Below are 110,265 nucleotides of genomic sequence, written 5' to 3'. Positions count from 1 at the left end.
GTAGGATTTAGTGTCATCTAGTGGTGAGGTTACAAACTGCTAATATGTCACCTCACCTTCCCCTTCCAAGTGGTCACGAAACTCACAAAAAATAATTAAGGTTCTTTGTAGAGCCAGTGATTGGTTTGTCTCCTCTGGTTTGCTGTAGAAACAGGGAGGGGCAACAGTTACAGCTGAAGATACAACAGGAAAGTGGGTAGAGAGAGTAGATGACATGCAGCAAATGGACCACAGGTGAGAGTCGAACCAGCGGCTGCTGCAGAGGACCAACAGCCTCAGTATTTGGGGTGTGCACTCTACCAACTGAGCTATAGGGGCGTCCCTAAAGGGCTCATTCTAAGGTAACAAAAACACAACAACTCTTATTTTCAGGCGATTATATATACATATGAATATTCCATTTCTGCCATGTTCTGCCAATTAATCCCTGTAAATCTTACGCACCGGCTCTTTAAATGTTTCAGAACAGGTTGCCAAAAGAGCTTGGTAGGTGATGATCATTTTTCGCTGTTCTTTAGTTGTTGTAACACCAGAAGAGGCTGAAGTGCACCACCACTCGGGTGGTGTGTAGACGTGGTCCACAGGTTGGCGACTTCCATTTTGAAGCCTTCTGTTTGGCGTTACGGTGGTTGCTATCTGCTAGAACTCGCTCAGTCCTGACAAGACTGGTGGGTGACGTACTGAGATTTAGGCAGTGCTTGGTTTTCACTCAACCGTTCAGCAGGAAGAAATGGTGGCCTGCCTGGCCACAAAGTTTCTTGTATTACAGCTAAGTGTATGGTGAAATTAGACTGGGAACCAGAGAAATCTACAAAGCTCATCCGTGTCATTTGCACTGGCAGATAATTCACATTTGCAAATTAGTCTGGCGATGCCAGGCACTAAAATTTGCTTCTGAAAAATTCACATTTAATCAGCCCTGCACAGTCTGAATATTTGATCTTAGCTTTGTGAGTCTGGCAGGGGTAATTTTGTTGAATAATAATTTTTGTCATCGTTTTTGTTGATGACATTTTTTTCACTTATGAAAATGAGATGATGACTACATAAAAAGTAGTTTATGATGACAGAACCTATGACAAAATCTAATGACACTTTTCATCAGTGAATTAAAACTAGATGAAAATGTTAGAGAGGGACGAGCAGAGTCCAATACCCATCTTTAAAAAAAACCTACTGATGATACTGCAGCAAATGTTAAAAAAGAAAAACCCTCTGAATATATTTAGCTGATTTTATTAATGTAATAAGAGTTACATAGTAAAAAAATATATACAATCTACATTATATTTCATAATAATACACCTAATAATAATAAACATTTTAGCGCCTTTGGACCATAATCTACTAAATGAACATCCTGTTGTATTGAGGAAGGCTTCAAACTAGTGATTGAGACCATAAACTCAGTATGAAACTGTTTACTGAGCTCATAAATCCAGTGAGAAATGAGCTCATTTTCTCATTAGGGTACAACTGGGCTGTTTAAAACCAGTGGCGTCGCCTCCTGCTGGTCGTCAGACAGAATGCAGGTTTCAGGCACTTCAGCTTTGAGTTCACTTTTCAGGCCTGGAAGCTCCGTCCACTGTTTAATATACAGTCTGTGAACGTACCACATCCTCAAGACAAGACTAAAAGCATTCATGTTTTCTTCCAGGTGAGTTTTTCTCCATACACTTCAAATATAAGGTACATATACTGTGTGTGAGCAAGTTATCTAACATCACCCTTATGTCTTTATTTCTTTTGGCTGCTGATTTTTGTTGCTGATTATAATATATTTCTCACTTGCCTCTCAGGATTTCTGTATAGATTTAATTTTAAGCCAAAATCAGATACTCAAATCTGGTTATTTTATTTAGAAACACTTTCTTAATTTATTTGCAGAAAATGTATTATGTCACAGTATACTGTATATCATTAATATGTTGCTTCACATTCACTGAGAGAGGATTTTATCCACATCGCTCAGTCCTTAGAGTCAACAAACATGTTCCAGTGATGAATATTGAGGATATCAGTCTTACTGCTGGTGATAATGCAACAGTTTTAAGGTTTCCTGGTCAGAAAACAGACCCAGAAATATCTTAGATGTTATTTACATTTTACACAAAACTGGAGAAAGTAGCAGAGCCTCAGTGTTGAGGAGTATAATCATAGCATGAACGTTACTACACAACACATCAGTAAATACACTTTGCCTTTGCCTTTGGTTTAGACACAGCCAAGCTAGCTCTTCCCCCTGTTTTCAGTCTTTATGCTAAGCTAAGCTAACTGTTTACTGGCTGTAGCCTTGGAGTTAACAGACGAATGCTAGATTAGATTGAACTTTATTGTCATTGTGCAGAATACAGGTACAATGGCAATAAAGTGCAGTCAGCATCGAACCACAAATTTGTCAGTCAGGATTGTATTTACAAATGGTTGCAGATGTAAGTCAGTTCAGAATAAATAATGCTATTATTTTACAGTATGTACAGTGTTTTGACAGTAAATATAGAGCTTGTGTGTGTGTCTATGTACAATATAAATAAGTGGAAGAATGAGCAGTTCAGTATCAACAGTAGTGAGACAGTAACGAGTGTGATGTGGAGTTCAGCGGGGTCAGAAGCTCTTCCTGAGCCTGATGGTGCAGGACATGAGTCTCCTGTAACACCTGCCAGACAGGAGGACAGTAAGAAGTCCATCAGGTCAGGCTGTGATGCATCCTTGATGCTTTTTGCTCTGCCCCGACAGCGCTTACGGTAAATGTCCTCACTGGTGGGCAGTTGGGTGCTGGTGATCCATTGGGCAGTTTTCACCACCTGCAGGCCTGGAGTGCTTTATGGTCTGATGCAGTGTAAGTGTCAGACCACACTGAGATGCAGTTGGTTGGTTGATAGACCGGTTAAAGTCCTGGAACACAGATGAGCTTTCTTAAGACTCTGCAGGAAGTAAAGCTGCTGCATCTTTTTGATCAGGATGGAATTGTTCAGGAACAAGGTGAGATCATCAGACGTGTGGACGCCAAGGTATGTGAAGCTTGATGCACTTAAAGGCAAAATTTGGCACTTTTCATGTGGATGTCCAGTCAGTGGCTACCTTTACATGCACATAATACACACACACATATTCTGAAAAAGACAATATTCCTACTACGCTGTTTACAAGCCTAATGAGAATTAATATTCCTTCAATATTCCCATTTACATGCAGCTGTGCATGGATGGTTTTTTTCTGTCAAAACTGTATTTTTTTCAAGGTGGGTGTGTTTCTCCCTCCAGCTATAAATTAGAGATTTCCTTTTGTGCACTCATCTCTGCCCGAGTCCTGCAAACTGTTGGCTATTTGGTTTGTTTACAGCACAGAGCAGAGGAGGTTGTGTGTCACAAACTGCTATAAAAACCCCAACTAAGATGCATATTCTGAATTTGCTGTTTGCAAAACTGGTGAAGTTTTCCTGCTCACAGAGTCGTGCAGCGGTTACCATCTTCGTCTGTAGCTTTTACTTTGTTGGCCAGAACGTAGCATTAGGTGACAAAAATACTCATCTAGCACGCCCCATGGCTCCCCAGAGACGGAGACTGTAAATCCAAGATGAAAACTGTCTAGGATGAGCAACAGATTTTGCAGCAGAGGGACTCGCTTTCACTTTCACTATCCATACTGCAGCACTGAGGGATGTATTGTTATGAACAGTGACTGGACATTCACATGAAAAGTGCTGAATTTTCTTTTTAAGTATTACTAGCATCAAAATACTCTTGAAATGTCAACAGTAAACTTTAGTCATTGTGCAGAACAACCCATTTCAGGCTCTGTGTACACCTGGTGCTGACATACGTCACATCACAGGTGGACAGTTCTGAGTACAGATTTGAACGCAGCCAACATACATTAAGGACATCCCCAGACTCCCTTAAAAAATGTGTGCAATTTTGAGAGTTATTGATTGAGGAGAAAGTTCAAACATTTGTGAAACAGCTGCAGCAAATTCTTAACCATTTGTGCCTTCTTGTAAAGTCACTGTCCACACACTTTTGTCCATATGGTATGATTGCATTGCAAGGAGAGAGTAAATACTTTCTTCCTGTGTGTTTATGCAACAGTATAATGTCTGCTTGTTGTTTGAAATGGCCTGTTTTACATTTTATACTTTGGCTAGCAGAGAGATGACGCTCAGTTTTCGAATTTTATGTGAAAGTAAAGTTTACAGCCAGTTTAAGCGTCTTTTTAAGGGGATTTTATGTGTGTTTAAATATTTTACATTACTTTTTAATACATCACTTTCATAGTAGAAAAATATTAAAAAACCTTTACTCAAATAAAAGCTCTCATATAAGTAAAATATTTCTGTAAGTGTTTGTCTTCATCATGGGACATTCTTACTGCATGTTCACCTAAAAGAAATAAAATAAGATTAGATAAACCTTTTTAATCCCACTCACAAAAAAATCAGTGACAAATATCAAATGAAAAACTTTGAAAACTAACTTTTATTTAACTCAACAGAAAGATGATGCTTATAGGAGATTTGCCAAACAAACACAATCATCGCTTCACCTTCAGGCTAAATACCAGTTTACATCAAAGAGCAATGAAACTGCCCTCTTTTGTTTTCCAATTAGGTTGAAACCTCAGAGGTCGTTCTGCTCTTTATCATCATAATGAAGAGTTCAGCCTTCAGGGCTGATGGTGTGACGACTTCCAGAGCAAAAACAAATGGATGAGAGCCGCTGTCACAACAGAAATATGAGGTTTGTCAGAATGTTTGTGCACTGAAATGATCTATTCAAAATATTAATATATTTATAAGGCCATTGAATTTCAGTTACCTTTCAGATCAATATTTTACATCAAAAATATGATCACTTATAAGTGATCATATATGCAACATTAAAACCACCTTCATAATATAACAATGTAGTGCCCCCCTTGTTTCGCCACAACAGCTCTGACCGGTGGGCCCTGAACTACACACACCTCTAAATGTGTCCTGTGGTATCTGGCACTGACATGCTAACAGCAGAATCCTTTAAACCCTGTAAAGCAGCTCTCAGGTTTTGTTGCTCATCTGTGACTCAGCATAAGTCACATGGAATTTGATTTTTTCAGTTCTGATTTGGACCACTTTCATATTTGGTCTCAAATCAGATACAGGGTCTGATTTTTTACAGTGTGATATCAGTGTGAACAGTTACATCGGAATAAAAAACTGTAAAAGTTCTTTCTGCAAGACTGTTGTGCAGAGTCACTGACAGATCAAGTTAAAAGTAGCCCCTGGACTTCCTGATACTTTGGATGAAATCTGCTTCTATGAGGCCTTTCACATCATAATCCACCACTCCTGGTTCTGACTCTGAGTCCACACACACACACACCTCTGTACAGAGGTAGCAGCCATCGCTCCACAAAAAGCATTAATTCTAGATTTGGCTCTTTTTCTCCTCATCCTCGTGATCATCTGCCCATGAATTTCGTGGCATATGCAATGATAAGATAAGGTGTGCATTTGTTTTTTTAAACAAAATATACAATACTAGAAAAAGAATATTGACATATATATACACACACTAATATATAGCACATAAATATATATACAAAGCAGTGCAGTAGTTTGTAAGAACCCGTTGTTTTGGAGATGCTCTGGCCCAGTCGTTTCCACCACATCAAATTCAAGACTTTTGTGGCTCATCGGTGTATAATAGATGCAACAACCCAACAGCATATACAGTTGTTAATATTAGCTTTAACCTGACAACATTTAGATGCTGTATAGATGATAATGAATTTGGAAAAAAAATCCAGTAATTAACATATTTTTTACTTAAACTGAGTCATTTTGCATAATAACTTCTTGTGTTTTTGATATTTTAATTACAGTGTAGTTGTAACTGTGTTGTATTTTATTTAAGTAAAATATCTGAGTACTTCTTCCTCCACTGTCACATTAATAATTATCAATGTATATATTAATTATTATAATTAGTAATTTACCAACACATCTTTCCTTTTTTATTATTACTATTTATCTTTATTGTTGGAGTTTATTATTCCATTTTTTTTTTTTTTTTTTTTTATTGTCTGATTTTAGTTGAAATGTTTTAATCCTGGTTCAGCCATATAAAAAACTTGGGAAATTTGTTTAAAAAAGTGTTGCATGAATTTAAGTGTATTATAATTATTATATTTATTTGTATCATTGTTATTTTCGGTTTTATATTGGTGCTTTTTGACCTGTAAATGGGTGAAAATAACGGTAGTAGGTGAGACTTTTCCGTGTTTACATAGTGTGAAGGAGTGAAACACCGCCCCCTGCAGTCATATCGTAGAAATACATTTGCTCATATGTTACAAGCTCTCGTTGGCCTTTGTGTTTGTTTGTTTGAAAGCTGTTAAAACAAACTCAGAGAGAATTTTATCTCCTCCTCGGGTGGTTCAGGTCTCCTGGTTGGACCTCCAGCATGGAGCGGCTGTAGCAGCATCAGCTCCCCGGCCACCGCTCACTGCGCGGCGGTTTCCGGTGTCCATCCGTCTGCAGGAGGATGGCGTCCGGCTTCACCCGCATCCTCTCTACCGCCGGTCCTCCGAGTCCCAAATACACCGAAGACTGTTCACCTCAGACTGAAGACGGCAGTGAGAACCATCGATAAGCCGCTCGAGTAAGATGTCGTGCTTTTATTTTTTATAAATAGTGGGTTTTGCAGATGCTCGGCTCTGGGAGGTGGATTTTCCCCTGCAGCTCCGGGGAGGCCTAGTTTGATTTGGGGTCCGTTTGCAGTGAAGGCTCGTATCAAACCAGTAGACGTTATTGTGGCCTTTCATAAAGCGGCATCTCCAGCGATGCGACGGTAGCTCACAGGCTGCACTGCTTCAGTCGCTTTTACCATGTTGTACTTAAGTTAATATAGTCATGTTATAGCGTAAAAGTATAGAAAAATGAGTTTTCTAATGGGAGATATCTGCTGTTAATCTCAAAGGAAGTCCAGTTGTTTAGTAACGTTAGCTGTAGCTAACGGTTAGCCGTTAGCTGCTAGCTACGCTGCGTTTGTGTATAAATGGGAACCCCAGAACCGTGAAAGGTCTCGCGAGAGTGCCAATTTTAACTCAAACTATAATCTAGCCTCAAGCCTAAAATGAGTGTTCCCTGTCCCCCAGACCTTCGCATATTTGAACTGCAGGGTGATCACATTTAAAGACAATAATAATAAAAAAATTGAACAAACTGTACAGTGAACTAGAGCAAGTCACACAAATCTCGCAAGATTTTGGCAAATCAAGGGTTCCTTTCTATACCATAGACGTATATTAGCCGCAGTTGACAAGCTAATGCTTGATAGCTACATCCTGGAAGAGAAACAATTTCAGTAAATACTTCGTAGAAAATAACAGTTTCATCAAGTAAAACGAGCTGGAGGTGCCAGACTTGATATTATAAAACCATTCACATGACGTTATGTTTGAAATTTACATTTAACCAAGATATGGAACCGTTACGGTCCCAATTTGCGTTTCAGGAAATAGACCGAGCCCATTTTTGGTTTTGATGAAGCTCTCTCTGAAACGTTATAACATAGCGGTTAGCGGTTATTCTTGCCTGTTTGCTTTCAGGAAATTATTTCTGGTCTATATATCATAGCACCATAATATCTACATAACAGATAGAAATATTTGCAAAGTAGTCTTTAAATTTGTTTCCTGAATAATCGATGAACAAATGTAGGCCTAAACTACAGTAGAAACATGGTTTGTTTCAGTTCCACAAACAAGACTTGACAGTTAACAGTCAGACATTATTCTGACACTGAATGCAGCACCACTCCTCGCTGAAATGTAAACATAAGTCTTGTAAGTTTGTGTTGCTGTTTCTTTCAATGCTATTGGCAATGGATAGGGATGTAATGATACCAAAAACTCACAAGGTGTGATAATGCTAGGGTTGTAATTAATGATTAGATTACCGTCATTATCAGTTAATCTGTTAGTCTGTAAAATGTCAAAAATTCTCATCACAATTTCCCAAAGCCCAAAGTAATGTCTTCAAATGATTTATTTTGTCCAACCAACTGTCCAAAATCCAAATGGCCAAGAAAAGCAGCAAATCCTCACACTTAAGAAGCTGGAACCTGTAAATATTTAAAATTATTACACGTAATTTTCTGTCATTGCAGCTCTAGATAATACCACTACAAAAAGTCCACAGTACAATATTTATTGCAATGTTAAAAAACAAAACAAAACCAAAAAAAGAAAAATAATGACTTTGATTAATGATAATTCCCTTTGTTAAATAACTGGGGTGTAAGATAACACTGATCCTTTTAAGTATCACAATGTTATGTTTAGTGATACTGCATCACTCCTCAAAAACACTGTATCATGACATTGAGATAAATGTAAAGATGGCAGTGGTACATTTTGTCTTGTGTTTAAACATCTGACTGCTAGATAGCAGTGTTGTTATCTATCTTCACTGTTATATTTTCATAAAAAAAAGTAAACTTTTAACTAAAATTAAATTTTAAAAAATTGTTATCTCTCATCCTGCTTACATCATTGCCTTCTACTGAATCATATCCCCTGTATTGTGAGACGTATTGTTTCACCAGGCTCTTGCCAATACACAGCTCTATTAAATGGTAAATCTGATGTGTACAGGATTTTTTTTTCTATATAAAATCAATTTTTCCTTTTCACTTGAAATGCTTCTGTGTTCCTTCATTAATAAAATAAAAGTAGCTAGCCATGATCTAAGCATGTGAAAAAAATTGGCATTAACTGTCTTTGGCAATGAATGTTTAAATTATTTATATACATTTGCACAGTGCAGCAGTCAGTAGCAGTCCTTTTATGAAATAAAAAAAAATATTTTGTAATGTTGCTGTGGATACTGTCATTATCTGGTACAATATTTTGAATTTTATTTAGCACAATATTTGTTATATCCTTGATAATAGGTCATGCTGGAAACTATTGCAGCGCATCAGCCCTGCACTTTTATATTAACAACCTGCATTGTATTTACTCATTGCAAGGATATTTTATGTATTTGACATTTATGTAGTAGTGTGTTGTTTAGGGCTGCACAGTATGGTTAAAAAATGCAGTTATTGTGATAGATATTGCAATGTGATTCACAGTTTGTGGGAATGACAATGCATGCATTGTATTTCATATGCAATTTTAATTTTTACTGGGAAAAAATCCTGCTGACGTTTTTTGGGCATGTACCAGACAAGCATGTTTTTTAGGCTACAGTTGGAGAATAAGATTAGGCCAGGGCATCTGTGCAGCACTACAGCACTATGTTATGATGCTGTTTTGTGACATTTTTTTTCCACTATTCAAAAACTGCAGCTTCTGCCATTTGGATATTGCACCTGGCTGTATTGTGACCTTGATAATATTTTGACTGGGCAGCCCTATAAACTAGTGTTGCCTCTTTCAGCGCTATTTAGAATTGATTGTGTTTTAGCAGTTCATAAGCCCTGCATTTTTATAATGACACCTTACATTGAATTTGCATTTGAATAATATTTTATGTATTTGAAGTTTATGTTGTTTGTGTTTTTCCCTTTAGGTTTCCTCACCTATCTCAAAGGACGTGTGTAAACACAGATACAGCACTCAGTGAGTCTCAGGGTATTTGTTGCCATTTCTTAAACTACACCACCCTCTCAGTTTGGCACTGAAAACACCTCATCACCTGAGTGCTGAGTTCCTGCACGCCAAGTGGAAGGATGACGGAGGCGTGGCAGCAGCAGCAGCAACACGCAGTGGCTCCACCCTCTGTTGTGCACACGCTGCCCCAGGGAACTGACAACACTCTGGGCTGCGCGGTGTACGGAGTCGTCTTGCAGCCGGACACCTCCCTGCAGCAGCCCCAGCATGGCCAGCAGCTCACAGTTCAGGCCCAGCAGTCCTCGCTACAGGTCGGGGGCGAGAGGGGGCACAAGTGTGGCGCCTGTGGCCATGACATCTCTCACCTGGCCAACCCTCATGAACATCAGTGCATGGTGAACCAGGACCGCTCCTTCCAGTGTACGCAGTGTATGAAGATCTTCAGCCAGGCGACGGACCTGCTGGAGCATCAGTGTGTGCAGGTGGAGCAGAAACCGTTTGTGTGTGGCGTGTGCAAGATGGGCTTCTCTCTGCTCACCTCCTTGGCTCAGCATCACAACTCGCACGGCAACGGAAACAATCCGATGAAGTGCTCCATCTGTGAGAAAACGTACCGGCCAGGTTCCGGAAACGTCACCCCAACCTCGTCAGCTGCCAACCCCCAGCAGCCCGCTACTGGTGAGACTTCCAGCGGCGGTGCAGCAATCAGTGCCTCTTCTCCTCCTGCATTTGAGGCCTCTGCACCAGACAGGCCATATAAGTGCTCAGTGTGCCATAAGTCCTTCCGGCATTTGTCCGAGCTGACCCGCCACGAGAGAGTACACACTGGTGAAAAGCCATACAAATGTGACACGTGCGATAAAAGCTTCAGCCAGTCTTCACATCTGGCACACCACCAGCGCACGCACAGCTCTGAGCGGCCATACAAATGTGCTGTGTGCGAGAAGAGCTTTAAGCACCGCTCTCACCTTGTGCGGCACATGTACGCTCATTCAGGCGAGCACCTGTTCAAGTGCAATTTGTGTGAGATGCACTTTAAGGAGTCGTCGGAGCTCCTGCACCATCAGTGCCAGCCAGAAGGAGAGAGGCCGTTCCGCTGCGGTTCTTGTGGAAAGAGCTTCAAGCGCCCATCCGACCTGCGGCAGCATGAACGCACACACTCGGAAGAGCGACCTTTCCAGTGTGAGGAGTGCCAGATGAGCTTCAAACAGCAGTATGCGCTTGTACGCCACCGTCGCACTCACAAAAACCCAGCTGATCGCCCTTTCAAGTGTAACCTCTGTGATAAGGGCTTCCTTCAGCCGTCCCACCTGCTCTACCACCAGCAGGTTCACGGGATGGAGAGTCTGTTTAAGTGTGCATCTTGCCAGAAGTCTTTCAGCCAGTCAGGAGAACTGCTGAGGCACAAATGTGGCGGTGAGGTGGAGAAGCCCTACAAGTGCGATGTGTGCGGCAAAGGTTACAAAAAGAATTCAACGCTGCAACGCCACCAAAACTCTCACTGCACAGAGAAGCCGCTGAAGTGCTCCCTGTGCGACAAGCGGTTCGTGTCATCCTCCGAGTTTGTTCAGCACCGCTGTGACCCGACCCGCGAGAAGCCGCTCAAATGTCCCGACTGTGAAAAGCGCTTCAGGTACTCATCGGAGCTGCAGCGCCATCGGCGAGTCCACACCGGGGAGAAGCCTTTCAAGTGTGCCAGCTGCGACAAGAGCTTCAAGCAACGTGAGCACCTGGCCAAGCACCAGAGTGTGCATTCACGCGAGACACAGTTTAAGTGCGTGTGGTGCGGCGAGCGCTTTGTGGACCTCACGGCGCTGCAGGAGCACACGGTCCAGCACACTGCGGAGGGTGAGAGCTTCCCTGAAGCTCCCTGCATCCCATGAACTGAACTGCTTGTCAGTCCTGGGCAGCAAACTTGACTTTCACCCACAAAGCGACGTGTGCCAGCCTCCGCTCTCCCATTTGTAGTTTATAACATGCACCTGTTAATTAAGTTTATGAATTTTTAGTATCAGTAACGTTAAGACTCAATTCATCCCCATCCTTTGTTGAGTAAAAGGCAAAACACCCTAAATCGACAGGCGATTAGGATCCCTCGACTTATTTTGGAACACATGGAAAAAAACTTGAACCGAATGAAAAAGGTTTGTGATGTAAAATGTGGGAAGATCTTGGTTTTGTTTGTAGAGTGTGGGACCTTATTTTGTGGTTGCATGTGATTGTCTGTTTTGTAACTGTTGATTCTGTTGTTGAGAAAGATGACAAGAACTTCCAGACAGTTGTCAGATGTGTGTGCTCATGTGTAAGCTCCTCTGAAATCCATGTGCCTTTTTTACCGACCGATCACTCATTTTGTGTTTTTGTTAATTTTCATGTCCAGTATAGGCGAGAACCTCCCATCCGTATACAGCGGCTGGCCTGTGCAGCAGTATCTTTTCATATACTAGATCTTAGGTAGTATCATCTGTTTGTGCATGAATATTTATCACACTTTAATATCACTGTTGTATTATAGGTTTGGTTTATTTAGGAAAACATCCTAACGGCTTTATTCCACCGGGCACGGCTGTGTCGCGTTATGACTGCGACGTGACCACTGGAGCTGATCGCAGCCTTTCAAGACGTTGTGTTTCCACCTGAAAAGTTACAGTGTGTTTCAGAAATGGCTCTCTGCTCTGCTTTGCATTCAAATTAACACTGAATCTACATTAGACGTCAAGTTGCACAGAGCAGGTCGCGCCGGTCAAGAAGTGAAGCACAGGAACAGTACTCCAGTAAATTTTCAAAATAAAGCACCTTGTGCAGACTGCAAAAATAGACCAAAAAAAGAAAACATTTAGCTATGTAGCACAAAATATGAGGAAGAATTACCAAATCAACCAAGCCTGAGCACGTCAACAAAAATTCGGATAGGCAAAACCACATCTGGGTATCAATACTCGATAACTTTTAAGTTATCAACTAAGATTTAAAACTTAGCACATTTTCTCTAGATAGTTGAACACATTAGAAATGAATTAATCATTAATAATCACCTTGTCTTTAGACTCTAACCCCTACACAACCCTTCAAGGATACTTGGTTACAGATAATGAATGACTGAATAAATAAAATGGAAAACATGTTTTCTTCTAAATTTAAGTTCTATTAATCAATTCTAACAGCACATTAGTTATGTGAAACATTAATTCATGAGGCAGAACAATTTAAACAGAATAATAAAACTATGAGGCTCTTACCTAAAACAGCTGTGTTTGTCTACCTGTCCTCGCATGTTCTCGCCAAATAAAACAAGGTCAAATGGGACTCAGTTACTGTCATTTCTACACTAACAAGGCAAACCAAACCAAATCACGAGAAAACCTGTGATCTCTGGAGAAATAGTACATTGTCAGTTAAATTCTCAATGGCAATAATCGATTGTTTAACATCCCCACTGAAGTAACTCAGTACCAAGGAATATTGTAACTTCACCTGCATTTGATCATGTTTGTACGTTTTCAGTAAAATAAATGCATAAAATGTAGTAAGATTATGTGAATGGAAAGAAGCAACCAGAATATCATTTGGCGTCCTCGTCTTTAATTTTGCAAACAAATCCCGCCATGAAGTAAAGTTATGTCCATGGTTGCAACTAACAATTAATTTCATTATAGTTTAATATATAAATTATTTTCTGTCATTAAGGACTAAAGAAGCTAGAACATACTCATACTCAAAACCTACAAGTGATCCACAGAATAGTTGACAATTAATTTAATAGTCAATTAATAATCAGTTAATCTTTGCAGCACTTGTTACGACCAAGCATTGGGCTTTTCTACGTCTTCAGGTTGTGTGTATTTCTCCGGCACTGATATCAGGTACATGTAAATGTCAGGAAACCTGATTCCTCACTGCATGTCACTATGCATGGACTCCTGTGTCTTTGGTAAGTTGTAAGGATCACTGTGGAGTCTAACTGCCTTAAATTTGAATAGATAATTGTTTGTTTTATTCCTAGTTCCCTGACTTAAGGCAGCAGCCATATTGCAAGATCTTTTGCCACTCAGGCCAACTGAGGGGGCGTGTTCTGGTGGGAAAATGATGTCAGTGGCCTCTGTCATAGCCGTGCCAGGACTCCCTAAATCCACAATTTCATCTGACTTGATTTTAAGATCATGTTTCAATTAAAGTTTTCAATTTACATTTCTTTTCTGATAGTTCTGCCATTGATAGACTATCTAGTCTTGATTTGTAAACATCAACAGATCATTGGTTTCATTCCCTGACTGTCATTTTCATTTTTGATTTCTTCTTTAAAAAGATCTATACAGTATCAAGTGTGATATAATCGCCACATTCTCAGGACACCTGTAGGACGCCGCAAGTAGACGAGGGTGAAAGGACAAAAAATACTCGGAGAATCCTGATTCTACCTTTGATTTTGATCACTGAAATTGAAAGCTCATTTCAGTTGATTTTTTAACTTAATATTGAAGTTGTTACACCCCACCTATCAGTACTGATATTCTAACTAATTCAATACCCAGCCCTTAACAAAACGCTCCAGGTGGCGCTCCTGAAGCCATGTGGAGAACCAATCAAAACCACATCACAGACGTGACGTTATAGAGCCGTGCTCAGTGGAATCAGGGCGTTAGAAGAACAAGAAGAAGAAAAAAGTGGATTTGTGAAAATGTATAGCCTGTGTCCTATGAAATCTGTGTTGTTGCATCTTTGTATTAAAACAAATGACATCTAGGTAACTAACCAATACCTACCATGTCATATGAACACTTGACATGTGCAATAGAACATGCACAATGTAATATTTATGACTACTGATTCATGGCATAGTCTACTCTGTTATATTATAGATTGTGTGTATACGCTTATGTAAACATTGAAAACTGTATAGTGCTTATGTTACCTGCTTTTGTATTCACCATGAATGAGCTTGCAGTATTTTGGCAAGCACTTTAGTTTCAGTTCCAGATGAATTATCACAAGGTTTAACCCGACAAGAACTTCAAAACATCGTATTTCTCACTTGCCACAAACTAGCAGCATTAGTTACTGTGCGATAGATCTAACAAAAGTAATCTTATTTTTTATTTTATTTTGATGAATTGGCCTTGTAACATCCTCACAGGATTCTAGCCTCGTCCTGGTCCACACCAGACGCTCGGCAGATTAATCCGAGTAGCCTCAAACATTAAGATTTATGTGCTGGTTTAGGCCGGGCATAAAGTTAAAATATTTGTGTACTTTAGTTTACTTGTGTGGGTTTCTATATTCTGTACAATCTTTGCAGTATATTTAAAAGAAGGTTTTTGGAGTTTAAAGATCACGGGGCAAAGGGAACTTCAGCGGTGGGTGGGGGGGATGGGACGGGGACTGTGTGGTTGTGCCATGGTTTAAGTCCTGGTGAGTCTGCTTCAGAGCCTCCTGTTGGAGGTGAACGAGTGTCCTGAAGCGTTGGATTTACACATATGGATATCAATATAGACTCCTGTTCATACTGTATACAGACAATTAAAATAAACAAACCACCCTTATGAAATTAAAAGTGTACATTGTTTTTTATCTCAGCTAATTCTACTGCATGGATTTTGTACTGTAAAATTTGGGCTGCAGCTCAGGATTATTTTCATTATTAACTATTAATTATTTTCATAACATGCAGATAATTTATTCCATTAAGTTTTGACACAAGTACTCAAAGTGGTCGAGGTCTGGGCCCTTAAGTTTTTGGCATTTTATGGTATTTACAATGAATTTACTAATGTGTTTCTTTATTAACTGATTAGCTGATTAATCAATCGGTTGTCAGACAAGTTATCATATATGCACCTATTTTAGTCATAATTTTTGTCTTTTAAAAGCAAAATATAGATGCAAATATTGAACACATTAATGCATCAATGAATAAACTTTAATACTGTAATATAATTTATATTCTGAAATGGGCCATTCTGTGTGTTGAATGCTTTTACTTTAGAATATTTAGCCTAAGAATATTTTGATACTAATGCTTCTTGTACTTTTACAATGCAGGACTTTTACTTGTAACATGGTATTTCCACATTGTGGTCATACTACTTTTAATGAAGTGAATTAAGAGTACTTCTACCTGATAAAGACAGAATACAACTAAGTCAAAACAAGGTGGAAGTTAAAGTTAAAACATGTTTATCACACATTTTTAATACAGTACCTTAATGTTTTACACCAAACTTTTAGCCATATTTTAAAATATTATTGATGACAACAGTAACATATAGAACAGGAACCAAACAAGCAGACAGAGTGCCTGGGAATTCAGTAATGACATAAAAACAAAAAAAAGTTGAAAAATCTGTAAAGGGATTGTGCAGAAAAGTTTGAAAAAATGAAAAACAACATAAATAAAAAGAGAAATAAATCAGACATAAAGGTTAATATGAGGTTTTTTGGGGGGGTTTTTAGATTAATTTGAATCTTTGAGTTTTAGAAACCCCCCAAAATTGTATTTCAGAAATCATTGAGATAACCTGTTGAAGTTAAAGTGAATAATGGTTCATATTTTAATACATTTTCAAGCACTCAAATAATGACAAATCAGGTTTACAGCTCAGTTAACCTGATTTAGTTTATTCCCAAAGTTAAGAGCTTCAGTTTGATTCAACACTCAAAAATCCATTACAGTAAATTGTCTTAAAAATTTTGAGTTGGCTCAACTTTTTTTAGGTTTATTTTCTTGATGAGAGGAAATAACAATGAGATAACGTGTTAACCTAAATGCATTTATTTCTCATGTGTTAAGTGTTTAACGTGTATATGCACATGTCAGGATAATATAAGACGCAGAGATGACAGTAAAAGTGGTCAGTAATGTTCATTTATGCACAAATTAACTCTAATAATATTTATTGATAAGGCCTGTTGTGAAGTGGATTGCAGTGGTTTGTCATTTTTTTTAAACACCTTCTGTAAGGCACATTTTGGAACAGCATCAACAAATATTAGTTAACTACATATTCCTTAACCATAAGACCATGATAACACATCTCTATTCAAAAGCTGAACTTGAATGTTATAGTTGTCAAACAAATATAATTTCAAGGTTTTATCCAGTTTATATTTTGTCTCCTACAGTTATTTTCAGGTCACTGCTGGAGTTGATTTCCTTCCGGGTGATGTTGTTTACCGCAGGATGAAGACCATCCTGCTCCTGCTAACGAACCGCTGCTAGATGAACCTCCTCCTCCTCCTCCTCCACCACCACCACCACCCATCTGAAAACATTATTAACTCACTGATACTGCTGATATTACCCTCATCATTAATAACTTTAAACCTGGCGGTGTTGCATCGTCCTACGGAGAACAGCGTTTAGCCAACAAGCTAACGATGCTAACAGCTAACTAACGTTCATGTCGGGCGGACTTCCTCTGAGCTGCGAGATCTCAACGACGAGGTTAGCCGGCGGCTAACTTTAGCCCCGTTATTACATTCACATTTCTCTAATGTCCACACTCATATATAGTCTGCAGTGTATAGATGTTTTTTGTATAAAAATACACCAGTTTACCATCTACATAAATCTGTATTGTTTCACTCAAGTTTCAAATTTTCTGTTTTGATGTTTTGCTAAGTGAGGTAACTGTTAGCTAGGTCACCGTAACGAGCTAGTTAGCCTTGATGAAATGATGGTAAATGATGCTAACAGTTAGCCCTCACAGATGTGTTTTAACTGATGATATAACTGTGTAATCACATCATAATTAATTGTTCCTCGTTTCTCATTTTGACGTAAATAACAGATATTAGTCGGTGTAAAAGGCCCCGGAGAATCCGTGTCGTGACGGCTTCACACAGTTTTAGGTTTAATGTAATGATAATCAGTATTAGGATGGGTTTTTATTGCCGATTTATCGTCTGGGTAATTGTTTTATTGCTTGTTTATTGCGTAGGTTTTCAGATGCAGGGGATTTGCCTTGGTGTGTTGGTGCCTAACAACAAACGTAGCTCGAAAAATATAAAGATGGAGGCAAATACTGCAAGTCAAAACAGAAACAGAGAATGGAAAACTGAAAATATGTGAAAACCCAAAATGTGTTATTAAAACATCACAAAACGACATGCCTGTTTTATGTTTTTGCAGGGGTGTGCAAAATATTAGAAAAAGGGATGTGCAAGTTCACATTAATATCTTTCACTATGCAAGATAAAGTCAGGTCATAAAATGGCTTGTGGGCTTTGAGGAAACTAATGTTAAAGGGATAGTTCACCCCAAAATGAAAAATCAGTGTGTGTCTACTCAGTCTCGTGCAGATTAGGTTTAGTTTTTTTAGTCCACAACACACTGCTGGAGTTTCACAGGAAAACAGTGTTGCAGAATGTCCCAAACAATTTAAGTGAATGGTGACCAGTTTTCAAAAATATTTGTTTGATTTTTTTTTCTGTTTGAAAACCGGTCACCATTCACTTAATTTGTTTAGGAGTGTGCACTTGTTTTGCGGACTAAAAAACTAAACCTGACCTTCAGTCTGCATGATGGTGAGTAGTTATTTGAATTTCTGAATTTTCATATTTGGGAGAACTATCCCTTTAACTGAGACTGGGATACACCAGTGTCCTTTATGTTAATCTAGTCCAGGTTTGACAAGTCCATGTACTGTGGATTTTGAGCTAGGCCTGGTCTAATGTGGTCTGAGTAGAGAAAATGCAGTGGTTTTCAAACTGTGGTCTGGGAACTGACAGGGGCCCTTGAGTGGATGTTGTAGGGGTTCCCTAGCAAAAGGAGAATAGTATATTTTAGTATTCATCACATTTTTTGGAACGTGGAACAAAAAGGGAAGAAATAGTATTGGCAGTTTTGATTTATTGTAATTTATAATGATCCTACTTTGAGTGACTATGAAGACTTTTTATCTTTAAGTCTAAAAATAAAAAACGATACTTAGAGACGTTCCTTACGTTAAAATCCTCTCAGACTGTAGGTCTGTGGTCCTTGACATGAAAAAGTTTGCTTTAGACTATCCATGTTAATCTGGTCCAGGTACAGTGGTGTTTGGTCTGCACCTAATCTCTTGTGGTCTGGATGGAAGAAATACTGTGAAATAGCTATTAAATAAACATTTCACAAATCTGAAAACAGTCCAAACAGTCTGTAGACTATAATTGTTAACCTTTGTCCTGGTTTGACAAGTCTGAATACAGTGGTATTTGATCTAGTAAAATGTTGTCTGGATGGAGAAGAACTGTGAAACTGCCCTTTTGTCTCCTGTATTAGAAATCTGAAACTGGGTTTGAGGCTTTTTTTATGAGGTTATGGTTGCATAATGCCCCTTTTCCTGTTTTCTCAAATAGAAAATGGAATCGAGTGAGTGTCCATCTTTATCAAGTTAAGGTTTGAAAAGTGGTTTTCAGATCAGATGAAGTCCAGTCTGTTGTGGATGGTGAAAAAGCTGTGATATTGCAGTTTATTCGTTTTTTACAAACTGGTTTCTAAAATCTGATAAAGGGATTTTGATAAAATAACCTGTGGGCTGAGGGAAGCTGGCACATCTCAAACTGACTGACTGTTCTGTGTGACAAGCAGTTTTTGTCTCCATGTTTATCTAGTTTAGGTTTGGCAAGTTTAAGTGCAGTGGTTTTTCAGGTTGACCTGGTTTAGTGTGGACTTAATGGAGAAAAGGCAGCGTAGCCTCCCTTTTATCTGTTTTCACACAAGAAAAAATAGCCTTTTAAAGCAGAATTAAGACTTAATACTCTCGTGTATGTCTTTATAATTTAAAATAGTGTGACAACAGAGAATCATACAAGCAGAACTAAAATGTCCAAGTTTTTCTTCTTCCAGCTTCACAGATGGGAGGATTATCTTTGTTATATATGAAAATAAACTAAATGCCTTTGGTTTTAGACCATTTGTCAGATTGATTATGTCACCATGGGCTGAGGGAAAATATATCTTTATAATTTTTATTTAGAGCTGTAATAATTAGTCCATGAATTGATTATAGTTGTCAACTATTAAAGTAATCTGCAAATATTATGATTTTTTTTTTTTTTTTTTTTTTTTGTTAAGGGAAAAAAAAAAAACATTCACTAATTTAAACCTTTAATTGAGAATATTTTCTGGGTTCATTGGTCTTCTATGACACTAAACTGAATATGTTTGCATCTTTTGCACACTGCACATTTAAGTAGATCTGCAACTATGAAACAATTGTTAAATTAATAGCCAAATATTGTAATGATTGATTTCTTTTTCTTTTTTTTAAAGAAAGAATTCCAGCTTCTTACATGTGAATATTTTCTGGGTTCTTTACTCTTTTACAACAGTAAACTGAGTATCTTTGAGTTGTGGACAAAACAAAACATTTGAGGACATCATCTTGGGCTTTCAGAGACACTGATCAACATTTTTCATCATTTTCTGACATTTTTAAAGGCCAAACAACTAATTGATTAATTGAGAAAATGATTGATAGATTAATCAACAATGAAAATAATTGTTAATTGTGGCCCTACATTTGATGATGAGACCTTCAGCTTTGGGACAAAGTGATGAACATCTTATCGAGCAAACAGCTAATCAATTTCTGGAGAAAATGGTCAGTTGATAATTGATTTTAAAATAATAATTAGTTGCAGCCCTGTTGCTATTGTTTTATAGACCAAACTTCAGACTATCAGTAATGAAATACATTTTTCGTGCAGCCCTGTGTCAGAAGTCAACCTTGGTCTGATTGTTATTGCATCCTTTTATCTGCAGTTCTGTCCTCAGCTTCAGTCTCTCCTCTCTCCTCTCCCCTGTCGTCCTGCAGCTGGCGGCTCTTCACCCCATCCTGCCCATCAACATCCTGCTCAGGGGCTTCACACACTCAATCATTGTAGCTCTGTCAGTCTGCACAGCAGCTGCGTCAGACCGGCCTGACGCCTTTCATCAGGGGGCGCAAGCAGCCAAAGCCCATGGTAAGCACAGCCCAGGGATCCTAGAGCCACGTATTCTGCAGAGTCGCTGCGCTGCCTTCCAGTATCGAGCCAAGAAGTATTCAGAGGGAGGTGAAGGTCCTCGACACGGAGCCTCAAAGCTAGCGATGCCCGGATCCACGCCGGCCAGCAGCAAGGCTCGGGTGTACACCGATGTCAACACACAGAAGAACAGAGAGTACTGGGACTATGATGCACATGTGCCAAACTGGAGGTACAGTTGGCTTTTACAGTCCAGTGGTTCTTTTGTCTCTACAGTTTGTAGTTACAGTTAAAGGGACAGTTCAAAAATATCTGTAATACTAGTTATCCATTTAGACAGTTTTGGTGTGAGTTGTAGAGTTTTGAAGATATCGACTGTAGAGATGTCTGTCCTCTCTCCGATGTAGATAGATGTCACTCTGTTTGTGGTGCAGTAAAATGTGCGTTTGACAAATTTAGCAGCAGAAATCATGACCCAGTTACTCAAGATAATCCACACACCTTGATTTGAGCAGTTTCATGTAGGAACTACTTTCTTTCTATCAAACCAAACCTGCCAACAGTATCACCGCGCAGGTGTGAACATTAATGCTGTTCTTCTTTGGTGAACTCTAACTTTAGAACCACTGAGCTAGCTAGTGCAGTGACACGATTGGCGGGTGTAGTTGCATAAACTGCTCTACAGGCAAGACAAACAAATATATTTTTAACTTAGGGGTAGAAGATATTTGTCAAAACAAACAACAGATCATCAGTTTGCAGCTTTATTATGTGTAATGCATGAAATTCTCAAACACTATCTTTAGGCCTGCAACCTTTGATTATTTTCATTATGAATTCATCTTTATTATTATTTCTTTATTATTAAATGTCCAAATGAGAATAATAAGAACAGTTATTTAAAAAAAAAAAAAAAAAGAAAAGATATTGAATAAGAGAAGTTGTTGTTTTATAATGTTTGAGGAAGTGACTGACATTTTAAGCAAAAGTCTTATTGATGATCTGACCAGTTGTTTCAGAAAAAGGAAATGGTTGTTTGTGGTCATGATCAGTGAGTCTGAAGCTGATTTCCTTTGTTTCTGCTCTTCCTCAGCAATCAAGACAACTATCAGCTGGTGCGTAAATTGGGCCGAGGGAAGTACAGTGAAGTATTTGAGGCCATAAATGTGACCAACAACGAGAAAGTGGTGGTGAAAATCCTCAAGGTGAGCTCCTGGCTTGTGTTGTTTCTTTATTTTTGGGAGCTTTTGTTGCCTTTTTTTTTCCATCAGTGCAGAGCTTCCCCCAGCCTTTCTGTGTCTTGTTATCAGTGACCATCTCTACTCTGACTCATGGAGATGTTCTGTAATATCAGTGGTGACTGTGTTCTCTGTTTACTTCCTCTCAAAGTTGTTTTATCTTGAACTCTCTTGTTTAAAGTGTACTTATTATTAGGTTTTGCACTAAGATTATCCCAGCGGGCAGGCAGGCGGTACGCCCACTCTCAGCAGATGACTCTGCAGGATGAATCCCTCAGAGTTTTAGAAAAGTTACAGTTTGATGCAGGCTTGAAATCTGGTCAAATTTGTGTTGATTCACCAGTAGGAGCTCAGAGGATTTTTCCAGTATAAATGCCCTTGTTTCCAGCACAGCATTTTTCGTCTATTTTTTAAAGTCATACTCTGATAATGCTGCATTTCATAGATTCTGATAACCACAGATGAGTAGTGCTGTCCAATACAAACTGTTAGCAGCAGTTAGCAGTTACTTTAGCGACATGTAAAGCTGTCTGTCCATCAGGAAACTGTAAATCACAGACAGCTGAGGCAGAGCTGGATGCCAGAGGTGCCAGGAGCCAAACCCAGACAGATGTGTTTGGGCTTGCTGCTTGTATGTTTTTTGGGGGTTTTATGCCCTTATTTGATGGGACAGCTGAAGGGGGAGAGAGTGGGGGTGACACAGGTGGGGGTCGAACCCACGGCCGCTGCACAGGACTCCTGGCCTCGGTACACAGGGCCAGTGCTCTGCCAACTGAGCTACTAGGCCACCGTATTAATTTAATATTGACTGAAATAGTATTCCATAATCAGTGGCATTTAAAATGAGTAGTGACATCTGCTGGTCAAATGCAAACACACACTTCATTTTCTCAAATCAGCAGAATCCTTATTGCAGAAAATATCTTCTCTGTTTTTACAAGGATTGATAACAGTTAATCGATAATTGGTTAATCAGTTGTTAAGAATTTGATTGATCAGGTGAAATCTGTGAAATAAAGATATGAAATATAACAGTTATTCAAGCATATTTTTTTTAATATGTTGGCCGTTATATCTTTATGTTGTCAGAGAATATGCAGTAAGTTGCCATGGAAATAAAGCTTTGGAAGTGGTAAAATATTGAATTAGTTATTACATTAGTCTTAGTCTCATTAGCCTAAATATGTGTTTAAAAGATAGTCCAGAGATACAGTTTGGTTGATTTTTACAATTTTTGTAACTTTTTATGTATTTAGCGTAGTAAAAAAAGCAATATTAGGTTCAATTCTTTTCTTGTGAGCATCTAAAGGATCAAATACCACAATGATCCCATAGATGTCCAGGAATAAAGTCACTATTTTGAAACAGATTGTCATTGTATCAAAGTTGGAGGAGCCATTGCTTCACATAACATAAACTGAGTCGCCAGTTTAAATTAATGTAGTTTATTGAAACAGTCCTGCAGCAACCCTTTCATTCATGATGCTTATAATGTCAGTTTGTGTTGAAACTCTTCTGGAGACGTTCTGGTTCAACTTTGTGGTCCTTTATGAGGATGTAGTTTGTGTATTTTGTTACACCGAGAGGTGTTTGTAATACTACACTTTTTATATGTTTCGGGTATATATTATACTTAATGTTTGTTTTTATTTCACACCGCAGCCTGTCAAGAAGAAGAAGATCAAACGAGAAATCAAAATTCTTGAAAACTTGCGCGGAGGAACCAACATCATCCGCCTGGTTGACACAGTCAAAGACCCGGTGGTGAGTTTAGATTCCTGCCGTCACTCTGCTGCATGCCGGCATGCCAGCTGTGGTAATCCAGTCGTTTGTGTGCGTGTGTGTGTGTCCATGCAGTGATAATGATCGCCACCTACCTGCTGTTCTCCTCAGTTAAGCCTTGTGTTGTCCTCTCTTTGCAGTCCAGAACACCAGCGCTTGTCTTTGAGTGCATCAATAACACAGATTTTAAGGTACTTAAGTTTGGCCGACATCATACATGCTGAACTAGCAGCAGAGTTACCATTCATGCAAAGGCATTGATATCCATTATTAATAACACGCATAACCCTCCAGTTAATGTTGTACATGTATAGAACTGCTGACAAAATGTAACTAATGATTTTTCTGAACATTTTATACACGGACGTCTTCATGTGGTTCCACAGGAGCTTTACCAGAAGCTGACAGACTATGATATCCGTTACTACATGTATGAGCTGCTCAAGGTAAAAACATCTTGTTTACATCATTCATTCAAGTTTTTATTTGTTTATTTATTTAAAAATACCACTTTTACAATAAAATGGTGCCACACCTACTGTGAACGTGTCAATTAAATTTGTAGAGTGGTATTGTTCTGAGCACATATTTTCTGTGATTTACAGTGAGCAGAATTTAATTTAATGCAAAAATAAACAGGATATGGAAGATTATTTCAAACCAACCTCAACTCATTTACTTATCATGTAGCACAGATTGGAAGCTGTATGAAACGTAAATAAAAACAGATGACAGTCATTTGCAAATTCTTTTTGACCTAGAAAAAAGTGAAAACGGTACAAAGGCAAGATATTTAATGTTTGAAATGATCAGCTTTTTTGTAAATATACACTCATTCTGAACTTGATGCCTGCATCACTTTCCAAGAAAGATGAGGGAGCAGCCTGTTTACCTCTGTGATACATCAGCTTTTCTTTTAACAACACTCTGTCAGTGTTTGTGAACTGAGGACACTAATTGTTGAAGTTTTAAAGTGAAATTATTTCTCATTCTTTCTTGATATACAACTTCAGCTGCTCAACAGTCTGGGGTCTCTGTTGTCTGTCGTATTTTGTGCTCCACACATTTTCAATGGGAGACAGGTCTGGACTGCAGGCAGGTCAGTCTAGTACCTGGACTCTTTTTTACTATGAAGACACGCTGTTGGAACACGTCCACAATGTGTCTTGGCATCGTCTCGCTGAAATAAGCAGGGACGTCTCTGGGTGGCTCCAAAACCTGTATGTACCTTTTAGAATGAATGAGCCCTTTATAGATGTTATAGTTACCCAGGTACTCGCTGTTAAAAAGCTGGATGTTCTTTTTCCTCTTCAGCCCGGAGAACACGACGTCCATGATTTCTAAAAACAATTTGACTTGACTTTTTTGGAATGAGGACTGTAAATTATTTATGAAGAAAATGATTTCCTTGATAAATTAGTTTCCAGTTCATGGATGATGATGGTGAGGGGGGAAAAGGTCATTTGAAGATGTGACTGTTGACTTGTGGGAAAAAAATGTTGGATATATTATAAAATACACAATTCATCAAATCAAAAAAAAAATCGAGGCATTAATCCATAATGAAAATAATCTGTGGGGGTTGTTTCCTTGTTGTCCTCATGAGTCCTGATGTCAGCTCAGGAAACTGGAGCAGTGATACAGAGCAGATGAGGATTATCGACCGGCTGCACTGCTGAATATGTCTCTGTCTGTTCTATCAGGCTCTGGACTACTGTCACAGTATGGGGATCATGCACCGGGACGTGAAGCCCCACAACGTGATGATCGACCACCAGCTGAGAAAGGTATGTGTAGTAAAGTCATCAACAATCATACAGCACATGAAACAGGAATTACACCCTATAATAAAGATTTCTTTTGTTTCTACTTATTTTTTTGTTGTTAGTTCAGTTGATATTTCATTTTATTTAAGGGCATGATATGTAACATTTTCCTGAAAAATAATGTATGGGCTCATATCAGCATAATTAATTTCAATCATCACTTCTGTATCTGCTATTTACTTATTTTCTCATTATTTTGCCACGCTTAGGACACTTTCTTTAGCATTTTTGAACTGCTGGGGCAAATCCGACTGACTCTACCTCTGAAGCTGCACTGTTTATTATTTTTATATGAATAATGGATCAAATTTCTGTAACTCAAGTGATAAACTCAGAGTGAAATCTCACCTGGAGGAGACCAAACACAGAGCTAAGAGAGAGTAAATATTGAACTTGTCAACTGGACAAAATATTTACGTTATTATCTTTAATCAATGTACAGGAATGCCTTATATATTTATATTTTTAAAGCAGAAAAGAATAAAGAAAATTGATCAATTTGTACTATCAAGTGTATATTATTCCAGGCAGAAATGGTTTACTCTGTAATGTAAAGCAAATGAATGAGTTTTTCTTCTCTCTGTGTCACAGCTGCGTCTTATAGATTGGGGTTTGGCAGAATTTTACCATCCCGCTCAGGAATACAACGTCAGGGTGGCCTCTCGCTATTTCAAAGGCCCTGAGCTGCTAGTGGACTATCAGGTACCTGCTGTTACACAAAGTGAATCTGCTCTGAAGTCGTTTTGAAGGAGGGGACACGCCTCCATACAGTTTTTTTTCTTATTGTACAGTCTTCTGTTTGTGTGTGATTTGCTCTTTTTCTTCCCAGATGTATGACTATAGTTTGGACATGTGGAGTCTAGGCTGCATGTTGGCCAGCATGATCTTTCTGAAGGAGCCGTTTTTTCATGGCCAGGACAACTACGATCAGGTGACGTGCCAGAAAAAGATTCATATTCACAAATTGTCATTCTACTGAGATCATGAATAGCAAAATCATTTGTAATGATCCAATTATATTTTCCTTTGCATCTACATTAAACTAAGATATTCCAACCCATTTTTCATGTTCTTGCATTATTATTATTTGCCAATATATGATCTTCTTTCCATAGATGTCATATATAAACCTAGATAGGACAGTGCTGCTCAGCTGCTCATTGTGGTTATGAAGCCTCATCGTTTTCTGACCTTCTCCCAATTGCTGTTAAATATTTGTTACTTCATTATGCTTTTAATACAAACTCAACACTTCTGTATCCTTTTGAAAATAAAATGCCCTCTAGTATTTCAGCAGACAGAATCCCTCCATATCTTAAGAAGGCTTTTATTATGAAACATTTGCAGGAATATTTCTAGTCAGTGTTACGATTACTTTGTGTCGACTACAGGCGTTATTTGAGACCCAGCTTTTATTTAAGTACTTTGTTTTATTTGTGATAACATGGTAATTGTAATAAAATGTATATGCAGTATGTAACCAGTGTATTTAAAGTGCATGTGTGTTTTTTTCCAGCTGGTTCGCATTGCTAAGGTTCTCGGCACTGATGAGCTCTTTGGTTACCTGCACAAATATCACATAGAACTGGACACTCGCTTCAAAGACCTGCTGGGACAGTGAGTATGACAGGAGGAAGTGATAGTGATATCATTCATCTAGTGTCGCTAACTGTTACTCTTTCAGATGTATTCAAAACACAGAGCATCATTCAAATGTATTCAAATCACTAGAAACTGTCTGTCATTAAAGTGTCTGACTGAAGAAATGTTCGTGATTCAGACCGAATAGTTAATGTGATGTTTTTAACATCCAGGTAAAAGAGTTGGTTGTTGAACAGCTCAGATGCAGCAGTGTGTTTCAAACTGCTTCAGGTTTATTTTTTTTCCTGACTGACTTCAACAAGCTGCTTTTCAGAAAACTGAAGATTTGAAAGTGAAAGACAGTTGAGAATGAAAAAAGAAAACATGACTGTACTTCATGAATCAGTGGAAGTGGACATTTTCTCACTGAGATTTGACATTTTAAGTAGAGTAGTGAAAAATGTCTGCCGACTCTGAACGCCTGCTCAAATTCTACACTTGGTTATTTATTCTCTGATCAGCTGTTTCCCAATTTAAAGCTGTATTGGCCAGTTGGGGGCAGTGGAAACAAGCTGCAAACACAACACTGACATGTTGTCGCCATTTATAGTTGCTGTGGTGAACAGACGCCTGTTAATACGTCCAACAGACACACAGCAACAGTAGTTTTCATTTGTGGCTAATATTCGCTCTCCTTTTAGTTGTTTTGATCTTCATTAACTCCTGAGGGAAGAGTTTGTCTCTTTGGTTGTTAAATGCTCCACTGTGTTCACCAGCTGGTCTCTGACCGGGTCTGTCTGCTGGTAGCTGCAGGACAGGCACAGCACAGTGGCCTCTAGAACTGGTCTACTCAAAATAGCTGCTGCTGCTAGAAAGAAGTTTGATAAGAGAGAACCAAAACAGTGAAGTTGTTGGAGTCTGTTGATGATTCTGTCTGGGTTTGTCGCCATGAGTCACTTGATCCACTGTAAATATAAAAGTTATAAACAGAGCAGCTTTCTATCAGTTTGTTATTTGCTGTATGTGTTGTATTTATTTTTTAATCTGTTTGTTTGTTGGTGCTTTGTGTTAAAGGGGCACCCATACAATTTTTTCCTTTTAACATTTATCCAACTAGATAGTTTTGGTTTGAGTTGTTGAGTTTTGGAGATATTGGCAGTATACTGGGACTCGATGACAAGAAGCTTGTGCTCATGACAGGAAGTAAACATTAACTGCATCCTTCTCAGCTGAGCTCGAACATCTTGTCCGTTACTGGATACCTGCTTCTTTCTGCACAGTGAGTCTACTGGAAGATGTAGTTGAGTAGAAAGAAAGTAGTTCCTCCTAGGGGGCGTCACAATTCTCTAAATCCATGATTTAATACGATTGTTGATTTTAAGGTCACAATTAGTTTCAATTTTTCGATTTAAATGTTTTTCCACTGACAGCTACACCTTTGTCAGACTATCAAGTCTTGGATTGTAAAAATCAACAGATGATTGGATTTACGCCCTGACAAATGTCATTTATGTTTGCAAATTCTTCTCTAAAAGATGTTATATCAGATATCAAGTATCAATGCTGTGCCATCTTTTAAGTGTTGCTTTTTTTCTATGACTTTGAACCAGATGCCACAAGTAGGTAGAGGTGGAGAGAAAAAAAATCACCAATTCTGCCTTCTTCTTCCATGAAACTGCTCATAGTAAAGACTTGTTTATCTCGAGTAACCAGGTCATGATTCCTGGAAAGAGACAATGGTGTTGAGTTTTTCTGAATGTATATTTTTGGTGCTTTGAGCTCCGTGAGCCGAGTTCTTTTAAGACAAACTTAGACAAATTTTAGAGCCATGTTCCATAGAAAAATATTTTATACTGGGAAAGGTTTGGTGTTGAAGGAAGTATTGTTTTGCAGTTGCTAACAAAAATCTGATGTTGTGTAATTGTGTGGAAAAATACTCCATAACAGTATTCAGCTCCAGACTAAGAGGTTTAACTGAGGGAAGATGTTATTTTTTGACAAAGAATTCTGACTTAATAGGTCTTTTTTTACAGGAGACATTTTGACATGTTGCTGTATGAAATTCACTGTTGTAAATAATAAAATTAATGAGGGCTTAATTCCATTTAGCTGCTTCAGTTTCAGGGTTTTGGTGTTGTTCATACTGGCTCACTGTCATCACTTTACTGGGACAGTTGAATAGAACAGAGCCATCATTCATGTTCTCAGTAACACTTGTACTTTTGCTTATTGCTTTGGTAAATGATTGTTGTTGCAGGAATGTTCTCCTCACGTCCAGCCAGCTTTGACTTTCAGATTGTCACCATATTTGTATAATTCAAATGAAGTAAATAAGCGCCGAGTTATTCAGATGAAATGTCGTCTGTTGTTTGTGTTCAGGCAAACACGGAAACGCTGGGAGCAGTTCATCCAGTCAGAGAACCAGCACCTGGTGAGTCCCGAGGCTCTGGACCTGCTGGACAAGCTGCTGCGCTACGACCACCAGCAGAGGCTGACAGCAGCTGAGGCCATGCAGCACCCGTACTTCTGTTAGTACCACCTACTGCACACACTGTCTGCATATCAAAACCACTGGGAACTTATTAAATAGTTTGAAAAATGGACTGTAGGTATTCACTTCTAAAGAAGGTACCCTGAACGCCACATGAATACTGAAAAGTACGACACAAATCAGTGGGATGTTTTCCTTTATTACAGATTATTGTTACACGTTTTGGTTGCCAAGACGATTAGTTTTTTAAGAATTTAATTGTATGAAAAGGATGGGGAATCGTCTTTCAGTATCAACACATTTGCATTTAAATGCGATATGATGAATACTGTGATGCCCCCACAAGTTAGATTATTATAACAAATTTTATTTTTATTCAATTTTTTTCCATGTTTTTTCCTGCTGCATAAATATAAAACAGTATCAACAACTTAGTCATAACAAGTTGTTTCTTCACCACTTAACCCGACCTCACATACCTGCTTTTGCTTCATTTACCTGAGACTTGGCCTCCTGGTGGAGTTTGTCAGTTAAACGTTTTCGTCTTCGTCCCTCAGATCCTGTGGTGAAGGAACACGCAAACGCCAACACAGACGGCACAAAGGCCCTAAGCAGCTCCAATGCAACATGATAACCAGAGAGCAGGTAATGCACACAGCACACACCTTTATTATGAAATTATATATATATATACTTCAGACTGTGATCAGTCGCACGTTCTTCACAGACTGGCTGCATCGAACACGTAACTGATGGAACTGTTTGTGGATCTGCTGCTGCAACAGAACAGTAACATTATAATCAATTAAAGTGGCTACACCAGGTGTGAGTGCAGCTTGTAAATGGTGTGCACACACACACACACACACACACACACACATTCACTCTAAAAACAGTCTTCTAGTTATATTTTTTATACTGTCTATTTACACACAAATTGGTCATAAAGTGTGATTTTTAATGAAACTACTGGTATGCAGGAAATGACTAGCTTATTGGCAGTTTGGTTTTCAGTTTCTATTGTTATTTATTGTTTTCTGCATCCTTTGACAGCAGCTGACAAGAGAGATTGAAATAGAAAACTGAATGACAGACAAACGACACTAGCAAAAATAAATGCCAGCAGGTATCTGATGGCTCATCTTCTCTTTGTCGTATCATTTCCCCGTCACCTGCGTCCTGCGATAACAGCCCTCGAGGTTGAATTAGCAAACTGAATGACGGGGAAATGATCAGAGTAAATAAAAAGAGGAAGAGATGAGTCATCAGATACCAGCTGGCAGCTGCTGAGTAACTTTATCCCCACTGTTGTCTGTAGGTGTTAACTTACCCATATCATACCAACACTGTGAAAAAGCTGAAGTTTCACAACACGTTCAGTGTTTGTTTGCTTTAAAACAAAAATCAAGCATGTTTGTATGGAGGTCATGTACAACACCAGCTCCAAAAAAGTTGGGATGTTGTTTAAAACGTGAATAAATACAGAATGCAGTTATGTGCTGTGTATTCAGTTTAATACAGTACAAAGGCAAGATGTTTAATGTTCAAACTCAAACTTTATTGATTTTATGTAAATATACACTCATTCTGAATTTGATGCCTGCAAGCAAAAATTAAAGTTAATCAGTTTGAACATTAAATATCTTCTTTTTGTACTGTATTCAGTTGAATATAGGTCACAAAGGTTTTGCAAACCATTGCCTTCTGTTTGTATTTATGTTTTACATCTCAACTTCTTTGGAATTGAAGCTGCATGATGATACATTTTTTCACAGTAAAAAATAAGTTTCACAGCGCTGTGCCAGGCCCAAAAACTGAAGACAAAATCAGACACGATCCCAAACCGAAAGCTCACTGTCTTGTTTAGCCTGTGACTCACACAGACCTACACTGCAGGTGTAGCCAGTAAAAAGATCCATTTCAGTTTTGTACTTCATTCACAAACAGTCCATGTGTTCACTGTAGCCAGAGCGAAAGGTAATATTTTGCACTTTCCTCTTTGTTTTCAACAGCTCTTTTTATTTTTAAGATGTTTGTTTATATTTATATTTATGTATTTTTTATTGTAAATTTCTGTTTAATATTTAAGATTCTTGACTTTTACTGTACTTATCTCCCCTTTCTCTTACTTTGTTTACCTTGATTGTTATGGATCAAAACACCAAGGCAAATTCCTCACGTGAAAATCTACTTTGCAATAAGAAGATTTCTGATAACATTTATAATGTTGGGCTGCAACTAACAATTATTTTCATTGTTGATTGATCTGTCAATTATTGTTTCTATTAATCGATCAGGTCTTAAATGCCAGAAAATGGTGAAAAATTTTGTTCGGTGTTTCTTTAAGTCCAAGATACCCTGAAGATAACCCAAAGATATTCAGTTTACTGTCAGAGAGGAGTAAAGAAACATGAAAATATTCACATTTAAAGAAGCTGAAATCAGAGACTATTGCCTTTTTGCTTAAATTCTTCAGATTATCAGAATAGTCGCAGTTATTAAATTAATCAAGTAATCATTGCCACTCTATTATAATCTTCAACTTGAAAGTTTGATGATTGATTAATCATTTTTGTCATTTTTCATGCAAAAATTTGCTTGAAAATTTTGAAGATGTGACAGTTCCAGCTGTGAAGATTTGCTTCATTTTGTCATTTCTGACAGTAAATGAAGAGCCTTTGCGTTTTTGACTGTTAGTTGGACAAAAGAAGCAATTTAAAGACGTCACTTTAAGCTCTGGGAAAATTGTGATGAGCATTTGTCAGTTTTTTTTTTTTTCTTCATATTTTCGTAGACTATATGATTGATGGAGTAACTGTGGAGAGAAGCAGCAGATTAATCAATAATAAAAATAATTGTTATTTGCAGCCCAGGTTGAAACCATGTTGATTCACCTCTGCTCGTTTTGGAAGATGTAGTTTGCTGAAATATTGTACAGAGGTGTTTCTGTTGTTCACTTCATGTGTATCAATAACAAAAACTTCTCTGTGTAACTCAGTGCTCTCATCAACATCGTAAAATCTGTCATCTGATTGTTTTATTTCAGGAAGAATCTTTGTTACCTCAACTTGTGACCTTTTCGTGGCAGAAACTTCTGCCTCCACACCAACAGCCATACTGGAGCAAGATGTCAATTTTGCAGCATACACAAAACACGCACGGATTAAACTTCCCCCAACAAACCCGGGGAAACTGCGCTGCTTGGTCCGTGTCACAGATAAATCAGATCTGAAATCAGACCTGACCCTCCTCCTCCTCCCTCTCCTCCTCTTCCTCCTCCTCCTCCCGCCTCCCAACACTCCCCTCAACCTGTTTTTAAAATGAGCAAAATGACTGTTGTTGGATCAGTATCAAGCCGGTGTTGTGCTGTAAAGACGTTTGTCCGTCATTACGATGCTGTCGTGACCTGAGATCCAGTTCCAGGTTTTAGCACTGAGTGGCATGGAGGCTCTTTTCTGCTATGGATAGAACAAAAGCTATATTGAAAGAGAATAAACCATTTTTATTTAAAGGCTCGTGTGTTTGATGTTTGTTTTATTGTGAAACTACCTCTTCTGTTATCAAATGATCGTCCCTACAGTCCAGATTCACTCAGAATAAAAAAAAAAAAACACATGGGATACACTGAGGCTATGTGTAAAAGTGAGATTATTGTCACAGCCGATTTAATAAATAAAGGTTTTTAGTGAGGTTTTATCTATTATATTCTTGCACATCCATCAGGAAACACTTTGATCCAGGATTAATAAATTAATCCTCAAAATGCTTCCAAAGAACCAAATTAGCTGGATTGGAGTAAACAGGATCATTTTAGCCTGAAATCAGCACGTCAGCCTGAATTAGTTGAACCACATTTTAAGAACAGGACCTTGGTGCTTCATGAAACAGACCAGAGAGCTCATCGGTAAGTGTGTGTACTTTTTAATAAATAAACTGGAAAGTCAAGGTGTTTTCCAGAACATAAAACACTTGTGCAACATTCGTGCATTACAAATAGGTGCATTCGTTTAGGCGAGTCCAGGCCGAGGTTGGTGAGGTCAGCAGACGACAACCTGCTCAAATTTAAAACTTTATCTGCTTAACAGATGGCTGAACTTGTAAACACAGCAGAGTAAATTTCAATTACATCTTCAACTTCAAATCCAAGTATTTAAAATGCATCACAGAAGTAGAATTCACATTTTGGTCAAGTGGTTTATTTAAGTTAAAAACTGGGACTGCGGATGCCGTTTCGCCCACATCCTGTTTGTTGTGACCTGGTTTTAGTTCTGCTCACAGACGGCTTGGCCTGAATGAATGCCCTGACTGACATCTGAAGTTTTAAGTGTCAAACAGTAAAAAGCAGCCTACAAACACATGGCTAGCTACAGCAGATGAGCTCTACACCCATCGAAGGCACGCCCACAACACCTCTGCTTCCTCCTAAGCCAGCGACTCGAGTCTGGATGAGGAACGACGACCGGCTGCTTCTCAAACAACCCGACAGTGTTTTAAAAATGCCACTTTTGGCACTTCGTCTACATGTTAAAGGAATAGTTCGACACTTTGGGAAATTTGCTTCCTTGCAGAGAGTCGGATGAGAAGATCAGCACCACTGTCATGTCTGTCTGTTCACATGAAGCTGCAGCTAGTTAGCTTAGCTTAGCATAGAGACTAGAAAAAGCTTATCCTGGTGGGTCCAGAATGTAAATAGGGCAGTTCTCCAATTCATGGGGGGTTATGTTGCAGATTATTTCTTGGCTGGGAAACAGTCCTGCCCCCCCTTAGTTACTGTTGCTATGCATGTCAAGCTTTACATTCCTGCACAGCACATATGCAGTTATGGTGGCAGGTTACCATTGCAATTCTTGGTCTGATTTCAGACAGAGGTAGACAAAAGTAGGGATATGCGCCATCAGTCGTCTAGTTGGTTTAATGTTCCAACCCTCACTAATATTTTAATAACGTGTAACACTGAGTAATTGTTGTGTCTAACATGTTACACAGTCAGACATTAGCTGGGCTGCAGCCCCCTCTCCACGCAATACATCCCGGGTGCAAAGTGAGATAGATGATATCTCGTAAAACCAGCGCAGTTTGGCAGTATTTTGATCTATAACACTAAAATAAAGTTGTATGTCAGCTGTGTCACATAAACTGACGTAAAACTACTTGACTCGAGTGATGTGTGATCACATTTAGTGCAGACGTGGCACAAAGAGCAACACATTTCAGTGGTATTTAAAATACTATTGAAGTTATTGGTTATTGAAGAATATGATAAATGGTTTCAGATGGCTCTAAATACATGCAATATTTTTGCAGACATTAACCTAATCTGTTAAGTTGTGCTCAATTCTGTTTTCTGAGTGTTTTCTAGACTAGCAGATTAATTTTCCATTTAATCAACAGGTTAATTAGTCGTTAGAAACATACTTAGATAAAGGCAACTTCTCATTTCTAATCAGCCACCTTTGATTGTGACGGCTGGAAAGACAACTGTCGTTTGCAGATATGTATGAGCTGTAACGAGCTAATCAAGCTAATATTAGTGCTATAAATAAGTTAAAAGCGCCGTCTAAAGCTGACTTTTTCATGACTCTTTTTAAGATGAAATAGAAGAAAGGGTTAATGCACTTGATGGCTACATACAGAACATCAGGGCTGCACCATACGGTAAAAAAAATCATACTGTGATTATTTTGACAGATATTACAAATCTGATATGATTCACAAATACTGGGGATTTCTCTTTTTTCACCAGTAAAAAACTTCTAAAATGATGATGATGATGGGACGTTTGTTGGGGTCTGTACCAAACAAACATGTTTTCTTACATCTGTAGGTCAGAACGTCCTTGCAGCACTACAGTACTTGATATTAATGCTGTTTTGTCACACATTTTACCTTAAAGTCTGCAGTTTCTGTAATTTGCCATATTATGATTTTGCTAATATTCTGATTAACTTTGCAGCCCTACATGATGTGCTAAAAAAAACTAATGCTAAACCTACATCCTACATGTTCCAGTTCAAAAGTCAGCTACTTCAGCTGTTGATGATCCATGTAAGAGACATGGAAATAAAAAAAACATCAGTGTTCTTGTACTGCAAAGGAGAGTTAACCAGTCTGAGTGTTATCAGCAGGGAAAAATGTAAAATCATACTTATTTGATTCTAACATAACTCTGGTTGGTTATCTTACATGCTTCATATTTTGTTCAGTCCATGTTCACTTTGAAGATGACAAGTAAGAGGAGTTTTTAGGGATCGATGTGTTTGGCAAACATAACACTAACTTGGCCTCGGGTGACCACCAGTTTGGCATTTTTCAAATCCAGTAAAGCACAGGAAAATGTTAGCTGCTAACATTAGCATATACTCTGATAGCAGCTAGCAGGACTAACTTTCTTACACAACACAGCCTGTAGCCCCTCAAACTAACAAAATTAGTTAACAATGTCTTCATTAGAATTTGGAAGTAATGTTCAGTTACTGCTATAAACATGTTGACACGCTGATGTTCGGACACGAGTTTAATCTATTCCTCAAACTTTGTTCTTGTGGTTTTGGTTACAGAAACTCCCTCAAAACATCTTATTAGAGCTTCCCGCTGAATATGTAGACTCTCCAGCCTCACTCTGCTCAGCTGGTTTTTTGCTCGACACAAAATCACTGTGATTGGCTGCTCCATCAGAACGCACATATTAGTGATTTATTGTTAAATTTGCACTGTTTTGCTACAGTTTCTGGTTGAACAACGTTTCCTAAAAAGCCAGTTTAGTGCAGTGCACAGGCTCTTCAACGCACCACCACCTGAATTTAAATAAACTGTTTGTTATGTTTCATCAGGACAGAAAGTGTCCCAGATGTTCACAGACAATCTGTGAAAAGTGCTTCCTTAACCGTGTTACGCTCTGCGCCTCAGCCCATCCGAACAAAAAAAAAAAAAACTACATCAGAGGAACCTAAGACCAAACATTAGCGTGAGAAAAGGCATGTGTGACGTGAGAGCATCATGCTAAATGCTTGAGAGTTGGCAGCTCTGTAGAGCCCCTTGCATATCGCTTCAACATGTGGAAAGTGACAGAGCTGCAGTCTCTAAGCTCTGATTGGACAATCGCTGCTTGGGAGAGGGGGTTAACGAACTGTCAGTTGTGGTTTTTTTACATTCTGGACAGTCAGTGAAGATGCTTCCTTTACTAGCCTCTCTGCTGGATTTAGACACAAATTAAACAGACAGACATGAGAGTGACATCAGTCTTCTCATCTAAATTTGCCACCAGAAAGCTAATTATCTTGTAACTACTCCTTTAACGTTGCAAAATAAAGTTTGGTTGCTGCAGAGGGGGGAGCTCGGGGACGGGTCACATCACAGTAGCATGTTGATATCAAAAGACCACCAAGGACACTATTAAGACAGAAACAACACAGCTGATTATCTCATTAATAACACTGATAGTTCAAAAAAAACACCCTGGGGAATTTTTTGTAATACTTGACTGAGTCCACTGGCACTTGATATCTGAAAGATTCATGGTCTCAGGTACGTCTTCCTCAGGGCTTTGAGATGACGTGTCCTTGGTGCCCTTTTTGAAATGCAAACAATCTAAGGCATAAAAACAATGTCGTCTAAAAAAAGGTATAAAGCTAAAACCAGAGACATTCAGTCTGTTCTCTCAAAGTAAAAAAACTTAAATAATTGCATAAATAAAGCGTGTGATTATGAATGTTTCCGTCTGTATGCGACATGTTAGCGGTGTCCTGTACAGGCGCTGGATGCAGTGATTATGTATGAGTCTACATATATAATGTTGGTTACATCATAGAGTTGCAGTATTGAGGTAACTTCATAGTAGGAGTAAAGGCGAGGGGGGGGGGGGGCGGGGGGGCACTTGAACTGTACTCGGCTCTGTGAAGAAGCCACACAAACATGCATCGGACAGAAGTGAAGATGTAGATAAGAGGTGTTAGTGTGTTCGTCCCTTTTGTTCGCCTCATTCAAGTTTTAAAAATCGCCCAAATAAAGCATCATAATACTGATTTTTTTTTTTTTTTGTGACATTTAACGCACCGCATGATGAAACAGTCTGTGTGTACCAGCAGCCTCCTCTTCTTCTTCTTCATGGGTTCAGGTGGTGCAGGGGCAGGTAGGGAGTGGGGCAGGACGGTCAGGGTAGCAGATCTTGCAGCGCTGAGTCGTCCAGTTCGTTGACGGCGACGATGTGATCCAGATGTTGCAGGTACCGCTCCTGGTCTCGCATGAAGTGTGGGATTCTGGTCCGCGGGAACACGGCCAGATGTCGCAGCCGCTCCACGTCCTCATAAGACACCTGCAGAGAAGAAGAAGAAGAAAGTTCAACACACAACTGAAAACTTAAACCGGGCCACACTGAAAGTCTAACTTAATATAATACACATGTATCTGTGTGCACACTGAATGATTTAGGGCTGAACGATTTGGAAAAAATATCTAACTGCAGTCATTTTGACTGATCATGTTTACATCATCATTTTTATTTTGATTGAAAAACATGTTAAAATGACTATGGAGTGATTTCTTTTGCAGGAATCTGCACCAAATGAAGATTTTTTTCAGTCTGCAGAGTCATTTTGCTTTTAACAAATGCTGAACCTTTTGATGAGATTTTGATTAATTGTGCAGCCCTGCTGTCAGTGGTGGAAGAAGTACTCATCTTGTACTTAAATCTACTACAAGGAGTTTTTAACTGGTTATGAAAGGGTCTCATTATAATACTGATGTTTCTATATGACCTATATAAGATCATCTATTTCTATTTAGTTATTCTTTATGTCTGTCTTGAGACCAGATGAAATGATTTTGCACGCAGACTCAAAGAGCCTGTTTACTTTTTCCCAGGCAAAGTTACAGTGAGTAGTAAATCATCAAGTTAAAAAGAAGCATGAGGAGATTTTTCTTTAAATAATTTTATTTTTGACAGTTGCAGTGGAGGAAACACTATCACTTTTATCCACAGGGAGCTCCAAAATCAACAAAATATTTAAGTTTCTTGTAGCGATTTTAAGTAAAAGAAGCATCCCCAAATATCTGCATCAAAATATACCGAAAGTACAAAAAGAAAAACACTCATTGTGTAGTTTGGATTTCTAGTCTCCATGTCTGGGTAGCTGCAGGGCATATTAAATGAGGATTTTTGTAAAGCTCCCTTCTGGCGAAGAAAGTAATAGCTGCAGGCTAGGGTGTTGATACACAGCAACATGGGCGTAGGTGTCAGAAGCTCACACACAATGCATCCTGGTACATGCAGGCAGTGCAAACACGCTCTGCAAGCAGGAGGAGTTTTCTCAGTCAACATAATCGGTAAGTAAGTAAAGTTTTTTTGTTTTTTTGTAAAATAGCAGCAGTGAGGAACTTTTTGTTTCAACGGACTACATTTCCCATCAACACTGACTGGACATCCACATGAAAAGCACAGAAATTTCCCTTTAATGTTGCAATTATTAAATATGGAGCTAATTTTAATTACTCTACATACTGCTGGGCAGTTTGTGAATTTACCCCCCAGATCAACAGAGTTTTATCTTAACCAATGACATCATGTCATCATAATGAAGGCATTAAATTCATATAATAGGGGAACAAGTCTAAATATCCACAGTGTAGTATTACTACTTGTAGAAAAGTAAAGGATCTTTATCTGTATTTTTTATGTGAGTCACCTTGTAACTCTTGTTTTTGTTTAAAGGCGTCGTGTCTGTTTAAAGGTGCTGACACTGACCTTTCCCAAAGAAGTCAACGTCTTGAAGTCGATGTTCCGTCGATGCCGAAGGATTCGAAGGATCCCGTCCAGATAAACCTGATCTTTACTGAAGCAACCTGAAACATGCAACATAACAGAGAGCGTAAAAATAAAAGTTACATTTTACTGTAAAACTTATGTGAGAGATATTATAAGAATATGCGGTGGGCAGCTCCTGTCTTTTTTCTCAAGTCCAGATCAGAGAAAGGAAGAGTTAATAAAAATGTTTAGAAACTCATCAATATATTTCTCTTTGCCCTGGGTTTTGTCTCTCAGGCTACACAGGTGATTCTTTCCTGCCCTCTGATTGGTGGAAGTTGTACCTGCAGAAGCTACTCAGGGCTGTAAAAAAATACAACCAACTCCCCCAAATGTTTTCAGGTAAAAATAAAAAATAATTTATTAATTCACAGTCAATATTCTTCTAAAAATAACTGAATCAAAGATGTGGCAGAAGAGAACAATGGTTCAGGATACAAATACAGAATATATCTGTCATAAACTATAAACTTTCTAACTCTGATAACTGAACATGATTTTTAAGAAGGATTAATCACTGACCTCTGTGTGTCTGTACTGTACGTCTGTGTATGGAGGAGCTGCACTGACGCAGAGAGGAGAGATGCTGCAGCCGTGTGATAATAAATTACATCAAAATTTAAATGTCGGCACTCATCAATACTCTGGTCTTTAATAACCCCCACATGTGAAATACAGTGTGCTGTACAGGATTTTAGTAATCAAATTACTCGAATTACTCAAGGAATCGTTTCAACCCCAAAATGTCTGTCTGTTGTTTTACGGTTTGTTGAATTAACAGGAATAAAACCAGTAAAGAGTGAAAAACCATTCCAGGTCTTTAGTGGACTTTAGTTTTCTGTCTGGTCTGATAATATAACTTCAGATAAAGTCAGAATAATAACTACAACCTCAGTACTTAAACATGTTACTAAAAGGACCAGTGTGTAAGATTTAGGGAGGTTTGCTGAAAGAATATGACAGAAATTAAATACGATACTTGTAAATTGTCACTAATGTATGCTCCTCTTCCACAGAGGCCGTCGTGGTTCTACAGTAGCCCAGAAGAGACAAACCAAACACGGCTTCAAGAGAAAAACCTTCTCTGTCTCTGTGTTTGCAATCTGCAAGCTCACCACTAGATGCCACCAGATCCTTCACACTGGTCCTTTAACACCTCCATGACAGTGCCAATAAAAACTTAACATTATTGGCACCATGATAGAAAGTTTATGACAGTAAAGTTGTATCGAACTGCATTAGATCACACAGGTGTGTCTAATAAAGCAGCCACTTCAATGTTAAACGGTGCTACATAAAAGCTTGAACAGCACCTTTAATTATGACCTCAGAAATAAACATACAGTATGATTGAAGTTACACAAAAGGAGCGTCTATGTAGCCTGTGTGTGTGTGTGTGTGTGTGTGTGTGTGTGTGTGTGTGTGTGTGTGTGTGTGTGTCTGCGTGTGTGTCCCGTCTCACCAGGCTGCGAGGTGTCCGTCTGTCCCCTCTTGGCTCTCAGGCAGTACTCCCAGCGGACGTCCGGGTCCTGGACGAAGCGGGCGATGTGGCTGAAGAGCTGGCTGAAGCTCATGCTGGTGGCGTGGTACACCGTGTAGTAGAGCAGGGCCGCGCGCCACAGGTACGGCTGTTTCCGTAGCAACACGCTGTGCAGGCTGGCCAGACCTTCCTCCGTGGGATTGGCCGGTTTCAGGCCGAACTGCTTCCTGCCCTCGGAGGTGGACCACGGCTGCAGGTTGTTGTTCACCCCTCGCAGATAATGTGTACCTGCAACAGCATTAAAACAATCCAAATGATTTTTTATTCACTTTTTTTTTGTTTTCCTATATACTTTTATTTTACCTGATCTTTATTATTTATTGACTTTAGTGTTATTTTCATCTTACAGTTTTGTAACGTGTACTTTCAGCCTGAAGGCATCAGCTCGTTCTCCTTCTGTTGTGGTTCTGTGTTCTAAATATAGCGTACATTAAACCGATATTGATCTCTGCGAGGTAAAATGATTGTTTGTGTGAAAGGAGTCTGCAGTGATCTCACAGCTTCAGCAATGGACAAGGATTTCTTTATGACTGGTTCTTCGAAGCATGCTCAATTCAAAGCCACTGCAGGAATTTAGATTAGAACGACCTTCTAATACTTTTCTAGATGTTTGTGTACATGAGGCCCCAAATTACATTGATAGAAGTTTACTGTGGATTTGAGTTTCCAGAGGTTTTAACTGGTGATCAGTCTGCTCATAGCAGAACAGTCGGCTAAAATACAACCTGAATGTTTTCTAATGCTCTTTGCTAATAAAAAGAGTGACGAGAGATAAAAGATCAGTTAGCATCAGATCCAGGAATTGGAACTGGGAACCAGATCCAAAATAAAGGGGGCTACGGAGAACCCATCCCTGCACTGTGTGTTAGGTTTTTATATTTAAAATCGTCAGTCAGTCATTCCAGCCAAAAACACTTCATCAGAGTTTGATTTGTTGTATTTTACACCTCTGGGTCTATTTATAGAGTTCGTCTGGTGACTTGTGTCTGTGGATCAAAGTGATCACCTCTACATGTTCCAGTTTCTCCAGCAGACTGTTAAATAAACAAATGGCACGTTTGCTGGTTTCAGTCTTTCAACCAGACAGAGATTCGGTCCTGTTTACCTACAGGAGCACCAGTGAGGTCAAACAGAGATGTTGGGTGATAAAATGGGGCTCATTGTTGGTTTATTCGCTTTGAAGGTGAGCGATGGGGTTGAGGTCAAGGCTCTGTGTGGGCCAATCAGATTTTTACACCTCAAACCAGGTAAACCAGTTCTTTGTGCCCCTGGCTTTGTGCACGGGGGCTTTGTCATGTTGAAACAGGAGAGGAGCTGGTGTCACACAGTTAACACCCTATTGTCTGAAACGTGTTGTAAAAGTCAGACGTCCTTTAACTGAAAATAACCGACCCCACAGAAAACACACACAAGCCCCTGACTGAAAATAGACAAAAGTTTGTGGACAGAGGAGAAGCAGCTCCCTTCACCGTCTCCTGCTTTCATCGCTCTGTTGTGTAACAAAGGAGGAGGAGCGGAGGAAACGTATATTCTGGGAATGGAGACATCCAACTCTTACAGGTGACATGTAATGTGGCTTCAGGCTGCACAACTGGATCAACTGTCAGTGGATCTGAAACTACGCTGCAGTATCAGATGACGCCAGAGCTTTTATTTGAATGGATCGTGTGATGAACTAACAATGAGGGTGCAAAATTACCAATACAACTATTTTTCCCTGATATTCAGTCTGACACTTCCCTCAAGACAATATTTAGAACAAGAATAATGAGAACTTAAACCATCTTAATCATATGCCGACTTTGTTTGGAATGAGCAACATTAAGTAAAGTTTGAGTTGTTTTTTTTTTATATTTTCACCACTTTACCTCGCTATCAGACAGACTTTCCTACAGGAAACCACTGATATACAAGTATAAAGATTGGTATTGTTCACTCTAAAGCCACAAGAGTAATTTTACCTTAAAAAACGTGGAAGTTTTTATTCTCATTATCAGCTTTTTGGTACATGATCATGTGCAAATCAAGATAAGCGAAACAGTCAATTGTTATAAGTCGTGTACTATGTAAGGTTCTTTTTGTGATTTTTTTTAATTTATAGTTACTTATAATTATGAATAACACCAGTGAAACTTCACTGTTTCAGTGTCCTGATATCAGGGCCGGTTGAGAAGAGCTTCAGATACTTTGGTTCCACCTTCGACAGTAATCTTAGTTTACCTCACCTTCTGCTCCTCCTGTACAGGGGTATCAAAGAACCCGTCCTTCTCTACTGTTCCACATGATACTTCACCATGATCATCAACACCGACGGAAACAAACTACTCAAAATCACATGTCGCCTTTAAAATCATTGGTCTCTCTACTCCAAACCTCCGAGCCCTCTGACTATCTATGATTTTAGACAATAAAGTTTATTGTTAAACTGTAAAATATCGTTTATCCAGTCCATATCTTTGTCACAAGCATTGGTGGAGCATTTCTCTCCCAATTTCCTGTCTACACTTCAGCTGTCCTACCTAAGATAGAGGCATAAACCCCCCCAAAATAAACAGATAAATACATAAATTTGTATCAATGTCACAATTTGTTTGCTCCCTAATATCAGTGTGGGCATCAACCCCAAAAATCCAGTATCACTCGAGCTCTAGTTGCTTGTCCACTGTTACTTCGATCAATTAGTTTGTGTTATTGTGTGACTTTGGTGAATCTAAAGTAATCCTTTAAAACACAAAAGTCACAAACTAACTGACTGATCGTAGCAGCAGAAAGACCAGCAACACGAGTGATCTGTGAGATAAAATGACTGATTTCAGCCACAGAGTTCGGTTGGATTGAACAGAGTGATATTTGTCTTATATAACGACAGTTTCCTGACGACGAAAAGTCTGTCAGACAGCAAGATCAAACAGTGAAAATATTCTAAATACAGTGTACACTTAAACTGTGACTGATATTTTTAGGAATCTGAAAGATGTTTTGCTGCTGGCGCTGTACTACACTGGTACTCCTGCTATATTTCTTCAAAAGTTACATTTACGGCTGAAAATGACAACAGATCTTCTGATTTTAAATATCTCCACAATAAAAACCAGTTGTCTTCCCAGAGGAGGCTGTTGTTGTTAGTGTGACGTCACGGTAATTTGTTCTTTGTGGGTGTAAATATTAAAGAATAATGATTCTCTACGTAATAACTAGCCTGTGCAAATGCAGTCACTGTGGATAATAACATCTGGTCTGTGCTTTGTCCCAGTGTGTGAGATGAAGATTACCGATCTCGTGTCTCAGCATCCCCTCCAGCCAGTGCTGCCGAGCTCCAGCCAGGTTGATGGTCAGAGTGGGACGACAGCTCTCCACCACCATCACGGCCTGAGACAGCAGCTCGTCAGACAGACGCACCACGACCTGGAAAAACAAACACACACACACTCCATCATCATCGACACCACCACCTAGTTTTCATGTTACAGGGTTTTATGCTGCACAGAGTGTGAAGCCTCCCGAGTCACATTGTGATTTATGACTTACATTTACATTTATGCATTTAGCAGACGCCTTTATCCAAAGCGACTTACAAAAAGAGGATTAACAATCAAGCTACACAGATTTGACCTCCAGTTTAACCAGTAACATTTCCTTCTTCCTCATGTGTCCTCACTGGATGCTTGGACCAAGTTAGTCTTTAAACATGACAATAAGTCAATAAAACAGCTCTCTGGTGCCAAAAGACAGACTGAATAAACGTTTTCCACCTGGAGGAAACAGAAGTTCTTTTCATGGAACTGTTGCTGTGTCACTGACTTCAGCTGCTACTCAGAAAAAAAAAGTTTATTTCACAGGCTGCAGGAATTTAGGGATTCCACCATGACCATTGTTCTCATGTTCCAACAGCGTGGCTTCATAGTAAAAGAGTTCAGGTACTAGACTGACCTGCCTGCAGTCCAGACCTGTCAGTCTGAACATTAAATATCTCGTCTTTGTACCATATTCAATCGAGTACAAGTTGAAAAGTTTTTGCAAATCATTGCATTCTGTTTTTATTTACATTTCACACAGCATCCCATTCCTTTTTGAACTGGGGTTTTAGTGTAAATATAAACCTTCACAATTCATTTTGTATGACTGTTTGGTGGCTGACAGCCTGGAGGAAGAGGATGTTACTGATGCTGGTGGTCTTTGTGCTGCGATATCTCCTGACAGAGAGCAGGAGGTCAATTGTTAATTGTTGTAGACTGAAGACGGCGGTGAAAATAAATCAGCTAGGAAGTAAAGTGTCATGTTTTCCACTGAACAGAAGAGCTCCAGTGAAGGGCGTCGTTGAGGGAGTATCACATGATTTTGATTAAAGCGGATTTAAAGAGTGTAACAGAGGTGTCGAGAGGAAATGTGTGAAACATGATTCATTATCTTACATTTTGAGTCAGATATTCTGCCATATAAAGTTTTCTTGGACCAGTCAGGCCTTTTGTTCCCAAACCAGTTCTGCGTAGACTTCGCTGGAAATTTGGACACAGCTGGCTTGTGTGCAGACATAATTTAGGGACATGTGGAGATGAGATGTGCAGCAGCAGTAACTTTGGAAAGGAACCTAAATGTAATCAGTGTGGGAGCGAGTCATGAGGCGTGGAAAGCTGACTGTCAAGAAAGAAAGACAGAGATGGAAATCATGAGGACAAGGTCTAAGAGGAGGAAAAAAAAAACACGAGGAAGCAGCTGAGAAAGAGAAGATTCTAGTAGGAAGAGAGAACAAGACGGGTAGGGTGTACTACATACTTTCCTGATATTTCACCAAGATATACGGTATGAGACGGTGCTTTCCTGGCACACTCATCCAATTTAAGATAAAACGCGATTCATCAACATACTCAGTTTGGTAAGAATAAACTGTCAGCGCACGTTTCATGAGTCTCATGTATTTTCCTCTTACTGCTTTGTTAAAGCACAAATATAAGAGAAAAATAAGAAAACATTCATGCACGAGACCCAATGTGCCGCAAACAGTTCCATCAGGAAAAATTACCAAGTTCAAAATAGTGACATTTCTTCAAAATCACTTTATTTTACGTCTCATTTAAAATTTTGCCGAAAAATAAACCATTGATCGAATCTGTAAAAAAAAACCCAATAAATTGCCCATCAGTGATAAAAGATTACTTTGACTTTAAATTCTGTGCTCTCAGCTGCCTTTCATGTCTAACCTGAGGCCAACAATCACCAGTTAAAAATTCAGTGAAACTTTGACTAAACTGCAGGAGGAGGAGGAGGAGCCGGCAGCCAGGAGGGGAGGACAGGAGCGGTTCTAAGTAGAGGACGTAAAAATGCACTTAGCTTATTATTTATAGATTACTCAGCACCTTGATGAGTGAGTGAGTTTAGCAGTTGTCACAGTCTCATGAGTCTCCTGCTCACAGTCACACATTTGTGCACACAGCAGAAACGCTCCCTCGCGGGTACAGTTTGAAACCACAAGTGTAAATAATTAAACAAGTGATGGTTGATGTTTGGCACTGTCCATGCTGGCTGGCTGTCACACTGACTACGTTTACATGCACAAAGATATTCTGGTTTTTGCCCTTATTCTGAAAAAGACAGTATTCCTACTCAGCTGATTACATGGTTAATGAAAATCAATATTCTGCTAATATTCCCGTTTACACTCCGATTAACTTCATCCTACAGCTTATCCAATAACCTGTTGTTTACAAGTCTCTCTTGTTTAAAAGTAGTAGAGTAGTCAGTGTCATTACTCACTAGGACATCTAACATTTATGTTATTGATAACACCTGTACTTCTTCTTGCTATGAAACATCAAAATGTCAGCTGTGATGAACAGCGTAGTGGATTAATGCTCAGATTTAAGACTGCAACTAATTATTATTTTCATCTCCATCATCATCAATTAATCGATAAGTTGTTTGGCCCTTAAAGTGGTGAAAAGTTTTTGATCAAAACCCAAGATGACATCCTAAAATGTCTTGTTTTGTTCACAACCAAAGGATAATCAGTTTACTCAGATATCAGAAAACACTCACATTTAAGAGACTGAAATCAGAGAATTTGGACTTTTAATCAAAAAATGACTCAAAATTATTAATCAATTATCAAAATAAATGGAGGTGGATTTAATAGTTGATGACTTCTTGATTAATTGTTATAGTCAGACTACTTTTTTGTTGTAACAAGCAACATAATACATTACTTTTGAGAATACTCAGAAGAGAGTGTGGTTTTATTCTGCCTGGAACAAACTGCCTTTGGCTTTAATAAATTCTACCAAAAGATTGCAACTTTCCTGTGCAATTTTCACTTGTTTCCACAATTTCATTGCAAAAAATTGCCTAAAAACATTGCAACATGCACTACAACTTTTTAGAAAAGCTGGCGTGAAACCAGGTGTTTCAGGCCGCAACAATCCCCAACACAGCCTGTGAAACACTCACCTCTCCCACACAGCCTTCTTTCTGCAGATATTTGCGTACAGCAGCCCAGACTTGACTTTTAGGGAGGATGCTGCCACCCGTCACTTCTTCAAAGTTCTCATAGGAGCCAAACTTCCTCAGGACGCACTCCATGATTCCAACAGCCTGCAGGTAAACAGGAAAGTACTCATCGTCATCGTCATCATCATCATGTGGCCTCACAGGTGCCTCAGGTGTTAGACATACTGTACCTGTTCCAGGAAGAGGCCTGATCCCTCCCTGTACTTCTCCAGCACGCTCCTCGGCTCCGGCTGCATGTACTCAAACTGAGGCTCGTACTTGTAGTCGGACTGGAAGAACGTCTGCTTCTCCTGCTCCAGGTTCAGAGGCCTGAGGGCGACGAGGAGACACGGCCTGGAGCCTGTAGGCGCCGTCGTGCTCCCCACCCCCTTCGCTATATGAGGCAGGGAGGTGGCAGGTCGCATTTGGCCCCTGCCGGCCCGGAGCCCCAGGGAGTAATTCACAGAGCAGGTGCTCTCGCTGCGGCGCATCCACCCGCCGGCGCCCAGGCTGGGGCTGGTCAGGCTGCGAGCAGGGGGCGAGGGGGCCGCCGAACCGCTGCGCCACGGAGGCTGCACGATCCGCCTGTCTGCCATCTGCTCCTGGGACCCTCGCAGGCGCTGGGGCGTCATCTCCAGGCTGAGGGGACGGCGGAGCGGCGGTCTGGGCGTGGCCCCGCCTCTTGATGATGCTGAAGATGCCCTCCTCTCTACCACATGGCTGCTGTTCGTCTGGGCTGGAAGTCCGTTGTGGGACACCTTCCCTTTCTTGGCAACATTGCTCCTCTTGACCGGCGTTCTGGGCGTTGCGGCGGAGCTGCCGGAGGTTTTTGGTGGATCTGCTCGGACGTCGGGCTCCAACACGTCCCTGCTGCTCCTCCCAACATCGTCACCCTCAACCTGATCCATGAAGACCTCACCTGAGTCCAACACCATCACCACGGCCGCCACGCCACAGGCTCCACCTTCCTCCAGCCCCAACGCTGGTGACACAACAGAAAGATTAAAGGAATAGTTCAGCTTTTTCAAAGTGGGGTTGTATGCTGTGCAGTTTTGATTGTGTATTTGTCTTATTTTTAGTGTAATTCTGGTGTTGTGTTTTTTGTGTTTATTATTTTTTGTGTCTGCTGGTGAGTTATGTCTGTTTTTGTTATTAAATGCATTAAAAAAAAGTAGAGTTGCTACAATTAATCATTATATTTAAATTGTTTTGTATTATTTATTAACAACCTGCACCCAGTGAAAAATAAATATCACTGAATACTTCAGGCAATAATTATATTACTCTGGAAATACTTGTTAACAAAAGCAGAACAACAAACAACCAACAACAACAAAGCAGAAACCCACCCATTTCAGCTAGACAGGTCACAAGATATTAGCTAATTATGTATTCTGCCTCTGATTGGCTGTGCCTAAACTTAAAGGGACAGTTCATCCAAAAATCACCCAAAATCCTCTCAGCAAACTGAATATCTTTGGGCTGTTGACTTAAAAAAAAATACACCTGAGGACACCATCATAACAACATTTGATATTGTTCGTTAAGGACTCAGTTTTCAATTTGATCAAAAACAAAATTAGGGTGCTTTCACATAGGGCTGGGCAGTATGACAAATTTTTCATATCACATTTTTTTTTTTAAATCATATCAGTTTCACGGTATTCGACAATATTTTTTTTCAAGTGGGTAAGTGTTCTTACCCACATTTTCTTCTAATGAGAAAAGAATTACTGCAGTTGATTGGCTTTAAACAGCCCATTTTACTGTCATAAGGACTGTATCATATTTGTTTTTTTATATATGTCCAGACACAGGTTAAAGCATGACTCCTTCAAAGTATGGTTACCATCACATGGCAGGGACGACTATATGATTAAACGTCCCCAAACACACTAGTCGGCACCAGAAATACTAGTCGTTTAAAATATTTAAAAACAAAATATTTGTCATTATTTCATTCATGCACGATGCCAGTTATCTGTTGCCTCTAAGATTTTATGCAGCGGCTCTGTCAGACGGCAGCCCCTCTCACCCAGCGCGTATGAACCGATCGCCGTGGCAACACCGGATGTTTACATCAGCGAAGTCTAACAGATTAATGTAGACTGTGACAGAATTAGTTGATATATATTCACTCGACTGGAGAAACGTGACCATATTAAGCACAAACACAGACATAAACCTGCAAGCGGAGCTGCTACTGCTAGCACTGCTAACGTTAGCCACGCTGTCGTTAGCCACGCTGTGTGTCAGGCTGGCAGCTAACGTTAGCCACGCTGTCGTTAGCCATGCTGTGTGTCAGGCTGGCAGCTAACGTTAGCCACGCTGTCGTTAGCCACGCTGTGTGTCAGGCTGGCAGCTAACGTTAGCCACGCTGTCGTTAGCCACGCTGTGTGTCAGGCTGGCAGCTAACGTTAGCTCTGGGTCCTTTACCTGCAGACACTGCGACCCTCTTCGGTCTGAAAAGGTGAAGCGTTTAGTGAGTTGTTGTCACGTTTTGTACATTAATGTGTAAGGTTTGTATTGCACAACGCAAACTAGCGCGCATTTCAGCGGCATTTAAAGTACGATTTGGCGATTGTAGACTGACTAACGGCTTCAAACAGCTCTTAATACACGGTATTTTTTTCGGACAGCGTTTAACATTATACATTAGGCTAATAAATTCTGCTAAATTTTAACAGTTTTCTGGGTGTTTTCTTAGTGTTAGACTAGTCTAAATCAAATTTTGCGTTTAATCGACAGGGAAGTTAATCGCCAGGAACATCTCTAGTGCACACGCTCAAGCAAGCACGCCTGTGGTGTTGGTGTGCAGCAGTGAAATGGGTCCCCGCTGAAACACTTTCCCGCCGCGTACGTTCCGGACGTTGTTTGGGCTATGCACTGGTATGGCGGTATATGAAAAATTAATATCGTAACGAAAATAAAGACCGGTTTTCGGTACGAACCGGTATACCGCACAGGCCTACTTTCACACATAAAAGTCCGGACAAAGGTCCAAACCAAGGGTCTTTTTTTGAGACGCTATGTAGATTTAGTCTGCATAGTTTTGGTTTCACATCGCAATTCCAAGCAGACTAAAGAACTTTACATGTCATACCAGCATCCTGTCGTCATCACCTACGTGGGTTGTCTCTTCCTGACACTGACTGGTTTGTAGACAGGTGTGCATCTGACGTTGACGTGTTTATAATTTGGCAGGTGGCCTGACCTCAGTGGTCGTTTAGTTTGGTTTGGTCATTTGCTCATTTTGGTTTGGTACCTTGTTTTTCCCTCTTCAAGCTCTGATGATATTCTGTTGTAATTTCCTGTAATTGGTCTGAAGATCTAAAAAATGTTTTCACACTAGAAACAAACCGAGCCATGGTTCAGTTTGATCCGGAGCGAGACCAACTCTTTTCGTCAGACCAAAGTGGTCTGGAGAAGGTTTCACACATGCAATTTTGGTCCGGATCAAACTGAAAAGCCTGTAAGTCCTGACCAAATGAGGTGGGTGTGAAACCTCCCCCAGACCACAGTCTGGACCAAAAAGCCGGACTTTGGTCCAACAAAAAGAGGTGGTCTCAGTCCAGACTGAGCCATGATCATACTGAACCATGGTTTGGTCCAGATGGGGACATATTTAAACCAGATGTTTAACTGACATCTGGACTGATGACTTTATAAAGAGTCAGACTCATAAAAATGCAAACACTTTTCATTTGTTGTTTCACTTTGGTGCTGCTGTTTGTAGATCCATAATAATAAAATTACGTTGACAATAATGTGACGGCCACTGAAGTCAGGCTACCTGCTGAACTGTAAACACGCCGACATCAGACGCTCGCCTACAAACCAATCAATGTCAAATATAGGTAGACGCAGCCCACAGAGGCGATGACGACAGGATGTAGATAAGTGCAATGTGAAATCGCCGTGGAAATGAAATGACAAAATCTAAACAGCGTCTTTAAAAAAAAGAATTACAAAAAAAGGATTTACAGTCAGCCTCCCGCTGCTTCTCCAGACTGGGGGGCGTGTCGACCTCCATCTACTGTAGGAAATACACTGACTATTGATAAGTACCTCCTACACCTCCACTCGAAATAATCAGAACTACCCCTTTAATGCATACTGCTTACTATTATTGGGGATGTGATGGCACTGACTGCTGTTGCTGCTTTAATTAGAGCTGATAAAAATGAATGCAGCAGGTCAGTGTTAATGTCTGTGAGCGTCGGTGTGGAAGACACAGACCAACAAAGAGAAAACAGACCATCTGTACAGTCCAGGATGTCTGGAGGCTCCACAGGAACAAAGCTTCCATCACAACTGTTAGTAGAGTATTAAGCTAACATTTACTTGTGGTGACAGAAAAAACAAACTACTGTTTAATTTTGAAGTCTCCATGGAGAGCAAATAACTGAGAGGAGAGTTGACAGTGATTCATTCTGGAGACAAACAAACAAACAAACAAACAAATCAGTTCAGCACCAACGTTTCCTGTCAGGAGGTTTTTTTTTTTAAACTCCTTAAACCAACATCAACTCCTCAAACAAATAACTCACCAGCAGCGAGTCCCGGGACTTCTGCTGACGGTTTGTCGCTTTCAGCCGGTTCATCCGCTCATAACGGCCGCGGCTCTTCTCACACTGAGCCGGGCAGCTCTGTGTTTTATCCGAGGACGGTGACAGTGTGCGGATAGCGGTTCAGTGTGGAGCGGGGCCTGAGGCGCCTGCCTGGGCCGGCCAGGAAGCGGCGGATGTGTTGGAAGATATGACGCGGTACGCCGGGAACGACGCTCCTCTACGTCATTACGTACGAGCAGGGAGACGAATGGGATCATACGTGGGTCAGCTGTTCATTTCAATTAGATTAAAAATAGATGTTTTACACTTTCATGACAAGAGTGAAAGTGATTGTGAAAAAACTGTTTATTTTATATAGGTAATTTTATATTCACATATGTAAATTGATTTAAAAATAACCACAAATACAACAATTTAAAATCTTTATTGGAACATTACATGGACTGAAATAAAAAATAAAAATAAAAAATTGAAAATATAGAAATGTGTAAAATCTTTTATTTAATACTTTCATTAATTGTTACATGTTCCCTCGTGTATATATTCCTGTTTCTCTGTTGTCTGTTGTTGTTTTTGTTCTGTTGTCATATTATGTTGATTTTGATGTTTTGTATGTTTTGTATGGCTTTAAATTAATTACTCCATCAATCAATCAGTGACTTTATTTCAAACAAATAAATAAAAACAGATAAAAACAAACAAGAGTAACCGAAAGAGTCCATAAAGGAGTAAGTAGAAGTAACAGTGGCAAGAAAAAGTATGTCAACCTTTTGGAATTCCATGGTTTTCTGCATTAATTTGTCATAAAATGTGATCTGATTGTCATCTCTTCTAGTCATTCCATAGCATCTCTGTTGGGTTGAGGTCTGGGCTCTGACTTGGCAACTCCAAAAGGCGGATTTTCTTTTTCTGAAGCCATTCTGTTGTGGACTTGCTCCAGTGTTTTGGGTCATTCTCTTGTTGCATCATCTAACTTCTACAGAGTTTCAGCTGACATGCAGACATTTTCACATTATCCTGAAGATTTTTTCGATAAACATGGGAATTCATCTCCCCCTCAATGATTGCAAGCTGGCAGGCCCTGATGCAGCAAAGCAGGCCCAAATCATGTTTTCATGATGATATGTGGTGCCCTTTTTACGCCAGATGTAGTGCTGCGTGTTCTTTCCAAATAGTTCAATCTTAGTTTCATCAGTCCACAAAACATTTTGCCAACACCGCTGTGGAGTGTCAACGTGCTCTTTCGCAAACTTCAGGCATGCAGCAATGTTGTTTTTAGTAAGCAACAGGTTCCTTCGTGGTGTCCTGTTCAATGTTTTACGTACTGTAGACTCATGAACACAGATGTTAGTCAGTTCCAATGATGCCTTCAAATCCTTGGCTGTCACTCAAGGTTGTTTCTTTACCTCACTGATGAGTCTTCGTTGTGCTCTTGGGGTCATTTTGACTGGGCGCTCACTTCTTGGTAGAGTAGCTACAGTCCCAAAGCATCTCCCTTTGTAGATCGTTTGCCTAACTGTAGACTGGCAAATGTCTAAAGTCTTTGAAATCACTTTGTAATCCTTTATAGCTTTATGTAAATCAACAATTCTTGATCATAGATCCTCTGAAAGCTCTTTTTGGCGAGGCATGGCTCACATAGGCATATTCTTCTTGTGTGGAACAAACTCAAAAAGTTTGAGTGTTTCTTATCAGTCAAAGTAGCTCTAGTCCAAACCTCCAAATTAATTTTCTTAACAAGACTCCAGGTATGTTAACACCTGACTCCAATTAGCTTTTTTGAGGTCATTAACTCAGGGGTTCACATACTTTTCCCGCTAGCACTATGAGGTTTTTATGGTTGTTCTCAATAAAGACATGAAGATCAGAATTTCTTTTTTGTGTTATTATTTTAGGCACTTATTTGTCAATACCCTTGACTTAGATGACAATCAGAACATATTTTATGACAAATTAATGCAGAAAACCATGAAATTCCAAAAGGTTCACATACTTTATTTCCCTACTACTTTCTCACTTCTGTGCTATTAACTCATGTATCATAGTATAATAACCTTGTATAATTATATATAATATATAATATAATAAAGTAATGCTGACAATGAGCTCAAAAGGTTCTGATGTTTTACCATTTTGTTCAGCAATTTTCTTAACAAGTGAACATCACTTTTATGATTTTTTGCATTCACCAGAGGAAAAAAGCTAAGCTACACCATGATGACGTTTAACGTCAACAACAACCACTGTACCTCATTTAGTGACTGTTATTAACTGCCTTTTTAAAAAATGATAAAAGCTTCAAGATTCATGAGTTGGGTATTTATTGATGTATTTTATGTCATGGAACAAAACATGAAAATCTCTTAAATTTGTGTTAACAACAGTAACAGCAGTAAGACATCTACCCAAAAAAAAAAAAAAAAAAAAACATTCAGAAAACCTGCTGACTTAGAGAGAAGGGAACCGGAAGTGCTAGTATGCAAACTCACTTCTGTGTTTTAGGACTCATTCCTGCAGCACTCTGATAAACTAGAGATGTACCAAAAACATTTTTTGAGATAAAACATTTTGAGATAACAGCGTTAAAAAAAAAATAACTGCAAACCCTGCTGTCTTGTGTAAACTGGACGTTCCAGGGTTAAATGTGTGCACAAGGTCACTGTGAGGGAAAGGATGACGATGTCTCATTAAAATACACATTTTATTCAAATTATGTGCAAATAATAGCAATAGAATTTACATACAAAGGAACAATATAGAGGAGATACAGTCTTTAAAAGCATTATAGAACAATTAAGAACACTGTAAAGCAAATATATCAATAGTAAAACAAGTCTGAAAGTTTCTGAGCAAATTTTTATCAAATGTTTTTGTCCTGGCTCTCGCTTCCTATCATTTGCATTATTCTACCTCTGCTGCCCCTTATCTTTCACTACGATGGTTATACAATGAACGGCCGCAAAGTAAATTTCTTATCAGCTTAATTCACACAAATCAGCCTGTTCACCCTGCTGCCGCCTGCAAAGCCCAACAGAAAGATCTGCCTCCACCACCAGACTGCAGAGCAGCTTCTTTCTACAGACTGCGACACTTCAGTTCATCCCACGTTCTGCACCATAGAAAATACTTTATTTACATGACTTATTATTTATTCAAGCATTTATATATATATAGTTTTGATAGTGGTATAAAGGGACTACTACTTTCACTTAGTTGTACAACCACAATGACCTGAACTTTGCAAAGTAACACAGACAGTCTCTGCTCTGCATAATAAATCACTTATTCTTGAGAACCGGTACAAACTATTGGCTATTAAAACTTTTAATGGGCCAACGTCCGAGTGATTTAATTTTTTAATTAGATGTAGACTTCAGCTCTGTTACTTTTGAAAATATGATGAAATTTAAATCTTACAGAGCTGCATTTTACTACATAGTTGTAGTGAGCAGCCATTTTATTTTTAAAATACACATTTTTAAACCATAATTCTTATTTAGCTCTGATTTAGGACTACAGAGTAAACTTGTTACGGTTGAGACACATCTGATAGTGATTTTTATCAATGAATTTGTGCTTCGCCTTTTTAAAACCAGGAAGCGAGACAGGGGTCCTTAGAGTATAGCTAACAGTTCTTATGCCTGATTAAATCATGATTTTGTACAAATCTAACGGAGCTGATGGAAATCTGGGGCGCTACTTTAAAGGGCCTCAAAGAAATCCTCAAAGAAAGGTGTGAGGGTTTTTACAGGACACGATTTGTCTCAGTTCTCAAGAATGGGTGAAATATTCTTACTACCTTAAGTGCATTTTGTTAAAAATTTGTTAATAGTTTTACTTTAGTTAAAGGATCTGAACATCTCCTTATGAATTATGAGGGATTTCATGAATGCACAGAAACATTCTGCAGGTATAACAAAAGAGCAAAAGGTTAAGTAATGTGTCATGCCTCCATTGAATTAGTTACTCATTTCTCGCTGGCTTTCACACACACACACACACACACACACCCACACACACACACACACACACACACACACACACACACACACACACACACACACACACACACACACACCCTCCTCCTCTGGTGATGAAACAGGTGATTCATGTGATAACGGAGCAACAGCTCAGCTAATAAGAGCTTTCCCCAAAGCCTCTGGAGGGTCGGCTTTTCAACCGCTTTGAGGCAAAAACAACACAGGGGTGGAGCAAACAAAGGTGTGGCTGCACTGCAGGTAAGAAACTGACACAGTGCCATGGTTACTGGACAGACCCAGGAACTGCAGACACACTGTTGACACAGTATGTTACAGAGATGGTTGGATCCCGGATCAACATATGGAAAAATGATCTTCATGTTCTTTGCTGCTCCACCTTGCCGTAACACACCGGTAAGAGTCACACTTTTCTGCAACTGAATGCCAAATCCTGTTATAAATTTTTCAGTGGGGAAATATCCTGTAAGTTTGCTTACTTTGCTGCATATCTGAAAGGACGACAACCCACATCTGTAGACAGCAGAGTGTCAACATGCTGGAGAGTGGCTTTGCAAAGGGAAAACAATGGTACGTAATCTTTTTTAAATTTTATTATCTGTGTTCATGAAGCATGTCTGTCTAATGAGGAAGTAGAGAAACGGGAAGAGAGGCACTATAAATAGTTAATAAAGCATCATAGTTGTGGAAATTTTCTAAAAAGTTAGAAGATATACAAAACATAAAGCTTGAACATTAGAGTATTTCACTGAATATGTGTGAAAAAAAAACTGGTGAGAACCTGTGTTTTATAGTTTCAATAGACCAGTGTTTCTCAGCCCTGGTCCTCAGGAACCCCTGCCCCGCATGTTTTAGGTGTTTCCCTGCTCCAACACACTCGATTCAAATAATCAGCTCATCATCAAGCCTCTGCAGAAGCAGCCTGATTATTTTAATCATGTGTGTTGGAGCAGGGACGCAAAACATTAGATGTTTCTGTTATGCTTTGTAATTCAAAATAATATCTGAGACAGCAGGAATTTTAAAATATATAAAATCATCATATGCATATGATGTATAACAAAAACAGATATCACTCACCAGTGGACACATACAACAATAAACACAAAGAACAAAGCAAAACTAAAAAACAGTAAAACAAACAAACAAACAAACAAACACTACACCAGAATCACACTAAAAATAAAACAAATACACCATCAAAATGATACATCCAAATAAACAGAAACACACAACTCGTCATCACAACCAATACGCCATTTTTGTTTTAAAAACTACAATACCAGTACCTTTGAAGTGATACTGATACTGATGGTTCTTCATTCAGTACCTTTTTTTTCAAAGGTTCTTCTTTATGAAGCTTTTGGCTGCAAGAGAAAACATATAAATAGTCATTTTTTTCTACATCTGGGTTCACTGCAGGTATCATTTGACTGGAGAGGTCGGTTCTGGGTTATTTCAGTCGACACCTTAAAGATACTGAGTACCAATACTCAGTCCTACCACTGAAACAGTTTGAGTTCACAGACTGAATTTAGTCACATCCCTACACTTTTGATGAGGAAGTCTGTCTGTTCTGTCTCATGGCTGCATGCTGAGGACGTAAGTGGCCACATTTGGGAGTAAACGTGTTCAGAAAGTCTGAAAATCAGAGTGTAACTTTAAGGAAAGTCATACCGTCCATTCATTTTCTGAAATTAAAGAATTTTTTTTTTTTATGGTTGTTATTCCTGAAAACTTAGTTTTTAATTGTGTATAACTGTTTTACAGAGCTGTATAGCTGACCATGTACTGATACTGAGATAAGCTCAAAGTTATCGCTACAAAAACACCAAAACAGTCACACCTGAAACAGTCACTACATCATTGCTTTGATAGTGACAAAGTAGAGAAATAAACAAAATTTTAGCCCAGTTTTGTCAATCAAATGTGTTTTTGTAAAAACTCCATGTTGGTTGAATACCACCTACTGTGGCACAATTGTTGCTATGGAAACAGTCACTACCAAAACATGGGATGTTTTGTCAAAAATAAAATGTATTAAGTTTTATGCCCTTTACAAAGAAAAAATGAATTTTTAAATACAATAAATCCGCTTAAAAATATGTTTCCTCCTGACATACACACTCCACAATTATTAGCAATCATTAACAATAATTGGGGAAGCAACTGATGAAAAACAAAACAAAAAAAATGATTCATGTTAAATTTTTGTGAAATACAGCTCAGCATGATGGCATCAGCAACATTTTTCTTTATTCTCCCTACATAAATCCTGTAAAATCAGAAAACCCTAAGTCAATATAAGCCTTCTTCTTATTATATTTATTACTGTGATTCAGGAGTGACAAACAATCTGAAACAGTTTAAAGTACAAAATGTGAATTAACTGTACAATTACTATATATGCACTTTCTATGATATACAATTTATATAAATAGAAAGTTCTGGGAAATACACTTCAGATTTAAGACTCTGACTTTGAACTAATTCTGCAGAATGGCCCTTTAATGGCTGGTATCTTAAAAATTCTTGCGTTAATTTGAAAGCAAATACACTGATAACATATTTACTCCCTTTCCCTCTCAGCCAGGTAACAGTGGACGCAGGGAAACTGGCAGAAACCAGGAGAGGCTGCAGCTGGTCACGGCGTCACTGCCTCTTCTTCATTCTGGTGTTGGGAGTACTTTTGTTTTTTTTCAACACAAACATAAAGGAACTGGCCCCCAACTGGAACCCTAAATGGTGGATGCAATATAATGCAACAAAGTGGTGGAGGTCACTCTCTTCCAACACGACCGTTTCCAGTACCAACGCAACTGAGACCAGCACGTCCGCCTTCAGTCATACTGAGAACATCACATCAACAGAGGTGACGAACACAACGTATTCACCACAGGTTACAAATGCTTCAGTGGTGACTGAGCAGACACCTGTACCACCAACACCGGTTCCTTATAAATCTCCAGGACCGTATTTAGTGGAATACCCCTATGAGTACCACGTCATTATAAATGAGCCAAAGAAATGTGAGCAGGAGAAGCCTTTCCTGGTTCTGATGGTTCCTGTGGCGCCTCACAACAGGGAACATCGTGACATCGTCCGCAGCACCTGGGGAGGTGAAAGCCTCATACAGGACAAAGTGGTGAAGCTGTTCTTCCTGCTGGGGCTGCACGCTGGAGAGGGAGCAGAGCAGCTCCAAGAGCAGCTTCAGCAGGAGAGCAAAGAGCATCAAGACCTGATCCAGAGCGACTTCCTGGACTGCTACAAGAACCTGACCATCAAGACCATGGTGATGCTGGAGTGGCTGGACTCCCACTGCTCCAACGCCGCTTATGCCATGAAGATTGACTCAGACATGTTTCTAAATTTGCCCAATCTCATCAACATGTTGTTAAATGCTCCAACGACAAACTACATGACCGGACTTGTTGCAAGTGGAGCTGCAGTCTTGAGGGATCCAAACTCTAAGTGGTACCTTCCTGTGGAGGTTTACCCTCACTCACAGTACCCACGTTATGCTTTGGGTCTGGGCTACGTTTTGTCTCTAGATCTCCCTAAAAAGCTTGTGGAGGCCTCCAGACATGTGACAGCTCTTTACATTGAAGACGTGTATTTGGGTTTGTGCATGCAGCACTTGGGAATCAATCCCACGGATCCTCCAAACTGGGGTTATTTTAATGTCTTTCCTGTGGCGTATAGTCGCTGTGCTTACTCTAAACTAATCGCCACCACTACACATGAACACACTGATCGTGTGGCAAACTGGAAGGACTTTAAAAAAACAGGTCCATACTGCTGAGCAGGATAAAAAAACACGACAGCTAAAGAAGAACTTTAAATCATATATTTATACATTTTCTCAGCTGTTGTTGCTGAATTTATTCTATTTTTGTACATGGTTTACATCCTAACTTTCTAAATGAAAAAACCTCCATTCTCAGAAGTGTTAAACAGAGGACAGAGCAGAGGGAAAACAAAGACTCTACTTCCTGAAGTTATGAATATTTTGGTCACAACAAAAGTTTGTTGCCCCCTCTGTCCTCAACTGTAGGGCTGGTGAATGTACGTTGAAAAAAAAAAAAAAGAAAGTTGAGAAAACTCGTAATTTCAAGGCAACTGACATCACTCACTTTTTGCGCTTTAAAAACTCTAAAAAATCTGACAGAGTTGATGGAAATCTGGGAAACATTTTTAAAGGGCTAAAATTTTCATAACAAATTGAGTTTAAAGCAATTTTTTTACTCCTATGTTATCAGTAGGTATTGATAGTTTTAGATTTCAAAGACTTTAAATATATTTTTTAATTGTTTGAAGTTGTAAATTCTTTTCTGGGACAAGAGCGCTTTCTGTCACAGAGCAAGTTTAGAAACAACATAAAATCCATAAAGCATACATTTTCACCAAAAAAGAAGTGTTGGTATTATTATTGTTTGAGGTTTTTAGGTAGGACATGAGTGGGAGAAATACAATCATTTTTTATTGTTTCTAAACTCAGATTGATCAGATCATAGATGGGAGAAACTGAAATTATGAGTTTTCTCAACTTTTCATGTTGTGTGTTTGTTTTTTGTTTTTTTACAGTGTAAATTTATGAAAGAAACAAACAGCCTGGAGCTTTAAGTGTGTTTGCTGTATTGCAGAGAAGAGTTTGGGTTTTATAGTTGTTTCAGCAGACTGATGATTATACAAACTTGTGAAGTAAAAGGAGAGATCACATATTTAATATTTGAAGGTAAAGTGTGATTTAACATGTTACATTCTTGAGCAAATATTGTTTGTTGAACCACAGTGAGTGCACATGTTTCTGTGTTTAACTGTTAAACTTGTGGGGAAGACCTGTATTGTTGTGTTACATTTGTGCTTTTACTGCTCTTCATGTTTCGGTTCAGTGTCCGCATCGTTTTTGGTGAATTTATCCACGTTTTAATGTCTGAAGCACTTTATAACGCTGATAACACAGGCACTATATAAATGAAGCCGATAGACAGGAAAAGAGAAATTAGAATTTAATGAGCTGAATCATTCAAGTAAAGGTATTTTTTGTCATCTAACACACCATCCACTACAGTGTTCAGGGTGTTGTGACGGTGGTATTGCCTCTCACCTACACACACCTTTTCACTATCCATTAAGTGTAATTACACTCTTTGTATGCTTCTGTAGTTATGGTTACAGATTCTCGCTATACCTCCTACACTCAAATTTTGAGTGTAATTCATTTGCCAAAAAAAAAAAAAAAAAGTTCTAGATAAATTTGACTGATATTATTTTATTATTATTACGGTTATTATTTTTTTAAAATTTCTAGTGATATCACAATTATATTGTTATTGTGAATTCATTTAAGACACAATCCTGCTGTGAAAGTCTGATATTTGACCGCCCTACTATACAATATATATTTGTTTAAAACTTTTGTATAATGTAACATGTAGTAGGCCACTTTTATAACAACTGTAGACATCAATTTATGCCTGCCATGTATCAAATGAATGAAGGTGAGTTTTTCTTTTCTTATTTCTGTTTTTTTTTTTTTTTTAAGATGAAATGTGATAGAAGTCAATGTGCAGCTACATGGTGAGTGTTTCAGCCATTGATTTCCTGCTGTTGTCCTGCAGAGACACCAAGTGGACATTTTGAACACTGCAACTGAATAATGTGACTAAACCGGTTTGATGAAGACCTCACAGTGTTTTGTTTACTTCTTCATGGGGACTTATGCATTACATTTTTTCAATATGAAATAATTAAGCCTTCATGTATTTACAGCCTAATACTAGTAAAAAATGAATGTTTTATTTTTGGCGAAAAGTTAACATAGAGAACATAGAGATCCTCCCCAACCCCCCCCTCAAAAATATGAAATGGTTCGTTCCAGCTTTAGGCGCTAACGATACGTCGGTACTTGCTGGCAGTTAACTGCAATGAAGAGTGCAGGTGAAGCATCATGCCTCAGCTTCATAAAGAAAAAAATATATATAAAACAAAAATAAAGACAAGAAAACAGGAGGGAGAAAGGGACAGGCGACAGTATGTCAACCAGTTTCTCACAAAGAAAGGTTGGTGTAGTTCATAAATGGTGGAAGTTAACCTGGTAGCTTTGTAGCTATACAGTGAAATAAGCTAACATTATTCTTGCTCTCCTTACATTAGCGGCTTAATATGTTCTTGGGATAGGCATTTTAATTAATTTAAATATATGAGTAGTCACATTAAATTATTAAGAATTTAATATGAGAATAGGGTTGGAAATGAACACCCACTTAGGGAACTTACCTTTGTATACTGCACAGGCTGTAGCCTACATGAAGACAAGAAAATGTTCACAAATATTAAGTCTAAAATCCAATCATTTGAATTTTAGGCCTTAAAATGTCTAAATAACGGTTGAAATATGATTTCTGACAGGTTTTAAAAACTGATCACGCAACACGACTAAAACAACACGACAAGACAAAAAATGTGAACAACATAATAATACGTAACAAGACGTAAAATGAAAATGACATGAGATCAAAGACAATTAAGCCGAAAACAATGTGAAATATCTAACAAGACAAAAATAACATAACAAGACTAAAAAGACTTAACGAGATGAAACATGACAAAAACTATGCCAATGAAGTAACAAGATAAAAACAACGCAACAAGACAAATAACACAAGACATACAAGGGAGACTCTATCATGAAGAAAAGGTAAGAGATGTCTCAGAGACAGCCAGTAGAAATGTCCTTCAGAGGACTACTTTTTACTTTTATACTGTGAGTACATCTCAGGGCCTGTAGTTTTGAATCAGTACTTATACTTTTACCAGAGTCTTTACTTCTATTTGAGTTAAGAATCTGCATATTGTTGCCACCTCTGTTAATACATCAGTGACAAGAATCTAATAACATATTGACAGGGGCTTCACTGCATTATTAATGCTTTAACTTTTAAAGTGAAGGATGCGAATACTTTCTCGCCACTAATTATAATGGAACACACACAAAAACAGTGCTGTCATTCCACACACACCCTCCTCTTTCAACACACCTGTGATTTATTGTGATGTGGGAACAATTTCATACCAGACCAGTAAGAGTCACACCACAAATCCTTAAATGAACTTTGCAGTGGAGCAACATCCTGTAACTGTTTCTCTGCTACGAATCTCAAATGTTATCAGCCCACATCTATAGACAGGAGTGTCAGCATGCCGGGGAGTGGCTTTACTAAAGGTGTGAGGTTTTTAAATTTTACACTCTGTATCCAAGAAGCAAGTCTCTCTAGTGAAGAAGTATAGAGAGAGAAAATGAAGCACTGCTAATGATTAATAAAGCATCATAGTTTCAGAAATTTTCTTTAAAAAAGAAGATATAAAGCTAGAACATGATAGTATTATATGTTTTATATGTGAAAGAATCCCTTTGTGAGAATCATTATTCACAGTTTACAGCCCGTTTTGGTGAATAGCATTTTTATTACTAGTGTCTTACAAAAACTAATTTGAAAGCAGAAATACTGACACTAGATTTACTCTCAGCCAAGGAACAGTGGATGCTGGAAACTTGCAGACAGCAGAAGAGGCTGTAGCTTGTCAAACAGAGGTAACGGACACAACTAATTTACCACGTCAGACTACAAATGCTTCAGTGGTGACTCAGCAGAAACCTGTGCCACCAACACCAGTTCCTTATAAACCTCCAGAACTGTATTTAGTGGAATACCCCTGTGAGTACCACTTCATTATAAATGAGCCAAAAAAAAAATGTGTGTCTCATACAGGACAAAGTGGTGAAGCTGTTCTTTCTGCTGGGGCTGCAGACTGGACAGGGAGCAGAGCAGCTTCAGCAGGAGAGCAAAGAGCATCAAGACCTGATCCAGAGCGACTTCCTGGACTGCTACAAGAACCTGACCATCAAGACCATGGTGATGCTGGAGTGGCTGGACTCCCACTGCTCCAACGCCGCTTACGCCATGAAGATTGACTCAGACATGTTTCTAAATTTGCCCAATCTCATCAACATGTTGTTAAATGATCAAAAGGCAAACAGTTTTGAGAGATCCAAACTCTAAGTGGTACCTTCCTGTGGAGGTTTACCCTCACTCACAGTACCCACGTTATGCTTTGGGTCTGGGCTACGTTTTGTCTCTAGATCTCCCTAAAAAGCTTGTGGAGGCATCCAGACATGTGACAGCTCTTTACATTGAAGACGTGTATTTGGGTTTGTGCATGCAGCACTTGGGAATCCCTCTCATGGATCTCAGGTATGAGGAAAAATATGCAGTTTTGATTTTGGGGTGAACGTGCCAAGGTGGATGAATCAGTTGGCTTAAAGGGGATGCAACTGTTAGCCACGTTACACCCATGAGAACATACTGCTTAAGTTTGTTAAACTGTTGTATTTACACTAATCATGCAGCAGCAGAGAAAGGCCTCTCTCGCCTGCTCTGCATAAGACATGTTAAGACCCGCCGCAGTATTATGGTAGGATATGCACTGTTGCTTTGCATGACAAGTGGGACTGTTTAAAATGTTTTGCCATGATGTTTTCTGAATGGAATTTAAACATTTGGATGCTTTTAAGATAATACTTAGACTGCTTTTAGGTGAAATTGAGGCTTTTCACTGAAAGTCAGATATTTTTGCACACCATAATAACCACTGAAAAATAAATTTCCCATGTTTGTAAGATTTTGTAATGAGAATAAAAAACACATGTATAAACTAGAAGGGCAATCGGTGCGTGCAGACCCCCACCAATGCCAACAGACCAGATTCTATCTATTCATCTATTCATGTGCAAACCTACAAACACAACCAGGTGCCTGGATATATTTACTATTATAAAACAGTTTGTTCCGACCAAGTAATTTAATTGGATGAGAGACATTTCATGAGAACTGATATTAGAGCAGAACATCACTGGGACTTGTATCTACATGTCTCTCCAGTTAACGTGGTTATAATAACGGTTAGACTGCATTGATGTTACAGTGACTAACAGAGACCACAAACATGAGGAGACAGGAGGCGTCTTGTACATGATTCAGGCCTCATTACAGTGGGTTCACTGCCACACACTTTTTAATCGGCAGTACATAGTTGTAAACAAAGTGTCTTGGACTGAGCCACACAACACTATTTGAGCCAATCAGCAACAGTTGACGTTCGCGCTGGTGTGCAGGACAGGCGTGACTGGTGTGTTCACCACAAAAACAAAGCAAATATTCACCTTGCGTTTCTTGCTCAAGTGTGTTTATTCACTACAAACAGGCAGCTGGAAACTAATGAGCAACATGCTGACAGCTATTGAGCACCGGCAGGCAGGCCGTTTGGGTTTCCCCTGTCCTCTCTGTATGTTCACATAAAATACGTTACTCCTCCGCTCAGCAACCAACATGTACAGAGAGACTAATTAGTCTACAGTAAACATCCGATTGTGGTCGGCCATATGTGGGTCACTGCTGCAGACAGGCTGAGAAACAAGAGTGATGATAAATTCATTTTTTAATACCAAAACTTAAAAAAAAAACAAAAAAAAACTCTGTGCTCTCCTCTTGCCGGTAAAAGGGTCCACGACTCCTCTTTGGGTCAGTGGTGCAGACATGGTGGGAAGCAGGAGTGAAGATAAATCCACTTTTTATTCCCTAAAGTTTAAATCATAAATTCCAGTGCTTCTTCCTGCAGAAGCTCCAGTCTGTCCCTGGCTCTCTCCCTGAAAGCTGCCCAGTGATCAGCAGCTGTCTGTCGCCTCTGTGCTTCAGCTCCCTCCCAGTCCTCTCCACTCTTGTATTTTCATAGCAGTAAAATATTGCGTTACCTCATTGAGGACACTGGTAACTTGAAGCCGCTGACATCAATGAGTTCCCCTCTAAAGAAAATCTGTGAGGTTCTTGTACTACATACTAGAAATCTTATTTTTCTTCTCTGGAAGAAACCATCAATCTCATGTGTCTGAAGTGGTATAAACAACTGAACAATTAATGCATTTCATGAAAATATATCAAATTTGTGGTAGAGCCAAACATGTGACCAATCAATGTTTGTCACATTTACTTGTCAGGTTTACACTGTGATCAGGGGAAACCAGTTCATCCACTTTTCTGTTTTCCTTTCATTTTTCACCCTTCTGTGCATTTCTATCCCAAAACAATTTTGTTTTTTTTTCATAGCACAGTAACATCTGATTTAATGTGATGAAGAAGCGAAATAAGGCCGAATATTTTTTTTTAGCATATACATGAAAATAATATGCCGTCTACCACTGCTGTGAGGTGCTGGAAATACTGTGTCTGAATTTTACTCTGGAAAAGGTGTAGGAACGGTATGGATAAACACTGTTCAATAATAATGTTTGAAAAAATTATGCTTGCTGTGAAACAGCACAGGCAAAAATTTAAGAGGAGAAAGGAGCTCTCTGAAAAAGTAAAATCAGAGGAGGAAAGAAATTAAACAAATTAAACATACAAAGCCAAGAAAAACTCAGGCAAAACAGTACCAACTACTATCTAAACAAGCGTTGACATGACCAAGCATTCAGGGTTAGACACAAACAACTACTGAGACGATGAAAGCAAGATAGGTACAACAAACAATCTTGCATTTAGGAATATACAGAATATGAGATGTGCAATGAAAAAAAGGGAAATGCAGGTGGATAAATATGCAAACACATGAGTGCAACAACTCTTTAATCAAAGAAGCCACGTCTGTTTTCAGATCATGTCACGTTGTAGAGGGAAGTAGCAGCAGGATGTTGTCACTGGTTTCTTTATGGAACAGGTCTTGCAGGTATGGTAGGTGCAGATGGGCAGACAGGCTGGTACAGGCTCGTATTAGGTTTACAGACGCTCAAACGCAAGCACGAAACAAAAACCAACAAGACAGCAAGGACAAACTGACAAAAGGTGGACAAAATGTGATGGTTAAATAGCTGGAGGACGGAACAGGAGAAAGATGAGCAGGTCACGTAAATGCAGAGCTTATGAGAGAAGGGACAGAGGGTAAATTCCAAGGGCATAGTGTGGATCCATATTTCATGTTTATTTATTTGAACAGGGACAATGCACAAAGAACATTAATCGAAGAGCAATATAGGCTAATATACCAGGTTTTCTCAAATTGCTTTATCCACCCGTGTTCCCTCGGCCAACAGGTAGAGTATCCATTCTTTAAATGGATGGAAAATGGATATACGTCCACTGACTAGTATCAGTCCATGCTCCCTCCTGCAGATCTTGGGTATGAGAAGTTTATCAGTGGACTGATTTGCGACCTGTGATGGGTGGTGTTTTTGACTGAGGTGGTTCCAGGACTGGTTCGGAGCTAGACCCTAAGTTTTTGTAACCATGAGATTCCTCGTTTATCCAAATAACGTCTGTTGGGAAAGCAGTAACTCAGTAATTGTTTGTGCGAACTCTACTGGACATCTTACCACACAATCACAGATTATGTGAGTTAATGTCAAATACAGAAAGAGAAATTACTGACTAAAATTAAAATTTAATTCCAAAAACAAAATCTTGACTAAAAAAACAAAAACAAAAATGAATTCAAACTCACAAAAAATTTCAGTTTGCAACTAAGACTAAAACTATAATAAAATTCTTATCCAAATTAACACTGCTTCCATCTCCCACAAAACACCCACATCCCTTCCTGTTTTTTTCCTCCAAAGAATAATAAAATCCATAAATGATTTTACCTTTGGGGTGGATCCTGCTGTTGTGCCCCCTGTTGCCATCCTTGAGCCTGAACTTTGCCCAACCCCATCATGTCAATTTACAACCCCACAAGACTAAGATCACCCACATATTGTTTATTGTTTGGTGTTTATTTACTTATTATTAATTGGCCTTGTCTTTCTCTCCTTGTCATTACTGAAGGCATCCTTATTACAAACTAATCTGGTGTGTCATGTCACAAATACAAGCCAAACTCAACAGTTCAATGACTTACTATATTGCACTTACGATTTACCAACATCCAAATATTGTAAAACAACTTGGAAGATCCAACAGCAGCACAAGGGTTGTGTGCATATTACAATAAAGACGTTGAAACGTATCTAATCTCTTATCTCAAGCAGGTACACCATTACAATACTGTTAAAACATTAACGGATCAGTTATACAACACTGACAGGGACCTTTAATGTCTCAAGTACATTTTGCAGATTATTTAATAGCTTTACTCCAGTAAAACATCTGAATACTTCCTTAGCTCTAATTATGAGGGAGTACAGTAGTGCACAGAAACATACACAACAACAATTCTGCCAGTACAACATAAGGGTAAAGGCCATTTCTCTTTGGCTTTCACACACACACACACACACACACACACACACACACACACACACACACACACACACAGCTGTTTGTATGTGCACGTGGAAAGAGCAGTGATTCGCTGTGATGTGGGAGCAACAGCTCAGCAAGTAAGAGTTGTTTCCAAAGCCTCTAGAGGATTTCACGCTTTTCATTGGCTTCCATTCAAAAACAACACTCGCAAACCAAGCGGGGTGGAGCAAACAAAGGTGTGACTTCCCAGGTAAAGCACTGACACAGTGCCATGGCTACGTGATAGACCCAGGAACTCGACACGCTGTTGACACTACTGTTGACACAGTATGTTGCAGAAATGGTAGGATTCAGGACACGCGTTTGGAAAAATGATCCTCATGTTCTTTGCCACTCCAGCTTGTTGTAACACACAGGTAACAAAACTGCAACTGAATGCCAAATCCTGTCATGAATTTTTCAGTGGAGCAATATCCTGTAACTTTTTCTCTGCAACGTATCTGGATGGACGACAACCCACATCTATAGACAAGTATGGTGGAGAGTGGCTTTGCTCAGGGAAGACAATGGTATGTAAGATTTTGAAATTTTATTTTCTGTGTTCATAAAGCATGTCCGTCTAATAGGAAGCAGAGAAACAGGAAGAGAGCCACTGTAAATGGTTAATAGTGCATCACAGTTGTGCAGATTTCCTCATTTAGAAACACGAGAGCATTTAATGGAGTACATTTCTGGAAGATTTCTTGAGCTAGAATCTCTGTTTACAGGTTACAGCCTGTGCTGATAAAGAGCATTTTTATGGCTAGGATTTTACAAACACTTGTGTTAATTTGAAAGCAAAAACTGATAATATTTACTTCCTTTCCCTCTCAGCCAGGTAACAGTGGACGGTGGGAAACTGGCAGAAACCAGGAGAGGTTGCAGTTGGTCACAGCGCCACTGCCTCTTCTTCATTCTGGTGCTGGGAGTACTTTTGTTTTTTTTCAACACAAACAGGAAGGAAATGGCACCTAACTGGAACCCTAAAAGATGGATACAAACAAAATTGTGGCTTTCAATAAAAAGGCAAATTGTAATCTCTCCTAACATGACTGCCAGCTCAGCTAAGATCAGCTCGTCTGCTTTCGCGCCTAAAACTGAGAACATCACATCAACAGACGGAACGGACATGACTAATTTTTCAAATATTTCAGTGGTGACTGAGCAGAAACTTGTTCCTTATAAATCTCCAGGGCCGTATTTAGTGGAATACCCCTATGAGTACCACTTCATTATAAATGAGCCAAAGAAATGTGAGCAGGAGAAGCCTTTCCTGGTTCTGATGGTTCCTGTGGCGCCTCACAACAGGGAACATCGTGACATCGTCCGCAGCACCTGGGGAGGTGAAAGCCTCATACAGGACAAAGTGGTGAAGCTGTTCTTCCTGCTGGGGCTGCACGCTGGAGAGGGAGCAGAGCAGCTCCAAGAGCAGCTTCAGCAGGAGAGCAAAGAGCATCAAGACCTGATCCAGAGCGACTTCCTGGACTGCTACAAGAACCTGACCATCAAGACCATGGTGATGCTGGAGTGGCTGGACTCCCACTGCTCCAACGCCGCTTACGCCATGAAGATTGACTCAGACATGTTTCTAAATTTGCCCAATCTCATCAACATGTTGTTAAACGCTCCAACGACAAACTACATGACCGGACTTGTTGCAAGTGGAGCTGCAGTCCTGAGAGATCCAAACTCTAAGTGGTACCTTCCTGTGGAGGTTTACCCTCACTCACAGTACCCACGTTATGCTTTGGGTCTGGGCTACGTTTTGTCTCTAGATCTCCCTAAAAAGCTTGTGGAGGCCTCCAGACATGTGACAGCTCTTTACATTGAAGACGTGTATTTGGGTTTGTGCATGCAGCACTTGGGAATCAATCCCACGGATCCTCCAAACTGGGGTTATTTTAATGTTTCTCCTGTGCCGTACAGTCGCTGTGCTTACTCTAAACTAATCGCCACCACTACACATGAACACACTGATCGTGTGGCAAACTGGAAGGACTTTAAAAAACCAGGCCCATACTGCTGAATAGTGCTATGTGAAAACATCCCCTTTCAGATTAAAAAGTGTTAAACAGAGGAAACAACAGGCAGAATGTCAAATTAAGTGTGAAAACATTCAAACTCTTCTTCCTGCAGTTATGTATATTTAGCGTGCAACACCACTTCAGCAAGGGGCCTTAAAAGTTTTAAAAAACTTTTCTCTGCCCTCCATGTCCTCAATTGCAGGGTTGGTGAATGTAAATATGTGAAGGAACCAAACCTCCCAGTGGTTTATGTGAGTTTAAAGAGCGATTCAAAGAGTAACCACAGTTAATGTTTGGGCAAGGTGAATGAACCAGTTGGCTTAAAAGAAACCTGAGGTGTTAGCCACAGGTTACTGTACATCCCTGAGCAAACACTGTAAAATGAAACACAATGAGTGCCATTAATGGAGCCCTACCAGTCTGTTAAACAGTTTATTTGCACTAATCATGGGGCAGTAAAGAAACGTCTCTCACTCTTGTGCATAAAACGTGTCAAGACACGTCATAGTATTCGGGTAAGACCCGTATTGTTGTTCTGCATGAGAAGAACTGCAGGAAACTGGTTAAAATATTTTGTGATGATAGTATCTAAATAGTGACTTATCTCCACTTAGTATTTCGTCTCATAGCCAGACCTCTCTCTGCAGCGCTCCGCACTGAAGAAAGGTCTGACTTCACACATGCACATTCTGCTATAGGGGAGAAAAACCCTGCCTTGTTTGCATTTCTTTAAACCAATTACAATCATCTTGGGAGTCGCTCAGCACAGGATGCAGCAATGGTGCTGCTGCAAAATGGTGTCAAGGGGGAACTTGTTTTGGTGGAACATTTGCACATGGGGAGGCAAACTCTGGCATTAAAATTACTACATCACTGCTGATGGCTTATTTACAGTCGTACTATTAGTGTCCCAGGTGCTAATTTGCCATTTGTAGCGTGTAGGTTTGTCTTGTTTTCCAGGGACTTTGAAAACATAGATAGAGAATGTGGACAGATAGCAAGCCACCTGCCAGTGGCGGTTAAGTTATACCAATACTGTGCATCCAGTGAGTCAGACTACTTAGTATTTAAATGTTTTGATGCTTTTAACTCAAGTATCAGGTGTGATAATTTGGGCTGCATACTATGAGAGCATAGGTGGTATTACTGGCACAACGTCAGCAACGTCCAAGCAGGAAAAGTCTGAAGTGGTCAAAACTCCTGCAACACTTCCAGTATGAAGAACAACTTTATTTTCAGACCAGTGTTTCAGCTTGTGGTCTTGCTGCTAAACACTACAACGTATCATGTTTTTATGTCTGAAGCACTTTATAACAATGATAAAGATAAAATTCACCACAAAATCAAAAATAGATATTTTTCCTCGAGTCTATAGTGCTGTTTATCCACCTATACTGTTTTGGTGTGAACTGGTTAGTTTTTGAGATATTGACTGTAGAGATGTCTGCCATGTCTCAAATATAATATGACTATATGTCACTGTAAGTGCTCTTCTATAGTACATAAAGCACCAAAAAAAAAAACATCTGGAAAAATTCAAAACAAGAGTTTCTCTCCAAGAATCATGACCCAGTTGCTCAAAATAATCCACAGACCTTGTTGTGAGCAGTTACATGGAGGAACAACTTTCTTCCTACCGGAACTACTTTCGTTCTAAAGAAAGACAGTACTACATGAACTGGCAAGAAGGCAGACATCTCTACAGCCAATATCACCAAAACTCAGCATCTCACACCAAAGACATTCAGACGTGTAAGTAGCACTACTGGCCAGAGGAAAAACATGTATTCTTGATTTATAGGGTTGAACTGTACTTTTATGGGTGGCAGTCCATAAATTAAGTTTATTTTGTTATACCAAGAGAAGAGGGATTAAAATTTAATCTGAATCAGACACTGAAGAAAAACTCTTATCAGGGTTGGGTAACAGATTTCATGTAATTGGTAATACATAATCAGATTACAAAAAATAAGTAACTAATAATATTTGAATAAATGTGTAATTAAATTATATGTATTGATTATTATTTTAAAATATAGCAGTTTTAAAATTGTATGCAAAGCTGTTCTTTTCATGATAACCAGTGCTCTATTAACTCATGAAAAGTGCATCTGACATATGGCGTTTCTCATCCTCTAGTCTAGATCACAAACGTCGCATCAGTATCACACTCGTGTGACGACCTTGTCACTTGTCATTTGAAAGCACCAGCAGCAAATGAGCGGCCAAACTTCTGTTTAAACTTGAAAGTAACCTAACCCAACCCTGCTGACATCTAAAATGCCATCTTCACAGTATTTTTTACATCATATCTACCAACTGTTTAAAACTGTTGTATAGTGTAACATATAAATAGTTTATCATTTTTAAAAAAAAAGTGTGAAACACTAAACTTTTTCTCCACCTTAGGCTCTAATCACTGCAACAATGAGAAAGAAATCAATATCATATCAATCATATCAATGAACGTGGGTTTTCTTTTTCTCATTGACTACAGCTGATGTTCTGCACAGTTTATAACGTTCAGATGAAACGTGACAGACACTATGACAGTGAGAACTTCAGTAAAGAGCAGCTACATGCTGAGTGTCTCACTCACTGATTTTCCTCCTGTTGTCATGCAGGGACACCAAGTGGACATTTTGTACACTGCAAGTGAATAATGTGATAAGGACCTCAGAGTTTTGTTTAGATTTGTTTAGATGTGTGTGTGTGTGTGTGTGTGTGTGTGTGTGTGTGTGTGTGTGTGTGTGTGTGTGTGTGTGTGTGTGTGATAAATGGGTGACAAATAAATGGTTGGCTGCACTAATCGAGGCCCTGTGCTTCCTTTTCTGACATTAATGAGTGTATTTCTGTCATCTGTCATACCAGCTGTATTTCACCATCTGAACAATGTTTGCTGAGACGTAAGCTAGCTTTAGCCTCAGTCTTTTAGCATTAATATATCATACACACAGCTGTCATATAACTTTACATAAACACTTTCACTTGTTCTTGTTTTAAAACATGACAGACAAAAAAATGTAAATGTCAGCTGGAGACGGACTTTTTGGCCGACTCAAGAAATTAACTCTAACATTTGCTCACATCAGCCAGCTACACTTATGAAATCTGCTTGTGAGTCATTATTTTAGCCACCAAATCCACCTTCATTAGCTGGAAAATGGAAGCTGCTTTTGTTTACATCTCCAAGGATCCAAAGACCTCGTGTTTCGACAATTACTCACAGTTTTCGTGTTAAATCTGCCACCGTTAACACTGTAAACTGCATAAATGCAGTGCGAGAATGGAAAGTTTGACAGGCTTAGCAACAGTAACTAAGGAGGGGAGAACTTAGCGAAGGGTCAATTATGGCCTAAATTAAAAACAGATCAAATTTAATGTGTGTGAATCGGTTAAAATAGGAACACCCAGAGGTAAAACGTGATACAGGTGAAGATTTAAATTGCCGTATGTGTAAAAATGAAGAAAGTTTTAAACTGTTCTGCATGTTGTTCCACGCTGCAAGTGCACAGTATGAAAAACAAAACAGCCAGAACCTGTAATCCAATTTGTGCTTTATTCAACTGAATACAAGTCGAAAACACAAATCATTGCATTCTGTTTTTCATAACATTTTACACAGTATTGTTGTTTTTTTCTGCTTGTATCTTTACAGATCAAGTAATGAAATAAATTTGCAGTACAAAAGACACAACAGCAAAAAGGGTCTCTGAGAAGTGCTTTTATTTTTGGGAAATAGTTTTTAACAAAGTGTGTAGTTGCAAAAGAAAAAGAACATGGACAGAGTTGAAGCAATATTTGAGACAGGACGAGCAGCAGCACAGGTGTCAGCTGCTTGTGCTTTTGCAACAAGACAAAATAACAAACCTAAATTCAACTTCTTCACTGAGGTACGATGCATTTAATTGTCCCTCAGGAGATTTACCTCTCCTGTATTTATGTCTCAGAATCAAGAATTACAATCTTTCTTTAAAAAAAAAGCGTCAACAGTACATGATAAAATGTCCTACAGTGCAAAACAATACAAAAATAAATCTAAACTAGTAGATTAACTCGTCACATTTAAACCCTCAGAGGTGTTTACACCCTTGATCCATCTGAGGATAGTGTTCACAGTTTGCCAAATGAGTTTTAAAACAAACACAACTTAATTCTCCGGCCCCTCCACAGTGATCACATCTACATTAACTGACCATTGATCACAGTAAAAAAAAAAAATCTATAAATAAGACATATATATTTGTTTTTTAAAAAAGAAACATAAAAAACTGTAGGAATGTTCACATTTAGTATAATGAGTCTTACTTCACATGAAACACAGCACAAAACTTCAACAATCTGCAATACTTAATCACAGTGTTTTTAAAGTATTTAATCAAAATGTGTTTTAAAGGTAAATGTAACCTGTGTTTGAGTTGTGCGTGATGTACACGCACTAAATACTGTCCTATTTTAAAGGAACAGTTTGACATTTTGATACAAAATACACTTTGTTACCGCAAGTTAAGTGGGAAGATTAATTAGGATGGTCTGTCTGTTAGAGGGATAGTTCACGCCAAAATCAAAAATACATATTTTGACCCTGTCCGGCACTGCTTTTTATCTATCCAGATTTTTTTTGGTGCGAGTCGCAGAGTTTTGGAGATATCGGCTGGAGAGATGTCTGCTTTCTCTACAATATAATGAGACTAGATGCAACATGTTCTTACTCCCTGCTAATACAATACTGCAGGTCTGTGGTTTTCCTGCGAGCTGAGCTTCTTTTGAAGTGTTGCTGCGGATTGTGTAGGGCTGTTTTGCATGAAAATTACATTAATAATATCTATGAATAAAATGTGTGTTTTAAATGAAATAATTTATACTCGGATCTTAGCACATACATATGCAGATGTGGGACACATCACACACACAGCCATTAATGCAGTTTTATTGGTCGTCGGGCTGGTTTTGATCTGCTATTATGACATGACGAGGTCAATATGACATTAAAGGTCTTGAGCCATTAATTTTTATTTTGACTATCAAGGGAATCCCCAAAATATCAGTGGAGTAAAACTCTCTCCATGGACCTGCCGCCGGTTTACTCTATTCACAATTAAACTACAGTTAACCTTGAATGGCCCTGAACTCTACTGGTCTCAGGATGTTTCACTTCCACTGTTGAGATTCTGCAACACTGTTTTCCTGTGAAACTCCAGCAGTTTCACACTGTTCCCAACTGTTGGGAGTGAGAACGGGCTATAAGTTGACCTGTATTTCCATTTTATGCTACTTTTTCAAAATATGTTTTTACTCCACTACATTGACCTGACAGTTATTTTTCAGAACAAATGCTAAGCTAACTGCTTAGCTGTCTGCAGCTGTCCGTGGCTTCACATGGTACAGACATGATAATGGTATTGCACTTCTCGTCTTGATCTGAACAAGAAGCAAAATTAATGTATTTCTCAAAGTGTTGAACATTTCCTTTGACTGTTTACTGCTAGCAGCTTGCCTTTGTGGAATAAAGTGAACATAAAACAATACTGTATTTCACATTAATGTGTACATGCAGACTACTTATAAAATAGTGCAGTGAAGAGCATTTTGTTGTTGCTAAATGACAGCATCTCCTTGTGTCTCAGGGTTAGTGCTGAAATGATTAGCTGATGATCAATTAGATTTCTAATTGATGGTGACTGTTATATAAAAAAAAAAATCACTGGATGTCACGGAAGTTAGCTTTTAGTTGTGACTCCGTGAAAAGGCTGAATGCCTGATATACCTGAAATGTTCATGTGAGACAGTTTGAAGGTAAACCAACAGACAGCTGAAGTCCTGACATCACTTCCTGTCTGATTATGGTCATATCACTATCATAATCTTTGAAAAACAGGTCCAAACATGTGAAGCACACAGACTTATGTCAACATTCATTACATCTAATTTAAAAAAAACTCTTTCTGCACATTTATGTTATATTTTTTATTTCATTCAATTATTTTAAATTGCAGGTTTTATGAGATGACTGAGCAACATTATCAAGTTGCTCCATTAATTCGGCCAAAACAAGTTTTTAATGGAAAAGAAATAAACGCTTCTCTGCTGAGTCATCATGAGGAGGCTAACTAGGCTAAATAACTGTTTAGCTAGTTCAAAAGTAATGTTTTTGTTGACTTTTTTTCTAACCCTAACCCTAATGTTAGCTAGAAAACAATGTAATGTTTTAGCTAACATTAGCTAGCGAAGAATACAACTTTTTGTTAACTTTTAGCTAATGTTTGCTAGAAAACAATATAACTTTTCTGACTTTTTAGCTAATCTTAGAGACCAAACAAAGTGATGTTTTTAACATTTTTTTTCTTCTTTCTTTAAAGTTTTTAGCTAATATTAGATATTTTTCAAGTTGTTCCTGCTCGATCCCTAAAATGGTAAAATATTTCCATCAGTGTTTCCCCAAATTCCAAAATGAAACTAGAAAATGAAACGTTTGTCTGAATTCTTTGATTTCAGGTTCTTAAATGAGAATATTTTCTGAATACTCCTCATAGACAACAAACTGAATCTTTGGGTTGTGGGAAAAACAAGACATTTGAGGACGTCAACTTGAGCTCTGGGAAACACTGATCGACATTTTCTGACATTTTACGGACCCAACAACTGATCAATTAGAAGAGAAAATGTTTGTCAGATTGATCAAAAATGAAAAGAATCATTACAGGAAGGTTGTCCGTGAGCTCCACATGTTTGGACCTGTTTTTCAACTGACAGGATTAATTAATGATTAATCAACAAAATAATCAACAGATTAATTGGCAATGCTGATCTATAACAGGTATAATGTTTAACATTCTTAACATTTTACTTTAGCATGTTAGCATGCTAACATTAGCTAAATGCTAAACACAAAGTACAGTGGCTGATGGAAAGTTGTTAGTTTTGCAGGTATTTGGTTATAAAGCAAAGTTTAAGGTTAAAATTTCGACCTGGTAAATGTGCTTGATGGAGTGATCGACCAAATTTGAGAAATTTTACTAAAAAGCAAAAATGTGAACCTACTAGTGATCCCAGTGTTAAAGTCACGAGGACATAAAATCATTAGGATTTAAATCCATCCAATAATAGCTGAAATATATCGATCTGGACCACCAGAACCCTCCTGTCTATGTTAATGTCGTATGTGCACCCACATGTTCTGGTTTGACTTCAGCTCTCTATGAAGCACCTCTTAAACTGGCATAAAACATCTCTGCAATCAAAGATTAAAAGAACGTCCTACTGGCCAAAATAAATGATAAATGACTTCAGTTAATGGCACTTTATTAGAGCACATAGAAGTAGATTAATTTAGCCCCAAACTACAAGATGGATTACTTTGCTGCAGTTAAGTTTTTAAAGATAAAAATAATAAAGATCAGCACTGATGTGAGTATATATGTTTACATTAGTTTCTATGGTCCTTATTTTGTCCCCCTTTGGGTACTTTGGGCACAACACAAGTGCAGGCCACGGGGACTTTTATGAAATCCTTTTCAACCCTATATTTGTTCTTGTCACTCTCGCACCTAGTCCTCTTCAGGACCATCCTCACAGTATACACAGGTACGGAGTCGTAGCTGTAATCTTCATGGCGGTCGATGATGCAGCCCTGACAAAGGCACTCCGCCCAGTAGATCTCAGGAGGGAACCTGTCGTCGTCTCGGTCTATTCTGATAGGAGACAATCAGACAAAACAGAGCAATCAATGAAGAAGCTCTGGGCCAATCACAAAGAATTTGTCACCTTCAGTTGCTGCTGCCAATTGTATTAATACATTTCTAATCTACCTCCTCCATATGAACCCCTCAGGCCCGTGGGCGCTTTTTCAGTCCTATTCAAGAGAAGTTATTCTCCGTTTTCTGCCCAGAGACTACAGATGAAAATTAGCTGATAGCTCACTCTGGTACAGCTAAGGAGTTGTGTATTGTCACTGTCAAATAAAATAAAATAATATAAATTAAAATAAAATTAAATTAAATTAAATAAACAGTCTGTATTGGGTGCTAGACAGTTTGAAGCATTGAGTGACTCAGTCTGTATTAAAGTGATAGCCAATGTTAAAATAATACCTCCAAATCATAGAGCACAGGTATGTCTTCTCTGATATAGACTGAAACATGACACTTTACTGACATCTAGTGGTAGAAATACACAACTGCAGGTAATGTGAGTCTGCACTCTGAAGGATTTTATTGCTGTTAATTTTGTTTCCATGGTGCAGTAAATATAAGAGTTCAAGAGAAGCCAAGTTATTTATAGCTTTGAATGGGTGGAATCGGTTCTGGAGGTGTTTGACGTGGCCGAGATGATGCTGCTCACGCCTGACAAGGCGTTTATCAGGGCTGCAATTCAACTAATGATTATTTTCGTTGTGGAATAAACTGTCAATCATTTTCTCAATTAATCAATCATTTCAGCCCGTCAAAATCTTGCAGATGAAAAAGTCTTTCCTGTAACGATTGGTTTCATTATTGATTCATCTGTCCATCATTTTCTCTTTGGGTTTTTTTGGTTTATAAAATGTTAGAAAACTGAAAAAAGTTCATCGGTGTTTTTAAAAGACCAAGATGACGTCCAGTTCAGTTTACAGTCAGAGAGGAGTAAAGAAACCAGAAAATATGATACGCCGTCAGCCCCCAAGAAGGAAGTAAAGTTAGAGTACTAATACTACAGTGATGACAGTAGTACTCAAGTAAAAGTACAGCAATGGAGGAAGTACTCAAAGCTTTTAAGTAAAAGTACAATGATGAAGGAAATGCTAACAAGTTTTACTTAGGTAAAAGTACAGTAATGGACGGAATACTCAAAAATTTTACTTAAGTAAAAGTACAATGATGGAGAAAGTAAAGTAAGTACAAATACCACAGTGATGAAGTAGGTACTCAACTTTAAATTAAGATAAGGTACAGTGATGGAGGAAATACTCAGAACTTTTACTTAAGTAAAAGTACAACTATGGAGGGAATATTCAGAGCCAGTGCTGTTTTTAACGTGTAGTATTCAGCTGGATGGACAGAGAATTGATTAATCGTTGAAGTAATTAAACAAACCTGACAAACATTCCCTAATTCCAGCTTCTAAATGATCTGCTTCTCTTTGTTTTATTCTGAATATGAATAGTGAACTGAGTGCTTTAGTTTTTGGACTCTTGGTTGGACAAAAGACCAAATTCACTGATGTCAGCTTTAATAAATCATGGTGGGATTTTTTCAGTTTTCTGGAGTGTACATTTACTCGAGTGCTGCACTATTTGTTAGGAACTTTATATTTTCTGCTACTTTATCTTTGCAATTCAGAGGGAAATACTGTACTTTTTTTTTTTAGTTCACTGCTAACTATAGTTATAACAATAATACAAGATGTAATGAGCCAATAAATAATGATGTTTTATTTTAAGTTGAGATTAAACTTTATGGATTCTGGGGGGGGATTTTACAGCTGTACCCAGCTGTTTATATAAAATAATTAAAATGACCTCCATCTTTACCAGCTGCAGCATCACTTTTCATTTATGTACTTTAGATATATTTTTATTCTGATACTTTTGTACTCCTACTTAAGTAAATTTGAATGAATGACTTTTACTTGTAACAGAGCATTACTACATGGTGATATTGGTACTTTTGCTCAAGTAAAACTTCTGAGTACTTCCTCCATCATTGTAGTATTAGTATTAGTACTTTCTCCACTACTGTAGTATTGGTACTTTCATTAAGTAAAACTAGGTATTTCCTTCACCACTGTATGATCAATACTTTTACTTAAGCAACAATTCTGAGTACTTACTGCAGCATTGGGACTTTTACTTAAGTAACACTTCTGAGTACTTCACCAACTTCACTGTAGTCCTAGAGCTTTAAGTAACTTCATCCACCCCTGTAGTATTGGTACTTGTATTTCTGTCCCTGCAGTATTGGTACTTTTACTCAAGTAAAGGTTCTAAGTATCTCTTCTACCACCCTGGTACTTAAGTGAAGGTTCAGACTACTTCCTCCATCTCTATGGTATTAGTACTTTTACTTAAGAAAAGGTTCTGAGTACCTCATCCAGCACTGCAGTACTGGTACTTTTACTTAAGTAAAAGTTCTTCCACTACCCTGGTACTTTAGTAAAAGTACCTCCTCTATCAATGTTGTACTGATACTTTCACTTAAGAAAATAGTTTGAGTACTTTCTCCACCTCTGTAGTATTGGTACTTTTACCAAAGTAAAGGTTGTAAGTACCTCATCCAGCACTGTAGTATTGGTACTTTTACTTAAGTAAAATTTCAGAGTACTTCCTCCCATTGTTGTGCATGAACGTGCTAAAAGAGTAGCATTCAAATTACGTCACAAGCTTTCACACTAACTCATTATTTTAAGATATCAAGTCATTATTTTGAGATGGGGGAGACCAGGGGCGATGATAACATTTTTCTTTTTTAAATTTTCCTTCGAAACTCACAGACTACTTAAAATACACTCATCATGTTTTAATATGAGAAACGTGCACTTATTCATAATACAACCAATAAGGACAAGACTGTAATATTAAAATTCATGCCCCCTCACTGGGGCAACTGACACACCGAAAAAATAAGTCATATTAACCGACTGTACCTAAAATAAAAGCATATCTTAAGTTAAACACACTGCTCCTGTCGTAATTAATAATGTTACTTAAGTTGTTTTTGTATGTGGTTCAAATTCTTTTAGAGGCGTCGTCTTTTAGATGATTCGTTTAGAGGCGTCGTCTTTTAGATGATTCGTTTAGAGGCGTTGTCTTTTAGATGATTCGTTTAGAGGCGTCGTCTGCATTCAAAGCAAAAGACTATCTCTATTTTTGCAGAAAACTAGGCTACTATTCTGAAATTTTAATTATTTTAGTTGAGCTAAAAGTAATTTTACTTTTAAATATGAAATAAATACAAAAATATGAATGTAGCTCAACATTTAGTATAACATCATTATGTAGACTCCAGTGTCCCTGGCAGGAGGAAGTTCTACCTCAAACTAAATAAAAAAAATAAATGAATAAATGTAGGGCTGCAACTAATGACTATTTTCATTATTGATTAATCTGTCGATTATTTCCTCGATTAATCAATTGTTAATCGATTAGTGGTTTGGTCCATAAAATCAAAAAATAATGATTAGTGATGTCTTCAAATGTCTTCTTATGTCAAAAACAAAGATATTCAGTTTACTGTCATAAAGGAGTAAAGAAACCAGAAAATATTCACATCTGAGAACCTGAAATCAGAGAATTTGGGCGTTTTTTAAAATTACAAAAACTCAAAACGATTAATAGATTACCAAGATAGTTGCAGATTAATTTAACAATCGATTTATGATTGATTAATCGTTGCATCACTAAATAAAAGTAAGAAATGAACGTGTACTAGACCACTTTATTCTCTGTGAACTGAACTTTGAGCTTTTTAAGTGTGAACTTGCACAACTCTTTAACTTAAGTGAAACTTCAGGGTACTTCCTTCATCACTGTTGTGATTCCATGTTCACTCGTGAGATCAGCGCTCCTGTTTGTCCCTCCGCGCTCTCCGTAGCTGCATGCGGTCACGTACCTGTACCTCCACGGGGACAAGGAGCGGTTCTTCAGGTCGCCGTGCATCTCTTGGGCCGCCTGCGCGCACGTCCGGTTGTCCGGCCGCGGGCTCTTAGGGTCTTCCAGATTTTCGGTGTGCCTTCGGAGCTTCTCGACCCGGTCGCGGAACTGGGCGTTGGTGACGCACCTGGAGGAGCCGGAGGCAGGAGGAGAACATGGAGCTGAAGAGGAGCTGTGGTCGTTGAAGATCAGCAGCAGGAAGCCGATGAGAATCTACAAATAATTAAAAACAAGACATCTGCAGTTGAGACTTAAATCACGACTCCGTCAAGCGCAGCTGAGGACTGAGACGGAACTGTTCGTGTGTGTGAGTGAGAGAGGAAGAGCGCTCCCCTGCGGCTCACAGGAGGAATTACCGTGTTCAGACTGACCCCTGTCATCTTTCTGATTCAATGTGACCAGCTCCATTAGACCCGGTATATATAGTATCTATGAAAGAGGTCTGGAGGAACCTGCTGCTGGAAAATCCTGAAAACCGAGTATTTCCTTTCACTGAATCATACACGCAGAGAGCGGCGGCAAACATCAGTACCTTAACCCCGCCCCTCTGTGCTGCCTTCAGGGCGGTGCGTCCATCACTGATCTCTCAAACATCCCAAGTTCATCCACGCGCCCTTTGATCTATGGAGAAAGTTATTTTAGATACATTTACTCAACTTTACTGTCTTTTCTTTCCACTTTCTACTTCTACTCCACAAAATCTCACACAGAAGTATTTGACTGCACTACAGTTACAATTATTTGACACCTTCAGTAGTCTGTTTAGTCACCAGATGCTTTACAAATCAAACTTTTTACAAATCTGAATACCAAATTATATTTTATCGGGAGTTCAAAAAATATATCTTTCACAATTGAAACAATTAGTCACTTGATTCTAGGTTCAAAAATAAATATTTATGGAAGCTTATTTCCACGAAAAGAAAAAAAAAAAAATTCATATGGTTCATTATAATTATGAGATAAAAAGTTGACCATTTTTACATAATTCAGATTTTTTAATCTCATATTTTTGACTTTTTATCTCATTATAAATCAATTATCATTTTAAAATAATAATTTAGACTTCTTAAAATCTCATAATTATGATTTTTTTAATCTCATAATTTTGAGTTTTTATCTGATCTTATATGATTTATCTCACCAATCTGACTTTATCTCATAATTTCAACTTTTTATCTCATACTTTCTATATTTTACCTTACTCAGACAAAGAAAAGAAACAGAGTGACATATTAATAAATACTTTTTCTTATCTCATATTTTAGTCACCATGACGTTATGAAAGATATTTAGTTCACTAAATATCAAATATAAATAGTTCATGATCCCATGGTGTTCACAGGCCAGATGGTAAATACAATGTAATCCCTATTAAGATGAAAGTTGATGAGTCACTCACCAGAAAATAAATCGTCATCTTAATTATCTTTCTTTGGGAAAAGTGTGAATATTTGCTGCTTTTCAGTCTCTGACACTAAACTATTAAAAACTATTAAAATATCTTTGGCTTTTTGGACTGTTGGTCATTTTTCACTTATTTTCTGATATTTTATTGACCTAATGATTGATCAATAAAATAAACATTTAATTATTCAGTGATGAAAGTTAAGATTAGTTGCAACCCCTGAGTTGAACTGTAGCCTGGAGGACCTCCAGAGGGCGGACAACAGGAAATATTGTACTTTTTACTCCACTACATTTATCTGACAGCTGTGGTTGCAAATTACTTTGCAGATTTTATACAGTGCTTATGAATGCTACATGATGGGTGTTAAAGTGTCCCTGCCATAATCCAGCTCAGTCTCTTCAGTCTGTGTACAATTAACACAACTTTATACTTTTAAATAGCCTACAGTGCATGCGCCAGAAGTGGTAAGTAACTAAGTGCAAATACTTTATTACTTTACTTAAGTACATCTTTCAAGCATCTGTACTTTACTTGAGTATTTATGTTTCTGACAACTTTTTACTTTTACTCCCCACACTTGAACACAAATATCTATACTTTCTATGATGTATATTTTCAAAACAGGCTCATTACTTTAGATTTAATGCATTTGAGGAAAATTATTGATTACTTTTAGTTTGCATCATTGTGTGCTGCCTTCCACCATCATGACACACAACAGCGTCCCCGGAGCTTCCACAAACCACATCATTAAGTTTGCAGATGACACAACTGTGTTGGGCCTCATCAGTGACAACAGCGACTTGGCCTACAGGGAGGAGGTGGAGCAGCTGGTGGCCTGGTGCAGACAAACAACCTGATCCTGAACGTCAACAACTCGGAGGTGAAAAAGATGTAACAAGACTTTAAAATATGTAACAAGAAGAAGTAGATGTTACAAGACCTAACAAGACAAAAATATCTGAAAAAACATAAAAGATGTTACAAGACAAAACTTAACTGGGTGAAAAAGATGTTACAAGACTTAAAACTGCGTAACATGACAATGTGTATGTGTATTAAGAGATGTAACAAAGCAAAAATGACATAAAAGATCAGACAGACAGAAACTTTATTGTCATTCGGTATACACAGGTGTACACAGGACTAAATTTCGATTGCACTTGGCTCAGCACAGGATTAAAATATAAATAAGATAAAGTGTAAATAATAAAAAGTGATGCGGTGCAAAAGTAACAAAAATAAAAATGGATGAGCAGCATATTAACGTTCTGAGTTTAACAGTCTGATGACTTGAGGAAAGAAACTGAAGCCCAAGGGTCCCGGTTTGTCTACCAGATGCTGTGGAGTGCTGGAATTAAATACTAAACTGAAGTCCAGGAACAGCATCCGCACATGCATCTTCTTCTCCTCCGGGTGTGCAAGGCTCGGGTGAAGGGCAGAGGAGATGGCGTCCTCAGTGGAGCAGTTTGGCGGGTAGGCAAACTGGAAGGGGTCTAACGTGGGAGGGAGTGTGGAGGTGATGTGTTTCTTGACCAGCCTCTCAAAGCACTTCATCATGATAGGAGTGAGTGCGACGGGCCGGTAGTCGTTGAGTGATATGATTTGGTTTTTCTTTGGCACTGGGATGATGGTGGCGGACTTTGGCTTGATCCAGGGAGTTCCGTTAGGACATTAGCCAGCTGATCTGCACATTCCCAGAGCACCCAACCATGTGCCTGGGTCCTTCCGTGTGTTGACCGTCCTCAGTGTCCTCTGCACATCAGCTGTGTCAAGGCAAAGTCGCTTTTCATCCTGGTGGGGAACAGCCTTCACCGCAGGAATGTTGTTCAGTGCCTCAAACCTTCCAAAGAAGCTGTTGAGCTCGTTGAGGAAGTCAGTGTCATCAGCGCAAGATGTAATAAGACTAAACACGACGAGGTGAAAAAGACATAACAAGGTGTAAAACTACATAACAAGATGAAAAAGACCTAACAAGACAAAAAAAAAGAAAAACAAAATATGTTAAAAGACAAAAAGGTGTAAAAAGACAAAAATTATGTAACAAGACGAAAAGCAACGTAAGCTGTAACAAGACACAGTGTGACAAAGTAAAAGAGACGTAACAAGAATTAAAACTACATAAGATAAAAGCGTTCAGTTCTGTTCTTTGCTTTTCTATCAACGAAGAAATACGCCGTTGTTTGTTCACAACGAGTCGTCAGTAGTCCCTCTGACTCTGGCTCACACCTCCTCTGGCACAGACACAGACGGATAGCTTGGAGCCTGGCAAGATGGATTCTCGCGTGCTTTGCAAGGTAGCACACATCAACCCTTACCATTAGTTTCTGGGGAGAGCCGATGCGTTCAAAGGCCGTGCATAAAAATGTCACGTGACGTAGGATAAAGAGCAAGAGAGGCTGGAGTTGATGGATAGAGGACGGTGTTTGTGTCAGTGTTGACTTGTTTTAACATATGTCTGTAGATTAATGGATACAACATTCTTAACTTACGCTGTATATGTAAAAATAATTATTTTATGTCAAACCATGATGTTTTCCTAAAACCAACCAAGTTTTCTTACCTGAATCTAATCAAATGGCAACTGTTTCACAACATTAACCACCTATTTAGATTTGTTACCATGACAGCAAAGATCATCTCATTAACAGAAGTTAATGGGCAGAATTGGTGTATGTAGCACACAAAATTTTAAAGCGTAAAAGTCATGTTACATGTACACGACTGCAGAGACTATCACATTATTTCTAGCAGATTAAACTACCCATCATTGTATAAAATCATTAAAGGTTAAAAGTCCCCATTTTAAACAGCCGTGACATGATAATTCATTCATTAATGTATGAATAATTAAAATCCAAATGATATTCTGTACAATCAGTGCTTTTACTAGTCTATCTATCTAGCTGATATTTATTTTTTTAATCACCATGGCAACAGGATTTTCTGACGTTTCTTGGGATTACTTCTTGCATCACTATTTGCACTAATTTCGTTTCTAAGTATCAAGTCTATTCAATTATGATATGACACGTTTGAGAATGCGAGTCCCTCCCGTTTGCATTTCCAAATGTTACGCCCCCTCCTTTCCAGCAACATGAGTGGGGCACTTTCACTGAGTAAGTGTGTATTAGTTGGCTTGGATCCTGCTGGAAAAAAAAAAAGCAGTCACAGCACTCTGCGGACCACGGCCTTCAAACAGAGTGATTCAGACCACATGATGACACAGTCTGCTGTGATGCAACAGCACACTCTAACTGACTCCTCCCCCTCTCAGCCCTGTATATATAAATGTTTTGCAGCCTTTCTTTAGAAACAAAGAAAGCTTAGTCATGCACACATCTGCCTCTTGTTACTTCCTTGTTGCGAGTATCAACAGAGTCAATAGGGAAAGTGAAGATAAACATGACCCCGATGCACAAAACACTTGATATTTTAATGACTGTCTTTCTGCATGTGTTTGCCTATTTCCAGTACAATGTGTGCTATAGTTTAAAGTTGACTGTGTATATGTTTTTAGATTAGATATATGTACATACATATATGTACATATATATATATATATATATGTATATATATATATATATGTGTATATATATATGTATACACCCAGGAAGGAAATAATTCTTTTCATTTGTGGAGGCTGCATGAAATAATCATCGATTTTTCTGTGTTTGAGCATGAAGCATCATTTGTATTATAAAAGTCCTCCTCCCCTAATCCTGCGTGTTGCGTCCTGTCGGCTTGGACTGTGATCCGCTGTTGTGAAGCCCTTTTCCATACACAGAACTGGCCTGGCTCCGCTCGATTCGGCTCGGCCTGTGCAGCATGGCAGGGGTTTGTTTTTCCAGTACAACAGGGCTACACACTCAAAGGTGTGTTTTTTTACCTGGAGAGGAGGCTTGAGTCGAGCAGCTGTAAAGCAGTGGATAAACTGTTCATATAAATCTCCTGGGTAAACACACTGTTTCCCTAAATTCTTCACAATAAAATTCCCACATTGTTTGGTTATTTAAACACTTTTATTATGAAGCAGCACAAACAGTAAATGTTTTCATTCATAGGTTTCATCAGCAGGAAGTTAACACGACTCTGACGAGCTGAAAACAAATATGAAATGGTAAAATAATGCAGATACCTGAAACTACAGACTGCAACAGAGGACAAACTACATCTCAAAACATGAAGATTCAGTCAGAAGCTACAAAAGATTTCATGGCAGCTCACTTGGAGGCCGGATGGGCTCACTTTGGCCCCACTCCAGAGGAAGTCCATTTTGGGCGTGGCTTGATGCAGCTCAGCGTGCTGAAAGTGATAAAGGAAATGCAGTTCAGCACGGTACGGTTTGGCTTGGTGGAGCCAAAAACGTCATTGGAAAAGGCCCATCTGTATGGTCACAACAGTCTGTAGTTCTCACTGAGCCCCATTTCATCCGTTTAATTTTCCTGACCAGACATTATCCAGGAGTAGCTGTAGCATGGCTCCTATCTGCTCACCTCCTCTCCTCCTGGGACGGTTACCCACAGCGGTGCATCCAGCTGATCTGACTGTATGTTCAAAAGATGTCGCCTGCATTTGTTGATCACCTCAGGGTCCGCTGCTCTTTAATGCAGAGTCCAAATCATCATTTTTCAATACCTACAATTGTATTCCTATAATAACTGATATGTTTTTCAGCAATATAGCTAAAAAAATAACAGATTAGGAGAAATAGGAATAATTTAGCAACTTTATAGCTTTATAACTTTATTCACTGGATCTTATTTTACAGAGAAAATACTTAATGTCTGTGATTTTCAGGGTTTCCTGGTAGACAGAGAGCTTTATTTGTTGCTAAAGTAGTTAACCATCTACTGTAGCTAATTATAGCTCATTAGTGGGCAGCAGAACTGGACTCAGCAGCTTCCCAACAAAACATGGCCGGACAAGGACCAAACGCAGTCTCAGAGATGACAGGAAATACAGTACAGACTTTAACTGCTGCCGTAGTGCCGTTAGCTGAGCCAGCTGGTTGCACAGCTGACCTAGCTCTTGCTACTTAAGATAACAGCAGTTAGTGGTTTACTGTCAGAAAACTATGTAAATGACCTGTATTCACTGTCTGTCTCTGAGGCTGTGTTCAGTGCCGGTCTGGCTGAAGCAGCCCTGAAGTAGCAGGAGCCAAAGCCAACAAGGACTTTTACACTGAGATCCTTGGCGTTAAACTGGCCTCCATCAGTCTTGAGTGGGGCTGGACCTAAAAATACAGTTGAACTAGGCCAAGTTCAACCCACTGGCTCGGCAACAAGCAGCCTCTTGCTTTTCTTGGCAAGGTGGGCCATTCTCTTCCTCTGAGAGGCTTGGCTGGTGCTCTGAACTAAAACACTAGTTTCCTAAACGTGCTCACAGTGACGGTGGCATGATTATGCTAAGTCAGAGCTCATTTTCCAAGTCACGTACTCAAGGCTAGACTGACAAGTCCTAACTCAAGTCACCAGAGAATTAATAGTTTTAACATTAACTGATTTAGGAAATAAAGGAAAATAATCTGATTTGTGGATTTATCATTTTAAATAAAATACTTTTTAATCTTTGGGGGAAGGTATCAAGTATTTTCAAATCAAACGAGTCAAGTCAGGAATCATTGGTGTTCAAGTCCAAGTCCAGTTGCAAGTCTTTTTTGATTTTGTCTAAGAGTCCAAGTCAAGTGACTCAAGTCATGTGACTCAAGTCAAGTGAATCAAGTCAAGTGACTCAAGTCATGTGACTCAAGTCAAGTGACTCAAGTCATGTGACTCAAGTCCAGGCCTGTGCACCAAGAGGATAAAAAATGTACTATGTTCACCATCTTAGCTTAGCATGTTAGGATGCTAAGATTTGCTGATTAGCGTCAAACACAAAGTACAGCTGAGGTTGATGGGAATCTCATTAGGTTTGCAGGTATTTGTCAAAAATCAAACTACTTGACAAATTAAAGGAGGAGGATCACCGATCGGTCCAATAGTTGTTGAGATAGTTCACTCAAAGCCACAGATGAATTCTGGTTGTGCTTCAGGAAACATAAAGGATCACTGACATCAGTAGGAGACATCTGGGAACCATGAATGTCTGCACTGAATTTCATGGCAATGCATCCAGTGTTTGTTGAGATTTTTTCAGTCTGGACCAAAGTGGTGGATCAACATTAAAATAAAACTTTATTGTCCTTAAAAGGAATGGCTGGGGTATTAGTGCTACACACAGCACTGTTGCTCTGGGCAACCCTGTCTAGATCTGTAGGTCTGTCTTTTAGTGCCTTCACAACAGGAAGTTAGGCAGGTAAATGGTACAGGAGGGGATGTTCCACAGTTACGTCATCATCTTGTAATTATTATGTATAGTTACATTCAATACAACGTGCTATCTTCATTATCTGATACAATATAACTTTTTTACTACCTCTCAATACAATGGCAATATTACTTTCAATATAAATGCCATTATTCTATTTCTTTGTATTTACTCCTTATGTACTTTGTATTTTATGTTTATATTTAATTTATTTGTTGCTCTGTTGTTGTTGTTATTATGTTACTATAATTTTGGAGCAATCTGGTACAAGAATATCCTGCAGGAGTAATGTCTTTTTTTTTTTTTTCAAGTATTGGTGATCTAAATGGGACTAACCTACTTAAATAAAGGCTAGCCCCAAACCAAAACAAACACACACACATACACAAATGTTTGAGAGGGATCTTGACACCTAAATTCATCAGACATGAGTCAACAACACAAAAGAACCTAACAATACATATCATGCATGAGAGATTACTCAGTACGGTTCATGACAAGTAAAACTGTGGAGGAACAAGAAAACAAAAAGGGTAAAGAGAAAGCACCCGTTTATATGGTGCATTCATACCAGGCCTCAAGCATGCATCTTCATACTCTTATCTCTCAAAAACTTTTTGTTGTATAAAGTTCTTGTACGAACATGTCATGAGTTCAAAGTTTAGCGTCCTGCTGTCAGAGCTTCATAATGGAAAATCTTTACAGCATCATGAGTGGAATTTAGGGACCTGCTAAAACAAAGCTGTGTTACCTGAGGGTCGGCGGTCACTCAAAAATTAAATGTCTCGACATGAAAGTGTCTTTAAAGAAGAAAAAACGTTGAGTGTAATGATCAATAATCAGTCCCCAGGAGTATTTTCAGAGTTGAAACTTTAATAGGAGGCATACTGGGAACACACATACACTGCAGCTTCTGTAAACACTCTGATGTAGGCGCACGTGCTCAGTCTCTACACAGGCCACCTTGGGTCTCTGATCACTGCGCAGCATTAACTAATCCCTATAGACTCACTAATCACATCAAGGACACAATAAAGTGAGCACGTTCCCCTCGACACAGACTTCATAAACCTGCATGTCAACATATACAGCCTATACACCTGATAGCAGGTAATAATACATCATTAATGATGAGAGATAATTATATTACAATTTGTAGGGCAGGCAAACAGGATAATGTCGACATAATTATGAAGAGTAATTTATTTTTTATGCTCAAAATGTCTGCAAACTAATGAAATATACAGTCATTAATGAAAATCTTCAGTTTGGCTGACAACAGACTGACTGCACACGACTCTGGACCATTTGGAAACTGTGTTTGTATCTGAAAGAAAATTCAAAATACAAGAAAACTGGTGAATGTGACAAGTTCTCTAGGAAATCACTCGTACGCACCACGTAAGAACAAATCTGTCCGTATGAGAGGTTCTTGCATGAGGATCATAGGGCCCAGCTCACAGCTCAGCGTGTTTCTGAGGCACGGTGGAGTCGATGTCTTCCAGTCTTTTAGAGAGAGTTTTTTTGGTTTGCATCATGCCCAACAAAAGAGCTGTGATGATCCAAAGAGAGACACGTCTCTGTCAGGAGACAGAGACCTTTCCTGGTGCTACACCTAATCCACCGTCTAGCATGTTTTCATAATTACATAATACTCCTTTGTGTTTGTGGTATTGTTTCAATTTGACATTTGCTACAAATGATTTACAACCTCAGACACTTAAATTGCCAGAGCTGTTATTTCCCAATTATGATTCACATTAATAATGTCCCCAGGCTGTTTATAATCTATTTCCTTCTGCACTGTTCATTGTTTTACAGATTTGATCTTCTTCCCAAATGCATGTTTGATGTCACCATTTGTCATGATTGATTTGTTGCACTGATAAAAGCCACAAACACAAACATGTGTTGGGTCAAACAAAAATCTTTGTTATCTAACGTGGGACTTTTTGACAAATATCCAGACAAGGGAGAGAGACTTTTAGGGACATTTCCAGTGAACCTGCTCGCCAACACATGCCAATATGTTTCGAGGCAGCCATTAACCATCTACAGCAGTGTTTCCTTCATGCTGATGGTAAGTAGAAGGTAACTGCACTGGTTTTGGTTAAGGTGATTTTGGAAACCACGCTGGAAAATGCAGCCAGGTTGAGGCAGAGGATGTTTTTACCCTGAGTAGTGTCTACAGTCTTCCCTAGTGCGTTAGAGTAGCTTGTTTGTTGCCTGAGAGGCAAAATCCAGGGCAAATAAAGCGTAAACAATTAAAACAAATGGACTGTTAGAATCAATCTAACTGAAACTGCAAAAGTGAGGAGGACTGACCGAGTGTCCTGTAGGCTGTCCTACATGCTCCTTTTGACACAGCTGGCTAACATTTTCATACATGTGTGCGTGAGTCGTCAGTTCTCACACTGTGCCGTATGATGAGCGTTGAGGCAGACCAAGACGTGCGTACAGACGCCCATGTCACGTGACATACACTCCCTCTCACTCCAGGACTATGAGCTTGTTTACATGTTGACATGTAGCGATAGCTAATAGGATTTTAATGATGACAGTAGCATCTATTAAAGGACATACTGATGCATATTTATGCCATAGGTTGTGTCAGACTTCTTTGTTGTCTGTTATTTTGACAGAATTTCAGCAATCTACTTTTAATCATTATTGTCATATTAATTTTTATTGTCAAATTACATTTAACTTATTTAATAGCATTTAAAAAAATCAAACAGAGGTGTTGAAAGTTCTTTACTCAAGTAACCCCCAAAATAACTTTTTGTCTGTTATGTCTTGTATCTTTTATGTCATTTTTTGGTCTTGTTACAACTTTTTCTTCTTTTACTTTTCATCTTGTCTTTTTATTTGTTTTCATCTTGTTAAGTCTCTTACGTCTGTTTTTTTGGGGGGGTATTTTGCGTGTTGTGAGGTCCTTTGCATTTTGTTCCATCTTTTTCATCTTGTTACGCCATTTTTGGGTGTTATGTCTTATTTGTCGTATTACATATTTTATGCTATTTTTCATCTTTTTACATAATTTTTTGTCTTGTTGCATCTTTATTGTCTTCTTACGCCATTTTGGGTCTTTTCTGCCTTCTTTGTTATGTTGTGTTAAATATTTTCCATTTTGTTACATCTTTTATGTAACTTTTTGTCTTTTTACTTCATTTGTCGTCTTGTTACATCTTTTTAGTTTTTAAGTCTTTTTTTGGTCTTGTTACATCTTTTACTTTTTTTTTAAATGCTGTTTTTGTCTTGTTACATCTGTCATGTGTGATACACACTGATGGCTACACCAAGAAATTGTCTCTTGCATGTGTTATTGTCACGTCCATTTAGGTCGAAATTGTTGGGAAGGTGGAGTGCAATGACACAAAATAAAATTATGAATATTTCCCTTTCAGTGCATTAAAACTAAAGTAATAAGCCTGTTCTGAAAAGTTTAAGTGTAGGAAGTACTGTAGATATTTGTGTTAAAATGTAGGAAGTGAAAGTTAAAATTTGTCAGAAAAATAAATACTCAAGTAAAGTACCAACACCTGAAAAATCAGCTACAGTAACAAAGTATTTGTATTTAACTACTTCCCTCTTCTGTGCATAAGTAGGTCATACAGCCCCACTTCAAAAAGCCTGTACTATCCCTTTAAAAAGCCTCACTGATTTCCCACATTTCCTGCCACAGTGACAGGTGAGATTGTATGGTTTATTAGCTTTACTTTGCAGCTCAAGCATGTTTTATAGCCTAACTAATGTAGACTGTATTTGCACTTGGACTGTTGTGTTTACTGACTGTAAACGTTGATAGGTCACTGCCTACCTGGGCGGAGATATAACTGCATGCTATTGCAGGTACAGTCACTTGGACCATGTCTGACTCTTTCGCTCAAATAGCTGAAATTCCTCTAAGTCACGTTGGCCTGGTGAGGTGATGCAATGTCACAGCAATCTCCTCCCCATCAGTATAAATGTTTGCTGCCTCAATTTAGATGAGACAGAATGAGCTCATGGACAGAACTGTCTCAACTTCTGTATCATTCACACTGTTCACCCGATGCAACAGCTCTGTCACATCAGCTGTAGCATTAGGATGTAACTTCAATGATTATCTGCCTTTTTGCCATAAAAGGCTACAATTGACTACAAATCTTTAAAATAAAGCAGATTGGAATTAGTGACAAGGAAACAGCTGAGCTCAGGATGGGAATTTCCATGTCAACACCTCTCAGGGTGAGTTACTGATGTCCTCGCTGTGGAATTTATTTGCAATTATCTCAACTTCAAAGAGACAAACATAACATAAGGGGACATAAGGGCACATTTCTCTACAAACACTGTTACAACCCAGGATCAGATTTATAGTCATTTAAATAATATTGTATTTGAAACTTGTATAAAAGCAATATAATACATGAATCTGAAATCTACCTTCCTCAGATTTATTCAGACACTTGCAAATTAGGGATTTCACTGAGAGGCACATCCGTGAATTTGAAAGGCTCAGTGTCCTCTTCCACCAGGCGCGGCTGTGTCGCGTTACGGATGCGGCACGTCAATATGCGCAGAGTCTATTTTTTACGGATGATGCATTAATTTGCACAGAGCAGACTGAACGGGCAGGAAGAAAAGGCCGGGAGAATCTGGTTAATTTTCAAAATAGAAGACCCCATGCAGACTCACGATCATAAAGACAGACAGAAAATAAACTATTCAAACATGTAGCCTGCTTATCCACGGTAGAAGCACAAAGAGAAAGGAAAGGGAGGACCTCATCAACAAAATCTGGGCAAGTAAACATGATCAGGGGGGCAAAATGCTCCGCTCCTGAAATTGGGCTTGCAGCTGTGCAGAGGACAGATCAGAACCATGGCGCGGACGTGGCGTGCTTGGTGGAATCAACTGGTCAGTATTCGCTCAACCACTGAAAGTATCAACCGACGCAACCCATGAGACAGTGGAATGATCTGTTTTTTCATACTACAGTGGTAAAAAACAGACGATATAAGCACAGACAAGTTTGGAAAATTACAGAAAAAGTGTGTCTGAGCAATATTAATAAATGCTCCATACATGTTAGATGCATTAATTCAATTCAAGGTAATTCATAGACTGCATTATACAAGATGATTACCCTATCTAATAAAAGCAACACAGGAGGAATATATGATTTTTATCAGCAGTTTATGGTGGCCACGGCTTTAATTTTGTCATTATTATCTCAATGGATTTAATTTGCCATCTTATTTATTCTTATCATATGAGCTTTATCTATGTGAAAATGCATTCTATGTATTCTACTGTCATCTTATCTTATTTTTATGTGGCTTTTATTCTCATCTTATTTAAAATTAATTATGGTTTTATATGTTAATTCATGTTAAGTACTTGGTGCATTTGATTTGTTATATGAAAAGTGCTATACAAATAAAGTTTATTATTACTGTTCTCCTCAATTTGTTGTGACCATGTGGACATGTCCACGATGGGTGTAAGTCATCACGAGACAATATTATATTGATTCTTCAGACAAAGATAATTCAGGGGTCTGTGATCGATATGAGATGATATCTTCAGTTACATTTACATCAACTCACTGAAAGCAACTAAATTATGATTTGACAATTTTATGACTGAACTCTTCCAGACCTTTATGACGCAGACATGCTGTGGAATTTTCAAAATAAAGTTCTATCTTAAAGATGGCGACAATGAATGACGTTGACGATCGATGTTTAGAGTTTGCATCGATAATATTGGATCATTCAATCAACATATCGATCCAGATCAATGTATAGTTAAACCCTAGATGTCCATGAGGCCACTACATTACAACAGGGTACAGGAAAAGTATAAACAGAATTACTACAAGTCTGTGGTGTTCAGCTGTTCCTGTCTGTGGTGGGAGTATATTCAGTGGCTGGTACACGACACAAAGCTCTCAAAAGTGTTTCATGTCATATTACTAGTTGCAGTTGTTAGCTGGCTTCAGTGGTTAGTGGCAAATTGATTCTCATGGTCTTTTGATTTTTGGGAAACTACCTTGAAATCTTGGTGGGACAAAACTAAATGGATCATAAATTATAACAATGGTGTTTATGCAGGACATCTGGAGTTCACTTTCCCTTGTTCCATTTCCTTGTTCCTGTGGTACAACCTTCAAAGTTTACAAAGTCCATTATGATTTTTTATCTACATGGATAGGAATAATCCACTGCCATGTTTGCTGGAGTAATCACCCCTGTTTCCTTGCAGATACCTCATTTCAATATAATTCTTTCCATTATTTTCCCAAAAAGACCCAACCCCTCAGCCAGAAACTAAAACTTTGCCTCCAAGCAAAACTTTGCCATGCTCCTGCTTTAACCCGGGATCAAGGTTACAGACTGACTGTCCCAGAAGCTGGTAAAAGTGTGCAGCATCATCAAGTTACTCACTAACATACTGGATGCTGAGTAACAATCTCACAAACGTGACAATGAGGACATGAGAAAGCCACAGGTTGTCTGCACGAGAATGTAAACAGTTTCTACGAGCTTTCGCCTGTTTGGGATAATTACCTCCAACATCACAAAAACAAATACTGCTTCTCAACACCTTCATGCTTCCTGTCCCCGCCTCGCAGAATCCTGCTCGGAGCAGCTTGGTATTGTGACCTTTGGGTGAAAAGGGTTCTTAATGGGACCTTTAGTCTTAAGAAGAACCCTTGATAAACCCTTTCTTTAAAAAAAGGATTCTTCAGAAGCAAATGGTTCTTTGTAGAACCTCATCCCTTCAAAAGGAAACCTTTTGGAACCCAAGTGAATTGGTGATGTACACAACAGATTCTTACATCATCTATGGCTAGACAAATGAAACAGCTTGATTTGGTCAGTGACGCATACACTGTATGTTTGTACGTATAATGAACACCTCTAGTGCCTCATTTCCTGTATTTAGCTGCTTCCTCTTTGAGTGTGTAAATACATCACTTCCTGATGATTTATGGAGGCTCAACACAGGAAAAAAAGGATAAGCTGGGCATGAGGCTGGGAACACTTTTAATCATTTAGTCAGGAAATTCCTTGGCTCTCATATAAAGCCCTACTGTGACTTTTTTCTCCCTGCTGTTTAAAGTGGCAGTTCACATAGCAGCACAGCATGGAGGCTAGGGTTGTGAAGGCATGGATTTTTTTTCTGAACATGGTGTCAAAGCCATATATTTGCACGTGGGTGGCAGATTGTAACACCTACCTTGATAATTACCTTTTACTGAAGCATACTATCATTAGTGTAGCATATCTCCTTTAAGGAATAGGGCAGCATGTAAGTGTGTGCAGCGTGCAGACGAGTGACAGCGCTGCTTATAGCAGAGCAGAAACTTAAACTTAGCAGTAAGTTAAGTTGTCAGTGTGTCAGTTAATGAACGCTGCTGCTTATCAAGACCAAAGAAAGTCTCATCTGTTGTTTCCTGACTTTTGGAAAAGAGACAGGATTGGCCCCAAACTAAGCTGAGCAGGAGGGTTTAATTTTAAGCTAATGCTAACACTAGTATTGCACCTTTACAACATCAGCTTGGTGCAATTGTAAGTTCTGTAATCAGCCTTGAACTGCAGCATCTTTTTTAGAAGCATAGTATAATAAATCCAATATAATAAATCCAACACTGAATGTCTTCTGTAGTTATTTATCAATTTTTACATGCTTCTTCATGTTTTTGCATCAGTGCCTGCCCAATTTCAACACTATTTGACGTGCATAGTTTTTGCATACTTTTAACAATAGTGGAACAACACTTCCAGACTTCACTTCCCTTAACCTTTGTGTTTGGCAGGATTTCATGCATTCACTTGTCCCTACTGGCCCAGTAGCCTGGAGTGTGAGTCATTTAAGAGGTTTCTCCTTTTGTGATAACAATGTTGTACACAAATACACACACACACACACACACTGTACTACAGTAATGTTTGGTGGTCTCTGTGTGAGCCACACCTTAGCAACCAGGACGCCTGTTTCGGGCTTCCCTAACACTGATAGCCGACCAATTTCACATAGGAAACTCGCCGTGACGTCACACTAATCTAATAGCGTCACCTCTGACTTGATACGAAACTAATCAGCTCACCTTGATCCACACATGACGGGATGTGAGTCACCAAAATTTCACTCACAGGAACATCAGAAATTCTCAGAAGTGGCAAAAGTATACAATGATTATTAGCTAACTTAAAAAAAATCCTGGTGACCAAATGCACTGGTTGGTAAACAATATTCAGCTGTTTTTTATCTGCATCATTGTACACAGAGCAATGCAACAGCATGACAGACTGTAAACTTTCACAACCAAATCTCTAAATTACCACAAACCACTGTGATGGAAGCAGAGGAGAGCGATAGATACTTGTCCAGGGTGCACAGTGGAGCGTCGAGGACAGGAGATGTTTACTTGCTTTTGCCACTGACAGGCTCAGATTATTATTCTAAAGTATCTGATAACTTTATGGAAAGGATCCCTAGGGTGAGAGATGTGTGAGATCATCATCAGCTTCATTCAAACTCAACAAACAAAATAAAATTCACCAAAAAATGTCGTAGTCCATCTTTCCCTTGTTCCAACAATCACCAGCTTTGATTTGGTAAAAATAAATCCTTATTTCACAGCGTGAGGCAGTGCAGAGATGCAGGACAGCAGCTGCACCTAAACTTGAGTCTTGCTGGTAAAACTTACTTTAGGTTGATGTTTGAATTTAGTTTAGCACAGTGTAAAAAAAAATATTAAAAAAAGGAACAAATTGTTTTAATAAATTGTTCAACACCCTGCATTCCAAATCACATACTTTTTCTGTATGCTTTTAGTATGTAGGAACCTGATACACCCAGAAGACAGAACCATCTGGGAAGTCGTCCAGAGAAACTGTTTGGAAAATGGCTGGCACTTTGGATGAACGGATGAACCATCTGTCTATCACATCTAACTTCAACCGATCAAACTTTTCCATTTTCTTTGGAGAAAAACCTTCAGTGTCGTTCTTTGCTCTTCTTTCCAGCTCTGATGGAACGGATGCTATCACAGTATCTACAATAACCTCTTCAAGAGCTGCCATTGTTTATTTGAGATGAGTCGTTTCCATGGACACTGCCCGCCGTCGTCAAACCCAAAACCACGCCTGCAGCCACCAGTAGGTCCTTCCAGGACGCTGAGTGGCTGCACCACTGTTGGTGCGGACACAAATGGATCACTTGAAGCCTGGCTAGATGGATTCTCACGTGATCTTGTGATCTTGGTGGTCTGCAGCTGCCCTTACAAAGAACGTACTGTTGCATGCAGTATGAATAAAACTGGGACATACTACTTCCTCATAACATTGGGCCTTTAACTTTGCCCCTCTTGCCCATACGCCCATCACAAAGGACTGTGGGACAGAACAGCTAGAAGAGCTTGCTGGTGTGCATGCTGCCAAATGCAACTGGATGCAGTGGGACATCAGTGTATTTTGGTATACTGCATTTGACATACCAAACGATGGTGGGAATTAAGAGGAACTGTATATAAATAGCCAGTCTTCTGGCTTATGGTCTTATTGGCTTATGTAGGTCATCATAAGGCATTAATGTAAAATCAAAAGTGTTTCATAACCAGTTAAATACTCCATGCAGTTGCTTTAATGCAGCTATAATTATTGCATACAATATAATGTTCTAATTAGTAAGTTTTGTACTTTTACATGAACACAACTTCATAAGTAACTATCGATTACTTATATGTAATAGAGTATTTTTATAGAGTGGTATTACTGCTTTTACTGTAGTAACTGAATACTTCTTCCAGCACAGCTGATTCACATGGGAAAAAAAACACCTGAATTTTGAAATGATTACATCTGGTGGTTATAAATAACTGATGACACTTGTGTTTCAAAGTTGAGAAATGCTGAGTGACTAATTAATTGCGGGGAAGTTGTCAATCCCTAATATGTTTCAGTGATTTGTCACATCTTCATTCCTTTTTTGCTCCTTTGAAATAAAAGGTCATGGTGGGCAGTCACTTTTATCACCCACTCAATCGATTACACTTGTTTTCCTGGATGCTGAGTAAAGAAAATCTACCATCCACTTCCATATTTTAGCATTTGGCTGGTAAAATATGCATGTTGAAAGATAAAACTTTTTTTCTTTTTTTGCAGGCACGTTTCTTGACACAGTGGCTGCCCATTTTCAACGCTGTGTTTGACATGCACAGTTTTCACCTAGAAACTATCACATACTTAGCAGAACAAAAAAATCCGAGACCTTACTTCCTCTGCGTCTGTGTTTGGCAGATTTTCTTTCATTTACTCCTCCCTGCTTCCCCTGGTAGCCAGGAGTATGACTCATGTGAGAAGTTTCTCCTTTTGTGATGATGACGCCACACACACACACACACACACACACACACACACACACACACACACACACACACACACACACACACACACACACACACACACCTGTCATCCTGCAGTTCATGGCCTGGTTGCCTTTGTGTGACCCCACTGGATCCCCTCCTTAGCAACCAGGACGGCTGTTTTGAGCCTCCTGAACACTCACACACGAAACACACTTTTATTTTAGGAACTTTAGGACTGTCTGTGATGACACAACTGACTTCAGATAAAAAAAAAACAGGTGGCCCCGATCCAGATGTGAAAAAGTGTTAGTCACACATTTTACTATTATCAGATACACACATTCTGTACTCAAGTAAAAGTACCGATTCAACTTCTTTGCTGAAGTAAAAGTGAAAAAGTACAGGCTCTGAAATGTACTCAAAGTATAAAAGTAAAATCTCACTGTTTGTGTACAAAGCCAAGTTTTCTTCCAGTATTACTAAATATTGGAAGAAAGCAGCTACAAGGGACTTTAATTTTGTGTTGATTCTGATGGCGCATGTGGACAAAAGCAGCCGGCTGGTGCGTGTACTTCTTTTGGAAGTGAGGGTGCATGGCAATGAATTTTATGGCTTTACAGGGCTGTACATTGCAACATACACTGCCTGGCTAAAAACAGGTCACCACATGGATTTAACTAATCAAACAGGTCAGATCCTTCCATTGGATAATTACTGCAGTGATTAATATGTTTCAGCTGGTAACAAGTTATTGAACTCTAACTGATGCAGTGAGCAGCTTCTCATTTCTTCAACAAACATGTCAGAAGACATATCCTGTGGTCGAGGAAAAGATGTTCCTCTGATTCAGAAGAGTCAAATTATTGACCTCCATCAAGCAAAGAAAACAACTGAGGAGATGAAACTACTAAAACTGGGTTAAGAACTGTCCAACACATTATTAAAACCTCGAAGGATAGAGGTGAACCATCATCTTCAAGGAAGAAATGTGGTTGGAAAATAATCTTGAATGAAGGTGATTTGGTGAAATCAAATCATAAAACATCAACAGTAGAACTCACAGCTGTGTTTAATAGTGAAAGTAAGAACATTTTCACACAGAATGTGAAGAAAACTCAAGGGATTTGGACTAAACAGCTGTGTAGCCTTAAAAAAAAAACACTTATCAGTGAGGATAATCAGAAAAAAGGCTTCAGTCTGTTCCAGAGTGATGGGGGCATCAGGGTAAGAAGAGAGGAGGATGAAGTGATGCTCCCATCATGCCTAGCGCCTACTGTACAAGCCCGTGGGGGCAGAGTTATGATCTGGGGTTGCTTCAGTTGTTCAGGTCGAGGTTCAGCAACATTATGAGTTCAGCTCACTACCTGAATATACTGAATGATCAGGTTTTTACATCAATGGATTTTTTTCTTCCCTGATGACACGGACATATTCCAAGATGACAATGTCAGGATTCATCAGGATCAAATAGTGAAAGAGAGGTTCAGGAAGCATGAGACATCATTTTCACACATGGATTGTCCACCACAGAGTCCAGACCTGAACCCCGCTGAGAATCTTTAGGATGTTCTGGAGAAGATTTCACACAGAGGTCCGACTCTCCATCATCAAAACAAGATGTTGGTGAAAAATTAAAGCAACTCTGGACAGAAATGTTGTGACGCTGAATAAGCTTATTGAAATTATGCCATGGAGAACGCATGGCGTAATCAAAGTTAAAGGCAGTTTAATGAAATATTAGAGTGTGTGAAGGTTCAGATTGCATGAGAGTGCAACAATATGCAATAAACAGTATGCTCTGTTACACATCCCTTCCACAGTCTGTCTGTTGACTGTGGAACAGCTCCTTAAATGGCTTCAACTGAAACTAATCTGGCAGAGAGACGTCTGGCAGACTAGCCTTATGACTAACAGCTTTCAGATGGAGAGCTGTGTTGTTGTCCTCCTTTCTTCTGTTGCAGTTGTTTGTCAGTTTAGATCTGATCAGTGCATGGGCTTTTTTCACTTTGTTTTTCAATTTCATATAACATTATGTTTAAACACAGATAAAAAACTGATCTCAGAAAAGACAGTTACCAGCATGCGTATGTCTTTGCACACAGGCTGCACCTGGAGTTAGAGTGAGTTCATTATTTTATAGTGAGTATAGGTAAAAACGTTTCTAAAAATATATCCCCAGTCACAATGTGACGCAATCTGAAAAATAGGTCATATTTTTCAAGTCTTTCGTGTTAATCTATCAACCATTTTCTCCATTAATCATATAAAATGTCAAAAAATGGTGAAAAATGTTAATAAAAGCTCAAGATGATGTCCTCAATTGTCTTGTCCATAACTTATAAATGTTCAGTTTACTGTTAGAGAGAAGTAAAGAAACCAGAAAATATTCACATTTAAGGAGTTAAAAATCAGAAAATTTTGACCATTTCTTAATTAAAGAATGATTCAAAACAATTAATCGATCATCAGTATAGACGCAGATTAATTTAATAGTCGGTTAATAACAGATTAATCATTGCAGCTCTAAGTGTTTTATATTTTTTCACTGTTGCACGCAATTTGTTAGACAAAAAATTGTGAAATTTCCACCCAGTGAAGCCTTTCTTCGGTAGATGATATGAGGCAGCTTAGTGTGCACTGTGCATGTGTTAGGTAGAACAGGTCAGGCACAGAAGACTGAGGCAGGGAAATGGTACACGTCAAGGAATTTATTTTTAACAATACTTGAGTTAATCCGTCTGCAAAGGGACGAGCTGCGAGACAGAGGGTTGAGGTTGAGGGAGGTCCAGAGTTCCACTGTGAGTCCAGAGTTCCACTGTGAGTCCAGAGTTTCAGCAGAACCAGGGCGTGCTGTGAACAGGCAGGAGTGAGACAGCAGTAGGAGTCAGACTGAGTGGCTGCAGGAGACAAGAGACAACAGTTAGTAATACAGTTTAACGCAGAGCACCAGAGAATCCAGCTCTGACAGGGAAATCCTGAGGCAGTCTCAGGCCAGGGTGGAGACATAATCCCTCCATCTAGTCCTCGGTCTCCCCTGTGGCCTCCTGCAGCTGGTCATGCATTGAACACCTCCCTGTGGGGAGGCGACCACCTCAGTGGCTCCACTCTGAGTCCCTCACAGATGACCGGCCACCCTCCTGAGAAAACCCATTTCGCTTGTGTCCGCGAGCTCGTTCTTTCGGTCATGACCCACCCTTCATGACCACAGGTGAGAGAAGGAACGAAGATGGACCAGCAGGTCGAGAGCTTTGCCTTCTGTTGCAGCTCTCTCTCTTTTTTTTGTCATTTTTCTCCTCATTTTAAGTCTAAATTTAATAGTACTTACTCAATAAATGGCTCTGCCAGAAAAAACAAATGTCAAATGAGGTGCAATTACTGCCATCACTGTTGATTAAATATCAATAAATATCAATGAATATATCTGTAATTGCTTAAATTCTTAATGGAAATGAACTGATTAATGATTAAACATTAACATCCTTACTCCAAATGTGTGCTGTCATAGTCTTTTGTCCACATGGTTGACAGTAACAAAGTACATTTACTTGAGTATCTGTACTTTACTTGAGTATTTGTTTTTTTTTGTTTTTTTGGAAACTTTTGACAGAGACAAATATTGTACTTTTGACTCCACTACATTTCTATGAAGGTTGTCATTACTCATTACTTTTAGTCTAAGCTTAGCTTTGAAGTCAGCTGTCACTGTTTTTTCTTTTCTAAAATGTAATTGGCCACACGCTGTGTTCCTCACAGAAGGAAACCAATCACAGTACCCGCTGTCAACTAGGATTAAAAGCAGAAATGTCATGGTTTGGGATTTTGTTGGTTTATTTCCTGGTTTATTTTGGTAGTTTAATTTAAGTAAATCTCAGTTATGTAACAGACTTGAAGAACTCCTTACAGTTGTCTTCAATCTAATTTTCTGCAGTGATTTTAATACAGTTACATCAGAAAATGACAACAGCTGTCCTTTTTGTTTTTGACTGCATTTCTATGCTGAAGTTTTTAGAAGTGTTTCTACATACTTTATGTAGCAGAGTGGTTCTACAGCAGGTCAGAGCTTCATCAGGTGGTTTCAGACAGTTACAAGCTTCTGTAAATGCATCGTGAAAACAATACAGCAATGTATTGATATTAGAAAATGTACTTTGTTATACTCTGTAGTCTAGTACTTTAACTCAACTTTCACTTGTACTTGAATAATATTTGGCCAGGAGTATCTATACTTTGGTTGAGTCCTTTGTCCACCACTGCTCCTGGTTTTCATTGGTCCGTTTGCGATCAAATCACCTTACTGGCTGCTAAAATGCAGATCAAAGGTTTGGATATTAATTCAAATTGTGCTCAATACTCAACTATGATTTCAAAAGAAACTAAGTAGACTGCATCTTGCAATGCATACTTAAGTATGAGTAAAAGTCCAGACTGGAAAATCTACCCCCAAAAAAACTTAGTTAGAAGTAGTTAGTTAGTTAGTTAGTAAGTTAAATTACTGCATATTAGTCACCATGGTGAATTGGTGAATACATTGGATTCACCCAGAGAGTCACAAACTCAACAAAACAAGAACAACAAACTCTCACACTTCCCCTCTTTTGCCTCCGTGTTTGGCAGATTTTCATGCACTCACTCCTCCCTGCTGATCAGTATTCTGGAGCGTGAGTCATGTGTGAATTGGGGAGTTTCTCTTTTTGTGATGACAGACACACACACACACACACACACACACACACACAGAGAGAGAGAGAGAAAGAGAGACATGTCATCATCCTGCTGTTCAGTGTCTGATGGTCTCTGTGTGATCTCACAGAGCAACCAGGATGCCCGTTTCCAGCTTCCATGTCGTGACCTCCTAGTGCGGGTCGAGGCGAGTGCGTGGTCATTTCCAAATACTTGGTTGGTCATGGGAGATTTTATTTGAGTCACCAAATAAATAAAAAGACTATTGAAGAAATTTAGTAGTGTCTTAATTATATTCTTATAATTAGACAGGAATAAAAAAACAATGAGATGTCCTGTTAACCAAATGCATTTATTTCTTATTTATTAAGTATTTAACATGTTTGCATCAAGATTAGAGCTGCAAATAATTTATTGCAGATCAATCTGTCCTTTATATTCCAGACTGATCGATCAGTCGGTGAAAAATATCGATCTGGCAGTAATTTTTTCCCTACTCAATTAGTTATTTGGTCTATAAAATTTCCTGTCACACTCTTGTCAATTGATCAATAGGTCCAAACATGTGAAAACATGGAGTGCTCCACCTGTTTTCACATGTTTGGACCTAGTTTTCAACTAGAGATCAAACTGGCAATAATTTTTCCACCAATCGATCAGTTCTGGTGCATAAAAATGTCAGAAAATCTTGATCCGTGTTGATTGATTTGTCCACAACTCAAACATATTTACTGTCAGAGACCAGAGGGGTGTGATACAAAGTGAGATTAATGGGTTAGTGAGGATTGTCAGTGTCACGAAAGTGGCTCTTTTAACCTGCTAGATCACCATGGTAACTTATACTAAACTCATAACCTGGTCGGCAGCAGGTTATGTTCAGAGTTTCAGATTAAATCATCTGTAAAACGCGCCATTCTTTAACGAATTATTGTTCCAACAAGGTTGTTTATGAGCGATACAGCTTTTAAACTGAGGAAAGACTTTAAAAATGAAAAGTTGCTGAGCTGTATGTTCATAATATCATATAATGTAAAAATGTAACAGCAGCACAAACTGTGTGCATCGCGCTGTCAGGGTAACCTCCGTTTGGTGATGCAGAGTCATTTTTCCCGTTTGCTCCAGATCATATTAACACTTTAAATTGACACTGTATATAATCCACACACTAAAATAACGATGAAACAACTACAGACACTTTGAATACTTTTTACTGTTATCTGTTTTGTTTTGGTGATTTTGCAGCTCAGATCACTGATTAGAAAATTCATCATCATTTATCACAGACAATCTTAAATCAGTTTTATGTTGGTTTGGTCAAAAACTTCAGTGATCTCCACGTCTCTGTCATCACAGGACAGTGTCAGACAGACTTCATCATGTTTAAATCTGCTGTATTATTGTTTAATGTGCAGTTTTCATGTTAGAATAAACGGCAGCATAAAGACCGCATTTAGTCCATCAGTCATTTTCTGACTTCATTCTTCTTCTCCTGCTTTATTTGCAGCAACAATGTTGCTTTTTGCCGTAATGTATTTTGTATGTTTTCCACAGCTCCTAATTATAACAACTTGATCATTTTGACTTAAGTAAGTGGCTCGCGATCACTTCACTTCATGTGGAAGAAGAGTCAATGTGAGCGCGAAAAGCGACGAAAGCCTGGATTAACAAAGCAAGTTGATAACCACTATCTCTGATTGAGGTTTTAGGCTTTGTCGATCCAGATCATACAAAGAAAGCCTGGCTGTGTTGAGCTTGCTTCGTAGTGCAGCCCTCTGATGTGAGGTTGAGATACTCCCTTCACATGAACATGAACTCTGCAGCTGCGGCCTCTTTCACTGAACTTTCGATTCTGAGCCAGAATAACTATTTTCTCAGTCAGTTTCACATTAACCAGGGTTCAGAGTAATGCTGATTTTTTCGCTGAATGTGTCAGTATCTGTTTACAAGCTGTAAGAAATCATTAATCCTCTAGAGGACGTAAATGTTTATAACTGTTACATGGAGTGGAGTGTTTATGGAGTTGAGCTCATCGTCCAGAGTCCAGTGGCTGTTTGTTTTCAGGATAACGGGCTTAAGTTTACAGTGGCAAGAGAACTGACAGCGGTGGACAAAGTACTGAACCCCAGTACTTGAATCAAGGTATTACGGAGCCCCTCTGGTGACATTGGATGAAAAAAAAATAATGCGTGGCCACGCATTACTATCTCGTGGCCACGAGATAATAACGCGTGGCCACGAGATACTTAATGCGTGGCCACGAGATAATAACGCGTGGCCACGAGATACTTAATGCGTGGCCACGAGATAATAATGCGCGGCCACGAGATAGTTAACGCGCGGCCACGAGATAGTTAATGCGTGGCCACGAGAAAATAAATAAATAATTCACCTTCGGTAGCGGGATGGTTGTCTATATGGAGCGGGCAGTTATTCGTGAATAAAGGTAATTATAGCCTGCTTTAATATTCAAGAGTAGCCTAGAAACCTTTGTTATTATTGACATGGCGAATGTAATATAAATAATAATGCTATGAGAGGCTGGAGAATCTTTCGTGAAGCCAGAGGTAGTAAACTTGATTAGTCCCTTACTGGCATCCACCAACACCTGTACAGCACAGGGACAGTGCACAGTGCATATGTGACGAATGGAATAATGTGCCAGGGGGTCAGCTGGGAGTGACGTTTGGTTTTTCATATTGATATTCTAATATTTGAGTAGTTATGTAAATACAGCATGGAGGCCAGTTGCAGTTAGTAAGAACACAATATTTTGTGTTTTCATGTTTTTATGGTCAAGAAGTTATGATTCAGTCATGTTTATGTTAATTTTTATAAGATTTTTTATTGTTACAGAATCATTTTTTCTGTCATATCTGAAAATTGTTACATTTGGTTGTTTCTAAAGGCGACATATGAAATGGAGAGAGAGGAAGATGCCTTCCTGCAGTTTCTGCGGGACCGTGGAATTCAAGAAGAAATCATAAAAAAACTAAAAAATGACAAGGTGAGCTATTCTTCCCCCAGATTTTGGAACGATACTGTTAAGAATGTCCTGCCCATAATGTTATTCACAGCCAGGAAAAAAATGAGCCACACAGCAAAGAATAGTTTGTTGTAAAACATGAAATAGTTAAAGAGAGAGAGAGAGAGAGAGCGTAAAATACATTTCATACTCCACAAGAATCTGTAGAAAAAGACTGATTGTCATGTGAAGCTTATTGAGCTCTTTAATTTTAAAATATATGACTGCCATAGAATTAAAGATTGCCGTAACACTTGGTGGTATAGTCAAGAGGAAAGGTTTGCTGGTGTTGCTGAAGTTTTGTACTAAAATAAAAAAAAACAGTCCGAACTAAGCCTGTGTACACAAGGATAGTCTAATTTAAATCATTATTTGTGTAGAATTTGTTGGTACTGGTACAAAATAATTTCTGAGTCTTTCATTGCATTTTTTGGAGGAATAGAACAACCTTCACATGTTTTTCTGTGATGATTAAATTTGCTAAATAATTTGGCCCCCAAGTTGAAAACAAAAATGTTGATGTTTTGCAGATTGATTCTTCAGTAATTCCACTGATGTCCGAACAGGATCTGTCAAAGTACATCCCACTTTATGGAGACAGATTGGCAGCTGTTGCCTTCTGTCTCAAAACTCATAGTTCAGATCAAGGAACATCCAGGAGAGGTCAGCTGCTTGAAAGAATAAGGACAAAGGTCTGTGTTCCAGATAGCAAGGCTGTTAAAAGAACAGAGTCTTCAGAGAAATTAATAGGGAATAAAAATGCAAAAAGACGGGCAAGAAGGCTAGAAATTGGATGGATGAACTTCAGCAAAAAAGAAAATGACTTCAAACAGGTACGAGCTGTGAAGGGAGGTGGAACCAGGCATGTCAGTGTTGACAGATACACTACAGTTAGAGAGATCCAAGAAATGGCAGAATCTCTTTTTTTCCCAAATGGGGCCTCCAAGTCGCTGAAGCTAGAGGATCATGTGTGTTACATTTGTGACTTTTCACAAAACGAGATTGACCAAGACTGCACAGTGGAGGACCTGTATGAGAAAAACAAAGTAAAAATACTGAGATTGTACCTCTACACCAAATACACCAAGAAAGATGCTCAAGACGAGGACAACTCAACTGATCATCCCCCAGCAACAACCTCAGAAGTCACAGGAAATGTTGCCCAGGATCTTAGCCAAGTTCAGGCATCAGAGCCAGAGGTCATAACTATTGATTTATCTTTACTACAGGAATCTGATGTCATACTGTTGGATGAAGATATATCAAATATGCAGATGCTTCATGACCATATCAGAGATGAAGTCGAGGAACAAGGAAGAGGATTGCATGCTGAAGAAATAAGACCAGACCAAGGAAACCCAGAAATGACAACAGAGTCTAACAGTATAGGACAAGAAGACCCAGGTGCATATGTAACAGATGTTATTCCTGAGACCCAAGCTGGAGAGATGCTGCTTAACAATTCCAATGATAGTGAAGTGACAGTTGGAGCATCACCCAGTGATCCTTTTGAACTGGATGACACTTTGCCTTGGGAGGGATTAAAACCAAAGGTCGTCATTGTCGTGCGAAGGGGTAACTGCCTTGCTGACCTCTTGGCAGCCTTTATTGACCCAGATATCATGAACAAAGATGTGCACATCAAAAGAAAACTCCCCAATGGGAAACTGGAAGAGGGGGAAGGCTCCGGTGTTTTACGTGATTGCCTCTCAGAATTTTGGGGAGAATTTTACAGCAAATGCACAGTAGGTACCGAAGTGAAAACACCTTACCTTAGGCATGAATATCAAGTCCAGGAATGGCAGGCAGTTGCAAGGATTCTTGTTATGGGTTGGACAACTGTCAGGTATTTTCCACTGCTTCTCCCTCTTCCATTTTTGGAGGAAGCTCTCTATAGTACAAGTTACAGCAGTGTGACAGATGGCTTCCTGCAGTATGTCTCAAAAGAAGAGAGGAAAATTCTTGAGCTTGCACTGGAATCATTCGAGTCTGTTGACAAAGATGACCTGATGGATGTGCTGGATGCACATGACTGCCACTACCTTGCCTCTGAAGACACAATGGCCGGATTAATCTCACAGTTAGGACACAAAACCCTAATCCAGACTCCAATGTTTGTTATTGAATGCTGGAAGCCCATCTTGAAAACTTTGGCAGATACTTTGTATCCACAGAGGCTTGTTGAGATAATGGAGGAACGTGCACCAACACCAAAACGTGTTAAGGAACTTCTGAAATTCCCTGAACAGATGACCGCACTTCAGAACTCTGTGGCAAGACATCTGAAGAGGTACATCAGGGAATCAGACAAGACTACTTTGAAGTCATTCCTCCGCTTCTGCACTGGGGCAGATATGCTGTTTGGACACCCCATCAGTGTTCAGTTCATAGAAACATCTGAATTCCAGTGTCGACCTCAGGCACATACATGTGGGTGCAATTTGATGTTACCAATCAACTACCAAAGCTATCCGCATCTTCGTAATGACTTTGATCTTGTGCTGAGAAGCTCCATTTGGATTATGGACATAATCTAAATTCTTGAAGCAAACTAAGGTAGATTTAACTGTGCAAAGACAATTATTATGACAGTATCAGAAAATGTGTTGCATTGTGATCTGCCACTTTGGAGGAAACCACAGAACAGA

At 38.9% G+C, this 110,265-nt stretch overlaps 6 protein-coding genes and 1 pseudogene across 9 annotated transcripts; 5 read left to right on the top strand and 2 right to left on the bottom strand.

Moving 5' to 3' along the window:
• Window positions 1-6,320: 6,320 nt before the first annotated feature.
• znf319a (zinc finger protein 319a) lies at window positions 6,321-11,940 on the top strand. The gene is made up of 2 exons (XM_084723378.1): window positions 6,321-6,641; window positions 9,560-11,940. Exon 2 carries the CDS (start codon window positions 9,720-9,722, stop codon window positions 11,481-11,483), a length of 1,764 nt encoding a protein of 587 aa, XP_084579504.1. The 5' UTR covers window positions 6,321-6,641; window positions 9,560-9,719; the 3' UTR covers window positions 11,484-11,940.
• A 4,888-nt stretch (window positions 11,941-16,828) lies between these two features.
• LOC146332508 (casein kinase II subunit alpha'-like) lies at window positions 16,829-32,973 on the top strand. Of its 2 annotated transcripts, XM_084723169.1 has the most exons (13): window positions 16,829-17,041; window positions 20,397-20,776; window positions 21,638-21,749; window positions 23,445-23,546; window positions 23,705-23,755; window positions 23,951-24,010; window positions 25,268-25,351; window positions 25,982-26,092; window positions 26,220-26,321; window positions 26,907-27,007; window positions 29,351-29,499; window positions 30,020-30,107; window positions 32,509-32,973. In XM_084723169.1, the coding sequence occupies exons 2-12, from the start codon at window positions 20,670-20,672 to the stop codon at window positions 30,091-30,093; spliced, it is 1,053 nt and encodes a 350-aa protein (XP_084579295.1). In that variant the 5' UTR covers window positions 16,829-17,041; window positions 20,397-20,669; the 3' UTR covers window positions 30,094-30,107; window positions 32,509-32,973. The 2 variants fall into 2 exon arrangements, with proteins under 2 accessions (XP_084579295.1, XP_084579376.1); XM_084723250.1 differs by lacking the exon at window positions 23,705-23,755.
• A 3,160-nt stretch (window positions 32,974-36,133) lies between these two features.
• Window positions 36,134-52,257, bottom strand: kiaa0895l. 3 transcript variants are annotated; one of them, XM_084722895.1, is made up of 7 exons: window positions 51,832-52,253; window positions 47,473-48,263; window positions 47,243-47,386; window positions 44,074-44,206; window positions 40,724-41,029; window positions 39,202-39,299; window positions 36,134-37,773 (listed from the first exon to the last, which is right to left on the bottom strand). In XM_084722895.1, the coding sequence occupies exons 2-7, from the start codon at window positions 48,214-48,216 to the stop codon at window positions 37,612-37,614; spliced, it is 1,587 nt and encodes a 528-aa protein (XP_084579021.1). In that variant the 5' UTR covers window positions 48,217-48,263; window positions 51,832-52,253; the 3' UTR covers window positions 36,134-37,611. The 3 variants fall into 3 exon arrangements, with proteins under 3 accessions (XP_084579021.1, XP_084579097.1, XP_084579177.1); XM_084722971.1 differs by lacking the exon at window positions 51,832-52,253 and adding an exon at window positions 49,718-50,110; XM_084723051.1 differs by lacking the exon at window positions 36,134-37,773 and adding an exon at window positions 38,541-38,746 and having other exon boundaries at window positions 51,832-52,257.
• A 3,829-nt stretch (window positions 52,258-56,086) lies between these two features.
• LOC146332506 (beta-1,3-galactosyltransferase 1-like) lies at window positions 56,087-59,776 on the top strand. The gene is made up of 3 exons (XM_084723218.1): window positions 56,087-56,246; window positions 56,349-56,420; window positions 58,440-59,776. The coding sequence occupies exons 2-3, from the start codon at window positions 56,386-56,388 to the stop codon at window positions 59,650-59,652; spliced, it is 1,248 nt and encodes a 415-aa protein (XP_084579344.1). The 5' UTR covers window positions 56,087-56,246; window positions 56,349-56,385; the 3' UTR covers window positions 59,653-59,776.
• Window positions 59,777-62,539: 2,763 nt separating this feature from the next.
• Window positions 62,540-64,539, top strand: LOC146332505 (beta-1,3-galactosyltransferase 5-like; annotated as a pseudogene).
• A 3,874-nt stretch (window positions 64,540-68,413) lies between these two features.
• On the top strand, window positions 68,414-71,082 carry LOC146332504 (beta-1,3-galactosyltransferase 1-like). Its single transcript, XM_084723205.1, has 2 exons — window positions 68,414-68,712; window positions 69,017-71,082. The coding sequence occupies exons 1-2, from the start codon at window positions 68,678-68,680 to the stop codon at window positions 70,206-70,208; spliced, it is 1,227 nt and encodes a 408-aa protein (XP_084579331.1). The 5' UTR covers window positions 68,414-68,677; the 3' UTR covers window positions 70,209-71,082.
• Window positions 71,083-77,632: 6,550 nt separating this feature from the next.
• On the bottom strand, window positions 77,633-92,632 carry LOC146332503 (uncharacterized). The gene is made up of 5 exons (XM_084724093.1): window positions 92,628-92,632; window positions 84,984-85,149; window positions 84,609-84,890; window positions 81,792-82,045; window positions 77,633-77,897 (listed from the first exon to the last, which is right to left on the bottom strand). Exons 1-5 carry the CDS (start codon window positions 92,630-92,632, stop codon window positions 77,633-77,635), a joined length of 972 nt encoding a protein of 323 aa, XP_084580219.1.
• Between the last annotated feature and the right edge of the window lie 17,633 nt (window positions 92,633-110,265).

This window comes from Lutjanus erythropterus, chromosome 1 (genome assembly GCF_056507025.1).
Source record: "Lutjanus erythropterus isolate fLutEry1 chromosome 1, fLutEry1.hap2, whole genome shotgun sequence".
NCBI classification, from domain to species: Eukaryota; Metazoa; Chordata; class Actinopteri; order Lutjaniformes; family Lutjanidae; genus Lutjanus; species Lutjanus erythropterus.
The sequence above is the reverse complement of the archived record's forward strand: the minus strand, read 5'-3'. Positions and strand labels throughout refer to the sequence as shown.

What these genes read in the sequence shown, in the direction of transcription:
- znf319a (XM_084723378.1), top strand. Translation starts at nt 9,720, where the DNA reads ATGACGGAGGCGTGGCAGCAGCAGCAGCAACACGCAGTGGCTCCACCC.
- LOC146332508 (XM_084723169.1), top strand. Translation starts at nt 20,670, where the DNA reads ATGCCCGGATCCACGCCGGCCAGCAGCAAGGCTCGGGTGTACACCGAT. An exon ending in AGCTGCTAGTGGACTATCAG is followed by an intron (nt 26,093 to 26,219) that starts GTACCTGCTGTT and finishes TTTTCTTCCCAG; the next exon opens with ATGTATGACTATAGTTTGGA. An exon ending in TTCAAAGACCTGCTGGGACA is followed by an intron (nt 27,008 to 29,350) that starts GTGAGTATGACA and finishes GTTTGTGTTCAG; the next exon opens with GCAAACACGGAAACGCTGGG.
- kiaa0895l (XM_084722895.1), bottom strand. Translation starts at nt 48,216, where the DNA reads ATGGTGTTGGACTCAGGTGAGGTCTTCATGGATCAGGTTGAGGGTGAC. An exon ending in GATGCTGAGACACGAGATCG is followed by an intron (nt 41,030 to 44,073) that starts GTAATCTTCATC and finishes ATGCTGTTGCAG; the next exon opens with GTACACATTATCTGCGAGGG. An exon ending in CGTTGACTTCTTTGGGAAAG is followed by an intron (nt 37,774 to 39,201) that starts GTCAGTGTCAGC and finishes TCTTCTCTGCAG; the next exon opens with GTGTCTTATGAGGACGTGGA.
- LOC146332506 (XM_084723218.1), top strand. Translation starts at nt 56,386, where the DNA reads ATGCTGGAGAGTGGCTTTGCAAAGGGAAAACAATG. An exon ending in TTTGCAAAGGGAAAACAATG is followed by an intron (nt 56,421 to 58,439) that starts GTACGTAATCTT and finishes TTTCCCTCTCAG; the next exon opens with CCAGGTAACAGTGGACGCAG.
- LOC146332504 (XM_084723205.1), top strand. Translation starts at nt 68,678, where the DNA reads ATGGTGGAGAGTGGCTTTGCTCAGGGAAGACAATG. An exon ending in TTTGCTCAGGGAAGACAATG is followed by an intron (nt 68,713 to 69,016) that starts GTATGTAAGATT and finishes TTTCCCTCTCAG; the next exon opens with CCAGGTAACAGTGGACGGTG.
- LOC146332503 (XM_084724093.1), bottom strand. An exon ending in TGTTCCTGGACTTCAGTTTA is followed by an intron (nt 82,046 to 84,608) that starts GTATTTAATTCC and finishes AATTATTTGTAG; the next exon opens with ATTCTCATCGGCTTCCTGCT. An exon ending in TTGTCCCCGTGGAGGTACAG is followed by an intron (nt 77,898 to 81,791) that starts GTACGTGACCGC and finishes GTCTCCTATCAG; the next exon opens with AATAGACCGAGACGACGACA.